The 140236-nt window shown below is 46.8% G+C and overlaps 1 protein-coding gene across 1 annotated transcript; it reads right to left on the minus strand.

Moving 5' to 3' along the window:
- Positions 1 to 1508: 1508 nt before the first annotated feature.
- Positions 1509 to 70879, minus strand: SPSB4 (splA/ryanodine receptor domain and SOCS box containing 4). The gene is made up of 3 exons (XM_037051692.1): positions 70279 to 70879; positions 55997 to 56845; positions 1509 to 1792 (listed from the first exon to the last, which is right to left on the minus strand). Exons 2-3 carry the CDS (start codon positions 56688 to 56690, stop codon positions 1665 to 1667), a joined length of 822 nt encoding a protein of 273 aa, XP_036907587.1. The 5' UTR covers positions 56691 to 56845; positions 70279 to 70879; the 3' UTR covers positions 1509 to 1664.
- Between the last annotated feature and the right edge of the window lie 69357 nt (positions 70880 to 140236).

Here is a 140236-nt window from a genome sequence, read left to right on the forward strand (position 1 = left end):
TGACCCTGCAGCAATTTGCACTGCTCCTCAGTGACAGCATGCACTTCCAAAGTCATGTCCAGCCCCACCATTTGGTCTACTTTGAAATGGTTGTCCTATAGGGTTTACCCTGCTTGACCCTGTGTCACCTGCAGAGCCACCCTTTGGACATCAGAGCCCTGGCATCGGGAGTTTGACCTGTTCTTCCACCATCACAGCCAGCTTGGCATGGGCCCAGGACCCTGGCCCATTCTCCCTTCCACAGTGGGCCTTTGTAAAGTGGCTAGAATTTGGGCTCAGTGGAGACAAGGAGACAGAAGAGCTGAGGAATGTTTGAAGAGGGAATCACATTCCTGACTTCTGAGAGTCTGGGGACACACCAGCCTGGCAGACAGAAAAAGCCCCCCTGGCCCATCCCCAAAGAGCATTTAATAAGCAGCTGAAGGACTGAACGATAAACTTTATTAGAAATGCTCCTCATTCATCAGTCAAGTTCACATTAAAGTAGAGGGAGGCAGTGCTGTCTGGGGCTCTGGGATGCCACTGCTGTGACAACTTGAGGTTAAAAATGAGTCTGGGCAGAGAGCGTTGGAAACACACGGGAGACGCCCAGTGGTGGCGGCGGCAGCAGCGTTCCGGGGAAAGACCAGGCTCGGAGCAGAGGAGAAGGTGCCTCCCACGACCACCCTCCGGTGACAAGGCTGCCCCCACAGAGCCCCAAGCTGATAAATAAACAGCACATCACACACACATGTCAAACAGAAACAAACTAGTACAAGTCTCCTAAAGTGAAAAAATAACTCGCTCAAATAAAGCTTTGTGGCCGCCAGGCTGCACCCTGTATGGCTGGTTGCCTAGAGACCCTCGGCACCCAGGAGGGCTCCTTAGGCATCAGCCACTAGGGTGACCCAAGGCCCCCAACCCCCCCATTAGCACCTTTGGACTAAGTACTGCCCTCGCTCACCACACTCCTCTTTTAAAATGCAACTGCTACTTAAAATAATAATAAAAGAAACACTCTGTCCCTGGGATGAATTAGTGAGACTCAGCTTCCCTGAATAGAGGTGCCCGGGGCTAACAGTGGGTCAGGGTGGGGAAGGAGGACATGTGACAAGGGTAAGTAAACGACTTTCAAAGAGGTAAGCTGGATGGCATCTAAACACTGCTCTGTCCACTTGCCAGGTCAAAGGGCACAGTCCTAAAGTATCAAGACAATCGGGCTGCCCCGACAAGGGGTGGGGTCCTGGAGGTGGATGCAGCAAGCTGTTTTCACCATTCATTATTTAGAAGCAGTTCCCCCCCACCGCCCCACCCTGTCTGCAGCAGGCACAACAGAAAGTCTCCTGCCCCAATGTTTTATTCATTCTCTTGAATACGGAAACAGGATCTCTGATCAATACTGGTGGCTGCTGAGTCTTGGTCGGCAGGCAGAGGCCCTGGGGTTCTTCCTGGCTTCCAAGGAGGTGTGGAGACTTGGGAGAGCTGCTTCTAAGGCAGCAAATACTGTTGGCAACAGACATTCATTTTTGAAGTCGGGGACATGTCCTGGCCTTTCAAAGAACTGAAAGTTCTCGGGAACCGGGTTGAGGAGGATGACGCCTTCCTGAAAGTTCTCTGTGACCTTGAAATGACAGGTCGGGCCGTTGGACTGCCCACTGCTGCCCATCAGCGCCCCCCAACTCAGGTCACTGGTACTGCAGATAGTTTTTGAGAGACTGAGGCAGAGGCAGGGAGCCGATGTCCCGCAGGCGCTGGCGGCCCAGGGCCAAGCGGATGGATCTCCGGCACAGGTCCATCAGCGGCAAGGGCTCAGCTGCAACAGAAGGGAAGTGGGTTAGAGTCTCGCCAGCGACTTCCTCACACCTTCTCCCCACCCCTCCCCCACAGTGCACAGGGCCGGCCCACCTGCTCCTCCAAGCTGACTTTCAAGGCCCAGGGCTCCTCCTCCAGGAAGCCTCTTTGGGTTAGATTAGCTGAAGGCTTAGTTTTTTTGTTTTCAAACTGTAAGATGCAACTGATTAGACTTAAAAACGGTGAAACGAATGCAGTGGGTGACCAGCAATTGAAAGAAAGAAAAGAAAAGGAAAAGAAGAGAAAACAAAAGGAAAGAGAAAATGGAGAACAATGCCCGCAGCATGGGTAAACACTGTCCCATGAACATTCTGTCTGTGGCGTAGGTGTCTAGTGTGTCCCAGTGTGAAAAATACTGCTTTCTCACTACAGGGCTTGAGAGAAATGAAGTGGCTGACCCAGGGGGACCTGAAGGAGGCTTCCTCCTAGAAGCAGGTTAGGTTGGGGGGACTCTTTCAAATGTCTCTGAACCTTCTATAGCTTCCTTTGACAGTCAGCAGAGGGATGCATTTTCTTCCAATAGTTCTGGAAACACCCACAACTTAAAATTCATGGAACCCGTGGACGCAGAGCCAAGCCTCATGAAGTTCACTGCAGACACGATTATTAAGCCCTTATTCTCTCCCAGGCCCTGACTGGACCCAGGGATACAAAGATAACTAAGTCAAGGCCAGAGGCATCCCTGGAAGTGGAGAAAGACAAGTGGTCTGGGAGTTTAAACAGATGAATAATTGGAATAGAGAATAATATGGGTATGCAATAAATACGTATGCAGTCATTCTTCAAGCACAGGGACAGACACCGAGCTGTTCCTGTATGGAAGGGCCATTGAAAACTTCAGAGGGAGGGTACATGAATGGGGTTTTGAAGAGTGAATAGGAGTTTTATGTGACGTGAGTTGGGAAAGGTATTCTAGGAAGAAAGAACAGGCATAGGCACAGAGGCATGAAACAGGACAGACTGCAAGATCTGGAGGGAGAGGAGTCGCCTGGGTCAGCGGGGTTGGGAGTGAAGATGCTGGTGGTCACATGTGGCCTTACACAGCGTCCACGGGCCTGGCTTCCTCAAGCCCTCAGGAACATGCTGGAGGCCTAAATCTGCATCTCAACACTTTTCTTGGTAACAGAACAAGTGACATTTTAAAAGCTGTCTGTAATGTGCTAAGATACAATGAAACTGTAAGTGGTAAGTGCTAATACAGAGCTGTAATAGGAATAATACCACAAGGGATGGGAAGGTGGTGAAGAATGTGTTGTACAGGAATTTTCATTTACCAGAGCTGCGAAGGTAAATAGGAGGCATTAATACAAAGGCAGGACTTGGCTGGTGCAAGTGTCTCCAGCTCTCCTTCACTCAAGGCGAGACCTCGTAGTGTTGTATCTGTACAGTGTTAGTGGATTTAAACACTTTCACCTCTGTGTTCGCTTTTGATCCTCATACAAACCCTTGCAGTTGGCCAGGGAACCCCAGGCAACCCCTCTTTTCAGGTCCAGAAGGCAGATCACTCACATTGTCACCTGGTCACCATGCCTGAGCCAGTACTTGACACCCTCCTCAAGGCACCGTCTCTCCCCTAGCAACCCTCCTGCACCCACCTCCCTGCCCCCCGTCCTCCACGCCACTCTGATCCCACCTTTGCACTCGCTCCCCCACCCAACCCAAATCCTCCCGTCTTTGACATGTTGCTGGACGCTGACCTCCTCACTGCAAGTTTCCATGACCTCCTTTTAGTTCCTACAGCACCGGTGCTTGCCACAGTACCACTGGATGTCGGGGAGAAAGAAAACCGACAGTTCTTACTTAATGAGCAAATGGTCCTTACCTACCAGGCAACATGAAGGATAAAATCTAATTGCAGCAACTGTGTATTGAAAGTTTGTTGTGTGGCCAGGTACTGGCTAAGCTCTTTATTTATATCAACTCATGTGAATGCATGTGTCAAATTCATATCACCACAACCTCTTGGGTTAAGAACTATTATAATTATCCCCATTTTAAGGAGGAGGAAACTGAAACACAAAGAAGGTAAATCACTTGTCTGAGGACACATAGCTGGTAAGTGGTAAAGCCAGAAGTTGAACCCAGGCAGCTGTCTTATGTCTTAACCACATTTACTGAGCATCTGTTCTGTGAGGCTTACCTCATTTGGATGTGACCATGTCGACTACAGAGAAAAGGAAATTGAAACTCAGAGAAGTGAGACGCTTGCTCAGAGTCACACAGCCCCAAAGCCTGTATTTGGAGCTGCACGCTGCTGCCTTAAACACCATGCAAGCATGCAAGGTTGCTTTGAGGGCAGAAGTAAAGGAGAGAGTGACCTGTCTCCCAGGCTCACAGTCCACACACAGGCGCTTACTCTTTGGCTCCAACCACTTCCCAGCTCCCTGCTGCCACCTCTTCTGCCGTGAGGTCTGCACCCACCAAAATGGGCTGCCCTGAGACCAAGAAGCACCCCCATCCCAATGTGGATGCCCATCAGCCATAATCCCACCCTCATGTTCATTGGGGCCATGTCAGTCCTTCCTCCTCGGGCCCAGATGGTTGGGACTTTGGAGCTCCTGATTTTCAGCTCCAGCTCTGCCACCTGTAAGTCTGTGCCTTTGTGAGGGTTACTCTGAGCCTTCATTTCTCCATCTATAAAGTGGAGCAACGATTTGCAGGTTTGCAGAGAAGATTAAAGGAAATGACAGGCGTCCTGTGCCTGGGGCACAGTATGTAGTGGGAGCTCAGGAACGATGGTCCCTGCTGTCGGCGTGGTGGCAGACACACCGCAGCTGCGCACACTGCACTGAGCCCCATCCCGACCCGGAGTGCCCTCTTTCTCCGTTCAGACAAACACAGCGTGGGTTTTCATTTTCATTCATTTAACAATGAATTAGTTAAAAGGAAACTGTGAACTTCCTAAAGGACAGGACCCTGACCCATCTGTCTTAGGACCCACGGCCTCCAGCCTGAGCCTGTTACCCAGGGATGACCTACTGATCCTCTGTCAAATGAATGAGCTGACCTGCTGCTTTGGGGCATCTCTTCTATGGCTGTTGGAAGCTACTGAAGTGACCTGCTCTTACTGAGCAGCACTTCTGTCCTAGGTCCCCACTGTCCTCTCCTGTAAACTCCCTGAGGACAGGGCATGAGTCAGAGGTGTGAAGTGCTTAGTACAGTGCCTGGCATCATGTAGATGTTCGATAAACACCGCGTCTAGCTATTTCCTTCACTTCCAGGAGTTTGTTTGGTCGCCCCTGGTGAAGAAGAGCTTGGGAGGACTGTTGAAAAGATAGGCTGTGGCTGGGAGACAAGCAGTTCCTTCTCTGATGGGCCTGCATTTTACATTAGAAAATTTTGAGCTGTTAAAGTTTGATGACCATTGTCAAAGCTTAAGAGCTTTCTTAGTTACTTTGATGCCCCAGGCACACAGTAGGTCCTCAGGGCCCCAAATGCAGAGCTTGTCAGAAACCTAGCCCCTGGTGTGTTCCCTGCCTGACTAGGAGCGGAACACAAGGAAAGAGTGCCATTTATCTCCATCCCTCTGCAGTCCCGGAAATCAATCCAGAGCCCAGACTCCAAAGGAAGAGAGAAAGGAGGGGCTGGAGTTCAGAGCATGTCTTTCCATCAATCATCTCTCCTAATTTCTGATGACTGCAGGGCAATCCCACAGGGCACAGAGAAAGCCTTTGGTGTAGCTGTGGAATCTCCAGAGCTCTGAGGCTGCCCAGTGTTGGCTGGGGCCGTCCTTCTAACTCCTCCTTCTCACCTCCCTTGGCTTTGGAACTTCTTAGAACTGTCAGATGTCAAAGTTTAGAAATGATCACCCAGGTGGGAAAGGAAACAATTTTCCAACACGGGAGCCATTCTCAGAAATGTTTTCTGATTAAAGATAAAATTAAAAAGGATTTATTGTTTAGCAAAGTGAACATACAGAAGGCCAATAAATATATGAAAATGTGCTCAATTTCCTGAATCATCAGGGATGTATAAATTAACACTGTAATGTGACTCTATGAGATGCCGGCCAGTATGGCTAAAATGAAAATGAGACAGTAGCAAGTGTTGATGAGGCCGTGGAACAACTGGACCTCTCATAATGCTGTGTGTGAGTGGGTAAACTGGCACGCTCACGTGGGAGAACTGGAGGCACCTCCTAAAGCTGAGCCTATGGCTGCCAGTTTTACTCCTGGGTGCTCACACGTTCACCAAAATGCACGCACACAAAGGCGCACGGAGGCACACAGCTGTAAGCAACAACTTTACTGTCTGCCCACAGTGGGACACCTAATAAATTGGGTATCTTCACAAAGTCAGATACTAACCTGCTGTGAAAATAAAGGAACCACAATTATATGCAAAAAACACGGACAAATCATTCAGACATCATTTTCAATGAAAGAAAAGTACATTTTGTGTGGCTTCGTCTGTATGGAGATCAAGCTCATAGGGGGATGAAGCTGGGGCAGTGGTGCCGCCGGGGGAGCAGTGCTCAGACGGGGGGGCATGAGGGTGGCTGGCCTTGTCCCGCTCCCTAATTTGATTTCTGCCTATACCAGTGTGCTCGGTTCATAAAAATCATCAAGCTTACTCATCTGAGAACTGTACACTTTCTGTATACCATCAAAAACAAGTTTACGTTTTAAAAAAGCCAGTGGGAGCAAAGTGTGCGTGGGGGGCTGACTTAGAGTCTCCACCACCCGTGGGCAGGACAGCTGGCTCACCTTCCTGGAGCCCAATTTCTCATCTGCAAAGTGGGAATGGCAACACCTTCACCAGGCACCTGGCAGTGGTATGCCAGAGCACGCCCCTTTCCTTTCCTTACAGGTATTCTCTTATTTCAGGCCATCAGCCCAAGGGGCACCTTTAAAAATAGTAATAGTTTACTTATTGTGTTTCTAAAAATGCCTCAGTGCATCACTGCAACTGTCAACAATGCCATGCTCTGGATGAAGATTTATTGGAGCCAGGGCAGGATGTCTGGTTCTGTGCTAAGAATATCACAAGGCCACCATTTCCAAAGTCCTCCAGTGACCTATATTTCCTATGATTCTCCATCACGGACCCTCTGCACGACCCCCAGCAAGCCACAGAACTTCCTAGGCCTCTGTTTTGCTGTCAGTAGAATGGGGGATTTAGCTATCGGGTTGCAATGATCCATGTCTGCGACAGAACTGGGCAGAGATCTTGGTTCGGGAATTGGGAGCTTCAGCCGCTTCCCAGGCCCCTTGGGGGATCCTCCGCCTACAGTGGGGAGATGCTAAGACACGAGTCACCACCCTGCATTTATATGTTGAAAAAAGATCAACATTTTAAGGTCAGGGAGTGAAATTCTTCTGCAACAGTTTTAGACAATGGTCAGTGGATGGCAAAAGGTTTGAGTGACAGCCCTGAAATCTGAACTTAAGGAGACCTGGGAGTCAGTGGTTTGCTTTGAGGTAACGGGATAAGAAGACACACGTATGGGCAAGGACACGCACTACGTGTGAGACTCAGCACTCATCACTTATCCACAGCCTGTGACTTCGGTGTCTGAAGACAGAACAGCTGGCCTGCCTCTGGCCTCTCCTCAGGCATCTTCTTCAGCCAGAACCCCCTTCCCTGGACTGCCTGCCAGGAGTCTGTCTCCTCTTTCTGGGCCCAAATCAAGTATTACCTCCACCCTCTGGGTCTGCACCTGCAGGTGTCAATCCATTTAGTTAATTATGCAAATGAACAAATGTATCTAAAACACAGCAACTCTGTACCTGTTGGCCCTGTCATGACCAACAGAGACCTTGGCTCACGTCCAGAAAGAATTTGGAGTCTGGAGTTTTCTCTCAGCAAGCTTCACCATTTCCCCAGCAAAAAGGATGGTGACGACAGGTGGGACACAAGCAGCACCTTCAGATGAACCCCGTGCCAACAAGCGTCGCGGGTGCAGATGGTGCCCAGAGCCCAGGAGCGGCCCTCATGTTTCCCTGGCATAGTGAGTGGTTGAGTTCCTTCACGTGTCCAGGGAAGCTGCACAGCAAGACAGCCCTAAATAACGCATGGGCTTCCCTAGCAACGCTGCAGGCGAGGACAGGAGGGCCAGAGTGTGTCACTAAACTGTGTGGGTTGTGCCCTCCCACCTAGCAGCGCCCCAAAATGACAGAAGACACACTTTTGTGTGCGTGTGTGTTTGAAGGACCTGAGAACAGTGCTCTGCAAAGCAAAAAAAGCAGTCGACAGGCTAGACATGAGGGTAAATGCCAGACAGACTAAAAGCAGGTGGGATAGGAGGGTGGAGATATCAAAAGCAGGGAAGAGGTAGCCCTACATGCCCGGGGGGAGCACAGCTCTCACCAAAGGGACCCTGAAGAAGCCCCAGGTTCCAGCACCAAAGGGCAGACTGGGCATGGAGCAAACATCAGAGGAATCCCTGAAAGAATTGTGATGCCAACACCTGGGGCAATTGTGTTGCCCTCTGGATGAGATGGGTAGCCTTGGAAGGCTCCTGGTTAGTGTTGAGGTCCAATGGAGAAGCTGAATGCAGCATGAATGAGCCCTCCACCCCCACAGAGGTGGCCACAGTGGATACCGGGAAGGGAAAGACACGAAAGTGCCAGAGAGAAGTGTGTCCAGCAAAATATTCTCACCCAAAGACTTCATGGTGCTCCCAGAAAAAGGGGAGTTACACTGCTGCAGATCAAATGGCAGCTACAGTTTCAGATGTGTGCAGTGGATCTGAGAGAAGAGCTCCTACCCACCCAGTCTGAAAGCTACTCAAGGAGGTACTCCAGCAAAATGAAATAGGAATTCAGAAAAGGGAGAGTAAACGGAACTCAGTAGTGAAAAAAGCAAAGTGAATGATTGGAGATCCATTAGGTCTTAATGGTTGGAAGAATTTCCTTGCAGTGGTCTTTGTTTCTCTAAAGTACCATCCTTCCCCCACAATGCTCTGTGCCTCTCCCTCTGACCCCAGCACTCAGCTTCCCTACACTCAGATCTCCCACTGTGCCCACTGGAATGGCTACTCCACACACAGAAAACTGCACCCCAACTGCTCTGAGAGCTCCCTCCACCTCCTGCCTTAACTGAACCGCACATTCTCTCCCAGGACACCACTGCCCTTTGACCTGCTTGGGGCTGTCTGCTCTCCCAGGGCTGTGGCTGCCAAGCTTGTGGCACATGCCAGGTGGGCTTCATGGGGGAGGTGGGGCAGGACCCCTTGCTCCCTTTGGCCACATATAAAGTACCTCCAACTGTTTGTGAAAAATGCTAGCTCCTCCATGGCTCACGGCACTCGGGCTAGTCCTTGCTCTCTCCTGGCTACTGTTGCCTACAGACCTCTGGCCCCTGGTTTGTCAGGGCTCTGGCCTGGCTTCCTAGGTCTCCTCTTCATCCACAACTGCCCCGCCCTCATGCCCATGACAGAATCCTCCACAGGATGACAGAACCCTGTCATCACTCAGTCTCCTGGGTTGAGACTGCCTCATTGTCAGGGACACTCTCCTCTACCACTGACCCACTCCCTGGGCCACACCATGGACATCAATAACATCACCCCCAAAACGCCTGTTCTAGTACCTTAGTCTCTAACCACCACACTGGCTACCGCCACTGTGGCCATAGTTCCCCTTACAGAAACCTCTGGACTTCAGAGCCCTCTCTTTCTGCTCAATCTGTCAGTGCTCCTTTTCTTCACCCTCTTCACTCAGCTGAACAATTCACTATTTCCAGAGACAAAGGGTATGGGGGCAGGTAGACAGGCATGACGGAACAGCCAGCAAGTGGCTGGAGGCACAGGGTTAGGGCCTGGGCAATGAAGTGGAAACAGCAGCATCTTGAGTTCAGGTTGCCTCTGTTCAGTTCCATTTCCGGGCCTCCTCTTCCTGAGCCGGCCACACAGCTTGAGTGGAGTGTGGCTGAGAGGAGCCCTGGGTTCCAGCCAGCCTCATCACCAGCTCGCAAAGTGGCCTGCCTTCCTTCTCAGGGCCTCAGAGTCTATCAGTGTGGCAAGTAGCCTGGCAAGAGGCCCAGGGTCTTTTCCACCAGCTGACACTTGGCAGGACACAAGTCACATTTAATCAGGGCAGGAGAAGGACATTGACCAGAGCCAATCAGATTGGGTTAAAATGTCCATTAAATAGTAAATGGCAAGGCCAGTGATGCCTGTGAGATAAAGGTTAGGTGAGCCTTGGAGACCCAGGGCTGGGGACCCTAAGTTTGTGGCACAGGCCCCGTGGGCTTCCTTGGGGGGGGTGGTGCTGCGTCAGGCTCAAGGGGCTGGCTGGCTCTAACCTAGAGGCTCGGAAACCATACTCAACTTCACCAAGTGAGGTTAATTTTAGCCACAGGCTCACATTAGCATGATCAAAAAGAAAAGGGACCTGAATCCCTCATCAGAGAGACTTCTGTCCATGGGCACTCTCTGCCCCATTGGCAAAGATCTCAACAGACCAAGAGCTGCCTGTTGGCCCACTTTGCGGCTGCACCTTGGTGCTGCCCAAGCCAGGTGGGTGTTAGCTCCTGCCCTCTCCCAGCTGTGAGGAAGAATGAACGGTTCCAGGCAGGCATCGGGGTTGCAGGCCTTCCTGGAGACTTGTGGCCTCAGTCCCCATGGGCCTTCTGGACCTCGAAGCAGATGCAGTCTGGTGAAACCTCCATGTATCTGGGTTGGGGGAGAAGTGGAAAGATAGGAAGAAGGTCCTATCACTTGTCCATCCTCTGAGAGCCCGCGCTGGGATGTGTGGAGCTGCACTGGTGAAGAAACCTAGCTCAGCTTCCACCAAGGCCAAGGCTGGTCTCTTTCAGCAGTAAGCTTGAGATCTCTTTCATCGGCCCATTTTGCAGATGAGGAAATCAAAGTGTGACGAACAGCCCTGTTTTAATTAAAGTCTTCTCAAGGAGGGCTAGAAGGCACACCAGAATTCCAGTATCATTTTGTGGACTTTGAGGAGCGTGTTGTGTTTCCTTGGTGCTCATTACACATGGGTGCATTCATCAAACTTCTGCTTGCAGATCTGGGTTGCAGGACCTGAGCAGGGGGCCGGGCACACAGAGCCCCCTGGGGCTACGGACGGGACAGCTCTGAGGCATCTGTGCTCTGGAGGAGCTGTAAGGGGGTGTGCAGAGTGGCGTCCTGGAGGAGGCAGCAGCTAAGAGAAGTTTTAGAGGATGAATAAGACTTAGTTCTGCAGGGTGAGAAGGATGTTTATTGGCCCCAAAGACAGATCTCTAAGATGTGTTCAAAGAAATCTCTCCTGTGTAACACTGGGAAAAGTTCATAGTTTTCTCTGATGATACTTTGGGGAAACAATCATCGATTGTTGGGGAAAACTTAGTCTGCTTAAAAAAAAGTCCAGGTCCTCATCTCACTGGGAACCGAGGCTGTACCAATGGTGTCTTAGCCGAATGCTGGTGGGTGCCCAGGAGTGTCCAGGCTGAGTCCACACCACGCGACACCCTGCTTTCCCTGACATCATGGGCATCACTCTTCAACAAAAACACTTCTAAAGAGGCACTTCCCCCTTTCCATTTGCATATCCCTGAATTCTGACCAGAATAATCAATATGGGTATTCCTAAAGCCTGAGACACTTTTATTATGGAAGGGGAACTAAAATGACTCTACAAGGTCTGTCCAGAAAAGTCCAGCCATTGTTAACATAATGAGAATAGTTTTCGTGATATCGATGTAACCTGGCAGCCAAGGAGAGTGGACTAGAATGCGCATGGGTGAACAGTGACAACCTCACTGTACTAGTCAGTGGGGGTGGTAGATGCCATTGAGTGAGCATGTGGACTGTGTGGCCATCACGTTAAAAATGACTGAGTGACTTAATGCATCAAATTTTGCATTAAGATTGAATATTCCTCTGCAGAAACTATTTGGATGATTCAGAAGGCTGCAGCTGTGGGCAACCGGTGATCAGCAGCTTTATCATGACAAGGTGCTTGCTCACGCATCATGTCTTGTGCAGAGTTTTTTTTGGAAAAACATCAAATCACCTGGTGACTCACCATCCCTATAGCCCAGATTTGGTATCCTTTGACTTCTGGCTTTCCCCACAGCTAAAATCACCTTTGGAAGGGAAGACATTTCAGACCATTGATGAGATTCAGGAAAACACGACAGGGCAGCTGATGGCAACTGGGGGGAACTATATGAGGTCCCAAGGTGCCTGCTTTGAAGGGGACTGAGGTGTCACTGTCCTATGTACAGTGTTTCTTGCATCTTCTTCAATAAATGTCTTTACTTTTCATAGTACATGGCTGGATACTTCCTGGCCTCAATTCTGTGTGCACTTACTGTCACCCACGTTAGGGACGCTGTCACCCCAGCCTATGCTCTGGCTCCAGTCTGAGACCCTGGTGAGCTGGCTATTGAAGTGAGGTCTGTGGACCAACAGCTTCGGCTTGGCCTGGGAGCCAGTTTGGGCCTCATTTGGACCAACTGCATCAGAATCTGGGCCGACTGCATCAGAACCAGATATGAGATCCCCAGTGATTCTAGTACATGGTCTACAGACCGGCTCTATGGGGTTGCTCACACCCCCCGATACTCCGCAGTGACACCGGGTACCTCCGGATTCTCCTCAGCAGTGTGCTTCTCCAATGGGGTCCCTTCCTGGGGCCATGTCCCAGGTTTCTAAGCCTGGACTTTCTGACATCCTCCTCATGCCCCTTCTCTGCCCCCCAAACTCACCCTGCCCTCCAGTCCCTCCACGTCCACCTCCTAAACATCTGTCCCACCAGGGCTGTCTTCACAATCAGCTGTCTGATCACCTTCTGACTCCACCCAGACAAGCACCTCATGCGGGTCTCCATGCCCTCCCTCTCCCCCGCACCCTGCATCCTGCACAGCTCACACCCTCTGCCACGGGAGTGCCCCCCCCCTCCCGCCCTTACCCTGCCAAGCCTTTCAGTGGTTCTCACTGTGGTGATGGAGGAGGCTGTGGAACAACCCTGACTGGAAATATGCCCTTGTGTTGTCAGAAGTCACTGTGTAATTTTCCACTCAGGAAATGGGGTTTCCCTGCCCCCGACCTGCGACAAATCCCTGACCACCCTGGGGTGCTGTGCCATCCTTTCGGGTGGTGGTGCCCTCACCCCTGTAGACTTCAGGCTCCCACAGGCAGGGACTGGCTTTTGTCCTTGCTGGCCAGCCCTCATGGATCCACTTTGTACATCACGGGCACTCAGTCAGTGTGGGTGAGCAGGCCAGGGTTGGGGAGAGGGGCAGTGGCCTTGGTGAGCCTTCATCTCTACAGAGGGAACTGCAGCTAAGGAACGCTCCTGGAAGGTCCCGGCAGCCGGACAGAATTAGAAACACACTGTGTGTGCTCCTCGATCCGGTGGAAGGATGCTCCTGACTCAGCTGAAAATTTTCCCAGAAAATCTGACTGTTTTCAGTTTGGATCCCAGCCTGGTGAGCTGCCTGGGGGCTGGGGAGCCTGGCCTGGACGAGGGCCCCTGGTCACACGGGGAGAACCTGGGGGAGGGGCCCCCAGCTGGCACGTACCCTGCACCACAGACCTTCCCAACAATGTCCCTAGAAGTTGACTCTGCCACTGCGGCCGTGGGAATGACCTGCACCTCCGCTCCTACAGATACTGAAGGGAGCACATCAGATATGGACAGACAGGACCGGGGAGCAGAACAGTCCTTCAGAGGGGCCTGATTGTCTGCCTGGTCCTTGCGTTGGGTGGTGGGGTCATGGTGGCATTAAACTATATAAAGGACATATACAAATAAGCAAATAGAATGAGAGAGGCTACACATGGGACCAGCGGTGGTAGTGTATTACAACTGAGGGTTATCTTTAGTCCAATCCTGTGTATCAGAGTTTCAGTTAAAGAGAGAGAGAGAGAGAGAGAGAGAGAGAGAAAGAGCAAAACTGAACAAAAGAAGTTACAAGTTGGTCTCAGTCTGGCTCAAACAAGAGTTTGCTTGGCCAGAGATGGGTTAGAGTTAAATTCTCATCAAGACGTAGGAATGGGGTCGCTCTTCCCTGAGAGCAGAGCGCTGCTCCAGGCACAGCATCACCGGGTAGGAGGAGCAGCAGGGCCTGAGCGAGGAGACCTGGAGTTGGGCCCTGGTCTTACCCAGCGGCTGTGTGAGTGGGACAATGCCTGTCTCACGGGGAATGAGCGAGAACGAGGAAAGGGGCAGTAGGCCAGGTGACCCGCTGGAGTAATCCCTACATGACAAGAGTCATGTTTCAGAGCACCTAGTCCTTTAAAACAAAGGGAAAGCAGAGGCAGCTGGTGTGGAGCTGAGGACGGGACACCCCACACCTGGTTATCTCTGTGTCGACAAGCACAGCCACCTCCGACTGGAGGTCTCAGCAGGGCGGAGCAGGTGGCTCGTAAGGAAGCTGGGCCCCAATCCAGCTCCGTGGGGCCCCGGCTCCAGCCCTGTCCATCAGCCTCTGCTACTTTTCAGAATGCTCTTCCCCATCTTTTCTCAGAAGCAGGAGCATGAGGAAACCTGTACGTGTTGCTATGCTTTCAAAGTCCACCGCGCTGTTCTCCCTGGGCACTGTGGCTGGCTTTGTGGCAACAGTAACAAGTTATAACATTGATAGTCACAGCAAGGACTTATGTGGCGGCACATCCTATGTCACGAGATGTTCCAAGCACTTCACATGTCTTACTGTACTTCTTACTACGACCCAGTGAGGGAGCTGCCAATATAAATGCCCATTTACAGACTGAGGAAACTGGGGCACAGAGAAGTAATTCAGTCACGGCCAAAGTGAAGGGGTGAAAATGAAATTGGAACTCGGACAGTATGGTTTAGGACGTGCTCTCCGTTGCCAAACTTTCCTGGGGAGGGGAGGTGACAGTCACTGCCAAGGAAATCCTTCCCGGCCCTGCTGATTCTGCCACTCAGTCTCAGCGTCCCCGTCCCTTGGTGCACTGCAGGTCTCTGAGTGGACTGGAGCTGGGCCCCTGACTTAACCGAGCCCTGCCAGGGGCTTGCAGGACAGCTGTGAGGTGGCCCAGACGAAGGGCCCCGCCCGGTGGGGGACAGTTACCATGTGGTCCTGTCGGGGACATGGCCTGAAGGGTTTGGAGGAGAAGGAAGCCACTGCAGGCTGTGTGAGGGGTCTTCTCCCCTCCAGGCCCAACCAGGAGAGCCATGGCCATAGGGCCCCGCTGCTGAAGCAGCCCTGGGCTGTGCTGTTCGTGTCCATCAGGGCTGACCAGCATGGCTGACTCCTGTTTTCTAGCAAATAGCCAAGGTCAAGCCCACTTCCTTCCACTTGGGAAACGCCACCACTTTAGCTTCTTACTAAACAGCGAAAGCTCCTGGGGTTGAAAATGAAGGCGTTCTAATGGATTTATTGTGTTTATTTGACCTTTCCAAGTGTGAGCTCAGAAACAGGCCCAGAGGACGATGGTGGAAGCTTGTTTTTCTTCAGTTAAGCAAAACTGATGAGTAAACTGAATTCTTGGATGGAGTCCGCCTGGTTTTCTCACCAAAGAAGCTTCAGTCAAAAAGATCCACTTTTTTTCAGTCAAAAAGTCGAAAGGCTCCAGAGGAGGCCTGTGTTTACGGGGTAGCCCTGGAGGAGGAAAGCCTGCCTGCTAAGTAGGGGTACGTGATGAGTCTGCAATACTTATTTTCAGCATGGAAAGTGCCATGCTACAGAATAATAGCTAGCAAATTTGGAAACTACCGCTCTATTTCTACTTCTAGTTTCAAGGCAAATGATTTCTTATTTTAGGAAGCTTTTTAAAAAGTTAATGATTGGTGCATGAATGAAAATCACTTGTAGTAATCACAAGTCCGTGTGGATTTTAGACCAAAGGCTGCCAACCCCAACGCCTGGGGACCGAGCAGGGGACCTAGGCAACCAGGACCAAGCCTAGGTGTAAGCAAGGGGCCAGGGGAGAGGGTGGGGCCTGAGGACACACAGCACACACAGAAGGGGCCACTGTCAGCTCCAGTCTCAGCTGCAAGCAGGAATGTGGGCCCTGTGTTGCAGATTTCCTGCTCTTTCAAAAAAAGACCAGGAATCAAGATGTTTATGTGATGTTTATGTTATTTTAATTTAGTATGGGCAAACAAAATATTTCTAGGCCTCGACACAGCCTCAGGCCAATACTTCTGTTGAGGAATGAGGCTCACCCACCACCTGTATGGCAAGCTGGCATCTTGCACCCAGTCTGGGGCCAATCCATCCTCAGAAACTGCCTGCAGCTGTGAGCCAGCCTCAGCGACACAAGCGCACTGGCTCCAGGCACCTGCTCACTGTTCTCCCATAGCCGGCTCCACTGTAATAGCCACAGCTGTGTGTGCAAAGCAGAACCTCACGAAAGCCCACTTTGTCTCTCCCAGGTCTCTCAGTGTGGATTCCGAGCATCCAGGTTGGGAAGACCTCACACTCTCTTGCTTTTAAACTTGATGCGCGAGAACAACAACTCAAATACACCAAGCATGTTTTTTTTTTTCAAGGACGTTCACGAACATCCTATTTGCAGTGAAAGAATCATTCCAAACACACACTCGAGAACAGATGAGGCCACCAAGAGCCTCTCCTTACTAGGGCAGAACAGTCAGGGAGCAGAGAGCCTTTCACGCTCATGCAACCCGGCACGCTCCACTTTTTCACGCGCCGGATTCCGCTCTCGTGGCAACCCTCACGAGCCCACGCCTCCTTCCGGCCTCGTCCGTCCAATCTAGGGACCTCAGGTGACCACTTACTGCATGCTGGGCCCCCTGCTCAGAATCTTTGACACGTCATCCCCCTTAATCGTCACCACAACCCAGGAAAGAGGTGCTACAGGGCCATGGCCCTTATCCAAAGCCCGGGGGCCAGACTGTTCTGGAATTCGGAGGCTTCGGGAGCGTGCTAATTTGGTTGTATGTGCTGTATATATTGCATAACATCCCAGTGGTCCGGGGCTGCACCTGTAATCAAACACATTAATATTTCTAGAGTAAAACCTATGAATATTCACACTGAGTGAAAGAAGGGATGACTATAAATGGCCTCCAACCTGTTCAGGTGGAGTCTGCTGCCAGATGAGTTTGGCTCAAACTTAGGAATCAAGTTTTGGTTTCCAGAGCACAGTCCTACCCTAGAGTCTTCATTTTACACCTCAGCGAGGCTCTGACAGGTTAAGTGACTTGCCGAGCGAGGGTAACACCGAAGATGGGATTCCAGCCAGAAGTCTGTCATTGGAGCCTATGTCTATAGCCACTTTGTTACACGGGGAAAGGGCACCGATTTCTGGGGGAAACAGCTGAATGTTCTAATCCCTGCTCTGCCTGTTAGGTGCTCTGGGATCTGGACAAATCCTCACTCCCTCCCCCCAAGACGCTCAGCTCTTGTGGAGGTCATTGGAGGTCGTTAGAGCTCGTCAAATACTCCTGGCACAGGATCAGCGTACCCTTTCCCGCTCAGTTCTAGTTAGGTGAGGCCACGAGACCTGCTTTGACCAATGAAATGTCAGTGCAAGTGCCATGTGTCACTTCCACTGGAAGTTTCAGGAGCCAGCATGTGCGTCACTGCCTTTTCTTTCCCATTAGAGACCAGTAGGGAGGCCCCTTCTGCCCTGGGCCTGAAGTGCGTAGACAAACCTTGCACAAGAGTCTTTGGCTGACCGGCAATAGACATGCGGCAAGGACAAAACCAAACGTTGGCCTGTTTGAAGTTAGTGCCATTGGGGCTGATCCTGCAGCAAGACCCGGCCTGTCCTGACTGCTGCAGGCTCTTTCTCTGTAAAAACAAGTCGTGAGAGGACGGAGTGAGGTGGCTCGTGTAAAGCTTGAAGACAGTGCCTGGCAGCAGACATTAGCTAATTCCCCATTCTCAGCCTGAATTCCCAGGTCGTAAGGAATGGGGGTCACAGTGAAGTTGTTCTGCTTCAATGAATAAAACTGCTTGTTGACCCACATGGTATCAGTGGAAAGGGCTTTCCAAACACCCACAAAACCCTGGATGTTTACTTGTGCATTCAGGTGTTCGTGTTTCTCCTCCCATTCTGGTTTTGATGAAGAGGCTGGGGAGAGGGGTGGGAGGTTGGGGACGGAATCCCAAACCTGAGGACTCAGGTCCCTGAGGGCAGTAATAGTGTGGACCAAATGTCCCCAAAGGCGGGAGTGCAGAGGGAAGGAAGAGACCAGGGGAGCCAGGCAGCCTGCCAACAGCTGCTGAGTACAGAGGAGGCACCGTTTTCAGGGAGGGGCTGCCAGGTGGGGGGCTGCTTAGGCGGGCAGGTGGAGGGAGTGAGGCTGAGGGGAGGGAGTGATTCTGCGAGATGAAAATGTTCAGTTGCCTCAGAACTTGCATTAAGACCCCATTTAGCAACACTGATTAGGGAGCTATAAATAGCACCTGAGCTCTCACAGGCCATAAAACACACTTTCCCGCACTGCTGCTCCCAGCCTGTAGCCCGCTCTGCTTAATTGGGGCTCCAAATAAAATACCTGGAAGGCCACTTTGTGACAGAAGGCCCTCGTTGTCATAGTGACCAGTTGCTGGGCTGGGGATGGGACTGAGGCTGGGCATGGGGCAAGGGTGGAGGAGGAGAGAGAAAGGGGAAAGGGAGGAACGATTGATGAAGGTTACCATGGAAGTCTGGAACCACATCAAGAGGCTGGTGGACAGATTAGCAGACTGCAGCCTGTAATTGCTACATAAAATGGCAACCTCATCTACCTCCTTTTCCAACCAATGGCTGATCACTGAGGGCCACCAAGGCAAGGAAGTGGGCCTGCCTGGCCTTGGGCAGATAGAAGAGGCACAAGACTTGAGTTTGAGTCCTGGCTCACTGAACAGTTAGGAGACCTTGGTGGGCTCCCCACCTTCTCTGGGCCCCCGGCCTTTTCCACTGTAAAAAGAGGGCGGAGTGGGAAGGTCTCTAAGCTCTGGATGCACAGCTGGGGCCCTGCAACTGAACTCCCCCACTGTCAAGGAGAAGGGAGAAGCCTCCATGTGCTGAGTCACCTCCAGGACACAGTAAGAGAGGAAAGCAAGGTGCGCATCAGGGTGTGAAGGGAACACTGCTGGGGATGTTTGTGGAAAATATCTTAGGAAACACAAGAATCTGACAGCATCTGTTATCTCTGGGGAGAGGGGCTAGGAACAGGGGTGGGCAGGAGACATGTCACTGTTCTGTTTTAATGAAGCCTTAAGAATGTGTTTATTGTCAATAAAATCTAAATAAAAAAAACACTGTACTTCAAAAGGCCCAGGTTTTAATGCATGAATAAATGGCCCGTTAGACCAGTGGGGTCACCCTCCGTGGCCTGGTCTCTTCGCTGGACTCTCTGCCTTACGTGCTCCTTGAACTTCCTCCAGTCTCTGGGGCCTGCCTGTGTGTTTGAAAGCCTCCGTGCCTTTGCACGTGCTGCCCCTACCCCTGAAACGCCATTCTCAGCCTTTCCTATCGAGTAGCATCTTTAAATCTCAGCTCCAATATCCCTCCTGCGGGGATGAGGCTGTACACGCGTGCTGGTTCCTGCTGGAGGAAAGGGGTAGCCCAGGGCTCCTCATGGTCACTTTGGGACCTGAGAAAGGAAAAGATGCCAGGGGTCCCCATGCAGAGTGTGTGTGTCGGAGGGCCTTATGTGCAATGCTCTGTGGGATGGGAGATCTAGGGATCAGTGTAGAATTGGTCTTTACTTAGATTTGTCACTCCATGCAGGTTCAGAGTGTGGGAAGCTAAAGCCCCATAAGATACCTCTTAGGCACCACTAGACACAAAGGAAGAAAAAGCTGAGAAATGTAAAGAGAGAAACCAGATCCTGGCAATGGTACTTGAACCATGGATAGAGGTGAAGCTGAAGCCAGATTTACCCCATGACTAGTTAGTGATAAAAGCCCATACATTCTCTTTAATAGTTTAGGCAGTTTGGGTAAGATTTCCTGTTTCTTACAAGAGAATACAACTAATAGTCACCCTCACTGTGCTAAGATGTCGCTAGACCCTGAATTGGAGTGCTTAACGTCTGGTCAGAGGCTATTCCTGATGGAGACACCCTAGTGTGCAGGAGTCCAATGCAACCTAAGAGTGACGACACAGTCAGGGAATGTTCAGGGTAGAAGGGATCTCCAGAAATGCTGGTTTATGCAGGCGTTGCGCAAGGAAGCGTGTGCCACTCATTCAGAGAGTTTAAATGCCTGACTTAATGGCAACACGGCAGGTCCAAGGCAGGGAACAGATTAGCGCCCCTGGATTCCAACACTTCCAACATGGAGTCTCTTCAAGGGGCCCACATCTGTTGTCTAGTTAAGACTCTGCGTTTCCCTTTTAGACTTCTCTCCCTTGCTATGCAGAATCTCTGCCACCAGGTGGCGATGTGGAGTCATCACGTGTGGCGTGGGTTTGAGGTTAAGTGGCCATGGTGGATTTGCTTTTAAGAAAACGTATCCTATTCAAAGACGTGAAAAGCAGGGACTTACAGCCAGGATTGCTCTACCCAGCAAAGATACCATTTAAAATTGAAGCATGTAACATGCTTCCCAGACAAGAAAAAACTAAAGGAGTTCACCATTACTGAACCATTATTACATGAAATGTTAAAGGGACTTATTTAAGAAAAAGATCAAAACCGTGAACAATAAAATGGCAATAAATACATATCTATCAACAATTGAATCTAAAAAACAAGCTAAGCAAACAAGAACAGAGACAGAATCATGGATATGGAGAACATTTTGATGATTTCCAGATGGGAGGGGAATGGGTGAAGAGGTGAGGGGGTTAATAAGTACAAATAGGTAGTTACAGAATAGCTATGAGGATGTAAAGTAGAGTATATGGAAGGGAGTAGCCAAAGAACTTATATACAAGACCCATGGACATGAACAATGGTGGGGGGGACTGCCTGAGGGAGTGGGGGTGCTGGGTGGAGGGAGGCAAAGGGAAAAAAATTGGGACTATAATAGCATAATCAATAAAATATAATGTAAAAAACACAATGAGATACTACCCCACACCCATTAGAATAGCTGCTATAAAAAAAGCTGTAAATAATGTGTCAGCGGGGATGTGAAGAGATTGGAGCCCCTGTGCACTGTCAGATAGCGCACCTTCTCTGGAAATTGGCATGGAGACTCCTCAAAAATTTAACATGGGGTTACCACACGATCCGGTAATTCTACCTGTGAGCACATTCCTGAAAGAATTGAAAGCAGGGTTGGAAGACATATTTGCACTCTTCATGTCTGTAGCGATATTATTTACAAAGCCAAAAGGCAGGAACAGCAAGTGTCCCCTGACAGATGAGTAGATAAATAAACACTGGTACAAACACATGTTGGAATATTACTCAGCCTTAAAAAGAAAAAAATCACATACAACATATGTGACCCTTAAGGATATTATGTTAAATAAAATAAGGCAGTCACAGAAAGACAAATACTACATGATTCCACTTATATGAAGACCCTAGAATAGCCAAATTTACAGGCACAGGAGATAGAAGGATGTTCCCAGGCACTGGAGGGGGGAGAATGGGGAGTTAATAGTTATGAAGCTTCAATTTTGCAAGATAAAGAGTTCTGGAGATGAATGTTGGTGATGGTTATACAACAATGTGAATGTACTTAATGCCGCTTAACTGGACACTTATAAAGGTTAAGATGGCAACGTTTACCTTATGTAAGTTAAAAATTTAAGATGAGTTTAAAAAATCTGTGTGTTCTTGTCTATTCTAAAAATGGAAAGATTGGTTTTATCTTTGGTCCCTGGAATAATTTGTTATCAAGAAATAGTTGTGAGTGTAAATGCAAAAATAAAAGTATCTTTATTCATCTCAAAAGATAATTAACATATAAAACTATGACTAATTTAAATGTAACTTCAAAGATAAACCAAAGAATTATAACCGGGGTAGTACACACTGTCTGCTAATTATTTGCTTCTTTCTAACCTTGCCTGTGAAGGAGTGGAGAGAAGCCGGGCTAGAAAGTCAGCCGGGCCGGCCTGCCCTTGGAATGCGGCCCTGCCCTGATTAGCTGTATGTCTTTGGCAAGTCATGTCTCCATGAGCTCAACGTACCCACCTGCACCAATGAGTCCACCGTGACTCTGCATGGGGCTGTTGGGAAGGAGAATGTCATGGGTGCATCCTCAGGCGCTCAGTGCAGTAAAGGAGCAGTGGCTCAGAAGAAATGAACGTGGTACCTAATGAAACACTTAACACTGTACAGCAAGAACTCAATAAATGACACCTATTACTAGAGGCAAAAGGGGGGCAGGTCTACTGCTAAAATGACAGGCTGTGGGCAGTGAGAAAGAGGGCTTATGCGGAAGGCAGAGATCACAGTGCTGTGGCTGCCCACCTGCTGCCTGCATAAGGTTGACGCTTTCAACCTCAGTGCCCAGCATCCCCCTCCCCCCACCACGCACCCAGGCTCTGAAACTCTTCTAGAATCCTCTGCCTTGCGAGTCCGGCAGGAGAGAACCCTCTCCCCTTTCTCTGTGAGCTCCCTGGCCTCCCCTGGGGTCAGGGGCCTAAATGGCCCCAAAAGCGCTGAACATTCTCAGGTGACTGGGTCTCCTCATTTCAACTGTTTCACGGGATGACTTTCCAGGCTCAGGGCCTCATTCTCTACTTCTATAAAACCCGCCCCTGGCTTGAATGGTGCCCACATCCCCTCCAGAGGTGGGATCCTGGGAACAGCCCCCTCCTCGGGCTGACAGGCCTTCCCAGGGGCACAGAATTCCTTTAACTTCAAACCTCATCAACTCTAACGGAACAAATTATGTGACGCTTTATTTTCCCCAGCTTGAATGGGCAGAGCTAGCACCTCATAAAGTGACAGGGAAAATATTTGGCTGGTTTCATACACTGGGGCCACAAAGGCTCACTTGTGATGGGCAGCCCTGCCCAGATCTGGGCGGTGAGGTCTGCAGACACCAGTGCCCGCCTGACACGGGCCAGCTGTACGCAGCCCTCGAGGCGTCTTAGCCCCACCAGGCCATCTCCTCCCACACACCTTCAGAACCCGAGCCGCCAAAATAGCCCCGATCCCTGGTCCTGCAAGAGGGGATCCTCGAGGGCATGCCTGGGAGGCCCCCAAAGAAGCTTCTGTGGACTGGTCAGCTGCAGCCACCCAGGATATGTTTGCAGCGCATCTGGGCCACGGTCTGGCCCCAGCGGGCACCCACAAACTTCTTCCCTGCCAGGCTTCAGTGCTTTCCAGCCCCTCTCAGCCTCTCTGCCCTTGCTCCTGCTGTTCCCCTGCCTGGAACACCACTCCCCATCTTCTCCACCAAGCCCATTCCTCCCCCTTCCCAGCCCTGCACAAGGTCCTCCTCAGCCCAGCCCCTCCATAATCATGCACCCACAGGCACCACACCATTCCACGAGCTGACAGCACTCACTGCCTGGGCCCCTCGTTAGAGAACTAATTACACCCTTCTCAGGGTGTCTTTTTTATTTAATGCTGGGATTATTTATTTCACTGACACCTCATTTATTTGAAACTTTGGGAAAGAGTTTTTTTTGACATCAGTGAATTTGTCTGATAAATTATCCTTTTAAGTATCAATCTACTTTCAGTTTGAGCTCTTTGTGTGGGAATTTTTCTGAAGTGCATTATACCCTCATCTTTTTTTAATTTAATTTTTTCCAGTTTTATTGATATATAATTGACATATAATGCCGTGTAAGTTTTAAGGCATGATTGGATATATGCCTATATTGTGAAATGATATGTCATCATCTTAAACCAGTCAACCTAAACATAATGGAATCTGCTTCTGAGGATCTGGAATTAGAAAAGAAAATGCCACTGTCCTCACCACCCCCCACCCCCCTACTCTCCTTTGCCGTTTCTATTGAGGGGGGGCCGGGAGCAGTAGGAGGAAGATGGCCAAGTGCTTGTAAACTCGAGGAGGTGTAGATGAACGGCAAATAGTATCTGAGATCTTTTCTAAACTTCAAAACAGAATTTGGGTTCCTTTCAAGGCCTGGGTGCATCTTCTTTCTCGGGGTTGGGGTTGCCAGCTGAGCGTGCCCAGCCGGTGCCTCGCTCCTCGGTTGCTGTGTCTGTGGAGCCACGAGTAGGAATTCCGCATTCTGCTGTGCCCGTGGTGTCTGACCCAGCCTGGCTTGGTAATCAGATCCAGATGACTTGCTTTGGGCGATGTGTGACCGGGACGTGGCGCACCCTAGAGCACCGTTATCAGCTCTCAATTTAGAATTAATTGTGTCCTGAAAGGAGGGCCTCCAGGGCTTGCAAACCGAGCTGGCTTGGTGCTCAGCCTCATCCCCTCAGAGGGGCCGTGGCTCCAGGATGCTGTGGCTCCAGGATGCCGGGGGCTGCTGTCTCCAGAGGGCCTGCCTCCAGGAGGGGTGCGGATTTCTCAAGCCTCCTTGTAGACAGTCTGATCTCTGGTTCTTGGGAAACGAGAGATGCTGAACAACATTGTGTAGCATACAGAACAGGCCTGGCTACTAAGGGCTCACTTCTTTTCTTGTTAGTTACTGTAGCTGGTCTGGGCTGTAGTAAATCTTTTAGAGCCTGGGTGCAGATTTGCTGAACAAAGAGTGGGCTGGGCCTGGTGACTGCATGGCCAGCAGGGATCCAGGAGGCGTGGGAAGAAAGAGCTGGGAGGTCCCGGGTGCCCAGGCAGGAGGTGGAGGCAGAAGTGCAGCCCCTTCCCCTCAGGCGGGTAGCTGGGCTGCCCTGAGGCTGGAGGAGCCCCTCCAGGCTCTGTCCTCCTCCCTCCCGATGCTTTCCGCAGGCAGCCACCTTGACCATGAGGCATCTCGAAGGTGTCACTTGGCACTTGGCCTTGGGCGCTGTTAATGAGTTTGTAATGTCGCCGACACTCCGAACTCTCCTCACTCAAAATTCTTACGTACACGAAGCTTTACTTCCTGCTGGCTTCCTTTAACCTTTGTGAGAATTTACCTGTTTCCCCATCCTTGTTTCCTGCCAGGCTGCATGGGAGTCACCTGCTACTGCAGTTCCTAAATTATACCAGACTCCTCCTCACCTCAGGGTCTTTGCACATGCTGTTCCTTCTGCCTGGAATACCTTTTTGTTCACTCCTGCACCACAACAGACACCTTGCTGGTTAATTAATGCCTCGTTTAAGCTTAGAGGTTCCCTAGATTCGCCTTCTTTGACTCCCTAGAAGGTCAGACCGCCTTCACGCTCTCTCCTAGCCCCCTCTGCCTCCCTGCTGTGCCACCCAGCACTATCGTGACCCTGGGGTAATTTCTGAAATGGGTTGTAACAGGCCTCCCTGCTGAGTGGGAAGTTCCATTGGGCGGGGTCCCTGGCTGCCTTGTTCACTGTCTTATCATTAGCACCTAGCACAGGGCCCGGCACTTGGCACCTGGTCCTAAGTATTTATTCCAGGAGCCAGTCGCTGTACCCTGTACTCCAACTCCAGCCACGTCAAACTGCCCCAGACCCCAAGCCCTCTCATCGCTCTGCTTTCTTTTCTTTTTTTTCTGTCTGGATGCATCTTTCTTGCCTAAGTACTTCCTGCTCTTTGATGAAGGAATGAATGAAGCAGTCAAACAAACAGGCCATTGGACTTTCAGATAACTTGTAGGAGAATCAGGAGGCCCCGCACTGCGCCTTGGGGCCTTGGGACGGCACTGAACACGTGGCCAGAGAGGCACTCACGGAGGAAGCAGCCTTCATGGGAGCAATGCTCACGAGTTCCTATGCCTCCCTCCAAAGTGCTTTCAGAAATCTTAAAAAGTCTCTGGTGAACAAGGGCTAGAGAGCGGAAATGAAGAGTGAAGGACCTATGACAATTAATTCAGAATGGGCATGCACCCTCCACACATCCCACACTTACTGCGCTGTTTGTCATTCAGCTTGAGGGAAGGGGAACATACTCATTAGGAGGAAAGAGCCCACATGTCCACCATTCTGGGAATAAGAAGAGCTGTCCGGCAGAGGTCGCTTCTGTGTGCCAGCACCATGCTGGGCAGTTTATGTCTGTTCTCTTATTTAATCCTCAGGAGAACTTCGACAGGTGGGCATTATCCCACTTTACAGGTGAGGAGATGGAGGCTCAGAGACTGTGACTAACTCGACCCAGGTGACAAAGGTCGCTGTGGCAGAGTGGGGCTCCACCCCTGGCAGCTGGACTCCAAAGGCCCTGCCCCACTGCAGGGTGAGGTGCTGGGCAGGGGCCCTCCAAGCTCAAGATGAAATGCTGCCACGGAAACAAGCTTCTAGTCTCTGTTCCCAACAGGCCTACCCAGCCTCCCAGCCTGGGTGTCTGCAGTGTTGAGGGAAAAAGGCAAGGGTGGGCCCTCAGACCACTCAGGCCAGGCCTCTAGAGCAGGCAGCTTGCTAAGGGTGTGGCCATCTCCAAGGGACAGCCATTGGGACCTCCCCTACTGCCAGCTTTGAAAGGTCTGGATGACATGTTTTGGGGCCAGTGCCATTCACCTACGACAATTCATACCTGCCCTTATGCACTTGCAGAGTTGCAGGTGTCACGAGAAGCCAGTCCTCTGCCTCCCTGAAGTGACATTCCCTGTGTGGTCACTCCATAGTGATCCTCTCTGCCACCAGAGGAGCAGCTACCTGGTGTTCAGTGCTGGAAAAGAGGCCTCTGGCCACCACCAGCTACCTGGTGTTCCGTTCAGGCTTCCCAAGACTCCCTAGTGGGTTCATGCAACAAGCTACCATGTGGTTAGCTCTCTGGGTGTGCAGGGTACCCTCGCCTTCTCGCTCAGGACTCCAGGCCCACACTCATGGTTGTCAAGTCTGGGGACTCAGGCTGCCCACTCTATAGGCTCAGCTCCCCTCGTGCCCCTTCTCGTGTTTGGCCTCACTCGTTCAAGCCATCCTGATGCATTATTCTGAGCACATGGAGGTCTTTGCTTTCCATTGCTGAACAGATGAGCCTTTAGCCTCTGGAAGAGTCTGCTAGGGCTGCCATTCAAAGTGCCACAGACTGCATGGCCTGAGCAACAGAGATGTGTTGTCTCACTGTTCTGGGGGCTGAAAGTCGGAGGTCAAAGTGTCAGCTCGGTTGGTTCCTCCTGAGACTGACAGAGAATATGTTCCACACTCTCCCCTAGTCCGGGTGGGCTTGCTGGCAATGCCTGGTGGTCCTTAGCCTGTACGCTCCTCACCCTGATCTTCTCCTCCCCGTGGAGTTCTCCCAGGCTCATGTCTCTGCGTCCAAACTTCCCCCCTTTTTAAAAGACATCAGTCATACTAGATTAAAGTCCATGCTAATGACCTCATTTAAATTACTACATTACAGTGCATCTTATTTCCAAACATGGTTATATTCTGCAGCACAGGGGGTCAGGACTTCAACATACACATTTTAGGGGGACACAGTTCAATGCCTGATACTGTTTACCTCTATTTTGCTGTGTGTAATGCACACTCTTTTGTCCAAATTTCTGAGAGAAAAATAAAGATGCACATTATACATGGGTACAATGATTACATACCATGGGTATAATAATCCCGTGTATAATGCACACAAAAACATGGGTACACAGTGTACATGGCAAAATATGGTACTTGAATGCAGGGAAAGGAAGAGAGCTACTAGGGAAGAACAGATGCAGTCCAACAGATGACCACCATGTAGCTGGGTTCACAGGACCCCCCAAGACACCTTGGCAGAACCATGAAATAAAGGGGGAGACGTGGGCAGAGGCAGCAGAGAGAGGCAGAACCACGGCAGCCACAGGAGGCCACCCAGCTGCCACGTGGCTGACAGCCACCACTTGGGGCTCCTTGGGCCTGCGCAAGACCAGTCACGACAATACTGGGCACACGGCTGATGGCTGTGTAGTTGATAAAGGTCCCTAACAGAGGGATTCTCAGAAGCAGATAAACAGAGGCTACGCAGAACTTCAGCTAAGGCAACCCCAAGCGGCCAGACTCAACCTCAGTACCAGCCTGTTCTGATGCCACAGCCTCTTGTTCTTCATTAAATATAGTTCATAGTAAAATTCCTCCCCAACAAGACTAACAGCCAGCTCACTCAATATAAATCCCCGCTAAAGACAGGTGCTCCAGTCCTGGGGTTCTGCAAGGCATTAGCCAAAGCTCTGGTCCTCGTTTCCCAGGCCTCAAACTTTAACATATTGATGTTACTTTAGTTGATTAGAGAAACCATTTCTGGAGAATCAGTTGGCATTTGGAATGAGCACCCTCAAGTTCATGTTCCCTGACCCACTGTTTCGCTCCCAACAGTCTACTGTGCTGAGCTAAGGAAAAGGACAGTAGGGATAAGCAAAAGCACTCACTGCAATGTTATTTATAAAAGGGAAAAACTGGGAACTGCCTAAATGTACAAAACAGGGGATAGTTAATTAGATTATGACATAACAAAATGGTCACATATTATTTAGTTGTTAAAAATTATATTACGCCACCAACACCACCACTACTTACCACTGTTCTAGAAGTTCTGGCCAAACAATTAGATAAGAGAAAGAAGGGAAAATTGTCACTGTCTGCAGACCATATAAGTACATACCTGGGACACCCACGAGGATCCAGACAGATCCTACCGGGGAAATAAAAATGCACTGAGGCAGACACTTACCAGAAAACAAAAATTGGCAGCTTCCCCTGGACATATAACAAGTTGGGAAACACAATGGAAGACAGAATCCCTCCCATGACAACAAAAAAGAGGACGTACCAAGGAACAAACGTGACAAGATATGCACATGTCTCGTAAGAGCAAGAAGTTAAATCATACCAAGGACACAACGGGAAACGTGAATAATGGGAAGACAGATTTACGCCTGGATTGCAGGGCTCTATAACTCAAAAGTGCCAATTAGCCCCTGAAATAGTCTAGAAATGCAGTACGATCTCAACCAAAGTACCAAGGGGATTTCATGGCACCTTACCCAGCTGATTAAGTAAAGTTTACCTGGAAAAGAAAACACAAAAGAAGAGGTGGAAAAACACTAAAAATAAAGAGTAAGCAGGTGGGAAGAGTCCTACTGGCCACTGAAACAGATTTTCAATCATGGCACAGCAGCGATGAAAATCGTTTGGTGCTGCGGATGGTCGGGACAGGTGGGTCAAAGGGATGCTGCGTCTCCCTGATGGGAAAGAAAGGCCTGGTGGGAAAGAAAGGACATCGAGTACGATGAGAAAATGGTCTGGTGGAGAAGAAAGGGCAGAGGATTCAGAACCAGACAGACCTGGGCCGTCTTCCCAGCCTGTGTGGCCCTGGACACCTGTAGGATCTGCTCTGAGCCTGTTTTTATTTCAGGTGACTCTTGTGAGAATAACATGATGCATGCAAGTGCTCAACATTGGGTCTGACTACAGTGGATATTCATTAGAAGGTCACTATTATTATCAATGATGTTATTATTATTACTGTCCTCACCCGGGGACATGCTTATTGATCTTAGAGAGAGGGGAAGGGAGGGATGGAGACAGGGAGAGAAAGGCTGACATGAAAGAGAAACATCAATCAGTCGCCTCTTGCACATGCCCCAACTGGGACCAAACCTGAAACCCAGGCATGTACCCTGACCAGGAATAAAACCTGTAATTCTTTGGTTCACAGGACAATGCTCCAACCAATGGAGCCACACCAGCTGGAGTAATGTTACTATTTTTTATTTTAGAATGACTGTAACTATTGATTATTACTACACTGCCACCCGATCAGAGCCCCACTGGCCTTCTGTCCAGTGGCACCAGCTACATCCCAGCTCTCCATCTGGTCCCTCTTCCAAAGTATAACTACTTACAGCTTTCTGAGTCCACCCACCCTCATTTAACAGAGGGAGGACAGTCTCCATGGGAGACAAGCAGAAAGTCAGAGTGAAGAGGCCGCAGCAGCTACTCCCAAGAAAGGATCAAAACTGGGGGAAACATGTTGTTGGAGAGAACCGTGGGCAGCCTCAGGACCGCAGTCTCTGCTGTTGGAAAGCCCGGGAGAGAGTCACCGAGGCCCTTCCCGTTCTCGGGGTGGGTCAGATCAGGGACCACGGTGAAGACAGAGACTTGAGCATGGTGGGTCCAAGGGCCAGCAGAGGCCTGGACTGACTTCGGCAATGGCCTGTGTTAGGGTGGAGAGACATTAGGACACATCGAGGTTGGCAGCTGGTGACAGAGAGCCCCCCACCCACGTGGGCCAAGTGGTCTGGCCTGGTTCCAGCCACCAGCACAAATGGTCAAAAAAGGATGGAACAAAGAGAAACGGTGTCTCAGGGTGATGAGTCTGAGAGCCATGGCCCAAAGACACTGGGTGGAGGACAATGGGACTAGGAATAGTAAGGTTGGCCAGACGCTGATGCAGCTGACCCAGAGAGAGGGAAGATGACAGTGGGCCTGCTCCAATCCGGGGGCACTCCACGCGCAAGGCTCTGCACAAGCAATTTTCCAAAAGGCTTAAAGAATGTTGGAGATCTGAGGTGAATTTATTGGTTCAAAAACTACTGGGAAAAAGTTGCCAAGTTAATACTTGTTTAATTCATTATCTACTAAAAGTAAAAGAGCATTATATCGCGAAGTCAATTGCAACTTAACACAAATCAATTGATAGTTATACCCTCACTAAATTTAATGCAGGAAGCTGTATACTTTAACATGTTTGAGTGAGCAGTGCAAGCTAAAAAAGAGGTAATACGAAGTATGGACCTACATACCCAAATAGTCTCCACGCTCTAGGAAATGTGGCACAGTGCAAAAAGATGTTGGGAATTCCTATAAAGTCTTCTTTTTTAAAAAAAGTTTTAAACATTCTCATCTGAGGGTACATCATCATCATCATCATCATTATTATTATTATACTATTACTATTATTGACTTTAGAGAGAGAAGGGTTGGGGAGAGAGAAAGAGCGACGTGAGAGGGAAACACCGATTGGTCACCTCCTGGAATGTGCTCTGAGGGTCCAACCTGTGGCCTTTTTGGTGGACAGGATGACGTTCCAACTGGCTGAGCTGCCCAGCCAGGGGTAAAGTCCTCTGTTAAGGTCTTGGAAATAAATCTAGCTGGCAGGACAGGGAGAACAGGCTGCTCAGTTGGCTAAAACGAACAGAGACTGAGTCAAAAGGAGTGTGAGGGTCTGAAAAAAGGGGGTGAGGTCCCACTATAACCTGTGCTAAGAGAGGCTCTGGTTGTCCATCATCCAATCCACCTCTTTTGGTCACTAAAATCACTTGCTGTCCATCAGTCCCTTTAACTGCTTCCTCCTGGGGCCCTGGGTAGTCAAACATGGCAGGTTTGGCTCCCCTTCCAGAGGGAAGCATCTAAGAAGCTTCTGGCTGAGGCAGAAAGTGCCCTTAGTTCTTCTGTCTTGGATGGTATTTCTACTCCCTCTATGGTCTTCTTCTGGCTTTCTGAATCCAGGCCCGGACTCAGCCTGGTCTTGCTGAAAGAGGTCTCTCAGCTGCCCACCAGTTTGGACCCAAGACCTCCAATAATGCCCCAACTGGTCCTAGTCCGTTTTGATTTGGGTGAAGTCCCTCTGTCCACAGTGTCAGCTCCACCCTGGGCAGCCCATACATTTCTGTGTGGCTGCACTTCCCGCTTCAGAGAACAGGGGGATTTAGAAGAGGCCCAGGCGCTTAGGCAGAAAGCACTGGGGCAGATGACCTAAAATGTTCCAGGGGACAAGGCACAGAGGGTCCGGAGCTGTGCCCGCATTCCAGGTCCCAGCTGCTTCCCAGAAAGTTTCAGTAGGCACAGCCCTCCCCACCCATTGCTCTCACTCACAGAGAAAAGTGGAAATGTCTGGGGCCTCGCAGACAATAGAGGCAGATGACACTTGGATTTATATGAGTTTTGACAACATCAAGTCCCAGTAAAGTCCCAGGGGAGCAGGAAAGGAGCAGGTGGGGGAGTGAGGACTGAGTAAGTCTGTTCTGAGCCCCAGGCCAGCCTCTTCCATTATGCATTTGTATTCATCCCGTAGCCATGGAGCTCCAGGCAGAGACCCAAACAATACAGAGGACACAGCTGTTGAGGAGCTTACAGTCTCAAATTTTCCGCCTCAGAGTAGCCCGGAAATCCCTTCCTGAACATGCCCTCCACCGACTCCAAAGACTGCAGAAGCAATCCTGTCCAGGGGCGCTGTGGGGGCTGCGACATCACCCTCGCACCTGGCACCCTGCGCATTTCTGTGCCAAGGCCCCGACATCCTCTGCTGCTGCCTTCCTCCCCCATGTTGCTAGGGGCTAGAGGTGCAGGAGCAACCAGACTCCTGGGGAGGGAGGAGAGGTAGGCAATGCTAGTCAGCCTGACAAGACTGTGGTGGGAGCCAGAGGAGATGATGGACAGGAGCTGTGTCCATCCACAGAGGGTGACTACAGTGCTCCAACTGGCCCAAAGCAAGGCTGCCGCAAATACTCTTCTTGATTACAGTGAGCATGCCCAGCTACCACTAATAAAAGGGACCTAGGTCAGGCCAGGGTGGGCTGCATGCCAGGCATCTGTGTTTTTTTATAGATACCATCACACTAGAGCCTCCTGTTTATCCCTGGGGGGGAGGTACTGACAGTGCCCATCTCTCAGAAGAGGAAACCGAGGCCCGAACATGACAGACTCACCCAAGGTCACACAGGAGGTTTATGTGGTCTCAGGGGAGGGGGCTGTTTGCTAAGAGTTTAGAAAGGCAGGGCTCAGACTCCGGGAGGCCAAGTGGGGTGCACATGGCTCTTCATACCTAGCTGGTAGGATGACCCTGGGCTTCCAGTCTGATCCTCTCGAAGAGGTTAAGATGCTCATAAAAATATACATGTATGTGTGATAAATATGCATGTGGGAGAAGGGAGCATGGGAGCACACAGCCAGGCCCTGCAGCTGGCACACGGTCCCTCTCCAGCAGGGCACAGTGCTGAGGTGGCTCTGGAGATCCGGAAGTTTCCCCAGCTGTGACTAATCCACTGCAGGCCTGGAGCCTGGCTTAACCCCTCTGGGCCTCCCCTTTGTCACCTGAGATCAAATGTTCTGATGAATTGAGTTAAACCTCGGTTAGTACAGCAGAATGAGCATGTTTTTGGAATGAGACACACTCAGGTTTGGGTCCTGACTCTGCCTATTATAAGCTGGGTGATCTTGGGCCAGTTCAATGATCTCTCTGAGCCCTGACTGCCTCATCCAAGAAGTAGAAAAGTAAGTAACTTCTGTTCGGCAGACTTGCCGGGAAGATTTATGAAATGTAAAGTGCTTGCCACAACATATGGCATCACTGCGTATTTATCATTGTTGTTGTCATCTTTGTGTCCAGCTGGCATTTTTAGAATCAAGTTCCAAGAAGCCTTGATTCCTCTCTACAGACTATTATGAAGGGAAAGAGCTTCATCTCCCTGCATGACGCCTGCAAATGTTCCCACATGACCGGCTGCTGAACTTTTTGCCTCCTCTTTCCCCCCTGAGTGGAAATCCTGGCACCTTTCACCTCCAGGCAGGTCAGGCTCAGCACCTCCCTCAGCCCCTGCCCAGAGCCCATCACTGAAGCCAGCCTGCAGGACGGCAGGCAGTCACGGTGCGGCCCACAGCCCTCTCTGGGCAAGGCCGAGGGAGAGAGGCAGAGGAGAAAGCACCCAGGCCCGAGCATCCATCAGACTGGCCTGGAAATGGCTGTGTGACCTTGGGCATGTCGTTTCACCTCTCTGAGCCTCTTAAAAATGGGGAGTACAGCCCCTCTCTGCAGTGGACCACGGATGAAGGAGTTGACACAATAGAGGGTGTACACTGGCAAGCACAAGGGGCCCCTTCCTGTGGAGGGAGGCACTGCCTCCTCCTTCTGCCTGCTGTGCAATAGTGCCAGGCTGCATCCCCAGCCACAGTTTCCCTCCTGCTCTCCCTGTTCCAGCATGCTGAGAGCTGAAGGCTTCAGCTACCATCAGCAAACTCGGGAGGCCCTTGGAAATACTGCAACCTTCCCCAGCAGGAGACTGAGTGAGTCCCCATGCCAGCCTTTCCTCCAGAGGGCCAGCTCGTGGACAGGACCTGGGCAGGGCCCAGCTGCCCTGAGTTGCTTCGGCAGAGTGTAGCTGCTTCCCAGCCTCCAGCCTCACTCCCGGTGCATGGGGGCACACAGAGATACTGGATGCATCAATGAGGAAGGCCTTAAATGTAGCAAGTTCTAATCAATACCTCACAACTGTTGAGGGTCAGGAATGATACGTGGTGAACGAAGGAGAAAGGGTTTTGGTTGAAAGCAAGGTGATTTCACCTTGGGAATAATGCTTTTGTTTGCTAATTTTGCTAATAATAACATCTATTTATCGAGTTCTGTTGTGTGCCGCTCACTCTCCGTATGTTATTTGGAGTCCATAAACAATGCTGTGAACCAAGGAAGGATTCCCCTCCCATCTTTCGGAAGAGAAAGCTGAAGCTCAAAGAGGGGAGGTAACTTGCACCAGGTGTCCCAGCTGCCAGTGAAAGAAACTGAGATTTGAACCCAGCTCAGCCAGACTCGAAGCCAACCCAGGGCTTTCCGACCCCATGCCTGTAACTCCAGGCTCACAACGCCTTCCAAGGTTTGTTTGCTGCTGTGCTGGATGCTATGTCGACTGCTAAGAAAAGCGACAGCCGGGGCAGAGCCAGCTCCGGTTAAGGCAGGATTTGCTGGATAGAGCTGAACAGTGAAAGAGCCCTCCCTCCTCATCCACTTTCAAAAAGGAAGTTGTGGGGTAAAAGGAGGTCACCCTACCCTGTCACCATCTCTGTAGATTTCTGCCCGAGCCCCTCGCCATTTAGCGTGAACCTGGGCCCCTGGGGCCATCTGCCGTGAGCAATGCCAGTGGGGCTTGTCCCGAGCAAAGCTGGCGTCCACGGTCCTGCTCTACTTAATTAAGTCATCTGTCAGCAGTGAGAGGCCGCGTCAGGCAGATCAGAGGAGCAGGGCTCTGGGGTCTCACTGGAGCCCCAGTGCTGTCGTTAGCATGTGGCGGAGAGCTGGCAGCCCTCTAACTCTCCAAACCCAGGTTCCTCGCTTGCCAGAAGAGGATCATTATGCCCATGCCGTGGCTCAGGACCCTCTTGATGGTCAGAAATAACAGAAAGAGGATTGAAGTGTTGAAAGCACTTGTAAGAGGCATTATGCTTGTTGAGACAATAGTTTCTATCACTACTGACAACTCGTGTTCATGGTACTTACTCTGTGCCGTTTATTATTAAAGGATTTACCTGTACCATCTCACATAACCTCCACAACAGCCCTTCTGAGGTAGGCGGGCTTTTTACTTCCCATTTTGGAAGAAGAAACTGAGGCTTGGTTTCTAAGCATCACAGTGCCCACGGGCTTAGTCCTGGGACCACTTCCCGTCAGTAACCACATTCATTCCCCAGGGGCTTCACACTGTGTCATGGTTATAAAGACCCTCAGTACGTGGACTGCTCCGCCACACCCCGATCCAGCTGCCTAGTCAGCACCTCCCCGTGGATGCCCGATGGCTATGTCAGCCTCCACAGTTCAAAATCAAGTTTCCATCACCACCTGTCTTGGCCCACCTCGGTGAACGACACCTCCATTCTCCCAGCTGCTGGGCCCCAAACCAGGAGAGCATCCTCGACTCACTGATCTCCTCTTCCTCTCACCCCCGACCGCCCTCCTGTTGGCCCTACCTGTGGAATATATCCAATATCCGGCTACTCCTCACCGCTGTGACTGCTACCCATTAAATAGCCTCCTAACTGGCCTGCCAGCTCCCACCCTGGCCCCCCTATGATTTACTCCCAAGACGGAAGCTGAAGTGATCCTGCTAAAACCCCAGGCAAACCACGCCACTCCTCTCCCCAGGACTCTGCAGTGACTCTCCACCTCACTCAGGGAGAGACTGAACTGATCTGCCTGATCTGCAGATCATACCTGATCTGCCCACCCCCACGCCCAGTTCCTTGTGCCTTCATCCCCTGCTCCTCTTCCCTTTGCCCATTGGTGTGCACATGTGCCTCAGGGCCTTTGCACTTGCTGTAACTTGTGTCTAGACAACCCTTTCCAGATATATCCACATGATCCTTTCCCTCTCCTCTTTCAAGTTCTTTGCTCAGATGTCACTTTCTCAGTAAGGCCTTCCTCAACCAACCTTATTTAAGACGGTGAATTCCAGCTTCCGCCAACTCACTCTAGCCCTTTTGGTGCTTTATTTCGCTCCATAGCACTTATCATTGGCTAATATTTTACTACATGTTTATTGACTGATTGTCTCCCTGCATCTACTAAAACACAAGCTTCACAAGAGCAGAGGGTTTTGTCTGTTTTATCCCTGCTGTGTAACCCCACTGTGTGCAACAGTGCTTGGCACATAATAGGTTCTCAGTTAATATGTGCAGAATAAATAAATTTAAAAAATTACTTGCCCAGGGTCATATGATAGTAAAGTTGGGGGTTCAATTCTGTGCTGACCCTCATGTATATTTCCAACCTGGGAGGCAAGAAAGGGAGGGAGCGGGGAGGAGTGGGGAGGAAAGGAGGACATGAATGAGAGCTGGTCTGCTTAACATTTGCCTACATTTATTATCAGTCTAGAAGGGGGGCAGGGACAGAAAAAAGGGACAGGTTGCCAGCACCATCCAAGTCTATTCCCATTCCCCGTAAGCAGACACACCTAGATTTGATCAGCTGCTTTAAGGAAGCAAAAAATAAATAAATACATCCAAGGGAGGTGCTAAGTGACTTTCCCAAGGCCACCTGCTTATTAGAGATAGAGCTGTCGACACCCACAAATTCTGGAAATGTTTCTGTGAAATCCCTACAAATTGGTTTTTCAAAGATAACTGGCTTCTGTTCAAATGCGTCCATCATCTCATCTGGTTGTTGACCCTGGGCTGCCGGCAGACACAAGTCTATGAAAGTCTGTGATAAAAAAATTCTCTACAGTCAAGAAAAACGACAGGCTGAGTGGGCAGAAACGCCATTTCTGCTCAGGTCCTCCCCTCCCCATGCCCTCTGTCATGCGGCCAGCTGTGCTCATGCTGTCCTTCGGGCCTGCCTTGCGCCCTGAGGCTTCACCTACCTGGCAGAGGTCTCTTCCTCTGCAGAGCCCTTGTTCACCCGATACCCGTGTCCCCTGTGTGCTCTGTGTCCCCTTTCTGAGGTCCATGGGGTCCTGAGTCCCTTACTAAGCTAGTCTATTCCTGCTGGGTATATGAGCTGGGCTCTGTCAACCCTGCTTTGTGGCCACAAAGCCCAGCCCAGGTCTGGCCTGCTGGGGGACGTGGAGAAGGCTCGGCCAGTGTTTGGTCAGTCACGTGCTGACCCGCTGGGCGAGCACCAGGATTCCTTCCACATCCCCCTCCCTGAGGACTGGTATCTCCAGCCGGGGTTAGTCCCACCCTTTGGGGGCGTGGCAGGGTGGAAGCTGCCAGAAAGGGCTCCTTGGTGCACCGACTGGCACCCAAAATCTAGTCGTGAAAGATGCGAGTTTCAGAATGGTGGGTATAGTGTGGTCCCATTGGGGACTGTTCTTAACTTACTCAGTAAACGTACTGTGTGGCTGGAATAAGACAAGCATAAAGGGAACACGATATGAATCGAGAAATCAGTCTTTAGATATGGATGTGGATGTGCCTGTGTATGCCAGGAACGTGTCTAGGGAGCTCTGCAAGAAGTGGGTGACGTGGGCCTGTCTTCCTGCAGTTCTCCCGAGACAAGGCTTTGAGTGCAGGCAGTTCTGGGGAAAGGTGATCTCAGGGAATAAAGATGAGGCAGAGGGGAGAGTAACAAAGGGAATGGAGGGAGACAAGAAAGGGTGTGTTGCTGAGCTCACACCCTGGGAGTGACAGGCCCACTTGTGCGGGACCCTCAGTGCAGCTGTGTAGAACGCACATTAGAGCTGCCCCACTGGAGGCTGAGAGGCTGGGGGCGTTTGTCCTCCGAGCCCTGTGCCCTGGGGGACTAAGGGAATTCCCAGAGGGAATGCTCAGTTTGTACCTGCATCTGGCTGAGTGGCCACCTGCAGCCTGGAAGGGAGCAGAGTGAGAGATGCCACCACAGTGTGGGAGCAACACAGTCTCCCACATAGTCTGCGACAGTGTCTCTGAAACCTGGGGGTGGGGGGCAAGGAGATGGAGTATGGGCACCCAAGAGTCTGCTAGGAAATAGGGGTGGCTGAAGAATCTTAGATTTTTCACAATGATATCTTTTTGTGTGGGCTCTTTTGGGAAGCACAAGGAAGCCCAAAATTCACTTCTCTTGTCACCTAGAATAACCCTCCACAACCTGCTTAGGGTGCAGTCTCGTAGCATCATTGTTGTGTTGTGTGGATTTGTGTGGCAGACATGACTTTGTGCCCTTTTTGCATGTCCCCGTGTAACACTGGCAATGCCTGCCTGGGAAGCTGGCGTCAGCAGCCTCTGCAGTGCAAGGGAAGAGGGTGGGCAGCTGCTGGGACCCTGTCCAAGAGAGACTTGGAAGGAGTTTCGGGTCCAGCTGGAATCCGAGAGCAGGGAGGCCCCGTGGGCCGGCTCCCACCCATGCGCACAGCGCATTTATCACTGACGCCAGGGACCCAGCTCTTGTACACGGAGCTGCCTAAATGGCCACCAGGGCTTTAAATCCTTGCTCCGGGGTCACTTCCATTTTCCCCGCTCACTGAGCACAACTGAACTTTTGCTTTCTAAAGAAAAGTCTATCCTTTAAAGTTGTAAGCACAGAAGGCAGCAAATCCTCAGACACTCGCCATTCTCCCTGCCCCCGACCTTTACCTCTGCACCCAGGTCAGCCTTGGTGGGCAAGTGGGGAGGTCAGGGCCCTAAGGCTTGAAACTTGACTCCGGACCCACCTCTGGAGCCTGTGCTTCCTCATCCAAAAAATGGGTACATTGCACTCCCTTCCTAGGACAATTTGGGGATCAAACAAGGTCATGGATGTAAAGCAGTTGCCGGTGCCTGATATTGTCGGGACCCCTGAACTGAGGACTTCACCAGCACACCCTGAACTTTTTGCCTCTTGTGCGGTCCCTCCTTCTGGGTTGCCGCCCAGTGTAATCTGCCTGCCTCCCACTCTTCTCCAGTCTCGTCTGCAAAGAGTCCAGGGTGCCTCCCACCCCTCCACTAACTGGAATCCTCTGAAAGCACCGCTTTCATCACTCTCCTCCAGGCCCCGCCCACCGCCTGTGGCTCCCCCAACCTACGGGCAGGCTGAAGTCTCCAATCTGCAGCTGCCAGCCCCTGCCCGCCTCATCCCTGCCCTGTCAGCCTCTGCATCTGCTGCCCTGCCAGTCGGACCGCTGCCCACACTGCCTTCCCCATGAGCCCCACGAGGGCAGTCTTCCTCCTTTGGACAGGCCCAGAGAGCTCACCCTCTGAGTGAAGGTCAGGGTCCTGTGTGCAAATTTGACTAGAGGAGCGTGGAAGTCCTGGTCCTCTGTGCTGCACGCCACCTCAGCTGCCCTGAGAACTCGGGATCACCTCCACCCTCAGTCCTTCCCCTCGTAAACCCAGGGTCTGGTCAGCTCTGGGTCAGTCAGCTCAGAAGGACAACTCCCAGCTTTTTTTTCCCACAGGCCATCTGACTTTAGGCAAGTCCCTGTGCCTCAGTTTCCCCAGTGTTCTGATGCAATAAAGGATCTAATAATGGAGCCCGGGACACAGTATCATTATTATAACCTTCGCCATAGTTCCAATGTGTGGAGTGTATCCTGTGTCACTTTATAGTTACTCTGTCACTAATCCTCACTCTTCAAGACAGGTCATATTATTCTTGTTTTACAAATGAGGTAGCCGGGTCCCAGAGGGTGCTGTACCCAGGGTCATAGCCCAGGTCTGCCTGATGCCAAAGATGGTGCTCTTCAGAGTCAGTCCCTCGTACATACACTTACCAAATGCTGGGGCCTAAGCCTTTCACGTGTGTGAGCCTTGCAATAGCCCTACAAGGTAGGTACTATTATCATCATCCCATTTCTTTTGTTTTTAAGATTTTAAATTTATTTTTAGACAGAAGGGAAGGAAGGGAGAAAGAGAGGAAGAGAAACATCAATGTGTGATTGCCTCTTATGTGCCCCCTACTGGGGACCTGGTCCAAAACCCAGGCATGTGCCCTGACCAGGAATTGAAGCAGTGACCTTTTGGTTGGCAGGCTGGTATTCAATTCACTGAGCCACACCAGCCAGGGCTATTATCACCCCATTTCACAGATAAGGAGACAAAGGAACAGAGAGGTTCGGTAACATATGCAAGGTCACACAGCAATCAGCAGCACAACCAGAACTGGAACCCAGGCAGTTGAGGCCAGAGCCTGTGCTCCTAATTGCTCCCCTCTGTGTCTCATCCCTGCTCTGCCCTCTCTAATTTCCTGTGATCCTCTCGACAACCCCTCAAGGCAGATAGTCCTAGTCCGGTTTCACGGCTAAGGAAACTGGGGCTCTGACCCACAGCAGGTGTGAAATTAAACCAAGAGACAATGCATTTCCAGCTGTGAAAATAAAATGGCTCAGAACTTCCCTCAAATTCTTTCTGCATTATTACATTCTGGGAAACCTCTCCCTGGGAGATGCAGCTGCAGCCACCTCAGTGACACCGTATTTCCTTCTTGTCTTCCTAGTCCCCGCTCTAACCACACAGACTGTTCTGCAGACTTCAGACCTGCGGAAGGGCAACAGACACATTAAGGAGGCCATAGATCAGAAACAAAACCAGACTGCAGAGAACCAAGAAATCCTTCCCCTACCATTCTGCTCAGTGTTGGGGCTCTGGAAAGTGGCTGGCCATGTGCCTGACACTGTTTGCAGGAACTGTGTCAAACACCTTGGGAATCCCCGGAGAAAGGACCTTCTGGCCATAGACCAGCATGACGAACACTGAGGCGCATGCTGTTGGCTCCATGCCCACCAAGAAGGAAGGCATCACTAATTGAACACAGTGTTCTTTCCACAGATGCAAGGTGCAACCTCAGGACCCTTTGCAGAACAGTATTCTAGGCAGCACCTATTGGTTAGAACTATATTTCTCAGCTTCCTTACAGCTAAGAGTGGTATGTGATAATTTTTTGGCAACTGAGCTATAAGCAGAAGCATAGTATGGTATTTCTGAGACATCTTTTTAAAGGGACATAGTGTGCCCTCTAGCTCTTCTTCCATCCTACTGCCTGGAATGTAGGTGCAAAGGCTGAAGCTCTGGCAGCCATTCTAGATCAGGAAGTTCCTTTGGGAATGGAAGTCACAAACAGGGAAGGTGGAGCTGCAGGCAGAAGAAGTCTGGGCCATGAATCACCTCATGGAGTCCCACAATATTCTTGAACTGCCTGCTTCCAGACTTGTCTTAAATGAGAAGTGAATCTCTATTATTGTTTAAGCCTATACTATTAGGAATTTGGGGTTATGAAAAATCAGACCAAATTCATTCCAATTTACCTCTACCCCCCATTCACTCTCCATGTGTATTTCCAGCATGCTTTCTAATTTGTGGGCCCCTGAATCTACCAAGCTGCTTCACACCCTGAGCCTACACCTGCTACATGCTGTACTTCTGTCTGAAACACACTCCCCCTCCTCTAGTTGGCAAACACCAACTCATCCTTTAAGATTCATCTCAAGTGCTCCTCTCTGGGAAGCTGCCCTGGATTCTGAGGTTATAGCACATCTACCTTCTGAGTTTTCGTGGTGCTCTGTGGCCCTTGCTCAACTGTAGCCCCTATCACCCTCTCCTGTAATTATCCATAACCAAAGCTATGTTGGGAAGATCCTGGTAGCAAGGGCACTTCCCAAGCTTCCCCATGGACCCAGACAGAGGATGCACAGTGAATGTCTGGAAAGAATGAACAATACACAAATGAGTGTGTGGAGGGGTCAGACATTCTAGGCTACAAAATCTCCAGCAGCTGCTGCAGCCAGGGAAGACTTCCTGGAGGAAGACGGGGTAGACAGGAGTACAGAGCATACTAACTTGGGCTATTGGGTCAGGCTACTGCCTGTGCAACAGAAAGAAGACACCACCAACCCTCTAGAGATCTTGATATGGCCTAATGGAATGTCTCCAAGACAGTCCCTAGGCATCTCTGAGAGGTCATGGCCCCCAGCTGCTGCCAGAGCCTGGGTCGCCAATTGATAGTGATTGACAGGGCAGCTGCCTGAAGGAGCTCCAAGGCCCCGGGTCAAGCATTGTTGGAAACTGAGCTTACTCTACTGGGGTTGTACAGCCATCTGGTTTGGGTCAGAGGTCTCCAGGGGCAGGTTTGATTTATAGGCTGGTGCAGCCGCCCAGGCGGCATGGGGGAGGGCACGGAGAGGCCAGGGCAGGGGGGTGGGGAGGAGGAGAGAGGGCCAGAGGGGCCCCTCAGAAGCTGCACCATGCTCCTGCTCGCATTCTCAGACGCTGCTTCTAACAGGGAAGCATCACAAAAGAAAGTACTGAAAAAACCAAGGAATCTCCATGGTGCACCCCCTGTCTACCCGGGGCTGTGTCACAGGCTGTTAGTGCCCGGAAGATGGCAGAGGCCCACGTGAGCTCCCTCTGGTGAGGCGCTGCCTAGGGCATGTGCTGGGCTTCTCACCTTGGTGGGCTCACTGACCTCTCTGCCACCCTCCAGCACAGCCATTATGAGCCACATTTTACAGATGATGACACCAAAGTGAAAGCCCGGAGAGTCCCACAGCCTTGAACGGCAGAGCCAGGATTCAACCCCTGGCTTTCTGCCTAACTTCAGAGCCTTTGCCCTCTGCAGGACCTCCAGAAGGTTCCGGAGTTCAGAGGAGGGAGAGGTGCACAGGGGGCAGAGTGCAGGGAGGAGGAGCCGCAGAGAAATATGTCCTTTTTAGGACCGGTCAGTCACTAAGAAGGTAGCTGTACCTTCCTCTTTGCTGGGTTATAAAGCCCCACAACCACCCTCCATCCACCTAAATTGCTCCAGCAGCTCAAAATAGAGTTGTCAGTATGGACCAAGAAGATTAAAGAGGACTTTTTAAAACAAAGTTGGCATTTCTCTGAGCCTTGAGAGAGGACGGCTTCAGGCAGACGGAAAGGGCTCTGGCATCAGGCAGGGGCACAGCACAGGCAAGGGCGGCGGTGGGATCTGCCTGCCGCGGTGCAGCTGCTGGTCTGGGGACTGTGGGCCGTGCTCCTGGGATGGAAGCTCTGAGCAGCTGGGCCTGGGGTGGGGGCCACCCACGTGTCCCTGGGTCTGCCGAAAGGAGTGCAGCTGAGACACTCCTCCCCAGCCCAGGGGCAGAGACAGCTGTGGCGTTTCTCAGGGCAGAAGGCTGAGAACATGGGGCCTGGGTGGGGCTGATGCCTTTCTGGCGTCTTTTGCTGGACATGACCTGGGACCAAGAGAGACACCGTCAGGGCTCCACTGGGGGTGGTGGGGTGGGTGGGTGGGTGGCATGGGGACCACAGTGTCTCCTCTGAGAAACCATGGAACGTGTTTCCCATGGGCCTTCCAAAGAAGCCAAGGGACATCACCATGTGCCTGGAATCCCACTGAGCTCCTTGGGTGTATAAGGTGGTCTTACTAACTAGCAAAGGCACCTGGGTCTCAAGGGGGTTCTGTGGCTGGCCTAGGTCACACAGCTCAGCAAAACCTGGCCTTGAACTCATATCCAGAGAAATTCAGATCACCACACTGAGACTAAGCAAGGAAAGCAGGGACACCATGTTGCATTTTGGGAACTTAAAACCTTCCTGCAGCTCATTGTAATCAGAGGAAAGATACCAGGGCAAGAAAGGAGGCCTGTGGCACTTCCTGGAAGGGAGACTTGGAACCTGGGAACCAAACAGACTCGGGTCCCAATTCCAGTTTTGGTCCTGCAACCACTTAGCCTCTCACAGACTCAGTTTCTTCATCCACAAAATGGGGTGTTACCACGAACCACTCACAAGGCTGTAGTGGAGTTGAACATACACATGAGGCACTTGGTCTGGGGCAGGGAGACGTTCATCAAATGGTCCCTCTGACTTATCTTCATAAGGGCCTTGTTGGGAAGCACAGCAATTTTGTGGCAGGGAAGATGGCTCTGGAGGGATTCAAACTCCCCTCTCCATGTTCTGTGTGTCTGTGGAGGGAGACTTCATGCAACCAGAGCCAGCCCTGAGCAATGAACCCATCCAAGGCTGGTGCGCAGCCGGCCATCCATCATCAAGTCAGCTAGAAATGTCACCCAGGAATGCAGATGAAAGCCGGTTTCAGCCTGGGGAGGGACCAGCCTCATGAAACTGGACACCGGGCTACTTCCTGCCAAGCAAACACCATGTGAGATGCTAGCAAAGCCCACCTCTGGCCTTTGACCTCTGCCCTTGATTTGTTTACACACAGCAGGGCTGGGGTCGGAGCCTGAGATGGGCCATGTGCTCAGAAAATGACAACCAGACCCAGCCAGACGCACACATGTGTCAGGGACAAGGAGAGTGTTTAACAATCTGGGAGCATGAAGACCTGCTGGTGGAAGGCGCCTGGGACCGGGGGAGCGAGAACAGAGCTAGCGTGGCCCTGCAGGGGGCCACCAGAACTGTTCCTCTGCGTTTGACAGCGTGGGCAGAAAGCAGCCTGCGTGTTCAGGGCTGTGGGGGACACAGCGAGAACACCCTCGTTCTCTTCTCCAAAGAGCCCACTGCCCAGTTGGAGAGAAGAAAGGGGACTCCAGTGCCTTCGGATCAGACAGAGGACCGCCTACGATGACAAGTCAAAACGAACAACCCACAGCGCTGCGGTCCGGGTCGACCGCGTACAAAGGGCTCCCACGGGTCTGATTTCAGTCCATCTCCCTAACTGTCTTATTTCTTAGTCCTCCTCTTTCACAGGAGGAGATGGAGGCCCCGTGGGCTCAGGGCCTCCCCGAGGGACCTAGCAAGGGTGTTGCTGCTCCCTGGCCTGAACTGGGCTGTTGTCCCCACCACTAGGCTGCCTCTCCCAGAGCAGGGTTTCCAACCCCTGCTGTCCTACAGGTCCTCCTCCTCCGACTTCACCTGTCGTCACTGTCCTCATCGGGTTCTCCCCACCCAAGGACTCCGACATTCTGTAAGTTTCCTGGGCATCTGCACTGAATCTTCTTCCCGCACACACCCCACCCCACTCAAGCTAGGGACCTGTGGCTGTGGAGCACTTAAATGTGGCTAGTGCAACTGAAGAATTGAATTTTTAACTTACTTTTAATTAATTTCAACTTAAATGTAAACAGTTACAAGTGGCTAGAGGTTACTGTGTTGGGCAGCACAGCAGACTAAAATATTTGTCATTCTAAAATATCACATGTGCAGTTTATCAGTATTTGATACCAGTGAATAAGGAAGACGTTTCGTGGTCGCCTTGCCCAGTTCCCTCCTTCCTTGGATGGAGAAACAGAGGCACAGAGACGGGGGTGGCTTAGCCAAGGCCATGCAGGCGGTGGCCGAGCTGGACTGGGTGCTCAGGGTCCAGTGCTCTTTCAAGGATTTACCCCTCTCCTCCCCTTTTTCCACCCCAAATCAGACTCTGGGTAAATCAAATTAGCTCAGGTAGAGAATGCTTTTTCAACTCTCACATACCTGAAAACCCATTTTGGCAAAACACCTTTAAAGCCAAGGCAGGCTGCAGCCCTCACCTCACCATGTCCCTCCTGGGTGGCTTACCCACCTGGGGGTGACAAGCATCTGGGCCAGCAGAGGCCCATCAGAGCATTAGGGCTCTGCCATGGCAGGGGACAGTGACAAGGCGTGCAGACAAAAGATGGGGCTCAAATCAGCTCTCCCACTCAGGGTGACCCCGGTGAGGCCCCCAAACTCTCTGGGCCTCAACCAATCCATCTGCAAGCTGGAAATGGCAATATCGGCCTCCGTTAAAGGCCGCCCTCACCACAGTCCCAACAACATGTCATTTTGCAAAACCAGGGCATATGTCCCAGTGGCAAAGAAACTTCAAATATTGCTTCTTTGAAATAAGGTAGTTTACGACGTTTTCTAAAACAGTGCAGTGGCTGAGTGTGATGGGTAGAAGGCAGTGCCTCGGCCTGCAGGGCGTTGTGCAGCCCCTGCTGACCCCTAAGCCCCATGGCCCTCATTCTCCCAGACACCACCTCCGGCCCTGCTGGCTGCCCTGCTGGCCCCAGGCTCCCAGGCTGGCCCTCACTGACTCACTCTGCCCCCAGGTCCTTCCATGGCTGCCTCCCCTCATCATGTAGGTCTCACTCACATGTCCCCTCCCCAGAAAGGGGACCAAGGTAACAGCTTGGAGATACCACCCCCCATCATTTCCTCTGTTTTGTTCTCTCAAATCATACTGAGTTGTATCTAAATTGACCACAGCATTTGTTTGAGTTTTTTCCGTTGCTGTCTGTCTCTCCCCCTGACGGGTCATCACAGTATCCCCAGTGCCTGGTACATAGGAGATGCCCAGGAAAATAGCCACTGAGTGATTGGCTGACTGATGAAAAGCTGCTCCTCCCTTGCCTGAGGCTCCCCAGCCAATGGTGGGCTCCGGGGAGGGAAACCGGCCATCGTGGTCACCACTGCAGCCCAGTCCCTGGCTCAGCCGGCACAGCGCAGGCCCCCTGCAGACGCTGCGTGAAGGACACATGGCCGACGTCACTGTCCCTTCCCACCACAGTGGGCAGACTGGCCTGCACAGGACTGTGTGTGGTCGTGGAAAAGCAATGGCTTCTTTACACGCGGATCAAATTAGTGGCTGTGGGCACGGTGCGACTGATTTCAAGGCACTACTCCCAGCTAACTGGAAAGTCTCAGGAGTGCCTTCCCTGAAGTTTCATGAGAAGCTTGTACACGCTTTCTGCTTGTGCCGAGGCTGCAGGAAGAGGGTGCTGCACCTGGGCCCTGCCCTCTGCCCGGACGTGCAGCACTGCGTCATTGTGGGCTGGAATTTTCCATCCATTCGGTCACAACTGACGCTGACCGAGAGCTCACCGTGTGCCAGGTGTTGGGACACAAGGGCAAAGGGGAAGGCCCAGCCCCCACTGAGGGGGAGAGAGGCAGCCACTCAGGGGGACTCCTGACTACCTACCTACGCCACCTTGACGGCGGGTGCAGAAGTGGACGTGCAGGAACACACACCTCCCAGAGCCCTGGCTGAGGGACACACCGTGGGCATCGCTTCCTTGACACTCACAAGCCAGTCCTGAGGGCCCCTGGGAGCTCCCAGGAGGAAACGAGGGGTTAAGGTGTCCTCTCCAGACCCGGCGCCTGACCCCAACACTGGGGCCGCGTGGCCCACACATCGGTCTCCTTGGCACTGGAGCTGCACTCACGGTCGGTCTCCAGGTCCCCCAGGCCTGACGCAGACAAACCGGCAGCCCCACCCCAGGTGCCTGGGGCTGCACTTCCACACAAGCCACTCCAGGGAATCGGGACCTTGCTGCCCACCCATCCGCGCCCACTCTCTACACGACCCCGCACCCACCCAGCCCCGTGGCCTCCTTCAGGCATGCCCAACAGCTGACTTCTGGCCAGGGCTGGGCTGAGGATGTGGTCACCTGGGAAGCATGTAACACACACACACACACACACACACAAGCACGCCAGCAATTCAACACGTGGGCACAGCAGAAATCTGTGTTTTTCACACTCTCCTTGAGAGATGCTGATATGCAGACAGGTGTGCTGATCAGCTCCAGGTCTCCCTGCAGCTAAGGGAACTGGCAGGTGGGACCCAACCCAGAGGCCGCCAATCAGAGCACCCATGGGCACCTCTGCCTGCACAGAGAAGCGCTGGGCCCATCAGCAACCCTCAGGATTTTGAACCAAGGCCATGCCAGCTAACAGAAGCTGTCAGGGCACAGGGGTGGGGTCAGGGCCTCAATGAGCTAATGCCAAGGGGAGCCCAAATTATGAGAGAACAGAAAAAACATGGGTGGTATCAGGAACAGCTGGGCGGGGCGTCCCTGGGACAGACGTGCTGCTGAGGCAGTGGAGGGTTGCCCGAGCACAGTCCGGTTCCTGGGCCCACCCAGTCCTCATGCAGGCTTACACTCACCCCTTTCCTGGGGCAACTTGGGTCTTCTGGGTTCCGGACTCCCACAGGACCCCAGTTAAGCATCCTAACCCCATTCGTGGTGCTTGGTCTCCGGGTGAGTGCTGTGAGCGGCCCTCAGCTGGGACTCTGGCCCCTCACTCCAGAGGCAGCCACCCTTGGGGACAGGAACAGGATCCCACATGTCCCTCCTAGTGAAGCCCAGACATCAGGCAGAGAGCCCTCACCCATCTAGCTAAACACCAGAGGCACGCTGGCTCTGCTCGGGATGTCCTTGGGACATGCATTTTGAGGAGGAAACATCCACAAACAAGGCGAGACCTGGAACGTGGCTGTGGCTCCAAGTGGATCAACTCAAATGCTTCCGCTGAAACAATCGTAAGCCTGGACAGCGATGTCTGTGCTGGCAGCTCTGGTCCCTTGCTGCACCCTGACGAGGTCACTGACCTTGGGGGTGGGACAGATGAGGGGCAGCAGGTGCCCCATCTAGTGTGGTCCCAGAGGCCAATGAGGGGAAGCCTGTGCCCACCGGAGCTCCCAGCAGTCGGGTCCCAAGGTGGGGCTGGCAGCTCTATTTATAGAAGTGGCCTCCGGCAAAGATAAAAAGTGGGAAGCCAGCACGGCAGTATTTTCCAAGCTCACGCTGTCTCGGCTTAATTTCATCCCAAGCAAATAAATCATTAAGGAGGCACCGAGTTCTGGAAGATCTGATGAAGAAGGGCTATTAAATGGCTCAGCCTTAGCTTGAATTACGGCGGGCTGCAGACACGCAGCCTTATTAGTGTCTGGGCTCGGCCGTAACTCACACTAACCACCCCCTTGCCTCAACCAAGGGACCAGACTGGGGGGATCAGCTGGCTTTCTGGCCGTAGGCAAACAAATGCTGCTGCCTGCCTAGCAGGCCGTTTGCTCTCCCAGCCATTTGAAACACCCTCCTGGAAAGCTGCTGACTCCGGTCATGGCTTCCCCAAGCAGCACCCACTCAGTGCCAGCACCAGGTTCCGATCAGCAGGGGTGAGAGGGCGTGCAGCTTGGCCCTTCTGTATTGAAGGGTGTTTGAATCAGGCCTGCCAACACCAGCTTCAGTACTTGCTCACTGTGCCCCATATGGCATGGTGGTTAGAGATGTCGGCACTGGCGTTGGAGGTGACTGCCTCCCAAGCATGTATGTGCCATGAGCAGACTCTGTCTCCCTCAGCCTCAGTCTTCTTGTCTGTGAAGTGGGAGGCCAGGACCTACTCCTCATTCATAGGGGTTGAATGAGCTAATGCGCAGAGGGAGCTCACGAGTATCTGCCCCGGGCTGTGGAGATTTGAGTGAGCTGAGGCCTGAGCACAGTGTCTGGCCTTTTGTAAGCGCTCCATCAATGACTCTTTCACAAAGAGCTATTTCTATTTGCAGTAATCCCTTCCCAAACAAAGTGGCCCTCACGGGAAATTCATGGATAATAGTGAGGATTTACTTGTGTTGACCTTGCTGGCAACTGTGAGAACTTGGGTTCCAGGACACGTAAACTGAGCCACGTGGCAGGCGGGGAGGACAGGAACAAGAGGGCAGTGGGCTGGACAGGGAAGGGAGGGGGTTCAGAAGGCCCAGGAACTGCCCTCCCTGCTGGCCTGGAGAGGTGGTGGGCAGAGCCAGGCCAGGCAACCGGGGGCCTCACTGGGACAGGGGAGGCTGTCGGGTTGCAGTAAAGAGGTCGGCACAGACCACGGCACAGAGGAATAAGCAGATTAATGTGGCTGCAGGATCAGAGTGGCGTTAGGTGGGTGCAAGGTGGGGCTGGGGGATGCCCCAGGCGCATGGAGGCCTTGTCCTCTGCCCCACCTTCAGTGGACAGCATCGTGAGCACCAACCAGGAGCCTGTCAGAACGGCGGAATCTGGGGCCCCACCCAGCTCTCCTAAGTCAGAATCTGCATTAACAAGACCCCCCCCCCCCAGCTGACCTGAAGGCACGTTAAGGTGTCAGAAGCACAGGCAACAAGTCTATGGGGAACGCCCACTTTACAGCTGTGACAAGTTAGGAAACTTAGGCCCAGGAAGTCCTGGCAGTAAGTGGAGAGACCAGCTGTCTCTGGTCTCTGATGTGCTGAACCTGCTGCTCTACGATCTGAGCCAGGGTAGCACCAGGGTCTTGGCACGTGGGAGGGAGGCACTGAGAAGCCAAGGAGGGTCTTCTTGTGTAGGTGTGGGGCCCGGGCCACACTTATCTAAATTCTGCCCAAGCTCCAAGATCACTCCCTGGGAAGCCATTCCAGCCCCTCCACCCACACGCAGGATTCTCCCCCTGAACCCAATGTCTGCCCTCATTGGTGTCAGGGTTCTTCAAGGCAGACCCATAAGCTGCATTGAATTCTCACTCTCATTTCTGGCAAGGGGCGATTTCAAGGGGGATTGGAGGCCTGGGTTTCAATTGGTGGGCGACTTTGCACAAGTCTTCCCAACTTCCTGGCCCATTCACCTCCCACCTGTAACATGGGGTCTGTTACCTGCTGCCAGATGGCATCTGCTCCAGGCCCAGTGCCTGGGGCCTGCCCTCACCCTCCTGTCAGATCCCGAAAAATGGAGACTGGCCGCTTCTTCCCCCTTCCCTTTCTTCCAAAGGTAGCAGCTAGCACACGGCCAGGCCTAGTAACGTCTGTTCAGAGGCAGATGCTGACCTCATGCCCACCGCCTCAGCAGCTCATCTCCGCTAACTCTGCACGTGGGCACAGCTGGAGGGGATGCTGCCTGTGTGGACATCCTTGCTGACATGCTCACCAGGCAAGTCACCACTGGGAGCTACAGGACATTTGACCAGGTGTGTAGCTGGAAACTTTAAAACGGCTCATAGTGACGGCTAAACACAATTAGTTCATTTGTAACAAATTCACAGTGGCCTTTGAACCTCAGGTGGCATTTCCATCATGTATATTAAAGAGAAAAGAATAAAAAACCTTCCAAGCCAACACATTCCCTGGTGTAAAATCCCTTGGACTCAAATTTAGTAACAAAAACTATTTCCACATTTAATGACACTAAGTAATTGTACCAATCTATGGGTGCTGTGTAAGTCATAACTGATCAATTTTAAACCCACCTCTTTTAGTATCTACTCTGTACGAGGCACTAGCCCAGTCACTTTGTAAAAGTACAAAGTAAACGGCAAAGTATCACTATTACGACACAGCCATGCCGTGGAAACCCGTGTAGCTGCTAGTAAAGAACGAGGCAGCTCTATGTTAATCATATTAAACAGCTCTTGTTAATCACCAAGACAGAGTAAGGGGGAAAATGAGATGCAGAGCAATGTTTGCAGTGTGGTCACATTTGTGTAAAGCGTCTGTCATAAAATTCTGCGAGGACACACGGGAGACCGCTAGGGGTGGCTGCCAGCCTGGAGAGGAGCTCGGGGGCGGTGGTGTTTCACTGGACACCTTTCGGTAATGTTTGAATTGGCTGCCCAAGTGCAGTTTACCTTTAAGAAGTAAATGCATCCTATTTTTAAATTCTCCTGTGTCCACTTCCCCATGTGTGCCTCCTGAGTCACCCTCTGTGCCCTGAGGAACTTCACATCCCTCTGGGGAAAGAAGGCAGACCCCCATGAAAGTGAGTGAATGGGGTGGGTGGGGGAGAAATCAGTGCTGAACTGAGGATGCAAGGAACAGAGCGCTGGGCAGAGGGCTGGCAGGAACTGGAGTCCCTCCCAAACTGGAGTCCTGGCAGAATGACAGGACAGGAGTGTGAAGGGGAGACCTGGCCTGGACCTGGTCAGGAGGGAAGGGGAGCAGAGTCCCGATGTCAGCAAGGCTGTGGGGACCATGCCACCCAGGAGACATATGGGAGATGAGCAGGAAGGTCGTGAGTTCCACGCAGACTGGGAGACAGCTCTGGCAAGGGGATGGTGTCCTTGCAGGCATCCTGGTGGAAAACTCCCTCTGGCCTTCATCAATACCAGAGAACCTGGCTGGCTGCCAGCCTCTTCTGCTGAGCCATTGCGCCAATAAATACTTGTTGGCAGATCAATTAAACCATCTAGGAACTACATCTGGAAATACGACTTGATTTGGGCAGACAAGCCCGCTCCGCCAGTTTGGCCTGAGAGCCTGTGGTTCCCACTCTCCACCCCATCCCCGGAAAGCCAGCCCAGGACACCTGCTCTGCGGAATCGGGCCCTGCTGGTGGGCAGCACGGAGGCAGAGCTGGCCCAGGCCGCGCGGGCAGGGCACAGGGGTGCTACCTGCTGGCTGTGTGGCTTTCAGCGAATTCTTCACCTTCTAAGCATCAGTTTCCTTTTTTATAAAATGGGGATAATAATAGTCACATTGCCTCAAGGTTTATTATGTGAACAATAACAAAAAAAGAATAAAATAAGTATAACACTTGGTCCAAGGCAAGAAACATGGGTGGTATCTTTAAAAACATATAATTCTTATGACCCCCAAATCAAAGCTGCTTGGGATGCCACGCCTGCTTTTCTCTGTCTTTGGCTCCTTTCCCATTCCTGTGTCACTCACACACCACTCACCACCCAAGAGCTCCAAGACAAAGCCAGTCTGTTAGCCCTCCTGGCAGCCAGCATGGAGGAGGAGCCAGGAGCCTGAGCCAAGGAGCGACTCCTGAAACCAGCCTAGAACTGATTCCAAAGGCCAGGCCCACCCCAGGGGCCAAATCCTCACAGCAGTTGGGACATTTTCAGTGACATGATTCCATTAGCAATCAAAGCATGGCCGATTCGCAGCCACTGCCAGGGCTGGCTTTAAGCAACCAGCTCTTTGGAACACCCCGAGGAGTCCTGTGCCGGGCCATGAGCTGTGAGGGCTGGAGATGGGGGGAGGAAAAACAGGGACAGTGTCTCAGAGCCTCACACAAACTCACGGCTGAAGGAAAGGGTCTCCCCCATTTGCTGCACCTGGCCAGGGGAAATGGCCTCTTCTGTCCATTGTCCTCCTGCCTTGTCTGCAGACATCTCCACAGGGGGCCCTGTGGACCAGTCTGTCAACTGTGAAACCTGGTTCCCCCAGTTACTAGCTGTGTGACCTTGAGTAACTTACTCAAGCTCTCTGTGCCTCCATTCCTCATTGTATAATAAAGCTGATAATGCAGGCATTAGCTCAAAGAGTTGTCACAAGGATTAAATGAGTTAGAATTTGTAAAGTGCTTAAAATAGAGCCCAGCACAGACTAAGCCCTCCATTAGTTTTTGCTGTTGTTCTGTTAAGTGATTGAGGTTGTTAGGATTTGGGCCCTGGAGCCTGCTGTCTGGAGACAGCCTGCCCATTGGCCTGGCCTCGGTTCCCACTTTGCAACTCCCTCAGAAGGCAGAGCCCCTGGGCGTCCTGCAGCTCTTTACGGTGAAGAGATGCTGAGCTGTTTCACCTCATGGCAAAGCTGAAGAAACACGTTTGGAAAGGAAAGGGCACTTCCAGGAGCGCTTGTCTTCAACGCGTATGCTTCAGAGTTAAATGAGGTTAGCACTTTCTAAGTCTTGCTTTTACAGTCATAAAAATTCAAAAATGGAGAAAATGGTATCCATTAACTTACTTTTAATCACATTAGAAGAGAAGCCTCTACTGAGGCCGTTTTTGTTTTAATCCCTAGGTGAACCCCAGGACCTGGCAGCCCGGCTCACCTTGTTAATCAAAGAAATGAGCACCAGCCCCTGTGTGTCTGCTCTGTGCTCCGTCATGCCCATTTTACGAAGGAGAACCATGAGGTTTGGAGAGAGGAGGTGGTCATTGTCCATGGCCTCCTGCAGAGTGCTGGGGCCGGCCAGGGGCCCTGGGCAGAGACCTGCCCCCACGATCCTGTGGGGAAGCAACCCCAGAGGGCAGCTCCACCCTCTTGTCCTTGAGCCTGTCTCTAACTGAGGCCACATCCAGGTAGGGTCTGAGTTTGGGGACCTGCTGTCTCTCCACAATGAATGAGGCTCAGAGCTCTCCTTATGCACAGAACACCACTTTGGGTCTCCTTCCCTGCCCAGACGCTCCCTAGGGCCAAGCCTTCCCAGAGCCCAGGCACCTACTGGTGGACTCCAGCCCCGGTCAGCAGGTGCAGCATCACAGAGCGCCTTCCCAACTGGCCCCTGTCAGACTCCCTGTAGCCTGTGCTCAGGCCCATCCTGCTGTCAGGGCTTGTCCCACCGATCGTGGGCCGTTGGAAGCCCAGAGGCTGGGCTCCCCCTTTCTGCCTGAGATAGAGAACTTTATTCCTGACTAGGGAACAGGCCAGTGAAGTCTGGTCTGTTCACAGCAGACAAGTCAATCCTGTCACAGAAGGGAAGATGCCACAGGCTTGTATCACGTGACATCCCGGACTCCCCTTGAGCCCTGGCTGGGCAATCCAGCTTCAGCCAAGCTGACAAAAGTCACCACCAGTGGGGAGGATGGAACACATCAAATTTCAGTCTTCAGCCATCTGAAGGATGGAAGAGCTCAAAAGGCCCAAACACAATTGTCCTTTCCCACCCTAAGCAGCGTACCAAGGAGGACGCCACAGTTGATTTCTCCTAATCCTATCGTGCACGGAAGAGCCGCTGGCTTCAACCTCATTAATAGCTTAGCTTTGTACCTGAAAACAAAGCAACAGATTAATACCCAAGAGGAAGCCCACTTTGGGGGCACAACCGTTCATTGGCTCAGGTAGCTCCCACAGGGTATCAATATCAGCCTTTAATTCCAGCTACTGTGACACTGGTGCCACCGCACAATATCTCACAGTACCTATGAAAGGGACCTGACACTGTCCCAACTGACAGGTGAGTAAAATGAGTTGTAGGGCATTAGAGTGACTGATTTACCAAAGACACACCACCATATAAGGCGCACCAGATTCGAGAGCTGCTCACCAAGTCCACCTGTCCAGTCCAGTGATCAATTTCGGCAAGTAACCTTGAGCATAAGAGAGTGCAGTTGGAGTTGCTTTTCCCAGCACGGAGGTTCACCTGGTCACCAGGTCTGTGAGGGATCCAGACATCCCCGACAAGGCACTGGGAGGACTAAACTAGCCTTCTCAGGACACGCTCATCTGCTCCTGGGTTTAACCAGTTAGTTAGAGTAAACAGAACAGCACTGCGTCATTCAACGGCAACCTTAGTTCAACAACCACAGAAATAAAATATGAACAAGAATGTCACCAATTGCACCAGAGAGCTGAGCACACTGGCCACGGTCCGTCGGCCTGACACTCTTGCAAAGTCAACGCGCCCTGCGCTGGGATAACTGTACATCGTACTTGAGTGTATCTTACTCTTGACTCCTTTTTCTTGAGTGTTACTTTTGGTCCCCCAACTTGAAGGGGAAGCATGAAGAAAGCATGGGCCTCAGAGGCTGACAGACCTGGGGAGGCCTGGTGCTGGCTCTCTGTGGCCCCACTCTTCAGTTTTCTCATTCCTGAAATGGGGGCAATTATGTCTCTCCCTTAAAACGAATGAAGTGAGATTCCGGCCTTCAGCACCCACCTCTGTGCGCCTCATCAGGGGTACGGCAGGTCGGCTCTTTGGACCAGGAGTGTGTGAGCCCAGTAATTCCCCCCATGGTTGTGGGCCAGGCGCCTGTGCCCCCAGAAGTGACCCCACCCTAAGACCAATAACCACCCCTGTTATTGCTGCCTCACAGGACGGTTGTGCATATTAAATTCGATGAGACCTTAGAATTGTTTGGGGTCAAACCCAGCAACTATGGGCTTGTTTACAGCCGGCAAGGGTGTTTTGTTGGCCTATACAGTGTTTTCCATGGTGGCCAAGCTTAAAATTGGGATAATTCACACCAAATCTAGGCGTCTAGGCCCTCTTGGAAAAACCAGAAGATTCCACAACTTGCAGCTCTCATTCCCCCAGAGAGGCAGCTTCCCCTTTAATAGAAGTTCACCAGGAAGAGCTGGAATTTGGGTGTTCAGCTCTGTATATAGTATGTGGTCAATAAATGGTAGCTGTTGTTTTCATTATTTGTTATTTGTCAGTAACTTGAGTGCATGGCATTCAAGACAGGGACTGTGCCTTCTACTGCCACTCTGCTTCTGCTGTGAGCAGGAGGCTGGGCACTCAGGAGACCTCATTTTGCATAACTCCCATACAGACCAAATGATTCAAAATTAGCATCAGCACTCAGAGCCCCTGCTAGGGGCCTAGTCGCTGTTCCAGTCACCCCACGTACATTATTATATTATTCGATCTTCAACACAACCCTGACCAAAATGACTAACACTGTGCTGCACTTTCAGTAAGGACACTGAGGCATGGCCCATGATCACTAAGCCAGCAAAGGAGAGTTAAGAGTCAAACCCAAGAGCCTGGCCTCAGAGTCTACCTTCTAGTCACGCTCTACACAAGGCAGGGTTATCCCAAGTGCTGCTGAAGGGCGGGGCCTCACGGGCCTCTGACCTCCCTCCCCAACAACCCCAGGGTCAGGCAGACTCTGGAACTCCCCATTCCCCACCCAGCCGGTGCACTTACGGTCAAGGCCGTTGATGTAGCGCATGGTGACTTCACAGTGGCCCCACACAGCACTCACCACCGGGTACAGCTTCTTGCCCTTGAGACCACGAAAGGCCACGCCGAGGTACTGGCCGTCCACAACGAAGCTGAGCGTGCCCTCGTCCATGTCCAGCACCACAAGCAGGGAGTCCGGCAGTGCGAAGGCCTCATCAGGCCCCAGGAAGGCTGGGTAGGCCACTCCGGGCCGGTTCTTGCCATCATGGTAGAGGCGACTGCGGCCCAGGTCCCAGCCCCACGACTCGGCGTCACTGCCCACCAGTGCCGTGTAGCCTACGGAGTGCAGGGGTGCCCGAGCCGTGGCCACGCCCACGACTGCGTGGGTGCCTCGCTGCCGAGCCGGCCAGTGGATCTGCCAGGCGTGCAGGCCGCGGGCGTGGCCCACTTTGCCTCGGATGCCGTCAGTGCTCTGGGCCACCGGGTGCCGGTGGAAGGTGAGCCGGTCATCATCCTTGACAAAGACATTGAGTGAACGGTCCTCGGGGTTCCATGCGTGCCGCAGCTGCACAGCCAGCCCCGCCGCAGGCATGTCTAGCAGCTGGTCCAGCCGCGCCGGCCGCCCCGGCTCTATGCCCTGCAGCTCCCGCTTGGCCGGCCGTAGCGCCGGTTCTCGAACCTCCACCGACTTGAGACTCCCGGAGAGCTTCTGGCCCATGGCTCACTGCCAGGAGGGGCAGCTGCTGCAGGCCACCGCTACCTCGTGGGAAGCGCCACCCCCTGCAGTCGGGAATGGGCCAGCGGCCTGGGAACCAGGCTTCCGGACCGTGTGCCTCCACAGCCTCTACGGGGCTGGGGCAGGAACCCAAGCTCCTAGAAGGAAGAAAAGGGGATAGGTTATAGCAGCAGCATTGATGGCCATCTATGCCCATGCTTTGGCTGAGCGCTTACCATGCATTAATAATAACTAATTCAAATAATAATATCTGGCACTTACCTAGAACTTGCCATATGCCAGACGCTGTTCTAAATTATTTGCATTTATTAGTTCATTTCATCCTTAAACCTCCCTACAAGACATACTCATTATTCTCATTTTATAGATGAGAAAACTAAAAGAGAGAAGGTAAGTAATTAACCAAAGTCCTACAGTTAATACAGGGCTGAGCCAAGATTCAAACCAAGCCCACCTGGCGTCAGAGTCCGTGTTCCGTACTAGGAGCAATCACAGGTCATTTCATTCCAGAAAAATGGACTGAAGCCAGAGAAGTTAAGTGACTTGTCTAAGATCATGGAGCCTGGAGAGGAACCCAGATGCATTTGATTCCAGAGGATGAGCCCTGGGCCAAGGCTAAGGGGACACAGTTGCCTAAACCGGGTAGGATGTGAAACTGTTGCTTCCTTTCCTTGGCTGCCCTGGGGAGCTCGAATGCCATCTGAGGTACAGCCAGGGTTGAGAAGGCAGATGCAGAGCGAGGATCCGGCCTGATCACCTGGGCACACGGGCATGGACACACGGCCGCCATCTAAGGATGGTGAGCAGGAAGCAGGGGGCTGAGCGAGCTGACGTGTAGGCTCTGAAACCCAACAGAACTGCATCCCAACCCCTCTCTCCATCTCTTAGCTGCATGTCCACAGGCAGGACTCCTGGTCTCAGCCTCTCTGAGACTCCAGTTTCCTCATCTGTGAAATGCGGATAAAGCGGCTCCCTCTTGGCGATGTGGGAATCTGAGATGATAATATGAAGGGCCAGCCTGAGACTCCGAGGGCAGGTTTCCCTCTCTGACTCTACCCTCCGGACATCCCAAACAAAACCTTTCCCTTTGGCGGGGCAAGCTCTTTCTATGGGCAGGTAAAACACCTTAACTGCATTAACTCTGGACACTGCCTCTGAGGCAGGATCCTAATTTTTCAGGGAGGCGGACTTGGCCATTCTCATTAGGAGACCAGGGTGCTTGGCCATTCTCCTCAGGAGACCAGGGGCCCTGATGCAGGCTGAGATGGAGCCCTGCAGCCTATGCAAAACAGAGGCCTGTGCCCTCCCCACCCTGGCCTGAGTGTTGCTGGGCCCAGAGCATCTTCCCAAGACAGACCAGGAGACAGGCGTTTTCCAGGCCCTGCTCAGCCTGGCCAAAGCCACCCACCCAAATGGTGGCACAGGCCCAGCCAAAGCGAACCCCACTGCCACACAGCACGGGTGGGGATGCTGTGACTTTCTCCTTTTAACGCCCTCATTTTACTCTCAGTTCGTGTTTTCTTTCCTTTCTATGGTGAGACCCCAGCTTCGGCTCATGCCAACTCCATCCAGAGAGCTCTGGCTAATGTTTAACCTGGAGGAACACCAGAACGCATTAAAAGGAAAAGTCACAACACAAGACAGTTCTAAGATAGCAGAATAAAGTTATGCCTTTTCATATCCCAAATCACCCAAAATAAAGGAGAAATTCTATCTTCAGCAAAATTGGAAGGCATTTGTAACCTGAACCACAACGTACACGGGGAGGCTGCCCAAAGCTGTGAAGATCAAAGGGGCTGTGAGAAAGCACCTACAGAAGACACCTGTGGCCACAAAGCGGGGGTAAAGCTGGCAGATCTCTATGAGCTGGCCCTTCCTGAAGGGGTAAAAAACAATGGTTCCTAATCAGGAACAATGGGTATGTGGTCTGGCAGTGGGAGTTGCCTGTGACACCCAGGTCACCCTGAAACATGGACAGGAACCTAAGTTAACCGTCTGAGGGATGGGGTGCAGTCTCCATGGGAAGGGGAGTGGGAGGCAGAGGGCAAGGAGAGGAAAGAGGAGGTCAAGGCTAACGGAGAAAACCATAGGCCAGCCATCTTTACAGGGAGCAGTGTGTTGGGGAGGCAGGGCAGGGAAGGAGCCACATTGGGAGAAAGAAGGCTGTAGCTGCAGGTCTCTGCTGTCTGGGTGGAAGCCAGAAGAAATCTCTGCCACGGTCCTGTGGACAAAATTACCAGGAGCCTGGGAGCAATGCTGCTTGCTCTCCTAGAACACTTCCGTGAACCTCCTCTACGTGCGTCCCCTGCCAAATGTTGACCTGGGGAGGTTCGCCCCTTTCAAAAGAACAACCAGCTCACAATGTAGTCAAAGATGCCAGAGGAGATGTAAAGAGGAAAAAGAACAGAAAAAATATATGACAAACCAAAAACTCAACAGAAAAAAAAGCTGTCACAAAGCAGATAAAAATATTGACCAAATTTATAAACTAATGATCACTTATTTCAGAAGAGAGAGAACTAGTACAGTCTTTAAAAAGAAAAAAAGATTAATGCATTGTACACAGTTCTGAAGGCTACCTCCAGGAGAGCTAAAAATACAAATTTTTTAGTTGTTAGAGGGAACACAGCACAAAACACTGTAGCATGAAAGATTTTGTTTTAAAACGCAATAGAAGCAGAAAGACAAAGACATAAAATATGATAGGAAAACTAAGACCAAAATACAAGCCATGTCAATGAATGGTCACAGAAATGCCCCTAAAAAGAGAAGATTCTAAGATTGGAGAGTAAGACAAAGCCCCCCAGCAGTGTGCCCCAAAGAGACGTGATTCAACAATTTTGAAAATAAAGAGCAAACATATACCAGGTAAATGCTTCCTTGAATTAAACAGGCACTGTTGCTTTCATATAATCAAGTAAAGCTGACTTCAGGGTAAATGGTTTTAAATGAGACAAAGAACACTTTATGACAATAAAGAATGTGACCCCCAATCGAAGATCTGACACACCAGACAACAGCGCCCGAGTTCAGAGCACAAGCTACTACGCAGGAGGAAGGGCAGGGAGATTCCCAGTGCAGGCAGTGATTTTGATTCACCTCTTTTAGTTCATGACCCATCCAGGGGCCGACTTAGGCAAAGAGAGGAAAACCAAAACTGTATAATTTAAAGATAATTTTAATTGATGTATATTTCAAAAAATTGACTGTATATTAAGGCCACAAATAAAACCTCAGCAAAAAAACTGAAATAATACAGTAACTGATAACATGGAATTCTAATCACAAAACCCTACCACTCGAACCTTTTTAAAAACTTTCGTTTGGTTGCCCCACTCGATTTATGTCCGAGTGACAAGTGATTGGCTTACCAGGCACAACGGGGAATTCCCCTCAGGAGCCAGCGGTGGTCTCCGGCCAACAGAAGCTGGCCGACCTGGAGCACCCTCCGCTCGCACCCACCCGCTCCACCCGCCCCTCCCCCGCGCACACCTGGGCGCTGCTGTCAGGCGCTGCAGCCAGCCACCCCCGCTACTGCGGCACCTCCCTCCTCAGGCTTTGTGAAAACCTTCACTTATTTTCCTTTGCACGACAGGTCTCTGTCCTGTCTGTCACAGAGCAGTTTTTCCAATTCAAATGTGACTATGGTATAAACAATGAAACGACTAAAAATAAATAAAAAATAAACTCTCTTTTAAAACCCAGATTTAAAAAAAAATCTATATAAAAAGTGAATAATACCCAGAAAATAAGAATAAGAAATATTCCATATATTAGAATCTGTGGGCTCCCACTAAAATAGTAGTCAAGAAAAATCATAACTGTTTTACTTACAATAATAAATCAGAAAGAATGAAAATACATAAATGAAGTGTAATAAATTAGAAAAACAATAGAACTAATCAAAAAATCTGAGCACTGGTGTTTTAGTCTATATTATATTATCATATTGTTATTATTATATTATTATCATATTAATCTATCACATTGATAATGTATTCCCTCAATATGATTCGATGAAATAACACATGCCGCTATGGTCCTCCCCCTCCAAGCCCCTGAGTCCAATCAGGAGAAACACACAGTACGAGTCCCATCAGAACACCTGGGCAGCGCTCCTCGAAACTGCCACGGCCATTAAAGACCAGTCTGAGACACGGTCACAGCCAAGGGGAGCCTGAGGAGACACAACCACCAAATGTAACTTGGTGTCTTGGATAAGGGCCGGGAACACGAGAAGGACATTAGGTAAAAACTAAGGAAATCTGAATGAAGTGTGGTCTTTGGTTAATAACAATAATCAATATTGGTTCATTGGTTTTGATAAATGTAGCATAATAGGGGGAACTGGGTGTGAGTATATGGAACTCTCTGTACTTTCTGCTTAGTTTTTCTATAAACCAAAAACTGCTCTAAAAATAGTTATTAATTTAAAACATTAATTTCTAAATTTTAGATAATATAAAACATGTACAAAACCTAAAAATCACCTTCTATCCCATTAACCAGATATAAACATTGTTAGTATTTGGATGTATTTCATTTTATTCCCCTTTTTTTGTCTATAAAATATTAGTGAATTTTCTTTTTTAAAGAAAAAGAAATTGTCATCATGGGCCTTTATTCAGGTTATCTTATCTAAAATTTAATAACTAACATTTTCATATATTACTAAATATACTTAATGCATGACTTTATGACTAAAAGGTATTACAACACATGAACCATTTAATCTGATCATTGAAAAGAGGGGCAGAAGACACAAATATGTTAAATATGAGATGAAAATGAGAAATAACCAAATGGCATAGCAAAAAACACTCATAAAAGTAGTTAGGCTTGTTTTAAAAGGAGGAGACACGTGCAACACAAATTGTAAACGCGACCAACTCCCACAAACGAGTAAGACCAACCCAAACACAAATGGGAAAGAGCACCACAGAGAGCTCACACAAAAGACCAAACAGCTCCTTTGAAAAGATGATCTGTCTACCAAATGCATAATATAGGGCTGGCCCAAAAGTCCGTTACATTTTTTCTTTATAATAAAAGACACATTTTTAATTTTCACCCATAACTTTTATTGATTTGGATATTTTGAGTATGCCAGCTGTCTCCTGCTATTGGCCTCCAGTGGGTAGAGGCCAGGGGTGCTGCTAAACATCTTCCAATGCATAAGACAGCCCCACAGCAAAGAATTATTTGGCCAAAATGTCAACAGTACAAGCAACTTTCGATTATGTTCAATTAGTCATAGTACCTTCTCCATACACTGCACAAATCTTTTTTCTTAAGATTTTATTTATTTAAATTTAGAGAGGAAGGGAAGGAGAGAAGGAGAGAAATATCAATGTATGGTTGCTTCTTGTGAGTCCCCTGCTGGGAACTGGCCTGCAACCCAGGCATGTGGCCTGACTGGGAATCGAACCGCAATCGTGTGGTTTGCAGGCCCATGCTCAATCCACTGAGCTACACCAGCCAGGGCTTGCACAAATCTTTTTTTGCATTTCAATTGCATTTTTAGCTTTCTTGAAATAATATGGCATAATATACTAAAAATGTTGTGTATCTTCTTCTGTCTTCAATATTAAAATGGTTGCACAAAACTCACCAATTTTAACAAGTTATTTTTTTAAGTTCACGCTGATATGACAGCTGTCACAACACAGTCTAACAAAATTATTTCAAATGAAGTTAAAGACAACTAAGTACTACTAGAGCCATGGTATAGAAAAAGAACATAATGGACTTTTTGCCAACCCAATAAAAGAGAAACTAGTTAGAACTACAGTAAAGTGCCCTTTTGGTGTATCAGATTAGTGAAGATCAGAAAGTTGGATAGTGTCTTCTAGGAGAAGCAGATAGGTTCCTCTGTAGCTAATTGGAAGGTTAAACGGTGAAACCTCAGCAAATGGCAAATTAGCATCATCTCTCAGAATTACAAATGCACATACCCTTTGACCTAGCAAGCCTACTTCTGGTGTTTATTCAGATATGCTCTCAAATGGGCAAAACTACATATATATGTAATATATCATGTATGTATTGTATAATATATATGTAATCCATGTATATATAAATTATCATATGTGTTATATATGCACATATAAATATGCGGCATTGTTTGTAATAGCAAAATATTGGGAGAAACCCCAAATGAAGACAGGATAATTTTTTTGCAAGAAGTTCTGCTTTTATTGCATTAAAGACTGCAAATGGTAAGACTAGAAATTATGATAAATCCATATGACAGAAAACTATGCAGCTGGAGAAAAGAATGTGCTGATATGGAAGATCCAACAGATCCATGAGGCCACACAAGCAAGGTGTGGGGTCCAGGAGGCTCTCACCACTGTGAAGGGAGGGGGCGGGGAGAAGAAAGAGGGAGAAGAGAAGAAAGGGAGGAGGAGGTGGGAATTTAACCCAAAGGGCTTCATCCAGCCCTTGAGCCTCAACCAGGTTGAGAAATAAGCAAGGTAACATGTGAGGCACCAGGGGGAGTAGAGGGGATTAGGTTGGAAGAACCAAGACGCTCCACCCAGGGTCCCCTGAGGAAGTTTGCACAGACTGCCCCAGGGCGTCTGCCACTTTGGTAATTCACTTAAAGGCTTCTCTGCTGTCATTCTAATGGGCCAGGAAACTAGGCTCCAAGAGAAAGCATCCTGACCAAAGTCACCCAGCTGAAAGCCAGCAGGGCTGATCCCGCCTCAGTAGCCTGAACCCAAAGTCCCCACTGCCTCCACTCCCTTGCACTTTCTCCATCACTAACCTTAAATTATGCACTCACTCTGTGCCAGGCTGCATGATATCTGCTTCACAGGAACTGGGAGGTCTGTGCCCCTTTATTCAAAAGGAGAAAGAGGCTCCCAATGAGAGGTTCCCAGTAATCAGAAGGACGGGGAAGGACCCCAGGGCCACAGGGGGACAAGCCTGTGCTTTACCATCTCCCTCCAGGCTTTTTAGAACAGAACCTTTTCATGACACCCACCCATCCAGGACATTTCTAAGGGAAATGTCCCCAACCATGCCACCTTTGTTGTGGTTGTTGTTGAAGAGACAACTTCAACAGCACAGCCACAACTGTGTTTGAAAGCCACAGCCAAATGGCAGCTTCAGAGGAGACCCATGCTGGGTCGTTGAGGGCAAGGTGCTCTCCCCCCTGGCTGCAGTCTCAGGTCCTCAAAGTCTCTGCCACCATCGGCGGCAGACCAGAACCCTAAAGGCTGCCCACACCGGGGACGTGGCGAGGTGGACATGTAACAAGTAGCCCCTTTGCTGTTCCCCCCACCCCCCAAGACAGAGCCCAGAACGGAGTGTTCATGAATGGTCATGCACTAAGGAAAGCTAGTGACATCACAATATAAGGAAGGGCAGGGTTTGGATTCCTGCCTGCCCATTGGACCCTGAACAAAGATTCAGCCTCTCTGAGACTCATCTGAACGGTGCTAATCCCGCTGCTAATCCTGTGCTAACCTCACCTGCCTTGGCAAGGACCAGGGTAGACATCTGTAAAGTCTGGATGGTACAGGGCACCCGAGAGGCACCCGAGGAGTGCTGAGTGCTGCTTTAAACTGTGTACGTCCTCCAACATTGCCATCTGTCCATTTGAATGCACCCTAAAGAAGCAACCATGGGATTCAGCTAGGATTCAGCTACAGAAGAACGGTCAAGGGCAACAGGATCAGAGTCAAGAAACAGAATGACCAGCTGAAGACAGGGTCAAGACTGGAGTTGGAAGACAGGAATCTACAAATGCAGAGTCCCAACTCCTAAACTGGGGTTGCAGGTCAGTCTTCATGTCTTTGTCTAGGTGTGTGGGGCCCTGTGTCCATCCTTCCTCCCCTCCCCCACTCCTGCCTGACAGCTCCGCCTTTTCCAGGAAGCCTGCCCAGTTCAACTGGGCCTCTAGCTGCCTGCCCCACACCTCCGTCTAACCAGAGCTAGCCAAAACTTAATGTTTCTGCTTGTCTGCATTTTTCTACCCTGAAGGGTATTCCTCTGAGGACCAGAGTCTTTTACCTGGCTGCTTGCTCCCCTCACTCACAGACACAGGCGCAGTGCTTTAAAAGCGAGGCTCAGAACACTTATGGGTGTGGAGAGAAGACGCCGGGCTTTAGGAAAGTCTCATTTTCTGCTCTCTTTAGCAGATGCGGCAGGAAAAGGGGCAGGCCTGGAGTCAGGAGGTGGTGACCCAGGGCCCAATTCTGCCATGAACATGGTCACAGCCTCTGAGCAGCTGACTCTTCTCTGTGCCGAGGCTGCCCCTTTGTTAGATGCTCTTCCCTGCCTCCAGTCCTCATTGGTTTGTTCAACAAACACTTAGTGCACACCTACCATGTGCCGGGCTCTGTGCTGCTGACACAGAGTGGGACACAGGAGTGGCCGAGTCAGGCTCAATCTCTACCAAATCTCTCTCCAGTCAAATGGAGTAGATGCTTTTCACATTTCTCTTTCTTTCTCCCCTACAACACATGGCACGGGGCCAGGCACACGGCAGATACAAGAGTTACCCTCCTGATAGGAAGAACATTATCTCATAGCCCAGCAAGCACGGGGCATACTGAGCAATGCCTAGGGGAGCCTCCATCGCATCCCCCCTCAAACCAAACTCAAGGTCTTAGGTCATACTTGGACTTCAATGATGGCAGAGCAAGAAAACAAAAACTCAGATTGCCAGTTGCCCTTCTCAGGACCCTGGCAAGTGTTGCAGTTCAACAGGGGAACGAGCAGCCATGAAGCGTTGATGCACTGGTTAAGGAGCTTCGGTGGTTTGCAAAATGTGACACTCGGTCTTCAGAGGCCCAGGACTCCAAATTCCATCCTCCGAGGCCTGTCTGCTGGGCTCACCCAGGCAGGGAAACCCCTGGCGACAGGCGACATGGCGACATGGCTGCTGCAGGAACTGGCAAAGATGGGGTGAAATGCCCTCCCCTCAGTGCGGTCTTTGGCTTCAGACTTGCTGGGGTCGTGGGTGGGGGTGGATTTCATTCTTTTAAGCAACAGAATGTTGTCTCTCTGGGATCGGAGGCTGCAGTGAAGCCTAAAACCCCATCACTTCCCTCAAGGGAGAGCTGGTACCACAGGGGTCAGACCCAGTTACGGGTCTGAATAATGACAAGGACTGTCAACAGCAGGGCAGTTTGAAGGCACTTGAATTCCTTTAACAGACTGCATCCTGCTTTCAGATACCCACTACAGCACTTGTCAAATGCGAAGCCGGTCTAATCGCGCTCCCAGCCTAAGCTCCTCCACAGCCTCCCTGCAGCTTTCAGGGTCAAGTGCAGACTCCTCACCTTAAACGCTCTCAGAGTGCTCCCCGAAGCTTCCCGGCCCATCTTCCTCCGTGAACCCTTCACCGTCTCTCCACCAACCTGCCTGAATTTCCCTACAGGTCCCCACATCCATGTGCTGACAGGCTGCTACCACAGTCCCTTCTCTCTCCCTGAAAACACCACAAGCACACATCTGGGTAATTCATTCTCCTGGAGTATCAATGCCTCTGGGGGCTCCCAACCCCTTCTTCTGCTCTCAGAGCCCCTGTACCTGTTCCCATCACAGACCATGGCAAGGGGCCATGACATCTCCCTCCCACCAGCTGGGGAACAAGAGCAAGACTGGGTCTCCTCACTGGTCCCTCCCCAGGACCCTGCAAGGCTCTGGTTCAGAGGAAGCGGTGGATGAATGACTACCCACTGTACAAGCACGAACAAACAAATAGGAGCAAGCTGCTGCCTTAGAAAGCACTCCATCGGGAGCTGGGTCCTCATTCCTCACTTTTCATCCCTGTACATTTATTTGTACAGAGACAATGAGACCTACATGGACTGGTTCAACTGGGATATTTAAAGATTTCCTTAGTATAAATATTAAGTAAAGGCTTGTTTTTTAAAGAGATGCTCATTCAGAATGCACCTGCCAATGATGAATGAACTAAAGAACCCCCCGGGTTTTATTCAAAGGCATCCTTTAGCTTTTCCCCTTTATACACAGGCACAGAGCTCACACTGGAACTGGCCGGCAAACCCTTTCTTCCCAAGAGAGCTTACAAAGAGAGCCATCTGTCCAGTTCCAGGTGAAACCGTTGCCTGCCCGTCTTTCTGGAGCGTGAATCAATGAGGCTTCCCCAGCCCCTCCTCCTTGTGGGGTTTCCATGGGAATCCTCCCAGCAGTGACTGAGCCAGAAGCCCCCAAGGCGGAAGCTCAGGCTGTCAGCCAACAAGAGCAGGGGATGGGATGAAGGAGGTTTGCTGACCAGCATGCTCTGCAAGGTCATTTGAAAGAGACACACCTTCCTGGCAGGCCTGGTCAATGCTGCAGCTGCACCTGTGCCCAGAGGGCTGTCCCAGGCACATGTACAGGACAGCTGGCCTCTGTGAGGCCCAGCATGGCTCGAGCTGGAGCAAAGCTGGAGGTAAGGGGATGGCGGGGGGTCTGGGGGTGATGCATAATGGGATTCTCTTGGGAAGACCCTATGTAGAAAACAAATTTCTCTCCCAAGCTGAATTTTGTCCAGTTGGTATAACTGGTTGCCTGAAAACCTGGGATGCCTGAAAGAAAAGTGACCCTATTCAGCCTCAGACTTAATCTAGGATATCATAATGGGAACTTGCTGGGATTTCTGAAGGTTCCTCAGTTACGCCTGCAGGGTCTCTGGGATCAGTTTTGAGACTCCGGGGGTGGGGGGGGTAACTAGAGAGGAAGAGAGGATGGTGAGGAAGTGGGGAGATAGGGAGACCCAGAGGGAGGCAGTGCCAGGTGGAAGGGAACCATTAGGCCCCAGGAATCTGCGTGACTTGCATATCTCACAGTGTGTGGCTGACAGGTCAGATGTCTTTGTGGCCCAACTAACTGGATTAAGCCTCACTTTTTCCTGGAGAAAGCAGAGCCAGGCGCATGACTTTGGAGCAGTTCTCTTCCTCTGGACACACCAGCACATGAAAACGCAGGGCTCTCAGCAGTTTCCTGCTGTCTTCTGGCTACTGGGTCCACCTTACCTGTCCCATAAATGGGATGACTTTTAGGTCACACCTTCAGTCTCTGCTCAGAGCTCTCTCTTTCCAAAGGACTGGCATTTCCAGCCCTTTCAGATCCTCCCAAACTGGGTCTCTAGCCCTGCCTTCTCTCCTCAGCACCAAACCACCTACCTAGAAGCCTCTGGCTACCACAGACTAAGGCTCCTTCAAATGACCTTGTAAAGCCAGCTGGCTTCTTTCTGCCACAAGCCTCCCCCTGTAGGCACACCTATCCTCTCCTGATGTCAGACATGGAGACACCCAGGGCTGACCCTCAGCCTCTTCCCTCTGTGGCATGCCGGGTTCCTCTCTGCACCCCCGTTTCTGCCATGGATCCCCCATCTCTGTCTCCCTCACTCAATATCTCAACTTCCCTTGCCTGGATGACCACAGCGGTCTCCTTACAAGGCTCTGGGATTCCAATTTATAGCCCCCAACCCACCTTCCCCACCACCAAGGGGTAAATCCAACCAACCTGCCCACCAGTCTTCTCTTTCAACTCTCCAGGTGGCTTCTCCAGGGAGAAGTTGCACGCCTTAGCTTAGCACAGGTGAGTCTTGAAAACCTGCTCCAGCTTATTTCTCCCATGCCCAACCTCCCAGCATGACCCCCTGCAGACCAGTCACACCAGATTCCCAGGGCACCACATACCCTGGTGTCCTGGGAGCCCTCCCACCTCCCCTGGCCTGGCTGACACTCACTGATCCCTGTCCCAGACCCAAGTGGGCCAGGCAGCCTCCACAGCAGCCCTCCACCCCCCTGCATCCAGTCTTGGAAATAAAGCAGAAACACAAACCGGAGAAGTATTTGAGTGGAATGATCGGCAAGTTGAATTTTGTTTGTTGTTTGCCAAAGGTGGCTTAAATGTCATTTATTACCACTTTTTAAGGAAGTTTAGAAAAGGAATCAACCTGAGGTCTGTGCCCTTGTGTAAAGCATGTTTATACCATGCCAGTGACACTTCGTCTGTCCAAGAACTCCATTAATCAGCAGGACTTAAAACAAACGAAGGGTTTGGGGGGGAGGAGGGATTCCTTATCAGCCTGAGTGAGAGCTGCAGGACTTGGTTGGAGGGTAGAGGCGCCAAGGTGCGAAAATCTAGTGCCCTGATCTCCTCTTCCGAGGGTGCAGGGTGCAGTGACTAGCAGGGAAGAGGGTGGGCAGGCACTGCATTCTCCTTTTAATAGTGTTTATCCCAGGTTCATGCGTAACATTTCGAGTGTTCCTGATTTAGGCTCATCAGATTGAGGGGTGGGGGCAAAGATTCCTAGAGAGGAGAGAATTGCTTCCTTCATCAACCCTTCCCAGCTTCCCATAGGAGGGGGAAGGGGAAAACGAGGAAAATGAGTTGGGAGAGATCAGAGTACTTGCCCAAGGTCACACCACTGGCGGATGGTGGAGGCAGAGTTTGAACTCAAGCCTGACTCCAGAGCTGAGAGCCCTCCGCCTCCTAGTGAAGGCGGCTCAGAAGTGTCCTCCCCTTCCAGTCTGCAGCAGCCCTTGACCCGCGCTCCGACAGCCGGGAGGTGGGAGCAGCCACCCGCCTCCCCGACGCCCCGCCCAGGCTTCTCCCGCTAGGGACAGGTTCTGGGCCCTGCGTTCCCTCTGGCTTGGAGCCCGTGGCATGTTCTGTGCTACCCAGACTGACGGGTTTGCCGCGCTCCAGTCTCTGGCCGCCTCCCTCCTTCCCAGACCCCAAAACCCAACCCCCTGCCCTTGACTCCAGGAGCACACGACCCCCTCCCTTCCTGAGCATAGACCAAGTTTGTCTCCAAGCAAGGCCAGGAACTGGACAGGGACAGGGCGCACTATCCCAATCACCCCAGCGTGAATAAAAAAAAAGCGGGGGAGGGGGGTGGATGACAGCTACCACTTCACCAGCGCCTACTGCGTGCGTAGTGGCGCTTTCTTCCACCTCTCGGTATCCCCCAACCCTGATGGACAGGCCCCCACAACTTATGGTCCCCATTACATAGACGAAGGAGATGCTGCAGCTCCAGAAAGTTGGACGGCACGCTTGGGCTCACACCGCTGATGATAATGCGTGAACATTTGATTAAGTGCTCCTACATGCCAGGCACAGGTCTACACACGCTACAAGCGTACATCCTGCCAATACCCCTAAAAGCTGGTACCAATATCTCCTCCTACAATGAGGAAATCGAGGTTTGGCGACTTGCCCAAGGTCACCACCCACCCAGGGAACGGCGGATCTTGGATCCAAACTAAGGCAGGGTGATGGCGGGGGTGGGGGTGGGGGTGGGGGTCGAGGAGAGAGCAATTTTTTTGTGTGTCGTCCCTACTACTAAGAGAAGTAGCAGACTTCGAACCTAAGGTTCCATGGATGGGTCCCAAACGTCCCCAAAGCTGCGCGCAAACAACCCATCTCCAACTGCTAAAGCCGGCAGAGAGGAATGCCCGGGGACCCGCACGGGACCCAAGCCACGAGCGCCAGCTGTGGCGAGTGCCGGCCCGCACGATGTCCGCACAGCCAGATCTCGGCTCCGGGCTCCCGCGCGCCTCAGGGCGCCCCTCACCAGAAGCTAGAGGATACTCACCATAAAAGAAAGGGCGAGCGCCGGCCCAGGAGGAATCGCCAGCACTGGCAGGTCCTGGACTCCCGGGAGAGGCGTCTGCGCCTCCGCCCACTCAGGGGCGCCCGATCTACCCTGAAGATGCAGGCTCGCTGCCTGGGGCCAGGGGGTTCGTCCTCATGGCTCGTGCCCAGCAGCAGCGCCCCCTCTGCCCCGAAGGGTGGCCTGGAGTTGGAGCGTTCTTGGGGAAGTTGGCGCTCGGGAGCAGCAGGAAGGTGCGAGAGGTCGGGTAGGAGTGGGGAAGCACCCTCCTGCGCGGATCCCCGGGACTCGCAGAGGCTCTTGCTGTACCCGCTTCAAGGCTCCGCTCTCTCGACACAGAGGGCAGCTAGTCCAGAGCTCAGGGCTCACGGGCCGCGCCTCGGCCGCCGACCCCTGGCACGCCCTGCGTCTTCCCCCGCGCCATTAGCGCAGGCAGTGGTGGCTGGAGCTGGGGCCCGGGCTACGGTGCGCTCATCGCCCTCCCCAGGGGATGGGCGCCTTTGTGCACCGGGAGTGCCAGCCGTTGCGGCCAGCACTGGATGCTGCAGCCGCCGCCACCTCCCCCTCCTCTGCCGCCGCCCGCTCCCCGCCTTCCCGGGCTGCCGGGAGGCTGCAGCTGAAAGCCGATCCGGCTGAGCTCATCCCTGAAGGCCACTAATCCAATAGCCGCGGAAGGCGCGGCCGCCGGGAACGCCCCTTCCCCCACCATCCCGCGCCCCGGCCCGGCCCGTCCCAGCAGCTCCGGCCGCTGCTGGCGCCGCCACCTTCCCGAGGCCACCAGCTGGCGAGAGAAGGAAGTGGAGCCCGAGCCTGCTCCACTGTGCAGAGTCGGTGGCTCAGTCGCCATTCACCCTCCCGCTCTCCTGCTCACTCCCTTACTCACGCACTCATTCATGAGTGCGGTCCTCCCCCATTCATTCAAGTGCGCCTAGAACACCAGGGTGGGTATCCCTGAGCGGGGGAGGAGACACCCACAGTCATTCCGGAGCTTTGGTGTCTTTACCCAGAGCACGTGCAAAATAGTAGGGGGTGGGGGGTGGGGGGGAGAGGATGGCTTAATATCCTCTTACACACATCCACACTTTATTTTTAAAGATGAAGTTCCAACTAATCTCTTGAAGTCCAATTTCGTACCGCACTTGCTTCACAGGGCCTTCTGGTCCACCCCAAGTGAAGGGAAACAGGTCTCTTCCTTGCCAGCTACCTGCGTCCGTGGTGAGCCGCGGCTTTTCGAGTTTGAGCCCGGAGATAAGGAAGAAGGCGTGGCTCCAGTGGAGGCCGAGAGGGTGCTTCTAGCCTCTGCGCTTCCTTGGGGAAATTGAAAATTCCTATTCTGGAGGCCCTTGTCTGTGCTCCCAGACTTGACTTCAGTTCCATTCCACAGTCAGTTGGTCCTGTTCCCCCACCCCATCTCTATTGCGGCCAGCCCTCTCTGCGCCAAGCACCAGAAAGCCTAGATACAAAGCTGCCATTTCATCGGGACACAGACAAGTAAAGACAATCCATCTCGGTGAGGGAAGTACTTTGATGGAGGCTGTGGGGGCTCCTTTCCCAGACTGGGGAGAGCAATCTGGGAATGCTTCCCAGTGGAGGTGGTTACAGATATCAGCTCCTGAGACAAGGGGACAGGATGGTCACTTGGGTCACCTACCACAGCACAGAGCCTGTGGTATGACTGGAGCAGAAGGTGGTGAGATGAAGCTGGAGGGGTAGACAATGGCTAGGGGCTTGGCGGCCACCCCAGAGTTCAGCTTTTTTCCAAGATCATTTGGGGGAAGCCTTTAACCAGCATAGTGGCATTGTCAGATTTACATTCTAGAAAGATCTCTCCGCATCAGAGTGGACAGACAGAGGAAACCAGCTTGAAAGCTACTGATAGCCCAAGCAGAGATGGTGATGCTTCGAGAATTGGGGCAATTGTGGTGGGGTGACAAAAGGATGTTTTGATCAAGTATGTTTTGCAATTATTCTACTGTTTTGTCATTGCATTTGTACATCTGGCTCCCTCCTAATTCTGGAAACCCCCAGGAGGGCAAGTATTTGTACTTTATACATCTCTGGATCCCCTGTACCCAGCCGAGAACAGATGTTGAGTAAATGTAGTTGAAATGACCTGAGTGGCAGTTCAGACCTCCCTCACACTTACTCTCTTTCCAGGGAGCTCCACGGCGGTCTTTCCTCACCCCTATCACGGATCTCCTGGGGCACCGGCCCAGCAAGCTACTGTGGGGTCAATGGACATGGTTGGGGAGCAAGGAAAGAGAATCTGAGGGAAGAAGATCAGAAGCAAAGAGGAGTTAGAAGAAGACTGTCAAGATAATAGTTTCCCCACCTGGACCCAACCCAGTCCTGCTGACGTGGTGGTTGAGGGTGTGCCCATGGCTTCCCCTCCTCCCCAAAAAACATTACAGCAGCTTCAAGCACTAGATGGAGTGGGAGCACTGGCCACAGTTCGAGAAACTACCTTTTCCCTCCCCTGGGAGCTCTATGGAGGCACCACGGTCCACAACAGTGTCCACAACAGTCCCTCAAGTGTCCTCATAGGCCCCAAGTATATCAGCCCCTGGGTGTCAGGGGAAAGAACTTGCCATCTGGGGAGAAACCAGGATGTCCCGTCTATGAAAACTCATCAGGTTAAGGTGAGTAGCCTCTAACAGGGTTCCCAGTGACCCCCAACTCTTGGTTTCACACCCTGGTTGAACCCCTCCCCTTAGGTGTGGGCTGGACTTGTTGACTCGCTTCTTACCAACAGAACCCCCTGGAAGTGAGAGGATGTCCCTTCCAAGATTAGGTTGTTGAAAAACTGCGGCTTCTGTTTGAGCATTCCTGAGTTTGGTTATCTGTCGTAGTGTTATCTAGTAGGTGCTCAATAAGTGCTTTTCTTCTCGTGAAGATCTGCAGAGCCCTTGGAATTCTTGAACTGAGGCAAAGTTGTGCCTGGAGCAGGAGGTCCACTGTGGGACATGCAGTGAGGGGTGGAGAATTGCTACGTATATTGCAAAGCTGTGCGCCCCACCACTGCTTGCTTCTTCTCCCAGCAGGCACAGTTTATAATCTGTTTAGCAGGCTTTAGGTATTGCAACCTCATTCTCCTTCTCTGTCTTCCACAAGGATCAACTGTGGTTTAACAGAAGTCAAGGAGAAAGTCCTCAATTCTGAGAAATTTTTGAGATTGAAGCTGCTTGGAGGATGTGCATGCCATGGAGGAGAATGGCAGTGTGGGAGGTCTGCATGTCTCTGCCCCCTCCCTCCCTTTCTTCTTTTGACCTCAACCTACAGTGTGGTGTTGCCCATAAGGTGCTCATCTCTCAGATCTTGTTCCTCTTAACAGCTCAGGCACCACCATGTTTTTCCCCAACAGCTGCAGCAGCTTCCTCCCCTTTTCCTCACTGACAGAGCTGCCTTCATACAGTAAAATCTCCCCTGCAACTTTCTTCAGAGGTACCCCATGGCCCACGGGATGGTCTTCCTACTTCTTAGCTGAATCTGGCTCCTGTGTACTAGTCTCCCTCCTCCACATCTATTCTCTGGGTGAGGCCACATTGAAATCCTTTACGCAACTCCAGCGAGCCAAGCTCTTTCTCACTGCCGCAGGCGTTTGCACACACTGACCTTTCTGCCTGGTGCAGACTCCCTGGGGAACTCTGATTCACCCTTCAGCACTCTGCCTGTGTGCACATGGTCTGCCTCAGGAAGTCTCCTGACACCCCAGGTTCCGTGTGCTTCCCTCCCTCAGGGCTCCAGTCCCACTTTCGCTATTGCCTCTGTTCCTGCCACCCCTTGCTCCCAAGATGTAAGCGTTTCTAGGTAGGCCTGTCTTATTCATTGCTATAGTCTTTGCACTCCCACTTACATTTTCATCTTACTAATTTCTCAGAAACACAACACTATCCAGTCTTCCTAAGTAGCCCTGGGCGGGTAGGGGGCTCCCTCGCTGAGCTCTGCAGAACTTGGTTGCCTCACTTCTGTCACAATGCTTGGCAGTGCCTTTGGGGACCGGCTGACTCCTGCAGCAGCCAGTGACTCGGTTAGAACAGGCCTGTGTCTGATTCCTCCCAGTGCTCTGGATGGCACCTAGCCTTGGGCCAGGCACACAGGAGACATCTAATAAACGTTTATGGAATAAATGATGGAAGATGAGCAGAAGGAAGGAAAGATAAAGGTTGGAAGGAAGGAAAGAAGGCTGGCTCCACTGAAATTTTTCTTCCTTCCTCCCTTTTTTCCTTCTAATTTAATATATTGAATGCTGATGATTGGATTAATTATAGCCCTGGGTTCATTACACACTGTCATCATTAACCCATGCATGGCCCTTATTTATTTTTATATTTACGCATAGTATAATGAACACCCACACACCTACAACCCCCCCCCCCAAGGCCCCTGCATCTCCCAATGTGCTCCTAATCTAGCCTGTCTTTTTGCGTCCCCTTCACATAGAACCACCGTCCTGGTTGTTAAGGTTTATCACTTCCTTGGATCGTTTTGGTAATACACACACATATATTAGGCATATATATGTGAATATATATGCCTAAACATTATTTTATTTAGTTATAATTTTTTTAACTTTACTAAAACATGCTACACTGCATATTGTTGTTTAGGACTTGCTTTTTTGGATTAACTAGACTCATCCCTGTTGATGTGTGTTACTGTGGCCCATTCACTGTCATGGCTTATAACAATAGTTCATTAGGTGAACAAACAGAATGTTAAAAAATTATTTATGACACCATTAAAAATGATAAGGAAGGCTCCGTTCAAGGGGGGGATCCTACAATGGGGTGTTGTAGTTGGGGAGAGACCAGGCTGCACTCTGAAAACAACAAGGACAAGCAGGAATTCAAAGCCAAGGAGCAGGAGCAGGGTAGGGGTCAGTGGATAGAAAATTACCGAGAGCAAACGTCAGGGTAAGGGAGGATTCTGGCTAAACTGACCTAACAGCGTTCTTGCTAAAGGCAGGCCAGGGTCAGGGATGAGGAATTTGATCAGATATCGAGTGTGGTCCGATGCCAAAGGGTGGCGGATGTTCACCAAACTGACTGAGCAGGATTCTTGTTCAAGCTGGATTGCACAAGGACAGAGGGAAGTTCTAAGTCAGGTCTGGTCAAACAGGAGCCCGATTAAAATTTGGTCAAAGGAGAGAGTCTTTATCAGCAATTTATCTTCTATGCTCCACTCCTGGGGCATCTGGATCGGTTTTTAGCTTGGGGCTATTGTGGACAGCGGTGCAGTGAACAACCTCCAACAGGCCCCCGGGTGCATCGGTGCTAATGTTTTCTTAAGTCTGTTCTTCAGAGTGGAACTGTTGATTCCACTAGCATGCGTCAGTCCATCCAAATGAAATGCTACAAACTGTTCCACTCCTCCACGTTATATGCCATCAGGGAAATACAAATTAAAACAAACAACGAGAAACCACTACATTCCTAGGAGAACAGCTGAAATCCAGAACCCGACAGCATCAAATGCTGGCAAAAATGTGAGGCCACAGAAACTCTCATTTGTTACTGGTGGTTTTACAAGTAGTACAGATACCTGGGAAGACAGTTGGGCAGTTTCTTATAAACCTAAAGTACTGTTCCCATATGATTTGCCAATCATGCTCCTTGGTATTTATGGTATTTATCCAGAGGACCTGAAAACTGGAGTCTACACAAAACCTGCCCATGGATATTTACAGCAGCTTTATTCGTAATGGTTAAAACTGGGAAGCAACCAAAATGTCCTACAACAGATAAATGGATAAATAAACTCTGGTACATTCAGTGAATGAAATATCATTCAGCACTAAAAAGAAATGAGATATCAAGTCATATTAAGACGTGGAGGAACTCACTGCATATTACTGAGAGAGAAAAGCCAGTCTGAAAAGGCTACAACTGTATGAATACAACTATATGACATTCTGGAAAAGGCAAAACTATGGAGACAATAAAAAGGTCAGTGGTTTTCCCAGGGCTGGGGGCAGGGAGGGATGAATAGGAAACAATAGTTTTAAGACAACAAAACCACTCTACACATTCCGCATCTTGATGCCCTTTAGTTCTTAGATTATTAGAGCTAATGGGGCCCAGGGGTCTCTGAAAGACACCTAAGTTAGTCTGCAGTAAGAAAGAAGACAGGTGAGACTCAGTGACAAAGACACTCAAACTCATCCAGTGAACAGTGAACTTGGTGCAGGACAAGATATTAAGGACACACACATGCATGTGTACGTGCACATGTGCACACGAACACGCATACCTCCATCCAGAGGTCTGAAGGGTCTTATTTTCATGAAATGCCTGGGTACATGGTGATGAGGTGGTGAGACGGGAGGGGCAGATCACGGTGGGGTCACGCCACAGGATTTTAAATTTTTAATTAATTTCTATAATCCTCATTTCTTTCTTGTGTAAAATGGGACGGTAATGTCTACCACATTCAGTTGTGAGGATTCAAGGGGGTGATTCTGTAAAGGCTTGTTCCTCAAGTTGTGAACTTACACGAGTTATCAAATGTCTGGGAGCTGAGCTTCCAGTCTGTGAAATGGAAATAACAAAGTGCCTTTCTCTAGTGGCATTTGTCACTTTGGGACTTCAAGCAGCCACATTGCCTTCCTCAGTGTGAAGAACTCCCCACCACACGCATCTGGGTAGGAAACAGAGTCACATCTCACTGACGGGCAAAAAGCCCAGCGCTTGGTCTTGGCTCTCAGATCTCTTGCAAACTGTCTTCACATTTTGTTTTGGGTAAAGTCAACCAAACTAGCCCCCTTCATTTCCCAGCTTCCCTTGCCTCTGGATGTGGATGTGACACGGATTCTGCCAAGGGAAATGTCCTGGGCCCAGGTGGTCCATTCTGGCTGATACCTCTGGGGCAGTAGAGGCAGCTCTCTTCTGAATTGGGGCAAGAGTGGCAGCTTCCTGATCTCAGTTGTGGCAGAATCTTCCTGACCAGGCCGGTTCTGCAGGGTATTTACAGATATGTTTCTGAAAACTCAGTCGAGAGCCTAGTTTTCTACATCTCAATGAGTCTGTGAGCTATTATAATGCTTTACTGTGTCCCCACCTACATGAAGGAAGTGGAGTGGATCTGTTGTTGGCCACTAGGCACCCTTTCTGTCCTGATCCCTTTTCTAGTCTTCCTGACAGCTTAGCCAATCAGAACCTTCCTCTTGGGTCTTCAAAGCTAGAAGGAGGCATTCAAAAAAGCTAGGACTGCGATTTATTCTGATGGGGGTGGTGTTGTCGCAGCAAACCCCAGGCCCCATGGGCAGCATTAGCAGTGGTGCCCGTCCCCACGTCCAGTGATTGGCTAGGAGGGGCATTGGTGTCCTCAACAACTGGGTTTGGGGTGTGACTCCAGCTGTGGTTCTGCTGCACTGAATTTGTGGTTGATTTTGTTGTCCCTGCCTCCTTTTTTCTGGGTCTGGTTCTCCAACCTTCCCAGTCATTCTGTGATTTCCCCATTTCCTTTCTTTTTGTTCCTACTGTGAATAACATTGATTGAGTTTTCACTGTGGAGCTAGCTTTGCATTTCTGAAATAAGTTACACTTGGTCTTTTTTTTTTTTAAGATTTTATTTATTTATCTTTAGAGGGGAAGGGAAGAAAAGAGGGAGAGAAATATCAATGTATGCTTGCCTCTCATGCGTCCCCTGCTGGGAACTGGCCTGCAACCCAGACATGTGCCCTGACTGGGAATTGAACTGCGATCCTTTGATTTGCAGGCCCACACTCAATTCACTGAGCTACACCAGCCAGGGCAGTTTCACTTGGTCTTGATTTATTATTCTTTTAATATTTTGTTGGATTCCATATGCATCTGTGTTCATAAGGGATATTGGTCCGTACTTTTCTTGTAATAACTTTGCCTGGGTTGGCATCAAATGAATGCTGGTCTTCAGGAATGAGTTAAGAAGTATATATTTTTTTCTATTTTCTGGAAGAGTTTTTGTAGAATTGGTATTATTTCCTCCAGAGTTCTCCAGTAGCGTAATCTGGCCCTGAAATTTTCTTTGTGGGGAGGTTTTTAAATAGAAATTAAATTTCTTTAATAGATATAGAGCTATTCTGGTCATCAGTTTCTTAGTGAGCTTTGGTTAGTTATTTCTTTGGAGAAATTTACCAATTTCATCTAATTATTGGATATATTAGCATCAGGTTGTCCATAATATTTTCTTGTTATCCTTTTACTGTATGTGGAATCTGTAGTGATGTCTCCTCTGATTTCTGATACTGATAGTCTAGGTCTCTCTCTCTCTCTCTCTCTCTTTCTGCCTGTTTAGTCTGGTGAGCAGTTTATCAATTATATTGATCTTCTCAGAGAATAAGCATTTGGGTTTTTTTGTTTCTATTTTATTGATATTTGCTCTGACCTTTACTTTTTTTCCTGCTTACTTAGGCAGCCATTTGCTCTTCCTTTTCTAGTTTCTTAACGTGAAAGCTGAGATCATTGATTTGAGATCATTTTTCTGGTCTAATATAGGGATTTAATGCTATAAATTTCTTTCTAAGGACTGTTTCAACTGCATCCCACAAATTTAGGTATGTTGCATTTCATTTTCATTCAGTTCAAAATACTCTGTAACTTAAAATTCTTCTTTGACTCACAGGTTACTTAGAATTGTGTTATTTTGTTTCTCAATAATTTTGGAGATTTTCCCAGACTTCATTCTGGTATTGATGTCTAATTTAATTCTAGGGTGGTCAGAGAACATTCTTTGTATGATGTGAAGTTTTAAATTAACTGAAATTTATTTTATAGCTTAGAACATAGTTGATCTTTGTAAATATTTTGGGTGCACTTAAAAGAATGTGTATTTTGCTGTTTTGGGGTGGAATGTTCTAGAAATAGCAATGAGGTCAAATCGGTTGTCTTAGTCAAGCTTTCCATAGTCTTATTGATTTTCTTTTTACCTGTTCTGTCAATTATTAAGAGAAGAATGTTGAAATTTATGGCTATTTTTGTGGACTTTCTGTATCTTCTGACAGTTCTATTAGTTTTTGTTCCACATGTTTTAGGTACATTCACCTTTGAGTTGCTATGTCCCTTTATGAAATGACCTTCTTTCTGCCTGCTAATACTCACCTCTCTGAAATCTCTTTTGTTTGATATTATTATATTCACTCTAGCTTTATTTTTAAATGTGTTAGCATAATGTATCTTTCCCCATCATTTTATTTGTAACCTATATGTGTCTTCGATTTAAAATAGGTCTTGTCCAGGTAGCATAGAGTTGTGACTTTGTTCTATTACCTGATTGGGTAATCTCTGCCTTTCGATTATGGTGTTTAAGCTATTACATTTAATGTGATCATTTGTATGGTTAGGTTTAAATCTACCTGTTTACTATTCGTTTTGTGTTTGTTCCATTTGTTCATTTCCCCTCTTTTTCTATCTTCTTTTTTATTGTGTTTTATAAGTTCCTTTTGTTTCCTCCGTTGGTTTTTGGCTGTACATCACTGTTGTGTTATTTTAGGGGTTGCTTGGGGTTCAGAGTACACATCTTTAACTTGTCCCAATCTGCCTTTAAGCAGTGCTGTACCGTTTCACCTGTAGTGTAAGGATTTGACCACAGTGCTTTTCCTGTCTCCCCCTTGGCCTTCGTGTATAGCTATCATATATTTTACTCCTGTCGTACATTTTACATAGACTATAAATCCCTTACTCCACTTTTATTTTTGCTCTAAACGTTTGGTTATCTTTTAGAGATTTTAAATAGTAATTTGTCATTGTATTTACCCATACAGCTACCATTTCAAATACTTTTCATTCCTTCTGCCTGAAGGATTTCCTTGAAACTTTTCTTATAGTGCAGGTCTGATGATGATGAGTTATTCAGCTTTTGTATGTCTGAAAGAATCTTACTTGCCTTCATTTTTGAAAGATTTTCTCTTGGGCCCTGGCTGGTGTGGCTCAGTGGATTGAGCGCCGGCCTGCGGACAAAGGGTTGCTGGTTTTATTCCTTGTCAGGGCACACGCCTGGGTTGCTGGCTGAGTTTCCAGCTGAGGGTGTGTGAGAGGCGACTGATTAATGTTTTTCTTTCACATTGATGTTTCTCTCCCTCATTTACTCTCTCTGTGAAAATAAGTAAAATCTTTTCAAAAATTTGTCTTGGTAAAGAATTCTAGGTTGATAGATTTTTTTCATTTCAGCACTTTAGAGATGTTGCTGCTGGTCTTTTAGCTTAAATTTTTTCTGACAAAAAGTCCACAGTCATCCTCACCTTTGTTATTCTGTAGGTAATGTGTTCCCTTCTCCGTCCAGGCTACTTTTAACATTTTTCTTTATCAGTGGTTTCAATCAATTTGATTATGATGTGCCTTGCTGTAGTTTTTTTTTTTTTTTTTTACGTTTCTTGTGCTTGGGTTTTGTTGAACTTTTTATTTTTATTTATTTCTTTACAATTATTTATTTATTTATTTATTTATTTATTTATTATTTATAGACAGAGGGGAAGGGAGGGAGAAAGAGGGGGAAGGAGAAAGAGGGGGAGAGAAACATCAATGTGTGTTTGCCTCTTGTGCGCCCCCTCACTGGGGACCTGGCCCGCAACCCAGGCATGTGCCCTGACTGGGAATCGAACCAGCAGTCCTTTGGTTTGCAGGCTGGTGCTCAATTCACTAAGCTATACCAGCCAGGGCCTCATTGAGCTTTTTAGATCTGTGGTTTGAAGTTTTCATCATAATGAGAAATTTTTTCAGCCATTACTTCTTCAAATATTTTTCCTGACTCCTCCATTTCCTTCAAAGACTCCAATTTCACATACATAGGCCACATGAAGTTGTCCTGCGACTATTTATTACTCTGTTCATTTCTTTCACCCGTTTTCTCTCTGTGTTTAACTTTCAACAGTTTCTATTTTTATGTCTTCAACTTCACTAATCCTTCCTTTGCGCTATCTAATCTGCAATTAATCCCATACAGTGTATGTTCATCTCAGATACTGTAGTTTTTGTCTCTGGAGATTCAACTTGGGCATTTTTTATATCTCCCATGTCTTTAACATACGGTGTCTTTTCTCTAGTGTATGGAACATACAGAATGCAGTCATAGTGCTTTTAAAATGTCCTTGTCTACTTAGCCTATTATCTGTGTCATTTCCTGGTTAGTGTTAATGGATCGATTTTTCTCCTCACTTTGAGTTGTGTGTACCTGCTTCTTTGCATGCCTGGTAATCTTTTCCCACTGTGGAGCACGACCCTTTTGAGTATTTTGTTTGCTGTCCAGCTGGCTCGTGAAAACAGGCACTGTTTGTTGTTCTAGACGCTCTCCAGGGATTGTTCCCTCTAGCCTTTTCGGTAGTTGTTTTCCATGCCTTGGATAGTTTCCTCTTACACACGCTGCGATCTTGACTCAGCTGAATCCTTCGGAGGGACCCTTTGCAAATCTCCATGGTCCTCTTTCCGTGTAGCTTTCCTTTAAGCATTCTGCCCTACAAATTTTCATCAACTTGGCCTCCCGCTCCTAGCTTCAGAGTCCTAAATCAAGGAGATCCCCTTGTTCTGTCTGGCTTCCCCTTCTTCTGTGCCACCTCCTAGAAACTCTCTAGGCTTATGCTGGGTCAACTTTTGTTTCCCACCTCTTAGAGATCACTGCCCTTCACTGCCTATTGTCTAATGTCTTGAGAATCATTGTTTTATCTATTTTGTGTGGTGTTTCAGTTCTTTCAGGTGGGAGGAAACATCCAGATTTTGTTCCATCTTGGTTGGAAGCAAGGCCTTCCTTTTGCACTTTTTTTTTGTACACAGAGTAATTTTCTGATGTTTATAATGGAAATACTTGGCTGAAACACTACCTTACATAACTAATGTGAGGATTAAATGAGAGAACATATGTAAATGCTCAGAACAGCACCAACACAGAGCGAGTGTTCAATTAATGTTGATGTACGAGTCAGCTTTTGCTGTAGCACCAAAAATCCTCCACATCTCAGTGACTTATGATAACAAACATTTATAGCTCAGGGGTCTGCTGGTCTATTTGTTCTGCTCACCTGTTTGTCTGCTGGTCTATTTTGTTCTGCTTAACTGTTTGTGGTTGGCTTCCCTTGAGCACCAGGCTTTCTCATTCTGGGACCTAGGTTGATGGTCGCATTATCTGAGAAGAGAAGAGGATGAGGCCCAATAAACCACTGAAATTCATTTGATGTTTCTGCTCTGATGGGGTGCCTGTGGCCTCCTCTCATATTCCATTGGCCAAAGCAGGTCAGGTGGCCCTTCTGAAAATCAAGAGGCTGCTGCTGTACTCTGTCCACAGAAAGTCCTGGCACAGAAGGAACGTATGATGCTTTTACAGAAGAGGGAGCTGATCATTGAGAACAATAACACAGTTTCCAGAGGCTGGTGATTGTTTATTAACAGCCTCTTCTACAAGTAAATTCCCTTGCACATTTTTGTTTAAAGCAATGCTTTAGGAGTCCTGAGGTGAACACATCTCTATCCATTAGCATTTTCTTTATCCTACACATATACTTGTCTTCATTTGGTTTATTATTGCCTATGCACTCTGATTACTTCAAAAGGAAGGGCAAGTCATTCATGGCAGGCTGGAAGGCCATTGAGACAGGTCCTTGGTGAGAACAGGCAGTCAGAGGAAAAACAGTATCGCTGACCTGGGCTTTGGGTGGATAAGTGAATGACTATGTTCAGTCTTCAGTGCACCACACCACTTCTATTTTAGTTGCCCACATTCATTCCTTACCATCTGTGGAGGAGACAAGGCCTTGAGGCCAAAGCTCCCATGACGTACTTGAAAAAATCAGCCCATCCTTGGAGTATGCTAGTCACTTCCCTTCTTCCTCCAGGAATCTACCCTGCCCACCTCAGCCTGGATGGTTCTGCCCTCCACTGAATCTAAGAGGCTTTATTTTGAGATATTTCACTTGGCTGATGTGTGATAGATTTCCTGTTACATTAATGAACTACCCTGTGGTTGGAGGATGAAGGAACTCAGATTTTCTAAGCACCTCCTCTGTGCCAGGTCCCTTGTATGGAGAGGCTCTTCTAAGCCTCACGATGACCTGAGGCTGTAGATGACCTGTGGCTCTGTCTTACAGGTGTGGGAATAGAGGTGCAGAGAGGTTACGTCACTACTCAAAGTCACATAGAGAGTGAGTGGTAGAGCTGGGATTTGAACCTAGGTCTGTCTGCTTTGCATTATGTTTATATTGGGTCCTTAGTGGGATTTTGTGTTCCTGGAGAACAGAGACTGCTTCTTATACTTCTTAGTACCATCCTCAAAATCTAATACAGAGAGTGGGCACTGGATGGGTGTTTTAAAACATGCATGAAGTTTTCTTTATGAAGAAAGAAGTGGGTGACTTATTGTTCCCCGAGTCCTGAAAGAAATAAAGAAATGCCGGGTGTGGCGTTGGAAGAAGCATTGCTCCTCTTGGCGCTCATTCCTCTGGTTGTCTAATCCTCAGAGCTGGCTGATGGTGCATTGGGCTGAGGCCACGGCGGGGCTGAGAGGACGGATATACAGATAAGCAGGGCTTTATCAGGGCACAAAAGTAAATCTGTGGAAGTTGCAGAGGGAGAAGGAAACTCATACTTCATGTGCGTCTGTGTACTTGGCTTTCCTCATTCATGATCTCATGAAAGGCATGTGTAATATCTTACAGCATCAGAATTTCTTACTCCTATTTAACAGGCCAGCATCCATCATATGGCAGTGAATAACAGAGCTGAGTTTGGGCGCAGGTCTGGGTGGCTCCAGAGCCCAGACTGCTGCTGCTACACCCCACTACAGACATGGGAAGCGTCCCTCTGTGGACAGGTAGCCAGGTCAAGCCATCACTGGCATGGCCGGCCTCAGCACATGGGGAATTCATAACTCAGAATGCATTCCATCCCTACAAATGGAAGTTACCCACTTCCCACTACATGATCTATTGCCACTTGGGACTTTTTTGTCTGCTATTACCTGTGTGGTAGTCAAGCATTTCATCTTTTTCATTGAATTATCTCATTCTATCCTTGACACAGTCTCTCATTCTTTAGGAAAATAAAGTGGTTTAAGATGAAAACTGCCATTAGAGTGCCATCTATTAAAAGGATCGGGGAGTCTTGTAGCATTAAAAGCAATGTGTAATTGCCAATTAAAGAAAAGCATGCTGTTGGCTAAAACCATTGATTGGAAGTAAATTAGAAAAAATTATCTGAGTGACATCAAAAACAGGCTTACACCCTTTCTGCTAGAGCCAAAGTGATGTGTGGAGGCTCAGAGAGGTTCACAACATTCCTAAGGTCACATAGCCAGTATTCTCCAGACACTGGAGAATGCGCATCTGAAATGTATCATCTAGGGAGCTGGCGCAGACCAGAGTGCAGGACTCGAAGAGGGCTCGGCTGACTCTGGGCAACACACCCCTAGTAGGTTTCCCTGGTTCAGGCCTTTACCATCTCTCCCCTGGACTTGGCGGTCCAGGCTCCTCATCCTCACTTCATTCCCTTCCCACAGAGGTCCCCCGATAACCCCCCGAGTGATCGTAGCAACCACTACTGAGTGCCCACCAAAAAGCCTCGCTGGCTCCCTCATCTCTTTTATGTTGACAGAATGATTGCTTTAGGTCATTATCAATATACCGTGCCTTGGAGACCAATCCTGACAGGTTTCAGCCATTCTTGACAATTGAATGAATAAATGAGTAAGTCTTGTATTTGACTTAATTGATTTGGTTGTCTATAGTGGTATGAATGTAAGAATTCTAAAACCACTTTCTATGTTTTTAGATTTGAACGAGTAAGTGAATATAGTAATGTTGCCAGGCACTGGAGTTCTCACTGTGGAAGAAAGAAGATATAACCATAAAATGTGGAAAAACAAGTAAAACCCTACAGAGCTGGATTGGAATAGAGATACTGGCATTTCTAGCTTTGTCCAATGAAAGGGCCTTGGAACGCTGACTCTTTAGCACATGGTTCTGTGTTTCTAAAAAGCAGTCTTTGCTAGGAAGAACCAAGAATGCTTGAAGAAGTGGCTGATTCAAGAGCTTGGGCAGGGAAAGTACAAGATGAGTCTGGAATACCACCTGTGACAGAAGGTGAAAATTAATAGCAACACATCAAAAGTACGTAGGAGACACCTGAAGCTATTAAACATTCAAATACATGACAGTAATGAATCATAATCAGTTGAATATAGTAAGAATCCATAAGTCCATATGAATAAGTCCTTTCTTCCATCAAGGACAGTTCTTCCCTGCTGTAGAATGCCAACTAGTGAGTGCAGAAGAGATGGAGATACTGTAAGGCCGCCATCTTGCTACCATCCTAGTAAGAGAGCCAGGCAGGAATCATCACCACGGGCGCCGAAATATGTGGATGAGAGTCTGCTGAAGAACAGGCTGTTGACAGGCTCAATGAATCTCTTCTCAAAAATAATGATTAATTAGAAAAAGAAAAAACAGAAACTTGACAGACACCGTTTTAACAAAATGATTGACATTAATGTTACCAGTCATGGGACAAATCAGCATCACGGGTTCCCTGATTTGTTGCCCTGAGAAGAACACAACATTATTTCTGTGGTGTTCTAGCCAAAATGACATAACCTAAAGCTAATAATGAGAAAATATCAGACAGACCCAGGTCTGGGGAATTTTGCAGAACAGTTGGCGTGACTGTAATTCTTGAAAATGTTATGAAAGAAGAAGAAGAAGAAAAGGATGAAGACCCAACTCAAGAGACCTGGGAACTAATTTAACATATGGCCCTTGATGGGGTCCTGGGCCAGAAAAAGATTTGCTATAAATGATAGTATTTGGACAATTGGAATATGAGAATAGTAGTTGTCCATGTTAAAATTCCTGTCATCCTGTGGATATGTAAAAGAATTCTTTGTTTTTAGGAAATATATAAAAAGTATTTAGGGGTAAAGAAGCATGATGCATGCAAGTTACTCTCTACTGGTTCAGAAGAATGATAAAGCAAATGCAGGACAATGTTAAAGACTGGTGAATATAGCACCATAGAGATGGCCACAGATTTTTTTTTTACTCCTCTGATTGTGAGAGGAAAATGATGTCTCACCTTCAAATCTGACCTGGCCTTCCTGACTTGTTTGACCTCTAGGATACAGGGAAAGGGATGCTCTGAAATTTTCAAGGCTATGTCACGAGAAGGCTTGCACCTTCGCTCTGAGTAAGCCTTTAGAAAGCTTTCTCCGGGGTCTTTGACTGCTATGGGGCGTCCTGCTCTCTGACACTGCCACACTGCTGAGCATACCAACAGGATAGGTGCTCCTGTCGACACTTCCAGACATCCTCATCACGGTGCCGGGTGTGTGGGGTATGGCTCTCTCAGGTTCTCCAGAGCAGTCCACCCACTAGCTGATGCCAGTCTGTGACCTTGGTCAATGCCACATGGAACAGAACCCACCTTGCCGAGCTCTGCCCAAATTCTCAACACAGAAAATTGTGACATACAATACAGTGGTGGTGGTTTTAAGCCATTAAGTTTTGGGGTAGTTTTCATACAAAAATAACCAGAAGTAGGTGATACATGAAAAGGACATTCTTTGTAGTGTTCTTGCAACTTTCCTGTAAGGTTGATATTATTGTTGTTGTTGTTGTTGTTGTTATTTTTATTCTCACCCAAGTATATACATATTGATTTTAGAGAGAAGGGAAGGGGGGATAGAGAGAGGGAGAGAAACATCAAAGTGAGAGAGAAACATTGATTGGTTGCCTCTCATGTGTGCCCTCACTGGGGATTGAACCCACAACCCAGGTATGTGCCCCAGTGGGAATCAAACCTGTGACCTTCTGAGCTACAGGATGATGTTCCAGTCAACTGAGCCACACTGGCCAGGACAGGCTAATATTATTTTAAATTAAAAGAAAAAATTTAGGGTTATACTTTAATGGTTGAAACAGGAGGATATTTCTGCTTAAATCAAAAGCTCTTTTTCTCAGCAGGAAAGCCACTTGACAGTTCCTTCAATCTGGGCCAACCTCCAGACAGAAGTTGAGTGAAACGCTGTGAGTCAAGACCTTGAAGGGGTTTGCTGAGCTTTAATCATCAATGTGGAAGCCGAGACGCTTGAAGTGGGAACATGCCCCTCAGAACGACTGGACTCTGTGCCCCATTGCCACGGATACAATTACTTCCTCTCCCTGAACATCTCAGAGGTACTTCAGCTCAACATGGCCTAACCCTAACTCCCTGTCTCACCAGCTTGAGCCTCACCCCTCACCAAAGCAAGCGAACAACAAACAATAGCTAAATAACCAGCCCCCCTTCACTGTTTCTATGTCAGAGAGTGGCTCCTCCACCCCATTCCCTTATCCAAGCCAGCAGTCTGGGAGTCACCCTTGACACCTCTCTTTGCCTGTTATTTCCCACCACCAGTTCATTGGTTCTGCCTCCTGACAGCTCTCCCATTTGTCCCCTTCAAGCTAAGCTACCATGGCCTCTCACATTCTAACCATTCTCCATATACTTCATCTTGCCCCCAACCTCTGAAACAGCCTCCAGTTCTCCATGTAGCAGTCCCATTTGAAACACCAATCAGACCATATCACTTCCATGCTTAAAGCCATTCAAGGCTTCCTTTTGTTCTTAGACTTCCTGCAGGAAGCCATAAAGAAAAAATTTCAGTTTAACTAGGAAAAATCAATAAGACTCTTGGAGGCAAAAAACAAACAAACAAAACAAAACATATAAATTACCATAAAACAAGCTAAGTAATAACAAACTGTAAGAAAATATTGAGTTGGCCAAAAAGTTCACTCTTCTTTTTTTGTACAATGGCTCCAGTAGTGCATAGTTGTCTTTAACCTCATTCGAAACAATTTTGTTAGACTGTATCGTGACGGCTGTCCTATCAGCATGCATTTAAAAAAACCTTATCAAAACTGGTAAATTTTTGTATAGCCATTTTAATATTGGAGATGGAAAAAATAAGCAATGTTTTCCGCATATTGTGCTTTATTATTTTAAGAAAGATAAAAATGAAAATGAAACACACAAAAAAGATTTGTGCAGTGTATGGAGAAGGTTACTTCTCCATACACTACACAAATTGTTTCGATAACACTACACTGTTATCCTGATGGAATGTGTCAAAAGTGGTTTGCAAAGTTTTGTGCTGGAGATTTCTTGGTGGACAATGCTCCATGGTTGGGTAGATCAGTTGAAGTTGATAGTGATCAAATCAATACATTAATTGAGGACAGTCAACATTCTACCAAGTGGGAGATAGCCAACATACTCAAAATATTCAAATCAAGTGTTGAAAATTATTTGCACGAGCTTGGTTATGTTAATTGCTTTGATGTTTTGGTTCCACATAGTTAAGTGAAGAAAACCTTCTTCACCATGTTTCTGCATGTGATTCTTTACTCAAACATAATGGAAACATTCCATTTTTGGAACAAATTGTGACAGGTGATGAAAAGTGGATACTTTACAGTAATGTAGAATGAAAGATCGTGGGGCAACTGAAATGAGCCACCATCAACCACACCAAAGGCCGATCTTTGTCAAAGAAGGAGATGTTATGTATGTGGTGGGATTGGAAGGGGAGTCCTCTTCAAATCTCTTATGAGCTCCTTCCAGAAAACTGAACGCTTAATTCCAACAAGTACTGCTCCCAATTAGACCAACTGAAAGCAGCACTGGATGGAAAGCATCCGGAATTAGTCAACAGAAAACGCAAAATCTTCCATCAGGATAACACAAGACCTCATGTTTCTTTGAAGACCAGGCAAAAACTGTTACAGCTTGTCTGGGAAGTTCTGACTCATCCATCGTATTCACCAGACAATGTGCCTTCGGATTTCCATTTATTTTGGTCTTTAGAAAGTTCTCTTAAGGGAAACAATTTCAATTCCCTGGAAGACTACAAAAGGCACCTGGAACAGTTCTTTGCTCAAAAAGATGAAAAGTTTTAGGAAGATGGAATTATGAAGTTGCCTGAAAGATGGCAGAAGGTAGTGGAACAAAATGGTGAATACATTGCTCAATAAAGTTATCAGTGAAAATGAAAAAGAAAAAAATCTTTCTACCTAAAATAGAATGAACTTTTTGGCCAACCCAATATTTATAGCACCATATGACTAACAAAGAGCTTTTGTCCTCATTATATACAAAGACCTAACAAATCAACAAAAAATGATCACTATCCAATAGCAAAATCATAAAAATTCAGTTCACAGTAAAGGAGAAAAATGACCTAAAATTCGCACAAAGAAATGTGCTCACCTGCTTTCATAATTAAATAAATAAAACTGAGAAACCAGCAAAGGTGTCGCTGCCATGCTGGCAGGGATTAAAAGCTCTGAAGTCACACGGTGTTGATGAAGGTGTACGGAGACGGGCGATCTCCTGTGTGGTTTGCACAGTCAAGGCCTTTTAATGCCCCCACAGACCTCAGGCACTCTGACTTTCAGAAGCCATGCTTTGCATGAAATATATTAAAATGTACATGCGTCCTATATTAAGTATACTTTTTGCTGATTTGGGACTATTAAAAGAGTTTTTATAATTTTTGCCTTTGAAATTACTTGGCTATAAGGAATTCTTATGATAGGCTATTGAACTTGTGATAGGTTATTTCTCAATAGTCATTAGAAATATTGTGAATTCTTACAAAATGGGAAAACTACATAACCTACTAATTGTTATTCAAATATAATCAGCATTTTTATGAATAAGAACATTGTAAGTAATACATTGTAGAGATATTTAATTAACTATTTATCAATCTCAGATGAGCAGTTCCCTTTGTGTCAGGAAGTGAATACACAAAGTTCAGTGCCCCAACCTTTCCCAGGCCCCTGAGGCTAAGCTATGCCTATAGAACATTTTCACGGGGAAAGGATCTTGGGCAAACATCTCTGGAGGCCAACTGGGCCATGTCTCTCAAAATAACACATGTGCACACTTTTTCACGAAGGAATTCCACTGAAGTGAATTTATTCTACACATCTACACACTCATGGGCCCAAATGTGTCTTTGTGAGAGTGTTTCTGGCCACAATGTTTGTAATGATAAACAACAGAAGGAACTTAAAATAACCCTTAATATGGATTGAGTAACACAAGCTGGCACATCCATGCACTGGAATGCTGGGAAGCCGTTGGAAAAAACCCGATACTTAGCCAACTTCGCCAATGTGGAAAAGTCCCTTCAAGTTTCCTTTTATAGAAGAAGCTATATGTTCTTACATACATGTGTGCATTTATGAAATAGTTCTGGAAACAGACATGGGAAACCTTGACAGTGGTTATCTCTATGAACTGGGGCAGAGATGGGGAGGCACTGAATTTTCTTTGAATGTGATCCATGAGTTATTTTTCGTAATGACTTAACAAAGGGGTAAGAAGAGGGAGATACAGAAAAGAAGGAGAAGCTAAAACACATTTCTAAACCGGACTACAGTGTTGCATGATCAGGACCCCGCCCTCTCAGGCACTATCTTGTGCTCCTTGCCTTCATTGTTAAAGGTCTGGCTCACCCATCTGCTCTCAGCTCTTCAGATTTCCAGTTCTCCCTCCCATCCCTGGCTCTTTGCGCCTGCTGTTCCTTCTGCCGGGAATGGCCCCCCTGCACACACACTTAGTTAACTTTTACTCCTCTTCCCAGTGACATCTCACTGCTGAGAGAAGCCGTCCCTGATCGCCCAGCCTGGGCCAACCTCCCTGTTGTGCACTCTCGTAGCACCCCAGGCTTTTTTATGCATGACACTAATCAGTTTAAAATACTGTACCTGTACATTGTTGTTTCACATCTGGCTCCTTTAATAAATTGCTGATAATCACATCCCTGACATCCAGCACCTGGTCTAACATATGAGGTGCTCTGTAAATATTTAATGAGTAAATGAATCAACTAGAGAGGAAGTGGGGAACAGTCTCCCATCATGGAAGGGCAGGGCATTGTTTTTCCAACATGGGTTAGGTTCTTCTCACCCAACAGCCTTATAATTTGAGCTTGCAACTTTGCCTTCATCACAGAAAAGTAATCTGCAAAGGGCTTCCCTCAGCACTGTCAAAACACACAAGAATGAATACTTTCTTGTGGAGAAGTAGAAGAGGTGGCAATGGGCTTCATTTAAGTGATTTTAGATTTTGGGGATGTCATGGTTGTTAAAACTCGACAAAATAAATGCCTATTTCATTTTGGCCAATATTTTGTTACATATGTCAAACAGGCTTAATATAAATTTAAAAGGAGCAACTATTTAAAACATTTTTATTTATTTATCTTTAAAGGGGAAGGGAAGGAGAGAGAGATCAATGTATGGTTGCTTCTCTTGAGTCCCCTGCTGGGAACTGGCCTGCAACCCAGGCATGTGCCCTGACTAGGAATTAACGGCGGTCGCATGGTTCGCAGGCCCGCGCTCAATCCACTGAGCTACACCAGCCAGGGCTAAAGGGAGCAACTATTTAGACACAACAAAGGTAAAAGAAGATTTCCACTGCTAATATGGCTGACATATTCTAATTTTTCTCCCAGAGAAACAGTATAAACCTACCCCCATGCCTAGATGACCTGGTTACACTGAAGAATGAACAAAGGCAGATTCCCGACGGGAGTCAACATTTGAAAAAAATGAAGGCCCTGGCTGGCGTAGCTCAGTGGATTGAGTGTGGGCCTGTGAACCAGATGATCGAGGTTTGATTCCCAGTCAGGGCACATGACTGGGTTGCAGGCTGGTTCCTTGCAGGCTAACTAACAACAGGGGACGCACAAAATGCAACCATACATTGATGTTTCTCTCCTTCTCTCCTTCCCCTCTAAAGATAAATAAATAAATAAAATCTTTAAAAAAAAGAAAAAAATGAATCACACAGGTGAGTTACTCAAATTTATTTAGGGCTTTTAGCCTTCAACTAAACCTTAGTACCACAAAGGCTAGAAAACCTGCACGTTTTCACCTGAAAAAGTAGGGGAGAGTTCAGGGCAACTGTGGCCACTGAAAAGTGAAGGAGAATCCTGTACAGGAGAGAGCCAAAGAGAGAAAGTCCAACATTTGTGCATAATCTGCACTCCGACCTCTGTAACCCTCCATCTATGCATGCCCGGGGCAGGGCATGAGCAGCCTAGGAACAGAGGAGTGGACTGAGATTTGAGATGCTGCCCAAGAGAAAGAATTTGCAGTTGCCATCCAACAAAAGTAATTGTCTACTAAGAAAATCAAACATACATACAAATCAGGATCTCGAATATCCACAACATGTAATTGTCACATGGAGATACAACCCAAAATTGTTTGACTTGTGAAGATTGGGAAAATTTGTCCCCTCATCAAGAAAAAAGAAAATCAACAAACCAACCTTGAGATAACTCATGTTCAAAAGAGCATTTAAGGATTTTGAAGCAGCTGTTGTAATTATACTTTTATACTATAATTCTACACAAGCTCTTCCAGAAAGTAGAAGAGAAGGAAATACTTCCCAACTCATTCTATGAAGCTAGCATTACCCTGGCACCAAAGACATAGCAAGAAAAGGAAGTCACAGACCAATGTGGATATGGGTGCAAACATGCCTTTAAAATTTAGTAAATTTAATTTAACTGTATATTAAAGAAAGTGATACCTTATGACTAAGCGGGGTTTATCTCAGGAATGCAAGATTTGCTCAGCCTACAGAAGTCAATCAATGGAATTCACGGCATCAACAGATGAACTCTGTGATCATGTCAATGCACACACACACACACACACACAGAAGCTTCTGACATAATTCATTTCTCACCTGTGATAATTTTCAGCAAATGAGGAATAGAAGGGAATAAAGGGGAATTTCTCATCCTGACAACGGGCATCTGCTGAACACTGCAGCCGAAAGCATGCTCACTGGTGATAGACTGAAGGCGTCCCTCCACATGGAGACGAGGACCCTCACTCTCATCATTCCTCTCCAGCATCATGCTGGGGATCCTCACAAGAACAATGAGGTAAAAAACAGGAATGAAAGGCATTTAAATAGGAAAGAAAGAAATAAAACTGTCTTTATCCATCAACAATATGATCATCTGGGCAACCAATTTCAAAGATTCAACCAAAAAAGCTATCAAGAACATTGCATTCAGTGATATCAGAGGAGAAAAAGTCAACATACAAAAATCAATTGTGTTTTCATATACTTTCAATGAGCAACTGTAAATTAAAATTTATAAAATGGGGTCATTTATAAGATCATAAAACCCAAAATACACAGCAATAATTTTTTAAGTATGTGCAAGATCTACACGAGAGAAATCAAACAGGACTTCACTATAAATAAGTGAACAGATCTACCATGTTCATAAGTCACAAGACTGACTATTGAGGTGTCAGGTCCCCCCAAATTGATACACAGACTCAACACAGTCCCAGTCAGTATTCTAGGAGGCTTTTCAACATTGACGAGCTGGTTCTAGAATTAATGTGGAAAAAGAAAAGCATCTATAATAAGCAATTGAAAAGACCAATTAAGTTAAAGGATTCAAAAGACCTGGTTTTATAACTTTTAAAGATGTAATAATAAACAAGCAATATTGTGGCCCTGGCGTAACAGTAGACATATATAGATCAATGGAAGAGAGTAGAGCCCAGAAATAGACCCACTCATTTGTCATCAATCAATCAATCATTTTTCAATAAAGGTGCTCAGGTAGCTCAATGGAGAAAATAGTCTTTTCGAAAAAAGAAACTTGATCTTAAACTTGTACCACATATATAAAAATAATTCAAAATGAATTATAGAGGTAATGTAAAATGTTTCTGACCTTAGATTTAGGCAAAAATTTCTCAGAAAGAACACAAAAAACATGAATCTTACAAGGAAAGTTAGTAAGTTAGATTTCCTCAAAATGAAACAGTTTCTGTTGTTTGAAAGGCTGTTAAAATTATAAAGAGACAAGCACAGCGGGGAGAAATAAGTGCCAAACACATATGTGGTAGGGGATTTGTACCCAGAACTTAGGAAGAACTCTCACAGCTCAACAGTAAGAAAACAAGTACGTCAGTTTAACATACAGACAATAAAATTTGTATACGTACAAAAATATAGAGTGTTAATAGAAGTAAGAATTACTCTACTTTATACTTGAGTGGGGTCTTGGCAGTTTTCCTTGCTGTTTGGGGGTGTAGGCTGGGAAAAGCACCGGACCAGAGGCCGGATGCAGATACCCAGTGAGTTATGTATACATTTGGATGTGGACATTCAAAGTCACTGGAAGGTAAAGATGCTAAGATGGCTTCCTTTCTGTGGCTTGCTGTCTTTCATTTGTCTGTGTATTTTCCCCTTCTGCCCTCGGGCCTCCTCCCTGGCTCTGCCTCTAGGACGCACACTACCCCTCCTGCCCTGGCCTGTGGCCGGTTGAGCTTACCCCCTCATCTCCACGCCTTCCTCTTTGGAGCCATCACAGCCAGCACTTGCTCCCTGGCCCAAGCTGCCGCCTTTCCCCGCTTCTCTATCTGGGGAGGCCCCTGAGCCACCCCAGAGCACACTGGACTGCAAATGTAGCCAATTAAAGGAAATAACAGGTTTCACGGGCTCCAGACAAAAAGCAGCACCTATATAGGGAACACCTGTTCTTTATACTTTAAAAAATTAGACTTTAATTTTTTATACTTTAATTTAACACCTGGTGTCTCACGTAAGCCTTACGATGGCCTTGTGCAATGGAATGAGTACTAACCTTAGTTTACAGGGCGAAGACTCAGGGCTTCCCCTGCCATCCGAACGAGTGAGCAAGCGAGTGAGCAAGGACAGCGCCTTGCTCCCAGAACGCCAGCGAATCGCAGGAGACTGGTGAGTGCTGAACCTGAGAAATTCAGGTCTGGGCTGGCTTCCCACTTGCCAAGCTGTGTGACTTCAGGCGAATCATTTGCCTTCTCTGAGCTTTCATTCCCTGTGCTCTGCAGAGATAATATCTGCCTCTCAGTTATTAATGATGATCAGATGCACAGGAAAGTGAAATTCTTCTATAAGGAGCTCATTTAATTTCTTTCTCAGTGAAGATAAATCTGTTCCGTTGTGATTTTCCTTTGTGAGTGTCTTTCCTGACTCATTTTATTTTGAAGTATTAAAACCTAAATATCAGAAGTCTCATGTTATATACATAAGTAAAAATGGAATGATTTCCCCTCAGTTATCTGAAACTATTCTTTTCCTTCTCTCCATTTCCCTACCTCCCTTCTTTTCTCCCCCCTAAACATAACCACATACCCTTAGTCCATGAGTTCTCCCAGTGCTTGAGTCTTACTCAGAAAAAAAATCTACAGAAGAAAAGGCAACCTTCATGCACTATTGGTGGAAAAGTAAATTGGTGCAGCCACTATGGAAAATAGTATGGTTGTCTGTTTTCCAAAAAACAGTAAGGAGGTTCTTTAAAAAATTAAAAATAGAACTACCATAAGATCTAGCAATTCCACTTCTGGAAATATATCTGAAAGATATGAAATCACCATCTCAAAGAGCTATCTGCACAGCCATGTTCATTACAGCATTATTTACAGTGGCCACGGTATGGAAGCAACCTAAATGCCCATCAATGAACAGATAAAGAAAATGTTTTGTATATACATACATACACATACATGTGAATATTATTCAGCTATAAAAAAAGAAGGAAATCTTGCCATGTGCAACAACATGGATGAACCTTGAGGACAAATGCTAAGTGAAATAAGTCAGACAGAGAAATACAGATACTTTATGATATTCCTTATATGTGGAAACTGAAAAGGCTAAACTCACAGAAACAGAGTAGAATTGTGGTTTTGGGGGGTGGTGTGGGGTGGGGGTAGGAGCAATGGGGAGGATGTTGGTCAGACAATACAAATTCCCAGTTTGAAGATGCATCAATTCTAGGAAATCTGGTGTATAGCGTGGTGACTATAATTTATAATACCATACTGATAGGTTTTAAGATACCACATAAAAATGGTGATTATGTGAGAGGACGGAGATGTTAACCAACCTAATTGGCAAATATTTTGCAATATCTATGTGTATCAAATCATCACATTGTATACCTTAAACTTACAGGAGTTATAGGTCAATATCTCAGTAAAGCCAGATAAGAAATGGGAAAAATCCAACTATTGCAAGAAAAATACGTGAGAGAGAACTCGCTAGTGAACGCCACCTAAGCACGCTGTGCAGGTTGATATCCAAAAGGGAGAGGGGAGGAGAGCACTTCACAGGAGACAGAATTAACTTTGCATAAAGTTCTCATAAATTCAGACACACTCGGGCTTCTGGGCCTGATTAGTCCCCATGCAGGTTCAGAACCAAGGCCTGAGGTGAGTAATGAGAGAGTCTGGGGGGCCACCCCTATCCTCTGTCCCCCACATTCCTGTCCACAAAGCCCCCATTTAACACCCTCCACAAGGGCCTCAGCCATGGGCCCATCTGGGCTTGGCTGTGAGGGGGAGAGGCAGCCGGGCAGACACAAAGCAGAGGCCTGACCCCGGCCCCAGAAGGCGGTCCTGCATTGTTCTGAGGGAGGCCCTGGGCAGCCCTCAGGCAGGGGGTGGGGGGTAGTAGGGGAGGAGGGGAGCAGGTGGGGCTCAGATGGCAGGCAGCATCCTGCAGCCAGACAGAGGGTGAACAAAGGGGCACACAAAGGAGGCAAAGGCACCGGAGCAGTCCCCGTGGAGGGCCCGACTGCTACCTCAGACACGAGCTGCACCTCAGAGCACTGTGACACGGGAAAGGGAGGCACCGTGTGCACCTGCCAGCGTGAGCTGGGACCCACCACGTTTCTTCATTTAAATTTCACAGCTGAGTTCTAACTCCTGTTTTACAGACAAGGAAACTGGGGCTAAGAAATGCTTGTCCAAGGTCACCTGTCAACATGTAAACCAAGCAATTTGTTTCCAAAGCCTGTGGTCTTGGCCTACTTCACCAGCTCTAATATCGAGCTCTTGGCCCCTGGCCTCTCGACTTCCAACCAAGGTCAGAAAGAAAAAACGCTAAAATTTCTTCAACCTGTGTTATCCAGAGCCAGGAAATTCTCAACATGGGGACAAATAAATCAAGATGCCAAATAACTTGACTAGAGATGTTCATATCACAAGAAAATGTGTTTTCAGATGTTTAAATAGCCATCTTTTAAAAGAGGTTTGTACCACATGCAGCTGTGCTGAAGCAACCAGTCTGAGCGACCGCGGGCCCCAGCAAGCACATTTGCCAACATCTGGAGGGAGCCTCAGCCCTTGCTGTGTCTGGCTCTTTCCAGGGGGGTTTGCCAATTCTAGGGCTCCCAGGAATCACCGAGGAGAAAGGATGGTGACATGAGGTGGCAGTCATGCAGAGCACAAGCTCTATCTCCATAAAAAAAGAATAGAAAGTGAACCATTAGAGGGGAGGCAAGAACAGGTACGTTTATCATTGCTGAGGGCCTGAAGTTTACAGATCTCGCTGGTTCCTCAGACACTGCCAGCTCTGTTTTAAAGATGAGGAAATGGAGGCTGGAGGTGGTGAAGTGATAAGAGCGTGTCTGTGTGTCCCCCCTGCCACAGGCGGAGACCCGCTTCTCCTGACAATAGCAGTGTGTTTTTCCTGGCCCCACTCACCGTGGTCCGGGTGAGGCCCCTCACCCGCCGTCTTCACTCCCTAGGACACAGCGATGAGGTCAGGAGTGTGCAGGGGGCTCAAGTCAGCCAAACAGATTTGGTCCTGGGGCTTCTGCTGGCCTCCTGGGAGAGAGGAGCCCTCTGTGCCCCGGAATCGCAGAAGAGACAGGTGGGTATCTGGCCCCAGGAGGTTAGAGACATCGTGTGGAGTGAGAGCCCCCCTGAGACTGGACCACACGCAGTATGACCAGGAGAGGAGTGAGACCCAGTCCTACGGTTCTCTGAGTCCTGCACTGCTGGGTGGCTTTCAGGTATGTGAGCAAAGCAACACTCAATTTTGATTAAACCCATTGGTTTTCCTTTTCCTGCAAACCCACTGACTTCCTTTTACTTCCCTGTACAGCTGGGGTTGGTGGGGGGTGGTGGCGCTTATCATCTTCCTCAGTCGAGTTCCATCCACCTTAGCCCCTAGAAGGCCTCGGGGGCAGGGGCTGGGCACTGGGAAGACTACTTCCCAGCTTCCTTTGCAGTATGTGGGGCTGTGACAAGAGTTCTCGCCTGCCCTTCTTCAACTACTCCATTTGTTCTCCACTCGATTCTGTTCCCCTCTGGATAATGCTGAGTAAATTCTAGACACCTTATCATTTACCTTCAGATATGGACTTTAGAAAAAACACGAGCACAATACCACTATCAGAGCCAACAAAATTATGGCAATTTCTTCAAATCGTTTTCTACCCATCTCGTGTTTCCCCAATTGTCTTTAAACGTCTTTACGTGGTCAGTTGGTTCCGATCAGAATCCAAGTATAGTCCTTTTGCATATGGCCTGTGCGTCTTAGTGTCTTTTATGTTTATTTTTCTCTGTAAGAATACTCTTTCATTCATAACCCCATGTTATTTATTTCTTAGAGAAACAGTCATTTATTCAGTAGAATTTCTAGCATTTTGGCCTTGAAGGATTGTATCCTCACTGTGTCTCTTAATATGTCTCTCCATCCCTTGCCTTTTTCTATAGAGTGTGTGTAGGAAGATTTGGAGATGCGGTTCGATTCCTTTTTCTTTGGTGAGAGCACTTCACGGAGGCCTCACACCTGGGGGCACATCACTTGCGAGTGCTGCATTTTTGGCGATGTTAAAATTGATCAGGGTTCAGGTCTCAACCTGGTTTATCCACCTAAAACACCTTCCCCTTTCACCTCATGGTTTTAGGAGTGCTGATGATCGTAGCTTAGATCTATTATTTCGATAGGGGTTGCAAATGGTGGTTTTCTAACTGTTATGTTTCTTGCTTTTATTAACCATAATTATTTTATAAAAACACACTTTCCCCATCAACTATTTGATAACTCTGAAATATAGTCCATCCAGTAAAGACAGAATGAATGCTTATCTATTTCCTTTTACTTACTTGTTTTCAGGATAATAATAACTTTTTCCTACAAAACTTGAACCTAAAACCCACAGTAAGTTTTACGTATTATTTAATCATTATTCTTGTTGATGCTCAAAGTGTCTCATCTCTGGCCACCGAGAGCCCCTGCAGCTGGGCTCTGTGTCCTCTCCACAGGGCCCCGTCATCCTGAGAGTGTCCTTGCTTGCTGGCACAAGGTGTTCCAGGCTCATCTTGTCCATATCTGGCCCCAGCCCTGGAGTCAGTCATTTCTCCAAGGAGCCCTGGTTCCTTTTGGTGGTAAATGGTGCTTAAAAGAACAGGATCCTTTTACAAGCCCTTCCCCTGTGGAAGTGAAGCAGACAAGCGGTGCCCACAATCACTGGTCAGATCTTTTCTGTGCAGCCAGGGGAGACACTGCAAAGCAGCCTCACTGTATTCAAGATGTTGGCCTCTGGCTGGCCCTGCCGGAAAGGACCATGGAGAAAAGCCCAGAAAAACCAAGCCCAGCTGTCTTCGCATCCTTCCCGCCGAGCAACTGGCCAAGAGCTGACAGGTGTGAGGTGGTGGTTTCCTGGAGACCTGCTTCCTCTGCTCACCAAGCTGATATCTGAAACAAAGTATGCTGGGCTTCCTCCCTGCGGACCCGGACCCAGCTCCAGTGGTGCTGTTACGTGTGTGTGTGTGTGTGTGTGTGTGTGTGTGTGTGTGTTGGGGGAGAGGTAATGTTCCTGAGGGCTTTTGATAAGGAGTTTACAAACAATTTAAACCTCACAACCAACCATTGAGGAGCTAACTACCATTCCTATTCCCATTGTACAGATGAGGAAAATGAGGCTCAAAAAGATTAAGTCACTTGGCTAAGGTCATCATATAAGTAAGAGGCTGGGCTACAGTGTGACCTGAGTCTCTTGGACTTCACAATAGTGTACCTCTCTAAGCCTGGGGAGGGACATACTTCTCCAATATCAAAACTGCTAGTAGCAGTAGCAGCAGCGGCAACTGAAAGTGCTAAGTGCCACCCCAACATCCATTCTCCCCCCTTTCTTATTGTTAGAATTCTGACTTTATTCTGGATGACAGTGGGCAGTGAGTATGGCTAAAGACTTCATTTCCCAGCCTCCCTTGCAGTTAGGGGCAGCCAATGAGATGTTAGCAGAAGTTGCTGAATGGGACCCCTGGGTAAGCTGCTAGTAAGAGGGAAGGCAGGGTACCCCAATGCCCTCCTGTTGTTCCTAGCTTCCTGCTTACATAGTGACTGAGATGATTGGAGCTCCACTGTCATCTTAAACTGTAAACGCAGCTTTGGATGTAGAAGGCACTAAGGAAAAAGGAACAGAGAGGGAGAGCCTGGGTCCCTGATGGCAGAGGAATGGCCGTGCCAGGCTGGGCTGCCCATGACCAAGATTCTCTCCTTGATCAAATCCAACCAGGCTCCCCTGAACTCTCTCTTCAACTAGACCCTGCCTTCTGAGTTTCCATGTTTATCTCTGCGCTGTCGAATTTTAGCAAGAATTCTGCTAAGTCAAATTAGCTAGAACCCCACCTCCCCATCTTCAATGTCTGATCACCCCGGGTGTAGGGTTGGCTGCTTCAAGCTCCATGGTTCTCCCGGTGGCGTCAGATCCCCCTGGCCTGCCTTCAGCAAGAACCCTGTTAGGTCAGTTTAGCCAGAATCTTCTCTTACCTCTGATGTTTGCACTTAGTAATTTTCTACCCACTGCCTGCCTCCCCACCCCTCCCCAGCTCTTCTGCTGTGAATTCCCACTTGTCCTTGTTTGAACGTGGAGCCTGATCTCTCTCCCCAACTACAAAACTCCACTGTAGTAGCCTCCCCCCCAACCCCGAACAGAGCCTTTCTTACCACCATCTTTAACATGTCATAAATAAATTTTTCTTTGTCACCTGTCTTCCAACTTTATCTGTGGAAGAGAGGAACTTGTTTAAGTCATTCATTTGGGTATTTTGTCCAGGGCAGATGAGTCTGACCCAAACAGAGATAAACAGCAACCTCAAAAGCAGAAGCAGTCAGAACTCTGCCTCTTCAGGGGTGCTCTAGTCTGGTGGCTGTCAGCCTCCTTCATAAAAACTTCCTCTTCAATGCTGCAAGGCCCTCTTTCCCATCTTGAGACAAATTCACATGTAATATATCTGAATCAATGTAGCATCCTAAGGCTAATGTAAAAGAAAAATGGAAATAAGGAAATTTGTAAAAGTACGCATTTCAGTGTATGAATGCTCGGGCACAGCTACACCAGCAGACACAGTCAAGTACTCAGATGCCAACCCCTGTAGGCAAGATCACTGAATGTGACAGCTTCCAGTGCAGGCCAACGTGGGTGTTTTACTGGGGACTCCGATACAGGAGTGGCATTGTCACTGGTGATGTGACTTTCTGGAATGGCAAACAGACAACTCTCAGTAAAGTTTCAATCATAAGGAAACAAAACATAACCTTACCCTTATTTACACAGTAGATGTGTTTCTAGAACACACAATGTTAAAACCACACAAAAATACTTTGTGTTTAGATATAAAACAGAGTTATAGGAGGAGCTAATTATGAACAGGTTTTCCACCTATATGCATTTCTGATCAGACACTGAGAATTCACGTGGGGTGCAGTTTGGTCTTGTTGTATGAGATTGTCCCACAGTGGACCCCACACTTGCCAGGACTCCTCTCGGGTCACCCTGAGCACCAAGAGCCCTGGTGAAACTTCCCAAGCGCCCCCTAGTGGGCAGCACTGTCCTCACTGAAAATTGCTGGCCACCTGCAGCTCTCCAAAGTGCACTGACTCAGGGAGGGCAGTAGGTAGGGCTGGGAGGAGGTGGGGAAAGGAAAAAAAAACAGGAACAACTGTAAAAGCATAGACAATAAAAATAATAAATTTTAAAAATGCGATGCAGACATTAACTGTACAATTCCAGAATGAGAGCAAAGTCGCCAAAATGAGAGTAATGCTTCTACTTCATTCTCCTTCTGGATACCAAGGGCTACTCTGGGGTCAGGTGTCCTTGTCCCCATTTGCCAGAAAAAGCAGAAGACACTGGGAGATCACCGAGGCTAAAGGATGCTTGTCTTGAGCCCGTCAATGACTTCAATTCCAAATGTCTACCAGATGTGACAAAGAATGAGGGAGAATAACCATCAACACAACTCTCGCCAGCACCGCACATTTTTCTCAGAAGACACGGGTGTTACCTTGGGTTGGCTAATTGTTCCTTGAATAATAGGAAATTATAATCTAACGACGCTTGTAGGATGATAGACGCAACCCCTTTGTGGCACATTTCTGCTAATACCCACTCGGCCCGAATGGGGCAGGGGTTGGCAGGCGCTCTCCTCAGACTCACAGCCCTGCCACTAGCCCTTGGCTGGTATTCAGCTGCAAGAGGAAACGTGTTAGAGGAGTTTCCAAGGACAGCGACACAGGAGGAATCAATATGAAATAACCAAAAATTTATATTTCTTCTACAAAAAAAAAAAACGCTGGCCAACGTTTTCACCTACAGACACCAGTGTGGCTTCACAGAACTTTGGGCATGGTGCATTACCTGGTGATTTCTCTCCTTCCCTCTGTAGGCATGGGGTGAACGCTCAACTCACTGACATGTCCTCATTGTTTTCGTAAGCCTTTGTCATTTTAAAACAAAAATGCTTTCTTTACCCACTCCTTCCCTTTCCAGCACAAGTTTTGTTTAATTTTTCGAAACAGCAAAGACTGAAGCTGGCAGGAGTTTCTCGAAGTGTGTGGTTCAGGCAGACCAGGTTTACAGTGAAAGTGTAGTCGGCTGCTGCCCTAGGGCTGGGCAAAGGGAGGGGCTGGAAGAGCACCAAGCTCACTAGTGCCCTCACCAGCGTTTATCCAATTTGATGCTCAGCGTAGCCGTGCTGGGGTAGGTATCATACTTCTCACTTTATAGATGGGAAATATAACAGAAGAGGACTTGCTCAAGTTCCCAGAGCAGGTGCCAGAGTTAAGCTTTGAACCTAGAGCTGTCTGAACTAGGAAACCATGGTGATTCTGTCACACCCTTTGATAATCAGGTGTTTTAGCAACTTTGCCCTCCTCATCACCATGCACAGGATCAGGTGTCCACCGCCCATCAGACCTTTGTGTGGTGCAAAGAGCTGGGTGGACTTCCTGCCCTTGGAATTTGTTTCAGTCGCCAAGTCTGGAACTCCAGGGCCATAATTGTAAATGCAGATTCTACCTTCAAAGTCACTTGGAAAGTAGCTCTCACTCCTTTGAGTTCTGTCTCTCTCAGATACAGCTGTGCACAGTTCTGCAGGTTTTTCACCACAAACCATGGAGAACTACTGAAGGAAGTTCTCAATTCCAGTGAGCTCAGGATTCCTCTGTAACTCAGTACACATTTGCTGACTATTAATACACGAATAAACAGAAAAACTGATGAATGCATTCTGTGCTTCCGGGGACTGGGAATACACTCGCAGGGAGGGGGGTGGAGGGAGCAGCTGGCACAGGCCTGCCACCGTCATTGGTTCTGCTCCTCGTCCCACCTGCTTCACAGTGAAACCTTTCAGGAACAAAGAGGAAATTGCACCAATAAACACAATATTACTTTAAGTCCCCGATTTCCTGAGTGACATAGCAAAGCATTTACTTTAATGCCTACTCAAGTGAGCATGAAATCTCATCTCTCAAAAGGAGAGGGGCGAGAGGGAGATAAAAGGGGAGCATTTCTCACAACTGCAATGAGAATCAGAATCAAATTGTTTTAAAGCTACAGTGTCAATATTTTTCAGACTGTTCCCCTGTGGGTTAGAAAATCTGGGAGCACCCAGCTGCTGTTTTCAACTTCCTGATCTCACTATGGTTAAATTACACCATTAAATCATAAAGTGACTAATATGCAGCCCCTATTCACACATACACAATAGTACCAAACAGTATCCTAGAGGACAAATGTCTGATGGTGAACATATTTACTCAAATCGTATTTAATTAGCCCTGTGTCATCACAGAAAACTATAAAACCATTCTTTATTTCTCTCCATGTTTTATTGTCTGCAATTTATCAGGGCCTTAGACATCTCCCAGGTTTCTCTAAAATGTTAATGTGATGAACTTTTTGGGGTGCTCCTCTGTGCATCAAGGTGTCTGCAGGACTATGTTCCCTTCTTGAGGATCCCAGGAAGAATGTGGGATTTTCTGCCTTTCCCAGCTTCTGGACGTGCCCACGTTCCTTGGCTCGTGGCGCCTTTGCCCCCTCAAAGCCCACAGTGGCTTGTTGGGTCTTTGTCACGATGCCATCTGTTTGGCCCTGATTCTTCCCCCGCCCCTTTTAAATTTATATTCTGACTCTTGTAATTGATTATGTGGGACGCGCTTGGATAATCCAGGATAATCTCTTTACTTTAAAGTCAGCTGATTTGCAAACTTAATTTTGTCTGCAACATTGATCTCCCTTTGCCATGTAACATACTGTATTTAAAGGTACTAGGGCTTAGAGTGTGGTCATCTCTGGCTATTATTCTTCCTAATACGCACAATTAGAGAAAGAAAATGTGTTAAGATGTTAACAAGTTAATGATATGTGAAGACTATATAGAAGTTAATTGTATTATTGTTGTAATATAATGTGGGTTAGAAAAATTTTCAAAATGGAAAGTTTAGTTTTGGACATCCAGCCAAGATGGAGGCATAGGTAGATACGCTTCACTTCCTTAGACAACCAAAAGAAGGGCAACAACAAATTTAAAAAACAAAAAACAGTCAGAACTTGCAGAAAATCAAACTGTATGGAAGTCTGACAACCAAGGAGTCAAAGAAGAAACATTCATCCAGACTGGTAGAGAGGACAGCGTTGGGCAGCTGGGGCAGAGAGGATGAGTGGCAAGGCGATGGACTGGGAGGTCCCACCTTCATGTGCAGATAAACCGGGAGGAACAACTGAAGAGTGAGAAAGACCGGGCAACCCAGGGTTCCAGCCCAAGGAAAGAGAGCCTCAACTCCAGGCTGTAAAAACCTGTGGGGGTTGAGGCAGTGGAGAAACTCCCAGCCTCACAGGACAGTTCGTTGGAGAGGCCCATAGGGTCCCAGAACATACACAAACCCACCCACCCAGAATCAGCACCAGGAGGACCCAATTTGCTTGTGGGTAGCAGAGGAAGTGACTGAAGGTGGGTTGAGAGTGGAGCAAGCAGCATTGTTCCCTCTCTGACCTCTCCCCCACAGTGAAGTGGGCTGCCCCACCCTGGGGAATACCTAAGGCTCTGCCCCTTACAACATAACAGGTGCACCAAGACAGAGAAATATGGCCCAAATGAAGGAACAAATCAAAATTCCACAAAAAGAACTAAGTCACAAGGAGATAGACAACCCATTAGATGCAGAGTTCAAAACACTGGTAAACAGGATGCTCACAGAAATGATTGAGTACAGATGAAAAATAGAGGAAGAAGTGAAGGCTATGCAAGGTGAAATAAAGAAAGAATACACAGGGAACAACAGTGAAGGAAAAGAAACTGAGACCCAAATGAACAATTTGGAACAGAAGGAGGAAATAAACATTCAACCAGAACAGAATGAGGAAACAGTAATTCAAAAAAAAATGAGGAGAGGCTCAGGAACCTTTGGGACAACTTTAAATGTTCCAACGTATGAATCATAGGGATGCCAGAAGGAGAAGAGGAAGAGCAAGAAATTGAAAACCTATTTGAAAAAATAATGAAGGAAAATTTCCTCAATCTGGCAAGTAGACTTCCAGGAAGTCCAGGAAGCTCAGAGAGTCCAAAAGAAATTGGACCCAAGGAGGCACACACCAAGGCACATCAGAATTAAATCATCCAAGATGAAAGAGAAGGAAGGAATCTTAAAAGCAGCAAGAAAAAAGGAGAAGTTACCTACAAAGGAGTGCCCAGAAGACTGCCAAGTGATTTTTCAAAAGAAACCTTGCAGGAAAGAAGGGGCTAAAAATAAATATTCTAAGTCATGAAAGGTGAGGACCTCCATCCAAGATTACTCTATCCAGCAAAGCTTTCATTTAGAATGGAAGGGCAGATAAAGTGCTTCCCAAATAAGGTCACATTAAAGGAGTTCATCATCACCAAGCCCTTATTATATGAAATGTTAAAGGTACTTATCTAAGAAAAAGAAAAAGATCAAAACTATGAAAAATAAAATGAAAACAAACTCACAACTATCAACAACTGAACCTAAAAAACAAAAACAAACTAAGCAAACAACTGGAATAGGAACAGAATCACAGAAATAGAGAAATGAGAGGGTTATCAGCAGGGAGGGGGAGGGGGCAAATTGGGGAAAAGGTACAGGGAATAAGAAACATAAATGGTAGGTAAAAAATAGACAGGGGGAAATTGAGAATAGTATGGGAAATGGAGAAGCCAAAGAACTCATATGCACGACCCATGGACGTGAACTATGTGTGTGTGGGCGGGGGGGGATGCTGGTGGAAGGGCAGTTGTACAGTGGTGGGGGGTAAAGGGAAGAAAACAATGGGACAACTGTAATAGCATAATCAATAATACATACTTAAAAAAACAAGATAAAAAATAAGCATACCACAATTAAAATGATAAACATACTCCACCATAAAAAAAAAATCAGTTGAGTACCTACCATATTTGGCTTATATAATGCACACTTTTTTGCCCAAATTTTTGAGAGAAAAATAAGGATGCACATTATACATAGGTAGTAGTAATTCCATATCTATAAATGATTTTAATTCTTTTATTTATCCTTATGCATTAAAAGTGTAATTCTAGAAAGCAACAATGATATCAACATGCAAGATAATACCCGGGAATACAATAATTGGCTTTGTTTGTAAATGTAAATAAGTAAATAGATAGAATTAAAAAATTAAAATGAAAGATTTTTTTCTTGAAAGTTTGAGCCAAAAATATGGCTGTGGATTATACATGGCAAAATGTGGCAGTGAACTTGAACAGCAATTAAGAAACTAGGCCTAACGTCAAAAGCAGAGCATTGTATTGGAAAATTGAATGTATCTAGTGTCAGCCTGGGAGAAAAATATTTAAGTGCTACCCACAAAGATATTCCTATTAGCTACTGATGAGAAAGGATTAAAATTTTTAAATACTTTGAGATCTAAATCCCAAGCTCTAAACAAAAGCTTATTCCTTAGTCTTTACATTTGTGCTTTTCTATTTCCCTCTGAAACTTCAAATCTTTATACAGAATGGAGCTGGCTATATTTGAATTAAAAACCTGCTGAGAGGGACTTTCTGCTCCTCAGTCTGCCTGTGACTGGATTTCCTTTCTTCGTGGACTGGTCAGATGGAATAAGGTTTCTACCCAGGCCAGGCAGAGCGTACAGTCCTCTCCAGATCTATGGCCAGACAGGCTTTAACAACAGTGTTTATTGTTAGATTTGGGGACAGGGCAAATGTTTGCGCAGAAGGTATGTCTTGAGAATGTTCACAGACTATTTAGTTTCCACTAATGTGCTGCTAATTTACGCTGTATCTTTTTTGTAAATTTTTATTTATTTTAACTCTTGTTCGAGTACAGTTTTCTGTCTTTTACTCCCATCCCAGCTCACCCCTCCAGTGCTCCCCACCTCCCTCTCACTTTCAACCCCCTTAGTTTTTGTCCATGTATCCTTTATACTTGTTCCTGTTAATCCTTCCCCTTTTCCCCTGAAATTCCCTCCCCTTTCTCTTCTGGTCCCTGTCAGCCTATTCTCTATTTCAGTGTCTTTGGTTATATGTATCTTTTTCTTTTAACTTTTTATTCCTCCAGTCATGTCCTTTTCACATTTGGAGCTTGAAAAGCAGCCATAAGACTGTTCTATATATCGGCACTTTACAATACCTTCTCTTCTGATACAAATTGCCTTGGCAACTGATTCACAGAAACAGAGAGTTTATGTGTGTGAGCCTGGGTACGTTTTTCTCTGTCTCATCCTATGCAGAGAAATGACAGGTGGTCACATAATATGTGTAGTCAATTTCATCTTTCATATCAGATCTCAAGAAAAACAACTTCTGCTAGACTGAGGACGCCTCTACTTAGAAGAGATGTCCTCCCTACCAAAACAATGCACCACCACTGTAGTTCATGAATTGGCTGGAAAAATTTTTTAGAAAAAATTCCTGCATAAGAAAGAAATGTGGTATGGGTAAGGGTTAAACATTCTACCTTGTGTTTTCTGTGGAGCTTCAACATCCCTTATCTGTTCCTTTCTCGAACGAGTTCTTGTATTTGAAAGTTGATACAATTCAGCTCCATGTCCTGGTATCTTTCTCCAAATAACCTTAGAAAAAATTCCAATCTGTTACACATTTAAATTACACAATTTGATGGTATGATATATGCATACATTATGAAATCACCACATTGTGAAATTAGCACAGCCAAGCTAATTAACATACCCATTACTTTTGTCCTCCCTCCCTCCCTCTCCTCCTTCCCTCCTTCCCTCCCTTTTTTGTTCTGTGATGAGAACAATCAAGATCTACCCTCTAAGCAAATTTCAAGTACACCATTCAGCATTATTAACCATGGTCACAGTGCTGTGGATTAGATCACCAGAATGTACTTATCTGGCACAACTGAAACTCTTAGGCCTTTGACCATCACCTCCTCCATTTCCCCTTCCTCCCAGCCCCTGGGAACTACCATTGTACTCTTTGTTTTTATGAGTTAATTTTTAAAAATTCTACCTATAAGTGAGATTGGGCAGCATTTGTCTTTCTGTGTCTAGTTTATTTCAACTGATATAATGCCATCCAGGCTTATCCATATTATTGCAAATGCCTGGATTTCCTTCTGTTTAAAAAGGGTGAATATTTCATTGTATATATTTATGTCCTGTATTATTTTGTGTATTTGTCTGGAACATGGGGATGAGCTTTTCCTTGGGACAACTGAATGTGAAATAGTTGGATATGAATAGCCCTGTCTGCTAGGAGTCATTGTCACATATGCAGGACTGTCAATGCTGATTCAAAATGGACTTGCTCTTGGTGATTGACTAGCCAGGTAGTAGAAACCCCACTACCAGGTTGCAACATTACAGCATGTATTTACAGATAACTCCCCACTTCACAGGAGCTCTAAGGGGCACAAATACATTTATTTTGTTCATACATATGATTCCATATTGTAGGCATTCTACAATGACATGCTGATGCACAGAGAGAGTTTCTAAAACTGGAATGTGTGTGCACATTCCCTGGGGGATCTTGTTACAAAAGAACCTGATTCAGTATGTTTCAGGTGGGGCCTGAGATTCTGCATTTTTAGCAAGTTCCCAGGTGTGCTAATGCTGCTGCCCTACCACCACACTTCAAGTAGCAATGGTGTAGAGCTTCAGGCATTTACGTGGAATTCTCAGTAGCAGCATGTAGGTATTAACCCCTTGCATAGATGAGGAAATAGAGGCTAAGAGAATTTATCTGCTACAGCCATGTGGCCATAAGTCCTTTGATTGAGCTTTTTTTTTTTTACTATTCTTCAACTGCATTTCTCTTACCCATAGTCATTTGTCTCTTGAATTACTAACTTTTAATATTTGGTTTTCATGGAGCAGTAACCCCTGCCTTTTCCTTGAACATTTTTTATCCTCTTAGTAAATTCTTTTCAAAAAGGCAATATTGAAATGATTCATACACAAGTCAGTACCAGGTTTCTAAAATCTTTTGCCTAAGTGTAATTTGTCCCATCCCTCAGACACGACGGCCCCGCTGTTTTCTGTGTGGCTGACCAGCAGCGTCATGTGGACGGCCCCACAGAGCACAGCCAGTTCCGCCAGCACGAGGCCCGAGGGCTGGTCATCTGCTGAAGGTGAGGTTGGGACCTCTGCAGTTTTTGGAGGAAATTCTTTTGGAGGTTTTTAACCTGGGCTGCCAGTGAGAAACCCTGTGAGCTTTTAAACACTTCTGTCATTGGGTGTCACCCAGAGTTGGGCCAGTTGTTATGGGTGAGGCATGGTTAGATGAACGGGTGACTTTAATATATAATATTATAAAATAGATAATGAAATATGTATTCTAATATATAACATTGTGAAATAATATGTAATATTAAATGGGGCTGACAACTATTGTCTCAAAAGAACTGATACATAAGCACTTACCCAGAATAATTAAATCACAATTTCTGAGTAGAACACACACTTGGGGTTTTTTTTAAAGGTCCTAGATGATTTTAACGTGGAACATTTTAGAAAATCACTGCCCCAATTCATTTTCTGTGGTGGTGAAAAAAGTTATTTTCCTTCTCCCAAGAAGATTAATGAGAATTATCACAAGAGCATTGGGGTTAGCGTTGGTTAAAATGATAATGGTTTTGAAAACGAAAGCAAGAAGGAAAGAGCCCCAGTGAAATTAGGTCACTTTGTGGACGTTTTAGATCAGTGGTTTCTAAACAAGAATGTGGCATAAATTATTGGTCAAATAACTGTTGGATAACTCCACTTGTACTAATCCTAATGCATGATTGTGTCACGCGTCTTTCCCATTAGGCATGATAAAATAAGAATAAGTTTAGGATGTAAAGGTAAAGAAGTTTTGAGATCTCATATTAGATACATTGTTCGAGTTAATACCTGATGAAGTCTATCTTCAACCTTTTCTCCTGTGGTGATTTTTTCTATATGGAAGGTCGTGCTGCCTTATCATGTGGGCTATTTTAGCTTCACAGATTTGGGGTTCTTATCAGTTTTAAAGTCATGGCCCTTAATATAAAAACAGCAATGATAACAAACTCATGATATGGTTTTTTGGATGAAAATGGACAATGACAAAATTCATTGCTCCAATATCTCTAGGTTGAGTTACAGAACGACTGGGCAGCTATTTTTTATGAGGCAATGAAATATTTCCACATTTCCATATGGAAAGCAGCCTCAAATAGAGGAGCTTCTACACCACATCTTTTTAGAGAGGCACTGAGCTTCAAGTTTGTCTCTTCATGAGTTTTTTAGGGAGAAACCCTGTGCCTGCCCAAGATGAAGGCAAAATCAAACTAATCAGGCGAGACTTCCAATCATCCAGATAGTTTAAACCAGCATTTTGCAGGGTGTCAGATGTAACTGCACATTTCTTGGTGTTACGCGGCCTCTTTTAGTGAGGTTAGCTAGTTGATTATTGATAAGAAGGCAGCAGATATCTCTGCCTTATGCAATCTCTTGCCCTTTATTAAGACCCTCTATTTGGAAGGAATTGTAACTCTGGTGTGCTTTCAGACAGTTAAGGCTGGGAGAGGGGAATAGAGTTCTTTTAAACGATTTATTGTTATTATATTACCACTAAATACAGATCTCATCATGACATTGCCTCATAACCAGTGGGAGCTGACAAAAGAGAGAAATGAAAGGACTGTTAAAACTTGTGATGGGCCTTCGTGGTGGGCCCTGAGATGCTAAGGTCCATGAGAAGTTGGTGTTATGTTGACAAGACGCTTTTCTTCATTTCTTATCAGCCTCACCCACTTCGTCTCTTACAGCTTCTGTCCTCCTGCTCTGTGGTTAAACTGGACTGAATTTCCCTCGTTGTTGCTACGATGTGGTATCCTTTTGGCCTCTGGACTTCTGCCCATGTTGCTCCCTTTGCCTAGGTCGGCAGTTCTCAGGGCCCCTTCACACTTAAACATTACAGAGGACACGGAAGAGCTTTTGTTGGCCTGAGTTTGTTATTGCATCTATCACATTAGAAATTGAAGCTGAGAAAATTTTACTTTAAATAATTTTCTAATGTAATGACATAAACCCATTGTGTTATCACAAATTAAATGTTTATGAGAAGTAAACAGTATCTTTGAAAATGAAAATTAGTGAAAGTAGCATTTTTTATGATTTTTCAAATTTCTTTAATGTTCACCTTATTTGAAGACAGGTGGATTCTTTCTTTTTTAATTTTATTTTTTAATTACCATTGACATTCAATATTATTTTATATTACTTTCTGGTGTACAGCATAGTAGTTAGGCAATCATATAATTTTCAAAATCTTCCCTTCAATATGGCAAGTAACCAACTGGCACCATACACAGTTATTATAACATTATTGACTGTATCCTCTCTATGGTACTTGATATATATCCCTGTGACTGTTTTGTAACTACCCATCTGTGCTTCTTAGTCCCCTCACCTTTCTCACCCAGTCCCCCTCTACTCGCTCTGGTAACCATCAGTCCGTCCTTTCTATGCGTTTGTTCAATTTTTTCCCATTTATTTTGATCTTTAGATTCCACATATGAGTGAAATCATAGGGTATTTGTCTTTCTCTGACTTCTTCACTTAGCACAATGCCCTCTAAGTCCTTGCATGCTGTGGCAAATGATAAGATTTCATTGTTTTTTTGTGGCCAACTAATATCCATTGTATATATGTAGCACAGTTTCTTTTTTAAATCCACTTACCTATTGACGGGTACTCGGTTTGCTTCCAAATCTTGGCTATTATAAATAACACTGCAATTGAACATAGGGGTGCACGCATTCTTTCAAACCAATGTTTTGTGTTTCTTCAGATATATACCCCCAGATGGAATTGCTGGGTTATAAGGCAGTTCCATTTTTAATTTTCTGAGGTAATTCCATCCTGTTTTCTGCAGAGGCTGCACGAGTCTACATTCCCTCCGATAGTGCATGAGAGTTCCTTTTTCTCCACATGCTCACCAGCATTTGTTGTTTGTTGATTTATCAATGAGAGTCATTCTGACAGGTGTGGTGTGATATCTCACTGGGGTTTTAATTTGCATTTCTTTGGTGATTTGTGATGTTGAGCATCTATTCATATGTCTATTGACCATATGTATGCCTTCACTGGAGAAGTGTACATTTAGGTCCTTTGCCCATTTTTTAAATTGGATTGTTTGTTTGTTTGCATTTGGTGTTGAATTATATGATTTCTTTATAAATTTTGGATACTAATCCCTTATTGAATGTATCATTCAATGGATATGTTCTCCCGTTCAGCAGGGTGTCTTTTCATTTTGTTGATGATTTCCCTTTCTATGCAAAACTTTTTAGTTTGATATAGTCCCTTTTTTCTTTTGTTTCTTTTGCCTAAGGGGAGGGAATAGGGTCATAAAAAGTCTTTGCTTGGGTCAGTGGGTCATACAATACAGTTTCCAGGTGATGTTTTGTTGAGTTGTACTTGAGACCTGTATGGTTGTATGAACCAATGTCATCCCCAAAAATTCAGTTAAAAAAAAGATTCAGACTTACACATAAGTATTCAGACTTGCACACTTAACAAGCATAATGTTCCTAAACATTTCAATACTACTTCTAAGTAAATTTTGTCTAAGATAATAAACTTAATAAATCAGATTTAATATTAAAATACTGCTACAAATGGATTATTCTGTTTTTTATAACTTTTAAAGTAAAATCACATTTCTGATATCAATTTTTATGTTTTAAGTAAAACCATATGTCTTATAAATCATAGAGGGTTCACATAGCATAGTAGATAATAGTATAGATTTTGAAATTTGATGGTCTGAGATTTAAATCCTGGCTTTGCCATTCACTACCTATACAACCACAAGTAAGTAGCTTAACTTTTCTGTGCCTCGTCTTACCTATCTGTACAATGTCTGATAAGGCAGCGATGAGTATTAAATATGTTAATATTCCTAAAGCCCTGAAAAGAATGTTGACAGACTCACATGGCTTTTGGGATAGCTTCAGATGGCCGAACAAGGGAGGGTTGGGGATCAAGGAGGACTGGAAGTCCAGCAGCCCATGGTTTCATTCTGCAGAATGTGCAGCTTTTTGGCCCATGCTTTACTGCTGTGAGGAGGAGTCCACATAGCTCATTACCTCACAGCTCCCTTTTACCAAGCAGATAAAATCCAAGAAGGACTCGTTTGGATTTAAGCTTCAGGTGGGAACTGGGTTAAATTGTGTTCCAGCTTATGTTCTACTTATCACATTTGTAGACTGGGTGAAAAACACCCATCTCTTCAAGGCTGACATACAATTGGGTTTTACCTCACGTGGTGAGACTGGACTTTTGAACAAGGACCATCTCCCTGAGAGCCGGTTATGCCTGAACTTTTCACTCACTTCAAGTTGTAGAAGAAATCTCTGCAGCAAAAAAATGTTTAGTGAGGCTGTTAGCACTTTTATCAGAATGCAGGTCCTGTTTGAGATTTTTTTGTAAGATGGGGACTGGTTTCTTAGCATTTTTCTCTTGGAGATTATAAAATCAAATGGTGTTTTTCCCTCCTTAAGCAAGGTGGATTCGGTGTTATTTACGTAGTCCTCAGTGGCATCGGATGTTGACACTAACTCAGTTTACTTACAGCATTAGCATCTTATAAAAAAAGAAATTTCTCTTAGATTTTCACACAATACAGAATATTCCTACTTTGCATATAAATTTTTATATAATTTAAAAAATTTATGTAAGTATTTATATTTTTATTTTCTCATATTTATTATTACTTTTCTATATATTAATGAACTGATTTGTGGACAAGTAGATTTGAAACTTGATGTGACCTCTCTTTTTGACCAGTTTCTTGTCACTAAGAGTTCCACATAAGGTAGAAATTAGAATAGACTTCCGGCCAAGATGGAGGCATAGGTGGAAACACTGTATCTCCTCACACAACCAAAAGAAGGACAACAAAGATTTAGAAACAAAAACACAACCAAAACAGACAGAAAATTGAACTGTACTGAAGTTCAACAACAACAAACCATTCATCCAGACTGGTTAGAGGGGTGGAGTCAGCAGCCGGCAGAGAGGCATCCCGGCAGGAAGAGGCAGTGATTAGCAGACCCAGGTGTGGGGAGAGAAGGAGCAGACCCAGTGAGGCATGCAACTCAGCTGGCTGACTGTGGACACACATTTGCACACAGATAAACCAGGCAAAAAATGGGCAGAGACAGACCGTACAACCCAGGGCTCCAGTGACGAGACCCACAGGGTCCTAGAACATACACAAGTCCACACACTTGGGAACCAGCACCAGAAGGGCCCAATTTGCTTGTGGGAAGTGGCAGAGGGGACCAAATTTCTAGAGAGCTGAACAAACGCCACTGCTCCCTCTCTGACCCCGCCCCCAGCCACAACCCACCCCAGTGAACACCTAAGCCTCTGCCCCTTATATATAACAGGTGCAAACAGACCAGAACATTATGGCTCAAGCAGAAGAACAGCTCAAAGCCCCAGAGCCAATACTTCTAAGTGGCCAAGAGATAGCCAACCTATCAGATGCACAGTTCAAAATACTGGTGATCAGGATGCTCACAGAACTGGTTGATTTTAGTCACAAATTAGATGAACAAATGAAGGCCACACTAAGTGAAATGAAACAAAATGCACAGGGAACCAATAGTTTTGGGAAAGAAACTGGGACTCAAATCAATGGAGTGGACCAGAAGGAGGAAAGAAATGACCAAACAGAAAAGAATGAAGAAACAAGAATTCAAAAAAAATGAGGAGAGGCTTAAGAACCTCCAGGACATCTTTAAATGTTCCAACATCCAAATTATAGGGTACCAGAAGGGGAAGAGGAACAGCAACAAGTGGAAAACTTATCTGAACAAATAATAAAGGAGAACGTCCCCTTTATGGGGAAGAAGATCTTCAATCTGGCAAAGGAAATAGACTCCCAGGAATTCCAGGAAGCTCAGAGAGTCCCAAAGAAGGTGGACCCAAGGAGGAACACACCAAGGCACACCATAATTACATTAGCCAAGATTAAAATGAAGGAGAGAATCTTAGAAGCAGCAAGAGATAAGGGGACAGTCACCTACAAAGGAGTTCCCATCAGACTGTCAGCTAATTTCTCAAAAGAGACCTTACAGGCAAGAAGGGGCTGGAAAGAAGTAGTCCAAGTCATGAAAGGCAAGGACCTCCATCCAAGATTGCTCTATCCAGCAAAGCTCTCATTTAGAATGGAAGGGCAAATAAAGCACTTCTCAGATAAGGTCAAGTTCAGGGAGTTCATCATTACCAAGCCCTTATTATATGAAATGTTAGAGGGACTTATCTAAGAAAAAGAAGACAAAAAATATGAACAGTGAAAGGACAGCAAACTGACAGTTGTTTTTTTCTTTTTTATTATATATTTTTTATTTAATTATTGTGCAAGTACAGTTTTCTGTCTTTTATTCCCATCCCAGCCCACCCACTCCCAACTCACAGTTCTTAACAACCACACCTAAAACAAAAGCAAACTAAGCGGACAGCTAGATCAGGAGTGGAACTACAGAAATGGAGATCACACGGAGGGTTAGCAACAGGGGAGTGGAAGGGGGAGAAGCAGGGAGAAGGTACAGAGAATAAGTAGTATAGACAGTAGGTAGAAAACAGATAGGGGGAGGGCAAGAGTAGTGTGGGAGATGTAGAAGCTAAAGAACTTGTGACATATGGACATGAACTAAAGGGGGAAATGTGGGGGGAGGGGGTGTGCAGGGTGGAGGGAAGTGAAGGGGAGGAAATGGGACAAGTGTAATGGCATAATCAATAAAACATATTTTTAAAAAAGAAATTAGTTTTGTGGTATCATTCAATATAATATTGAAAACAACGATGTGTTCAGCTTTCACTTGTTAATATGTTCTATTGTCATTTCAACACCCATTATGCTGCTGTTCTCATACTCATATATTCTTCCTGTCCTGAAGGACAGGCATAGAAAATACAGTGAGTGGTTTTTTTTTCACCTACAAGTGTACATCTAGGACTGACATGTTTTCTTTTTGGAAATTATGAAGTTAGTTTTGGAATCTGGACAAGTTAATTGAGAATTGTGAGGACCTGAATTCTAAAAGTAGCTGTATCAGTTCAGAGGTCTGGTGGTTCAGCCACTGAAAGGGCAATGTCAAGGCTCATTATGCTGTCACAGAACTGTTTCTCAGAGTTCTGCAGTGTGGAAACGGGCTGCTTTCCAACCGCCAGGCCCCACTGTGACTCCTCAACAAGTATCTGCGGTAGGGACCTATAGCCTCTGTTTGGGCCAAGGTTTTATTGAAAATTGGTAAGACTAGTTTTTCTTATCTTTCGTGGCTGCGAGCAGGACTACCTATGTTAGGAAGTTGATTTTAATTTATTTTTTTTCCTCAAGGGGTAAAGGTGCCTCATCATAGGCGAGTTCTTGACTTGGGCAGCTGGTAATTATTAATAGTTATGCTGGTGGACAGGTGTAAAGTAAGACTGTTCCTGGCAAACTAGGATGAGAGCTCACCCTGGCAGTAAGGAAATAAGATGGCTTCATCCAGTACATGGTCCAGGGGAGAAATGTGCTCTGTCGGAAGGAGCACCAGTGATGAATCAAAGCCACGCCCGTGCAAGGTTCTTATACACCACTGGCCATCAAGAGCGACACAAGAGAGCAGATCATTGCTTACCATTCACCCAAACTTGGATTAAGATGTGCTCCTTCTTGTGCCACAGATACTTTTTGAAAGAGGCTGAAACCTAACAAAAACGCTCTCTGGAAGGATACACATACATGTCAACTTTTGCGTGCAGTTCCACAAAAGTCTCAGCACCCATGAAGCCACATGAAAATATGCACCCTAGATTTATCAGCCCTACAAGACATGAACTGCACAATATGTATCTATTATTTTTGTCAACAGCGTTAAGTTGAAGAGCACTCTAACCCAATTGGTTGGAGCATTGTTCCCTACATGAAGAGGTTACTCGTTCGATTGAAGTTTCTCTCTCTGGATTAAAGCTATACATTCAGGCACATATAAGTTATCAAATTTATTGAAATAGATGTGATTGAAAACCATTGTGTATCATGCAATAAATAATACGTATATGAATATAATTCATGAGTGGTTACCTCAATTAAACTCCTGTGAATATGCATCACTGACTGACTTTTGTACCAATTAGGGCACAATTAAAGCAATTCATAGACTCAGAAATCAGTATGCCTGACCTCCAGCTTTCTCGACTAAATGACAATCGTAACTTGGTAATATTCTTTTTTAATAATCCAAGTAGATTTTTTAATATCAAGAAGCTTGTTAACAAAGAAACTACATAGTTAACAGAAAAAATAGTTAAAACTAGAAGTTAAAGTCACATTGAGGGTGAGTGTTCTTTTAATCCAATTTTCTTTCTCTTTCTCTTCTCATTTGGGCCTGGGGGGGAAGTACTGCCTGTCCTTTAATGCAACTTAAAGAAATTTTATGTATCAATAAAACATGATTTGATAAAATTATTTTAAATAAATCAATGGTTAATCATTAATACATCATAAAATGCTACCCTAAAAGGCTATACTATTCCCAGTTCTATTCAAAATGTATAAATATATGGCATATATAAGAAAATGTAATAGGAGACCTAAAATATAGTAAAGTACTCACTACATTTGGCATTTAGGAATCTTATCTTAGAATTTAGGGTGTTGCCAGGGAAATAAATGGCACAAGTATCTTTAAAAAGTCATCCTCGAGATATTTCAAAACTTTTCATACACTTTCCAAAAAAAGCAGAAGCATTCAGTCACCTCCGCTAATTCTAGAGGTATTTTTTCACATTTTCAATACTTGATCCTTCCCCTTAGTTTCTCAAGTGAACTAGTGAAAGAAAAACCTGGTTAAAGGTCAGACAAATACCTAGCACTTCAGCTGGTAAAAAGGATCTAATCCTTCACACTAACATCATGTTGCCTATTTTACAGAAGCAATAAGATCCAAGAGCCTTCCTGACCAGGTATACAAGGGGTTCCCCAAAAGGCATTTATAAAACATCATGTATCTATTCTCACTGAAATTTAAACTTCAGTTACCTTCAAAGGAGGTGCATTTCATGCAATATACCTATCGAGTAGGTATATTTTTTCCCACTACTCAAAACAGTTTTTGAACTCATTGGTTATGATGTCTTTTAGTGCTGCTGCCATTTTTCTGCTTCACCTCTTCTCCATCAGCATGTTTCCCTCTGAGGACTTTTTTCTTCATCCCAGGAAACAAACAAGCAAAAAGTTCTCACTAGGCAAGAATGGGTGAGTAGAATCTAGGGACCAGGGTAATGATGGTTTGGTCAAAAACTGCTGAACAGGCTGAGCAGTTTTTGCCTATTTCATGATGATAAATCACCCAGCATGAAATGGGCAAATGCACTGAGATGGTCTTAAAAAAAACTCGCTGAAGCTGAATGCAGCCTCTCACAACAATGCCAGCTGGAACACAGATACAGATGGGATCCTAGTTCACACAGTGAGGGAAGCCTGTGCTACGAGGGGCCTGCCATCCAGAAAATAATTTCATTTTTTTAAAAAATTAAATTTTATTGATTAAGCTATTATACTAGTTCCGATTTGACCCCTTTGCCCTTGCACTCCACCAGGCAGTCCCCATGCCCATTGTTTCTGCCCATGGGTCATACCTATAAGTTCTCTGGCTACTCCATTTCCTATGGTCTGCTCAACACCCCCATGGGTATTCTGTAACTACCTATTTGTACAGCATACGGAATACAAAATGCTCTCTGTATCGATGATTCTGTTTCCATTTTACTTGTCTGCCTAGTTTGTTTTTCAGATTCAGTTGTTCGTAGGTATATGTTTATTGCCATTTATTGCTTATAATTTTGATCTTTTTATTAAATAAGTCCCTTTAACAGTTCATATAATAACAGTTTTTGCACCCAGAAGTTATGAGGAATTATCTCCCTTGCACAGAAACCCTGGAGTGTGGGGCCTGGTGTGCGGCTGGGATTCCTCATTCCTGAGATACCCCTCCAAAATTTTAGCCACCACACAAGAATATGGGACCAGCATGTCGCAAGCTTCCAACCCGACCACCAGTCTGGATGTGTGCTTTCTTTAGTTCCATAGTTGTCAAGACTTTCATTCAACTTGATTTCTGATGGTTCTCAGTGATGACTGTTCTATATTTCACTTGTAATTTTGATGTTGTTGTGCAAGGAGGCAAGCCATGTTTACCTATGCTCCCTTCTTGATGGGAAGCAAGTCCACCAATCTGGGTTTTGGGGGTCTGATAGTTTAGGAACTACTGCAGCATAATCTTTGATTTGCTGCCCATGGAAGTGGGTTTTGGGGTCTTTGTAGCACTGGCTCCCCTTGGAGTACAAACTCCAGGTACCCTTGTTCCTCCTGCTGTGGCTTCAGAGTTAGTAAGATACTTGGAAAGCTGCTTCAGGTGGCCCGCAAGTCCACATGGAGTCTCTGGTTGTCTGGCCTCTGGTCCATGTATGGCTCAGAATCCTGCCTCTGTGTGGCTGCTGCCCAGGCCTGGGCTCTCCTTTCTGTCCTCTCAAGTCTTCTACCATGATTGTGGCCTGGCTCCCCCTTGTTAAAGGTGCTGCTGCCCTGTTGCCTCCAACAGCTCCTTCAGCTCTGATATCGTTGCGTCCTTCTCCAGGAGCTGACCTGGTCTCCCTTGTTTGGGAGCTAGTTGTTGTCTCTTCAGGAGGATCTCACTATAGCAGTTCTGCAGATCTCCACCTTTGGTGGCTGCATTTGCCAGACTGACTCTAGATTCATCTCGGACAGGTCAATCATCCTTGAAAACCACCAGCCTGGGTGTGTCTACTCCTTTCCTTGGCTCTGTTGCTTCCCCTGTCCTTTCTGCCACCTTCATTGCAGCCTTTGATGGTTTCTCTGCATCCAAAATATTCACTGCAGGCTGATGTGATGTTGTATGAATCCAGTGTCCCCTGCAAACTGGCTGCTGGAGTCTGAGCCTTCATTTTCCAGGTCACTGGGAGTGACAGGTGACACAGAGGTGGTGTCAGGGGCCCACTAGTTGCTCATTCGACGAACCCTTCTGGCTCGTGTTCCAGATGTTGGTGGTCTGGTCACAGGCTGATTCTGCCTTGCTCTCCGGAATGCCTGCTCCTCTTGGTTGCTCAGCAGCATGGTCCTCTCACAGGTGGGCTTGAGTGGCACCACACTGTGGGTTGGGTCCCCAAGAGGCACCTGGGTCACAGATGGCATGCTGGTCTCCAGTGGCACTATTCCTGGTAGTGTTGGTGTAGATGGTGGTGTTCTCGGTGGTGTTGGAGTAAATGGTGGTCTGACTGGTATCTGTCTACATGGTGTCAGACTAAATGCTATCGGTCTGGGTGGTGTTGGTCTAGATAATGTCAGTCTAAATGGTGTTAGTCTGGGCAGTGTCGATCTAAATGGTGTCAGTCTAAATGGTGTTAGTCTGGGCAGTGTCGGTCTAAATGGTGCCAGTCTAAATGGTGCTGGTCTTTGTGGTATTGGTCTAAATGGTGTCAGACTAAATGGTGCTCGTCTGGGTGGTGTCAGTATAAACAGTGGTGGTCTCGGTGGTACCAGTGTAGATGGTGTTGGTCTCAGTGCTGCTGGTGTAGATGGTGTTGGTCTCGGTGGTGCCAGTGTAGATGGTGTTGGTCTAGGCGGTGAAGCCCTGGCACACTGCTCTCCAGAAGTCCTGATCCCTGCTCCATTAGTGCTCAGGGGTGTCATCAGGAGGCTCTCACCTACTACAAGGAGCTCTGGCCCTTCACGGCCCTGCTGCCCTGGTTGCAGCTCTCCACCATTGTCCTGGGGTGGCTCCTAGGAATGGTGGGCACTGAAGGATATCGCCACATCTCTTCACTCTCTCCTCTCTTATCTCTTTCCCAGCTGGGAATGAGAAACCTTGTATGCTGGCCTCTCTTCTTACAGCCAGGGCTTCATTGTGACCCGGCTCCATTTTGACCCAGGCAGAGGGAGCAGAGCCAGCTGAGCTCACAAGTCAGCAGCCTTGGCCCAGGGTGTGTGTTAGTGTTGGGGGCATTTTTCTTGAAACAAAACATATTCTGAAGTTTCTAGGGTGGGTTTTGTGCTGTTGTGGTCAGCTCCCATAGCTGGGCCTTGAGTTCTGCATTCACATGCAGCTCTAGTGGATGCTGGACTCCAACTCACCATTGAACTTTATCATCTTTCCACTGGATCTTAGCTTTCTCATTCTTGGTCTCATTTTTGCTTTCTTCTCCCCGTTTATAGTAGCATAGCCAATGGCTTTCCACACCACCCAGATGTTCTCTTCAATGTATACTGTATATTTATTTATTTTTTAGTGTTTCTTTTTTCTTTTTTAAAATATATTTCACTGATTATCCTGTTAAAGTTCTCCCTAATTATTCCCTCTTAGCCCCATCCACACTGTACCCTCCATTCCCTTGGGTAGTCCCCCACTTAGTTTTTGTCCACGTGTCATTTATATAATTTCTTTGCCTTCTCCATTTCCCATACTATTCTTAAGCTCTCTCTGTCTATTTTGTACCTACCAATTATGCTTCTTATTCCCTGTATCTTTTCCCCAATTCCCCCCACCGCATTCCTTCCCTGCTGATAACCCTCCATTTAATCTCTTTCTGTGATTCTACTTCTCTTTTAGTTGTTTCCTTGGCTTGTTTTTATTTTTAGGTACAGGTGTTGATAGTTGTGAGTTTGTTGTCATTTTATTTTTCATAGTTTTGATCTTTTCTTAGATAAGTCCCTTTAACATTTCATATAATAAGGGCTTGGTGATGAACTCCTTTACATTGTCTGGGAAGCACTTCTATCTGCCCTCCCATTCTATTGATAGCTTTGCTGGGTAGAGCAATCTTGGCTGTATGTCCCTGCTTTTCATGACTTTGTATACTTCCTTCCAGCCCCTTCTGGCCTGCCAAGTATCTTTTGAGAAATCTGCTGATAGTCTTATAGGAACTCCTTTGTAGGTAACTCTCTTTTTCTCTTACTGCTTTTAAGATTCTCTCTTCTTCGTTAACCTTGGGTAATGGAGCTATGGTGTGCCTTGGTGTGTTCCTCTTTGGGTTCAACTTCTTTGGGACTCTCTGAGTTTCCTGGACTTCCTGGAAGTCCATTTTCTTTGCCAGATTGGGGAAGTTTTTTTTTTTTATTATTATTCTTTCAAGTAAATTTTTATTTTTTTTCATCTTCTCCTTCTGGCACCCTTATGATTCAGATGTTGGAATGTTTTAACATTTAAGTTGTCCCAGAGGTTCCTCAGCCTTTCCTCATTGTTTTTTAAAATTCTTGTTTCTTCATTCTGTTCTGGTTGAATGTTTATTTCTTCCTTCTGTTCCAAATTGTTCATTTGAGACCCAGTTTCCTTCACTTCACTGTTGGTTCCCTGTATATTCTTTATTTCACTTTGCATAGCCTTCACTTCTTCCTTTGTTTTTCATTTGTACTAAGTCATTTCTGTGAGCATCCTGTTTACCAGTGTTTTGAACTCTGCATCTGGTAGGTTGTCTATCTCCTTGTGACTTAGTTCTTTTTTGTGGAGTTTTGATCTATTCTTTCATTTGGGCTATATATTTTTTGTTTCAGTGCACCTGTTGTGTTGTAAACATACTTTTAATTTTTTAGATGAATGCCAAATTCTGCCATATTAGGAAGAAATGAAGCTAAAATTTTCCTGGCATATACAGTTTTAATCAATAGACACTGTGACATTTCAATCAATAATATTTTAAGAAATAATTGTTATTGCTAATGTTTCTTCACAAATTAGTGCTTTGTTTTTGTTTTTTATTTTATTTTATTTTTTCTTTCTTTTTTTAAATTTATTTATTTTTCAAGTACAGTTTTCTGTCTATTACTCCCATCCCATCCCACCCCCCAAATTAGTGCTTTGTTTAAGGCTTAAATAATACCAACTACAGTTTTACTTTCTGTGTGTGTGTTTTTTTTATTCCAAGCCCTTTGCCTTCCCATTCCGTGTATCCCCAAAGGCCGTATCACCTACCCCTAGGCTGGCAGCAGGCCACAGTGAAAAGATCATTGGTCTAGAAATCAAACATTTGTCCTGAATTGCTAGTGTCTTTCACTGGTTCTTTAGACTTAAACAGGGTCTTCCCACCCTGGCTGGTGTGGCTCAGTGGACTGAGTGCTGGCCTGCAGACAGAAAGGAAAGGTTGCTGGTTTGGGCGCAAGTGAGAGGCAACCGACTGATGTTTCTCTCCCTCTCTTTCTTCCTCTCTTCCCTTCTCTCTAAAAATAAATACGTCTTTAAACAGGGCATTCCCTTTATTTAGACTTAGTTTCTCACAGGGGCTGAATAAAGATGATTCTTTATAAATACAGAATTCTATGATTCTCCAAAGCTCTTCATGTATTACCTACATATGTTGGACAGTGTGACATTAACTCCTCTAAAGTTACACATATACACATCACAGCCTTATACAGAAAGTGAATTCTCCTCATCTAGATCTTGGTACAATTTCTAGAAAGAACAGAAAATAGTTCATATTTAAAGCAATTAATACCTTAATAATTAGAATATCCTTAACAGCATATAAACTCTTATCCCTTTCTCTCCACAGAAGAAACATAAAGTTGACCATACTTCTTGCCCTTGCAATTTGCTCCAATTTCTGGCTGCTTATTTTATTAGATATTAAACATGATATTAAATATGAAGTTACAAATATAAGTGAAATAGTCGTTGCCAACATTTTCTTTTTAAAACTACAACTTCCCAAATACAGCTCCTTCACTCCCAGGTATACAAGCTTTTACAGCTGCCTTCTGGAATTCCCACTTGTGTTGTACATCCCAGGGTCAAGAAGCCACAGCTGGTTTTTACTTTCAGGGTCACTAGCATCTAAGAGGTACATGTAATCATTTTATTTACAACTAGAACCATAGACAGCGCCTTCTTGGAGACACCACTGGTGTCACATACGTTTCTGGAGTCCTATTCCTCCCCCCATCCCCCCCAAAACAGAACAAACAAACAAAGCACAGCTGATCCCAGGACTTCCAGGGGACAGGTGAGGCAGAAGACAAATCAGGAATCCCTGAGAGATTAGATGAAAACATCCAGGAGCCAGGCCCCCCTCTTCCCAGAGGAAGAGCATCTGGGCTAAAGGAGAGAGTCTGAGTTGGGCATCCAGAGGGACAGGGAGCTGGGCTGGGTCACCAGGGGCCGTGAGAGGCACAGCCCCAAGGCCACAGTGTTGTAGGAACAGCACCTGGAGGGAAGGCTGAGTCTGAGATACCTGTTCTGATGCGTAGCTGGGATTAGAGGGTCTGAAGGACCTGGGAAAGCCCCCCCACTCACCCACCAGTCCAGGCTGAAGCGAACTCTCCTCAGAGGAGTTTCTTGCAGGGAGGCTCACAGTTCTGCCACAGACTGAAAGTAAGCATGAGCTTACAAATAAAGACCACACGACAGAAAAAAAAAAAGCTACAATGTGAGAATCAGCAGATAAGAAAAAAAGATTTAAAATGCAAGAATTGCAGATATACAAACTCTTTGACCTACTAGAAAATAGCTACATGAAATTTTCAAAAAAAGTGCAATTACAATACGTATATAGTAAAACTATGAGAAATAAACAGCTAGGCTTAAAAATATAATTTACAGAAATAAAAATAATTGATATTATATATGCTGAAATTTAAAGGCTCAATAAATGTCAATAAATAAATGATAGAAAGAAAACACAGAGGTCAGGGAATGGGACTGAAGGTTCCAACCCTTTCATCATACCTTTGTCTTTCTGGCCATTAGTCCCCACCCTCAATCTCTCTAGGGGCCGGAGCTGGGACATCACGTTAGCATACAGAGGCACTCCGGTCACTCTGGAGATTGTAAGGACCTGTGTGCCAGAAGCTAGGGACAATGGCCCACGGTTTATTTTTTATTATTTAACATTTCTTTTCAGCCTGATGTTGTCTTTCAAGGGATGGTTCTAATTCATGTACACTTATTGTAATGATGTGATTAAGCAGGGCACTGCTTTACATCTTGAAAGTGAGACCTTCGGTCATTTTGATACTAAACAAGCAAGAGTATTGTTTTCAGTGCATTAACTTATTGAATTAACAGAAATCACACTCCATTTTACATATTTGGAATAAATGGGGATAGAGTCCATTTTTCCAGAAAGTTATTTTTAAAACAATTAAACTGAAACTGAAAGATTTTATCTGCCCCCCAAAACAGGATCCGCAATATTTATTCCTGATATTTCTTAGTTCTCTGAAGTCAAAAGTAATAATTTGCAGATATAAACTTGAATCAAAGGAGCTTTGTAAAAGGGTCTTTGCAGGTGTGATTAAGGTTATGAATTTTGAGATGAGAAGATTATTTGCAATTATCAAAGTGAGCCTATACTCATCACACAAACTCTTAAAGTTAGACAACCTTTCCCAACTGAGGTCAGAGAGATGTGATCACAGATAAAGAGGCAGGAGAGAGAAGGCAAGACAAAGGGAGCCATTGCTGGCTTTAAAGACAAAAGGGCCTACAAACCAAGAATGCAGGTGAGCTCTAGAAGCTGAGAACCACCACCAGTGGACAGCCAGCTAGCAAGTAAATAGGGACTCAGTTCTGCAACTGTAAGAAAATGAATTCTCTAGCCAAACTGAATAAGCAAGGAAACAAGATTCTTGCCTAGCGCCTCTATAAAGGAACACAGCCTGTGGAGACTTTAATTTTAACCCAGTGAGACCTGGGATAGACTTATGACCTACAGAAATAAAAGGTAATTTGTGTGTGAACCACTAAGTTGGAGGCCATTTGTAATGACGGCAGTAGGAAAATTAATATAAGACCTTGGGATAGTGAAGCAACTTTGTCAAAGTCACACAACTTTCAGGGATGATGCTGGGACTGGAACACTGATTCCATTTGCTACTGATTTTCTCTTAGTGAAATTGGAATATACCTATATTTTCCTGTTAATAAGTATTGACTGCTTCCCCATGGACATTTAGCAAACTAGCAGATATTCTGGAGAATACCAATAATAATGGTGTTATTAAATTAATGCCAATTAGTTTTTAAGAAAAGGAATGAGAACTTCTTTATTTTGGCTTAGAGGGATGAAAAGAATTTCCCTATTTTGTTTCACACATATCACTTAAGAAATGTTCATTTGGAAAAAAAAGAAATGGTCATTTTACTGGCAACAGAACAGATGCCGATTAGGGAAATATAAATCGAAACCACAATGAACTATCACTTCACACCTGTCATAATAGGTGTTATCAAAGAGACAACAAATAAGTATTGGCAAAGACATGGGGAAAAGGGAACCCTAATGCACTATTAGTGAGTTTCTAAATTACACACAATATGGAGATTCCTCGAAAATAAAAAATAGGACTATCGTGTGACCCAGAAATGCCACTCTGGGTATTTATTCAAAGAAAATAAAAACAATAATTTGAAAAGATATATACACCCCTATATTCATTGCAGAATTGTTTATAATAGCCAAGATATGGGAGCAACTTAGTTGCATTGATAGATGATGGATGAATAAAAAAGATGCAGTATGTATACATATAATGGAATATTACTCAACCATAGAAAGAATGAAATCTTGCCATTTGCAACAATATAGATGGACCTAGAGAATATCATGCTAAGTGAATTACATCAAAGAAAGACGAATATCATGTTCATTTATATGAGAATCTAAAAATCAAAACAAGCAAACAAAACAAAAAGACTCACTGATACAGAGAGCAAATTGATAGTTACTAGAAAGAGAAAGGGGATTAAGGAGTACAATTATAGCACTAATGATAAAATAAGTCTCGGGGATGTAATATACAGCATAGGGAATATAGCCATTACTACTGTTGTTATATACAATGAGACACATGGTTACTGGTCTTACTGTTGTGATGACTTTGTAAGGTACAGAAATACTGAGTCGCTGTGCTGTATACTTGAAGCTAATAAAATATTGCATGTCAACTACGATGTGTTGTTAAAAGGCTATCTGCTGCATTTGCTAGAATTTTAAGAGCAGCAGGTCAGGCTTCCTAGAGAGTACAGGCTGGAACTCAACGTAAGGTATTGCTGTACTAGTTTATAAGTTATATATTTTAAACTATTATAAGAAATCAAGAAAATATACAGGAATTTTTTTAGACCAAGAGATTGCAGAATTTTTAAGTAGCCCATGTAGGACTTATTAAAGTTGGAAAGCCAGCAAATTATAACGACAATGAACTTGGAGTTGGAAGCAAAAGTTTTCTCATGGAGTAGCCTCAGGCAAAAATCTTTCCAAGTCTCAATATCTTCATCTGCAAACGAGTGCGGATCCAAATCTGTTCCCGCCTGCCTGCCATGTTGTTTTAAGAACCAAATGATATAACAGAGATGAAAGTGATGTGAAAAGAGATCCCAGAAGGTATTCGGGACAAGGAGCCAGAAGAGCTGTCACTTCTCCATCTGCCATGTGACGTTGTATAACAAGCTACTTTATTCCTCAGAAGTTTAGTTCTCCCATCTGCGTGGTAGAAATAATATAACATTCCTTTCAAACTTTACAAGATACCATCTTTGAAAGTATTTTCAAATAAGAAAACTCTCAAGAAGTCATGCACATAGAAATATAAATACTTCCTGGGAAAATGATGTGATAACATATTATGGATGGAACTGTTCTCCCAGATATAGAAATAATACTATTTCTAGATATCTATGTAAAGCCACAAGTTTGGCTTCACTTCCAAGAAACTTAAACTTTAAAAGAAATGTACTATTTGGCCCTGGCTGGTATAGCTCAGTGGATTGAGTGCGGGCCTGCGAACCAGAGGATCGAGGTTCGATTCCCAGTCAGGGCACATGCCTAGGTTGCAGGCCGATTCCCTGCAGGCCAACTCCCAGCAGGGGATGCATGAAAGGCAACCATACATTGATGTTTCTCTCCCTCTCTCCTTCCCCTCTAAAGATAAATAAATAAATAAAATATTTTTTAAAAAAAGAAATGTACTATTTGAAATAGAACGATTATGTATATATGTGGAAGACTAACTAACAGAGGGGGCACGTATTGTCAAGCCAAAAAAGAAACGCTTTACATGGGAGCTCCCTGGAAGGCGGAGGTGAACAGTAACAACACTGAGCCATGGAAGAGGATCTCTGCGTGTTACTTCATGAAGAGTGGACTCTCTCTCGTGTGTTTTCAGAAATACCTGAAACATCATAAAAGCTCCCACTGATGAGAAAGATGACACATCCTTTTGGATGGAATTTGGGATTTATACCACTTCATTATATTAAAAACACATAGAAGTAGAAGACATTAAATTGTATTTGCAATCTGACTGAAAAGCTTTGCCTTATAAAGATGATTAGAAGACTCTAATATTCATGGTAGGAACACAGTTCCAGTAAACTAATCATACATACTCAAATGAGCCAAGTATCTACTTTTTGACACAAATTTAAAAAGGAAAGATATGTTCTGTTCAGCTGGGTCAGAATCCAGAAAATCTAATAATTTCTCATCAATTGTACTTTCCACTCTTAAGACCAAAAATGTTGACTCACTATTGATAATTATCTGTAAAACATCCTGGAAGTTAGCATAGTGTTTCTGGACAAATTGTGGCTATTTATTTCTCTATTCTTACAGTTGCTTACAAACATTAAGCTTTCTATTCAAAATTAAATTGTTAATTTCTTAAAACAGGTAGTAGGACAACTATTGGCAAACCCACTGTATGAAATCCTGTCTTCATAAAACATGGGAACTTAATATAATAACCAGATCAACAAACAGAAATGGAATAGCAAAATACTATTTCAGAATTTTCAGAATACTACTTAAGTAACACAAGTACAATAAATTGTTAAATGAACAATTATAGTACACTTATATATTAAGTTAAAATGACTCCTTAAAATCCTTGCCGTGCATTGCTTATCTTTGTGATCACTGAGACCTGGACTTATATCTTCTCTCTGGTGTTTATTCATTGCAGGAATTTAATCTACTTACTCTCCTTCATACACACTGCACTTAGTAAGAATATCTGCTTTATCTGGCTGCAGTGAAGGTATAAAGCTCCTACCATAACTCTTGGTATATAAAAAGCATAAAAATGGAAGATATCCTTTGTTTTCTTGGCCCATAACCATTGGAAATAAAGGGAAAGCATTCTAGTTTTACAAATTAAAGATCTTGAGAGCTAGATTCTAGCACCTACTTCAGCAAAGGTCCTTGTAATAATCAGAACAACATTCTACAATTGCATAGAGCTTTATCATTTACAGCACATCCTAAACATCTTATTTGACACAGATTCATAGCAATAGCTAATTTATACCCTTTCAAAGTAGAGACAACTGAGACTCAGAGAAATTAAGTGACATTTTAATAATTTTTAGTGTACTAGTTATATTTTGATTACGGAGGATCTTTCTTTATCATAGCAAACATCTTTTCCTCCAATTAATTGATAAGGTCCCTGTGAGAACTTTCAAGTCTAACACAAATCCACATTCCTTGCTACAGTAGATTGGTCCAAGAGTGGGAATAAGACTCATCTGGAGCCAATAACCCCAACCCACATTCACAGTGGTCACAACTGATTTTTTCAACAATGCACATGTGACTCAATCTAACCCAAAGAGTCCCTCCTCCAGATGCTCTGACTTGAGCCAAGAAAGCGTCTCTCTGATAACAGAGCTTTAAAATATGTCTAACTTTGGAGCTATTGGCATCTATGACTTCTGTAAAGTGGGAATGGTTATTCTAAGCCAGAAAAAAAAAGAAGTAAATAAAAAAATAGAAGTAAATATGAAATAGAGTAAGAGATGGACATTCTCATTTATTCATGAGATACAGGTTCTCTGCATTCCTGTCTTTGGGTTGCACGGGGTAGGCCAGCATCTTTATAATAAGTTCTGCTTTGACTGGAGCTTCTGTATAAAGCTTTTATAATTTGGATCCAAAAGGGTCTGAAATGGAGGTTTTGTATACAACTAAACTAGGTGTTCTTTTCACTAGACAGACAACTTATCATCATCACTGTTCTGCAAACACACTCTTTTGCCATTTTTATGAATTTAGTTGTTGGTCTTCAACAGGAAAGAGCTGTAAAGTGTGGCATTAGAATGTTATGTATGCATTGAAAGTGTTACAGTACATAAGAAAAAAAATGGTACAAAGAGGACAGACCCATGCCCTAAAACTGCTTCAATGCATCCAGTGCCTACTACAATGCAACTTGTGAAGACTGAGTTCCTCAAACTCTCCCACTCCATATGACCCCAGCCCATTCCACATAAGTTTTTCATTTGTTTGTTTGTTTTGCTGCTGTTCAGGTCTCCCAACCCCTAGCCTGGACAACTCTTCACCTAACTAAGTGTTGTTACCCAGGTCGTGGCACAGAGACAACTTATTCCAGGAACCTTTCTCTAATCTCCAAGTCTGGGTTCTGTTCATCTTCTCCATGCTCTAAAGCCTTCATAGTAAACCTGTCATAACGTATTGCTCTGCAGTGAAATTGCCTGATGAAAGTCCACCAACATAATGTAATCTCAAGAGGGCAATCACTAAACTGCTCAATCCTGTATCTTCAGTTTCTTGTATTTAATGCACAGCAGACACTCAACAAATATCCCTAATACTCAGTCTCTGTGAACAAACTGCTTTGAGGAGTTTATAGACGTCATATCACCCCCGAACCAGTTGCTGATGAGGAATCACTTCCTGATGAAAGCATCTGCCTTACTCATTTGTGTTGGGATGGAAGTTAATTGAAAATCACTTGATTCCAAAATGCCTGAAGTCCTCTTCTGAAGTTCCATAAAAGAGTATTAAAGGTAAACCTCAATGGGCACTGAGATAGGAACTGTCTTTAAACTATATTTAGATAATTTTATTTATATTAATAATGGAAAATGTGGGGCTGGCTTTAGCTCAGCGGGTACTTCGATTCACAATAATGGAAAATGTGAATTAATATCTATTTTCACCAAATATTGTTCACTGGAAAAGTACTTTGCCACAGGTTAAAACTGAAAATTTAACTCCATCATCTAACTAGCCAATTCTAAATTTTGGCAATACGATTGTAGACTATGTATTCTCAAAACCAAAATGCTTTGCCTTACGTGAGCACATTTAACTATGTACCCAAATCTCTCTCAGAATGTTAGAAATGACAGTGATGAAATAAAAAAATAACTCAGTTAAGGAAATATGTATGCTACTCAAATTCCACCAACAATTTAAAGGGTATGAAGCCAATGATTGTCTCACTGGGTGACATTAATCTGACATAGACAATAACACCAGGAAAGAAACAAGTCTAAATATGTGCCCATCACAAGGACATAGGTTGAAGGGAGGCACAGAGAAAGTCCTGTGTTCTAGTTTCTACCAACTGTTCTGAGGCCGTGTTCCCACCCTGTTGTGGATTTGCCCTTCTGCACACTCCACTGTGGTAGAGTCACTTCGGAGTTGGTTGAAGAGCACAAGTCAAGTTCCTATATTTTTACTGCATCTAGTCTTTGAATATGGATATACCTATAGCCCTTAACATGGGAAGAAACTAATTTTCATATTTCCCTAGAAAATACCAAGAAGGAAACAGAAAAGGGACAAAAATTATATTAGGAATGACTATGAAGCCCTAAGCTCAGCATAGGATAGTGTATAATAATAATCATATCTCATTAATATTATGCCAATCTATTTAATATTTTAAATAAAGTAGACAAATATGTACTTAGTGTAGCACCCTCACGAAGAAATAGAAAACATAAGTAGTCCTTAAACCATTAAAAAATTATCTTAGTAGTTGAAAATCTACCCATGTAATCTTAAGATGCCAACACTATAAATTACAGGTGGATTCTACTGGATAATAAAGAAAAACGTGTTATGAATTGTTTATCCATTGTCCTGTAGAGTCCTTGCATTTGAAGAGTTTACATTTTTCTAAGGAGATGGTTACAGGATTCAGGAATGCCCAAACAATAATTTATTTAAATATGGAGTAAAGAGCCCTCACAGCCCCCACCCCTTCCCCTCAACACACAAGTTCACATGGATGTGCCTCCACGCATCTGTGCACACAGACTCCCACTGCAGCCAATGCAAGCCTGGAGCTTCCCAGCAACCTACACATGTGCGGACACTGACGTCAGCCTCAGCCTGGGTTTCAGTCGGAGAAAAGGGAAAAGTTGCCAAAGCCAGATGCAGCAGGCCCCCAAACCCTGCCCCCCAACCAGGGGCCTAACTTGGAATATCACAAGATGGAGGCATAGGTAAACATGACTCCCTCTTTGCTCACTTCCTCATACAACCATAGCAAAAATTTACAACTAACCAACTATCACCCAGAATTAACAGAATATTGAGCTCCACAGAAGGCTGAGAACAAAGGAATGAAAGAAATCACAACCCTCCAAATGGACGGGAGTAGCGGAGATACGGTAACACAGAACTTGCAGTCTCACAACTTCATGTGGTGGATAAACATCAGGAGGGATACCTCAGAAGTGAGGGATCCAAGCCCCATCTCAGACCACCCAGCCCAGGGTCCCAAGAGGTAAGTCACCATAACTTCTGGCTGTGAAAACCTGTAGGGATTTGGCAGAAGAAAGTGTGGGATTCTCAGGCATCTCCTCCTAGAGGGACCATAATGAACATAGGACTTACACAAACTCACTCCCTCTGGGCTCAGCACCAGGGCAGCAACTGGAAGGACAACAGTGGCATACAGGAAGAAACTGAAGTGCTTGGCATCAGGGTGAATGCTAGGGGACAGCTTCCTCCCAGAAGAAACTCCAGAGGCCAAGTAGCTGCCATTATCCCTTCTCTGAGCCCTCCACCACATATATCAACAGACCAGGATACCACATCTGAAAAACCATCAACTTGGTTCACACAGGTAGCCCTGCCCTGGCCATTACCTAAGGCTCCACCACATCCAACTTCCAGGCACATTTTTCTACATAGGCCACACTACTAAGAAAGGAAGACAAAACAGCTCTACCTAATACATAAAAGCAAACACAGGAGATTGCCAAATGGAGGAGACAAAGATACATGGCCCAAATAAAAGAACAGAACAAAACTCCAGAAAAAGAACTAAACAAAATGGAGACGAGCAGTCTATCATATGCAGAGTTCAAAATACTGGTGATAAGAATGCTCAAGGAACTCACTGGTTACTTCAGCAGCATAAAAAAAGACCAAGGCAGAAATGAAGGTTACACTAAGGGAAATGAAGAAGAATTTATAGGGACTCAACAGTGGAGAGGATGAAGCTGAGAATCAAATCAATGATTTGGAACATAAGGAAGAAAAAACCATTCAATTAGAGCAGCAAGAAGAAAAAAGAATCCCCCAAAAATAAGGATAGGGAAGTAGCCCCTGGGAAAACTTCAAATATACCAGCATTAAAATCATAGGGGTGCAGGAAGGAGGAGAGAAAGAGCAAGAAAATAAAATTTACTGGAGAAAATAATCAAAGAAAACTTCCCTAATTTGGGGAAGGAAATAGACATACAAGTCCAGGAAGAACAGAGAATCTTAATCAAGATGGACACAAAGAGGACCACACCAAGACACATAATTAAAATGCCAAAGCTTAACAGTAAAGAGAGAATCTTAAAAGCTGCAAGAGAAAAGCACATAGTTATCTATAATGTAGTTCTCACATGAATGTCACCTGATTTCTCAAAAGAAATTTTGCAGGCTAGAGAAACTGGCAAGTAGTATTCAAAGTGATGAAAGCAATGACCTACAATCAAGATCACTCTATCCTGCAAAGTTATCATTTAGATCCAAAGGGCAGATAAAGTGTTTCCCAGACAAGATAAAGCTAGAGGCCATTGTCACCAAGCCATTATTATATGATAAAGGGGTTTATTTAAGAAAAAGATAAAAACTATGAACATTAAATTTACAATAAATTTGCAATCAACAATTAAACCTAAAAAACAAACTAAGCAACAGGCAGAACCACCACAGAATCATAGATATGGAGACCTTGTGGAGAGTTATCAGCTGAGAGCAGGAAGAGGGAGAATGGGAGAAAAGGAGCACAGATTAAGGAGAACCAATTGGACAGTACAGAATAGACAGGAGGATGTTAAGAACAGTACAGATAATGGAGAAGCTGAAGAACTTATATGCATGATCCATGGAAATGAACTAAGTGGGGGACTGCCCAAGGGAATGGAAAGTACAGTGTGGAGGGTATTAAGGGGAGGAAAATTGGGACAACTATAATGGCATAATCAATAAAATACATTAAAAACACTGAGAAATAAATATACAGTGAAGAGAACAACTGAGTTGTGTGGAAAGCCATTGAATATGCCACTATAGATGGGGAGAAGAAAGCAAAAATGAGACCAAGCATGAGAAAGCTAAGATCCAGGGAAAAGATAATAAAGTCCAATGGTGAGTTGGAGTCCAGCATCCACTAGAGCTGCATGTGAATGCAGAACTCAAGGCCCAGCTATGGGAGCTGACCACAACAGCGCCAAACTCACCCTAGGAACTTCAGAATATGTTTTGTTTTGAGAAAAATGCCCCCAATACTAACACACACCCTGGGCCAAGGCTGCTGACTTGTGAGCTCAGCTGGCTCTGCTCCCTCTGCCTGGGTCAAAATGGAGGCGGGTCACAATGAAGCCCTGGCTGTAAGAAGAGAGGCCAGCATACAAGGTTTCTCATTCCCAGCTGGGAAAGAGATAAGAGAGGAGAGAGTAGAGAGATGTGGCGATATCCTTCAGTGCCCACCATTCCTAGGAGCCAACCCAGGACAATGGTGGAGAGCAGGTGCCAAGGGAGGCAGGACTGCGAAGGGCCAGAGCTCCTTGTAGTAGGTGAGAGCCTCCTGAGGACACCCCTGAGCATCAATGGAGTGGGTATCAGGACTTCTGGAGAGCAGTGTGCCAGGGCTTCACCGCCTAGACCAACACCATCTATACTGGCACCACCGAGACCAACACCATTTAGACCAGCACCACCCAGACCAACACCATCTACACTGGCACCACACAGACCAATATCATTTACACCAGCACCACCAAGACCAACACCATCTACACTGGCACCACCCAGACCAACACCATTCAGACTGGCAATGAGAGCATTTAGACGAACACTAGCCAGATCAACAGAATTTAGACTGACACCACTTGGACCGGCACCACGCAGACAACTACCATTTACTCCGACACCACTGAGAACACCGCCATCTATACCAGCACCCCCCAGACGAACACCATTTACTCCGACACCACCGACAATACCACCGTTTAAACCAGTACCACCCAGACCACCACCATTTACTCCAACACCACCGAGAACACCACCATCTACACCAACACTACCAGGAATAGTGCCACTGGAGACCAGCATGCCATCTGTGACCCAGGTGCCTCTTGGGGACCCAACCCACAGTGTGGTGCCACTCAAGCCCACCTGTGAGAGGACCATGCTGCTGAGCAACCAAGAGGAGCAGGCATTCCGGAGAGCAAGGCAGAATCAGCCTGTGACCAGACCACCAACATCTGGAACACGAGCCAGAAGGGTTCGTCGAATGAGCAACTAGTGGGCCCCTGACACCACCTCTGTGTCACCTGTCACTCCCAGTGACCTGGAAAATGAAGGCTCAGACTCCAGCAGCCAGTTTGCAGGGGACACTGGATTCATACAACATCACATCAGCCTGCAGTGAATATTTTGGATGCAGAGAAACCATCAAAGGCTGCAATGAAGGTGGCAGAAAGGACAGGGGAAGCAACAGAGCCAAGGAAAGGAGTAGACACACCCAGGCTGGTGGTTTTCAAGGATGATTGACCTGTCCGAGATGAATCTAGAGTCAGTCTGGCAAACGCAGCCACCAAAGGTGGAGATCTGCAGAACTGCTATAGTGAGATCCTCCTGAAGAGACAACAACTAGCTCCCAAACGAGGGAGACCAGGTCAGCTCCTGGAGAAGGACACAACGATATCAGAGCTGAAGGAGCTGTTGGAGGCAACAGGGCAGCAGCACCTTTAACAAGGGGGAGCCAGGCCACAATCATGGTAGAAGACGAGAGGACAGAAAGGAGAGCCCAGGCCTGGGCAGCAGCCACACAGAGGCAGGATTCTGAACCATACATGGACCAGAGGCCAGACAACCAGAGACTCCATGTGGACTTGCGGGCCACCTGAAGCAGCTTTCCAAGTATCTTACTAACTCTGAAGCCACAGCAGGAGGAACAAGGGTACCTGGAGTTTGTACTCCAAGGGGAGCCAGTGCTACAAAGACCCCAAAACCCACTTCCATGGGCAGCAAATCAAAGATTATGCTGCAGTAGTTCCTAAACTATCAGACCCCCAAAACCCAGATTGGTGGACTTGCCTCCCATCAAGAAGGGGGCATAGGTAAACACGGCTTGCCTCCTTGCACAACAACATCAAAATTACGAGTGAAATATAGAACAGCCATCACTGAGAACCATCAAAATCAAGTTGAATGAAAGTCTTGACAACTATGGAACTAAAGAAAGCACACATCCAGACTGGTGGTAGGGTTGGAGGCTCGCGACATGCTGGTCCCATATCCTTGTGTGGTGGCTAAAATTTTGGAGGGGTATCTCAGGAATGAGGAATCCCAGCCCCACACCAGGCCCCACAACCCTGGTGACCCACAGACATGAACCAAGGGGCAGGGGGTGCTGTGGATTGCTGGTGGCAGGTGGGGTACAGGGTGGAGGAGGATAAAGGAGAGAAAATATGGGAGATCTCTAATAGTATAATCAATAAAATATACTTTAAAATAAAAAGAAAGTTTAGTTTCAAAAATCTCTTCTTAAAATAGTGCTGGATATTTTAAGCAACATGAGTGCACGATCCCTAATCTGAAATTTGGAAGCTCTTAGAACTGACCATTTTTTCTTAACTTCTTTGGCCTCAATGCCCCCACCTGAGCCTCTGCATACTCCCTTGCTGTGCTGTTCATCAATGCCTCTTTGTCCTTCAGCACTGTCTCCTGTGGGGTGCCTCATGTGCCCGGCCAGGAGGTAGCGCCCTGCCCTCTGAGGGCCCAGAGTTCCACAGAGTAAAAGCCCATGCTACCCAACCTAACCATGAGATCAGCAGAACCCAACCTGCGCCTGGGGGCTGGTAGACAAGGAGCCGGAGCACAGATGGCTTTGGGGGGAGGTGATGTGTGTTAGTAATCGAGTAGAGAAGATCAATGAGAAGACACCTTACGTGGAAGAACAGTGTAGGAAAATGCTTAGAGGCTTGAGAGCACAGGGCCTGTTTGACAAAATCAAGTCAATCAGTCCCATAGGAGGGACAGTGAAGGGAGGGGCAGTTGGAGGGCAGAAAAGGCCAATCATGAAAGGAGTCTTCTTAGTAAGGTAGCTATTTTTTTTTTTAAATTTATTTATTTATTTTTATTTATCTTTAGAGGGGAAGGAGAGAGGGAGAGAAACATCAATGTATGGTTGCCTTTTGCGTGTCCCCTGCTGGTAGTTAGCCTGCAAGGAACCAGCCTGCAACCCAGGCATGTGCCCTGACTGGGAATCGAACCGCGATCGTCTGGTTCACAGGCCTGCGCTCAATCCACTGAGTAAGGTAGCTATTTTGATCCTGAAGTTCCTGAGAAGTCGCCATAGGGATTTTTATTAGGGAATATTTAATAAGAGAACACCTCCCCAAATATATGCAGTAGGCAGATTTTAAGTAGGATGCCACATGATTCTTGCCTCCTGGTGTTCACACTCCTGTGTGATTCCCCACTTCCCAACCCTTGAGAGCATAGGCTAGATCTGTGCCTTGCTTCTAGTGAATAGAATATGGCAAAGGTAATAAGCTGTCACTTTTGAGATTAGTTCATCAAGACTCTGACTCCCTCTTGCTCACCTCTTGTGCTTCTGCTCACTCTGATGAAGCTGTCTGCCATGTTGTGAACTGCACTACGGAGACCCCCAGGGCAAGGAACTGAGGGCACCCTTTAGCCAAGAGCTGTCAGGGATCTGAGGCCTTCAGCCCAACACTGCAGGAGAGCAACAGAATCCTGGGGACGTTCGTATGAACGAGCTTGGGGGAGGATCCCTCCCTGGTTGAGCTTTGCATTGACTGCGGCCCCAGTGAACAACTGGCAGCCTCTGAGAGTCGCTGAGTTGGAGGACTCCAAGCCACAGACGCTATGGGATAATAAGTGAATTGTTGCTTTAAGTTCTTAAGTCTTGGGGAAATTTATTATGCAGTGATATATAAAAAAACAAAAAATTAAAAAATTTGACCTACCAGCTGCTTGAAGAAATAGAGCATCAGTTCCTTCCAAGGCTCCTGTGGGTCTTTTCTCTGTCCTGCTTTTTCCTGCTGGAGGCAACCCCATCCAGAATTTGGAGCTTATCAGTCCCTTGTTTTTCTTTATTATTTGAATACATGCCTCAGCAAATTTGGTTGAGTTTTGCAGGCTTTAGAGCTTTATGTAAATGGAATCACACTGTATATACGCTTCTGTGGTTTTCTTTCTTTTTATTCAAAATCAAATTCCTGAGATTGAGCCACACTGATCATATGGTTCATTCATTTTCAATGATGTGAATTTCTCCATTCTCCTGTCCTTGGACACGCAGAATGTTTTCAGTGTTTTGCTATTGCAACCAGACTGCTATGAACATTCTTGTGCATGACTGCAGGAACATATGAGCCAAGGTTTCTCTGGGGTATACACCCAGGAGTGGAAGTGCCAGCTTACATGGTATAAGCATCTTCAACTTTATAATAGAGTGCAAAAGGCTTTCAAAGCTGTCATATGATACCACTTTACACTCCCAACTGGAGTGCATAAGAATTCCTCTGTTCTACATCTCTTTGACATTGTCTGACTTATTCATTTTTGCCTTTTTGGTGGTCATAAAATGACATCATGATTTTATTTTTCAGGTCCTTTATTACTACTAAGAACTTTTTTTGCTGTTTTTGTTGAAAAGGTTTTTACTGCCTTTTATCCACGGTTGGTGTTTCACAGTATCTCTTGTTCCCAGGGCTGCTGGGTGGGGTTGGCCCCAGAGAGGGCCTCCTGGTGGGGGTCCCTGTCCAGTAGTACTTCATGGGGGAGAAAGGACTAATACGGAGGCGAGAGGCAGGAGGTCTGTCTTTGCCTCAACCATTTAGAACTCCACTGTCCTGTCTGGGCCTCTGGGAGGGTCCTGGAGAAATCCAGTCTCTTATGATGCCTAAAATATCTGGGGACTGGCCTGGCACTCTCCAGAGGACTTCCTTCTCAGCACTTCCCCACTCCACCATTCCTTCCCACAAATTACTTTTGTTTTGTTAAAAGTGCCTGAAACTTCTGTGTGTACGAAAAC

The sequence above is a fragment of the Sturnira hondurensis genome, unplaced genomic scaffold (genome assembly GCF_014824575.4).
Source record: "Sturnira hondurensis isolate 20B ecotype Veracruz unplaced genomic scaffold, ASM1482457v3 Scaffold0000867, whole genome shotgun sequence".
NCBI lineage: Eukaryota > Metazoa > Chordata > Mammalia > Chiroptera > Phyllostomidae > Sturnira > Sturnira hondurensis.

Bases quoted from the DNA above. Each gene is read 5' to 3' on its own strand.
- SPSB4 (XM_037051692.1), bottom strand. From the start codon at position 56,690: ATGGGCCAGAAGCTCTCCGGGAGTCTCAAGTCGGTGGAGGTTCGAGAA. The intron at 1,793-55,996 runs GTAAGTGCACCG...CTTCTGTTGCAG, and splicing joins CTACATCAACGGCCTTGACC to CTGAGCCCTTGCCGCTGATG.